Raw genomic sequence first — 144,179 nt, 5'->3', positions numbered from 1 at the left:
GGCACTAATTATATCTTGAGGAAAAATGCTTTTCTAGAACTTGACCTCTTCCTGCTGCTTAAGGCCATGCAAAGAGTGAAAAGGGGCAACTAATAAATGAAAGAGCGCAAACTGAAAATAAGGAGCGCTTTGCTGCTGATTAACCATCTGGCATACATTAATAATAATAATTGGAGAATCGGATGCATGCGGAGCCTTAAGCTAGAAGTGCACTTTTTTTTTTTCTTTGTGAAGTGCTCAAGATTATGTTTTTCCCCTTCTTTCTCCAAAGATTTAAGGATAGTTTTAACTACCTTAAGGGGAATTACAGAAAGCATGTTGTATCCCACTGTGTAATGCTGACCCAAATTTGTAAATACAATGTCTGCTTATGACTGGGTGTAGGACAATACATTCCACTCAATGTATTATAATTCTGTAGGGGGTTTAAATAAGGGAGCAACCTATTTTTGTTTTGCTTTGTCCAAGAGTTCTGTTAATAAAACATGCGTTTGTGTATACCACAAATACAGTAGGTCCATGCAAGCAAACGTGTCGCAATGGCCTTGGCATTAAAGCGTTTGCAAAGAGGCACCATCCATCCATCCCATCCATTTTCTATCGCTTGTCCCTTTTTTGGGATTGTGGGGGTTGCTGGAGCCTATCCCAGTTGCACACGAAAGGTGGGGTACACCCTGGACCCAGATTATGTAAATGTACCCTTCAGGCCAGGGATAGGGAACCTATGGCTCTCGAGCCAGATGTGGCTCTTTTGATGACTGCATCTGGCTCTCAGATAAATCTTAGCTGACATTGCTTAAAGGCCTACTGAAATGTGATTTTCTTATTTAAACGGGGATAGCAGGTCCATTCCATGTGTCATACTTGATTATTTCGCGATATTGCCATATTTTTGCTGAAAGGATTTAGTAGAGAACATCGACGATAAAGTTCGCAACTTTTGGTCACTGATAAAAAAGCTCCTCACATCCGCACATTGTTTACAATCATGGCCACCAGCAGCGAGAGCGATTCGGACCGAGAAAGCGACGATTTCCCCATTAATTTGAGCGAGGATGAAAGATTCGCGGATGAGGAAAGTGAGAGTGAAGGACTAGAGGGCAGTGGGAGCGATTCAGATAAGGAAGATGCTGTGAGAGGCGGGTGGGACCTGATATTCAGCTGGGAATGACTAAAACAGTAAATAAACACAAGACATATATATATATATACTCTATTAGCCACAACACAACCAGGCTTATATTTAATATGCCACAAATTAATCCCGCATAACAAACATCTCCCCCCTCCCGTCCATATAACCTGCCAATACAACTCAAACACCTGCACAACACACTCAATCCCACAGCCCAAAGTACCGTTCACCTCCCCAAAGTTCATACAGCACATATATTTCCCCAAAGTCCCCAAAGTTACGTACGTGACATGCACATAGCGGCACGGACGTACGGGCAAGCGATCAAATGTTTGGAAGCCGCAGCTGCATGCGTACTCACGGTACCGCGTCTGCGCATCCAACTCAAAGTCCTCCTGGTAAGAGTCTCTGTTGTCCCAGTTCTCCACAGGCCAATGTTAAAGCTTGACTGTCATCATTCGGGAATGTAAACAATGAAACACCGGCTGTGTTATCCGGCACAACAGTCAGGGGGTGCATTCTACGGCGGGGGTGCGTTATCCGGCACAACACCTGCCGCAATACACCGCTTCCCACTTTCAGCTTTCTTCTTTGCTGTCTCCATTGTTCATTGAACAAATTGCAAAAGATTCACCAACACAGATGTCCAGAATACTGTGGAATTTTGCGATGAAAACAGACGACTTAATAGCTGGCCACCAGGCTGTCCCAAAATGTCCTCTACAATCCGTGACGTCACGCGCAGGCGTAATCATACCGAGACGTTTTTAGCAGGATTTTTCGCGCAAAATTTAAATTTGCAATTTAGTAAGCTAACCCGGCCGTATTGGCATGTGTTGCAATGTTAAGATTTCATCATTGATATATAAACTATCAGACTGCGTGGTCGGTAGTAGTGGGTTTCAGTAGGCCTATAACACGATAAGTAATGAATAATTCCGCTGGTAATCATAGTGTTAAAAATAACATTCAAAATATAAAACATTCTCATGTATTTTAATTCATCCATCTGTTTTCTACTGCACCTGTTCAAGAAGTCGCATTAATGGTAAGAAGTATTTTATTTATTGTTGGTTAGCTTCAGAATAACAATGTTATTAAAAAGAATAAGAGACTTATGACACTGTAAAAATGTTCATCTTACTTAAAAATGCGCGCATTTAGTTGTATTCAGTGTTAAAAAATATTATATGGCTCTCACGGAAATATATTTTAAAATATTTGGCTTTCATGGCTCTCTCAGCCAAAAAGGTTCCCGACCCCTAAAGTTTAGGCACAGCTTGGGGGAGATGTATTAAAAAAAAACAATAATGCCATGCAAACCAATTAACCGGGATCAGGGCAGGCCAGATATATTGACAGACAGTGAAATAAGACTAAAAAAACAAAAACATTTGTTAATTTCCACATAGGATACTGTATCTGCCATGCACGTGGTACAAAAGAAAATTTTGCCCGCAGACCTTGAGTGAAAAAAAAAAGCCAAATGGTCACAGTTGCGTGAGCACCATCTGCCCACTTGTGCACTTCTAGCACCCATCACAGACATTGCTCTTTGCTGTCAAGTCTGTTTTTCTACTGTATTACATTTAACCTCTTACTACAAGGCAGAGACGTCAATATGACTCAATCACAAAAGATCCTTTCCATTCACGGTGAACCCTTACTTAAATCACCACTGCACTGAATGACCTCAGGACATAGGCAAACTCAAGAGAAGACGGTAGGCTCTGCTAGGAGCTAGAAACTAAAAAAAAAAAAAAAAAAAAGCATATTTGCTCATATTATCTATCGAAAACGCTGTCTATTTTCTTGGTGTGACAGGAAGCCCAAGAGTGTGTTTCTGTCACCCGACAAACTGACATCTCCACCGAATGTCTTATTGCGGAGATGGACTTGACTTCACTGAATATTACATTAATCTGGTGTGCCACAGTGTTTCATGCCAGAGGCTGTTGGAAAGGCACTGAAATGGATTGTGTTAGCATACACAACTCGTTTTGGGAATATGGAGAGCAAAATATTGACATCGTATTTGTGTATTAAAGGGGAATATTATCACCAGACCTATGTAAGCGTCAATATATACCTTGATGTTGCAGAAAAAAGACCATATATTTTTTTAACCAATTTCCGAACTCTAAATGGGTGAATTTTGGCGAATTAAACGCCTTTCTATTATTCGCTCTCGGAGCGATGACGTCACAACGTGACGTCACATCGGGAAGCAATCCGCCATTTTCTCAAACACCGAGTCAAATCAGCTCTGTTATTTTCCGTTTTTTTCGACTGTTTTCCGTACCTTGGACACATCATGCCTCGTCGGTGTGTTGTCGGAGGGTGTAACAACACGAACAGGGACGGATTCAAGTTGCACCAGTGGCCCAAAGATGCGAAGGTGGCAAGAAATTGGATGTTTGTTCCGCACACTTTACCGACGAAAGCTATGCTACGACAGAGATGGCAAGAATGTGTGGATATCCTGCGACACTCAAAGCAGATGCATTTCCAACGATAAAGTCAAAGAAATCTGCCGCCAGACCCCCATTGAATCTGCCGGAGTGTGTGAGCAATTCAGGGACAAAAGCAAGCAATGGCGGCAGTTTGTTCCCGCAGACGAGCGAGCTAAACCCCCTATCAACCCTAGCTTCCCTGGCCTGCTGACATCAACTCCAAAACTGGACAGATCAGCTTTCAGGAAAAGAGCGCGGATGAGAGTATGTCTACAGAATATATTAATTGATGAAAATTGGGCTGTCTGCACTCTCAAAGTGCATGTTGTTGCCAAATGTATTTCATATGCTGTAAACCTAGTTCATAGTTGTTAGTTTCCTTTAATGCCAAACAAACACATACCAATCGTTGGTTAGAAGGCGGTCGAATTCGTCTCGCTTTCTCTCGTGTCGCTGGCTGTCGTGTCGTTTTTGTCGGTTTCGCTTGCATACGGTTCAAACCGATATGGCTCAATAGCTTCAGTTTCTTCTTCAATTTCGTTTTTGCTACCTGCCTCCACACTACAACCATCTGTTTCAATACATGCGTAATCTGTTGAATCGCTTAAGCCGCTGAAATCCGAGTTTGAATCCGAGCTAATGTCGCTATAGCTTGCTGTTCTTTCCGCCATGTTTGTTTGTGTTGGCTTCACTATGTGACATCACAGGAAAATGGACGGGTGTTTATAACGATGGTTAAAATCAGGCCCTTTGAAGCTTTTTTTAGGGATATTGCGTGATGGGTAAAATTTTGAAAAAAACTTCGAAAAATATAATAAGACACTGGGAACTGATTTTTAATGGTTTTAACCATTCTGAAATTGTGATAATGTTCCCCTTTAAGATGAGCGTCTATGGACAACAGTGAGAGAAAATACATCGTCTTTTGAAATAATACACACGAGCCATCAAAATCTGATATACAGTCGTGGTCAAAAGTTTACATACACTTGTAAAGAACATAATGTCATGGCTGTCTTGAGTTTCCAATAAATTCTACAACTCTTACGGACAAAGATAAGACCTTCTGTAGGAAAGTTCTGTGGTCAGATGAAACAAAAATTGAGCTGTTTGGCCACAATACCCAGCAATATGTTTGGAGGAGAAAAAGTGAGGCCTTTAATTCCAGGAACACCAATCTTACCGTCAAGCATGGTGGTAGTAGTATTATGCTCTGAGCCTGTTTTGCTGCCAATGGAACTGGTGCTTTACAGAGAGTAAATGGGACAATGAAAAAGGAGGATTACCTCTAAATTCTTCAGGACAACCTAAAATCATCAGCCTGGAGGTTGGGTCTTGGGCGCAGTTGGGTGTTCCAACAGGACAATGACCCCAAACACATGTCAAAAGTGGTAAAGGAATGGCTAAATCAGGCTAGAATTAAGAATTAAGGTTTTAGAATGGCCTTCCCAAAGTGTGGACATCAATCAATCAATCAATGTTTATTTATATAGCCCTAAATCACAAGTGTCTCAAAGGGCTGCACAAGCCACAACGACATCCTCGGTACAGAGCCCACATAAGGGCAAGGAAAAACTCACCCCAGTGGGACGTCGATGTGAATGACTATGAGAAACCTTGGAGAGTACCGCATATGTGGGTAACCCCTTCCCCCCTCTAGGGGAGACCGAATCCAATGGATGTCGAGTGGGTCTGACATAATATTGTGAGAGTCCAGTCCATAGTGGATCCAACATAATAGTGAGAGTCCAGTCCATAGTTAGGACAATGCTGAAAAAACAAGTCCATGTCAGAAAACCAACACATTTAGCTGAACTGCACCAATTTTGTCAAGAGGAATGATCTCAAATTCAACCAGAAGCTTGCCAGAAGCTTGTAGATGGCTACCAAAAGCGCCTTATTGCAGTGAAACTTGCCAAGGGACATGTAACCAAATATTAACATTGCTGAATGAACACTTTTGACCCAGCATATTTGGTCACATTTTGAGAAGACCCATAATAAATTCATAAAAGAACCAAACTTCATGAATGTTTTTTTGTGACAAACAAGCATGTGCTCCAATCACTCTATCACAAAAAAATAAGAGTTGTAGAAATTATTGGAAACTCAAGACAGCCGTGACATTATGTTCTTTACAAGTGTATGTAAACTTTTGACCACGACTGAATTCAGAATTTAAAGGTTTGCTTTTTGCCGTATTGATTGTGATCATGCACTGGACATTACAGACTAATGTTCCAATTTCTCCTGGAGAAAATACAGTCAATTTGCGGCATAAAAATTATCAGTCCTCACAGGCACCCTTTTTGCCTCCACAATCTCTACTCGGTGTAATTAATGGGCGCCGAGCTATCGGGTATTTTATAGCAGCCGTCTTCCCTGTAATTTCAATCAAGACTTAATGGGACAAATCAATAGGACAGGGTCTAAATGAAAGACCGTAATGCTGACTCTGTTTGATATCTGTCACAAGTGCAAGGGAGAATTTTCATCAGCCAGGCGGACACGTTTGTATGAACTGATGGCAAATACATTCACATTTAGTGCGATACTGAGCACATTAAGTGAGACGAGACAAAGTCAAAGTTAGTTTTCAGCTTCTTGCGTGACTTGCATTTGAGTAGAAGTTCCATATACTGAATGGTAATATCATCATGTGTATGTATTATATACTGTGAGACCAAAGCTGAAGCTTAGCGTCGTCACCTGTCATCTCCTGTGCCATTTAAGCAAAGACGGTGTAATGATATCAACAGTCAGACCCGAGATTTCTTGGTGGTCAAAGCCAAGGGAAACATTGTTCGCCTGGGCTCGCGTCCAAGTCTTCCATTAGTCCTTTGGCCCAGGTGAAAAGTAATTAAATGCAGTGCTGAGTCAGTACATCACGTCTCTCCACTGCCTTGGATTCACATTATTTTTATTTATGCTGCCATCTTGCACATTTTTCTTAATGAAGATCCCATCTACATGCTTGTATTTACCCTGAGTCATGAAAAGGCTCAACATGATTGCTCATAATGAAAAAAGAACAGTAGCCTGTGCCATAGGCGGCGATCTACAAACCCCGTTTCCATATGAGTTGGGAAATTGTGTTAGATGTAAATATAAACGGAATACAATGATTTGCAAATCCTTTTCAACCCATATTCAATTGAATGCACTACAAAGACAACATATTTGATGTTGAAACGCATAAACTTTATTTTTTTTTTGCAAATAATAATTTACTTAGAATTTCATGGCTGCAACACGTGCCAAAGTAGTTGGGAAAGGGCATGTTCACCACTGTGTTACATGGCCTTTCCTTTTAAAAACACTCAGTAAACGTTTGGGAACTGAGGAGACACATTTTTTAAGCTTCTCAGGTGGAATTATTTCCCATTCTTGCTTGATGTACAGCTTAAGTTGTTCAACAGTCCGGGGGTCTCCGTTGTGGTATTTTAGGCTTCATAATGCGCCACACATTTTCAATGGGAGACAGGTCTGGACTACAGGCAGGCCAGTCTAGTACCCGCACTCTTTTACTATGAAGCCACGTTGATGTAACACGTGGCTTGGCATTGTCTTGCTGAAATAAGCAGGGGCGTCTATGGTAACGTTGCTTGGATGGCAACATATGTTGCTCCAAAACCTGTATGTACCTTTCAACATTAATGGCGCCTTCACAGATGTGTAAGTTACCCATGTCTTGGGCACTAATACACCCCCATACCATCACAGATGCTGGCTTTTCAACTTTGCGCCTATAGCAATCCGGATGGTTCTTTTCCTCTTTGGTCCGGAGGACACGACGTCTACAGTTTTCAAAAACAATTTGAAATGTGGACTCGTCAGACCACAGAACACTTTTCCACTTTGTATCAGTCCATCTCAGATGAGCTCAGGCCCAGCGAAGCCGACGGCGTTTCTGGGTGTTGTTGATAAACAGTTTTCGCCTTGCATAGTAGAGTTTTAACTTGCACTTACAGATGTAGCGACCAACTGTAGTTACTGACAGTGGGTTTCTGAAGTGTTCCTGAGCCCATGTGGTGATATCCTTTACACACTGATGTAGCTTGTTGATGCAGTACAGCCTGAGGGATCGAAGGTCACGGGCTTAACTGCTTACGTGCAGTGATTTCTCCAGATTCTCTGAACCCTTTGATTATATTACGGACCGTAGATGGTGAAATCCCTAAATTCCTTGCTATAGCTGGTTGAGAAAGGTTTTTCTTAAACTGTTCAACAATTTTCTCACGCATTTGTTGACAAAGTGGTGACCCTCGCCCCATCCTTGTTTGTGAATGACTGAGCATTTCATGGAATCTACTTTTATACCCAATCATGGCACCCACCTGTTCCCTATTTGCCTGTTCGCCTGTGGGATGTTCCAAATAAGTGTTTGATGAGCATTCCTCAACTTTATCAGTATTTATTGCCACCTTTCCCAACTTCTTTGTCACGTGTTGCTGGCATCAAACTCTAAAGTTAATGATTATTTGCACAAAAAAAAATGTTTATCAGTTTGAACATCAAATATGTTGTCTTTGTAGCATATTCAACTGAATATGGGTTGAAAATGATTTGCAAATCATTGTATTCTGTTTATATTTACATCTAACACAATGTCCCAACTCATATGGAAACGGGGTTTGTACATTTCTGCCAGTGTGTGTGTGTGTGTGTGTGTGTGTGTGTGTGTGTGTGTGTGTGTGTGTGTGTGTGTGTGTGTGTGTGTGTGTGTGTGTGTGTGTATTAGTGTTTTCTCATTACCGGTACCAAAAGTATGTTGGTACTTTTCGGTACTTTTCTAAATAAAGGGGACCACAAAAATGCTATTATTGCCTTTATTTTAACAAAAAAATCTTAGGATACATTAAACATATGTTTCTTATTGCAATTTTGTCCTTAAATAAAATAGCGAACATACAAGACAACTTTTCTTTTAGTAGTAAGTAAACAACGATTTCAAATTAGTCTGCTGACACATGCAGTAACATATTGTGTCATTTTCCATTCTATTATTTTTTCAAAATTATGAAGGACAAGTGGTAGAAAATGAAATGTTTATCTACTTGTTCATTTACTGTCAATATCTGGTTATTTTCTGTTTCAACATGTTGTATTTACACTTCCGTTAAAATGTAATTAATCACGTATTATTCTGTTCTTTGATACTTTACATTAGTTTTGGATGATACGACAAATTTGGGTGTCAATCCGATAACAAGTAGTTACAGGATCATATTCAAGCTCCTCATGTGTCCAGGGACATATTTCCTGAGTTTATTAACATAATATTAGTTTAAAAAAATTTAAGAAGATTTTGTGATGTTAAAAAATATCGACGTGATCATAGTAGTATCGACTAGATATGCTATTGTACGTGGAATCATTACAGTGGATGTTAGGTGTAGATCCACCAATGGCGTTTGTTTATATTGTATCTTCCCGGAAGAGTTGGTGCTGCAGAGAATTCTGGGAATTTGTTCCGTAGTGTTTTTGTTGTGTTGCGGTGCAAATATTCTCCCAAAACGTGTTTGTTGTTGTTGTTTAGTGTGATTTCACTATATGGCACATATTTATGACAGTGTTGGCATTGTTCATACTGCCACCCTTAGTGTGACATGTATGGCTGTTGAGGGCGGGATAGCTCGGTTGGTAGAGTGGCCGTGCCAACAACTTGAGGGTTGCAGGTTCGATCCCCGCTTCTGCCATCCTAGTCACTGCCGTTGTGTCCTTGGGCAAGACACTTTACCCACCTGCTCCCAGTGCCACCCAAACTTAACTTAAATGTAATTTAGATATTGGGTTTTCACTGTGTATTTATATAGCGCTTTTCTCTAGTGACTCAAAGCGCTATATAAATATAATTCACTTCACTTCACTGTTGAGTAAGTATGCTCTTCATTCGCTCTTGTGCAGTGTGCTCAAAGTCCAGATGATTGCGTCTTTAGTTCTGTGTCGGGCACAATGAAATCTTGGTTAAACTTTATAAATATTTAGACCAGGGGTCACCAACGCGGTGCCCGCGGGCACCAGATCGCCCGTAAGGACCAGACGAGTAGCCCGCTGGCCTGTTCTAAAAATAGCTCAAATAGCAGCACTTACCAGTGAGCTGCCTCTATTTTTTTAAATGTATTTATTTACTAGCAAGCTGGTCTCGCTTCCTCGACATTTTTAATTCTAAGAGAGACAAAACTCAAATAGAATTTGAAAATCCAAGAAAATATTTTAAAGACTTGGTCTTCACTAACTGACAAAGAAACAGATAACAGATTTGGTGTCCAGTTCAAAGTGTGACATGAATTATTAAAAAATTTGAGAGTTGACTTTTGTATTTTACATGAGTTATTATTTGTACAAACATGGTGCAAAGTATTTCATGATTTGTTAAAAAAAAATTAGTGGCTAGCTAGTTAAAATGGGATATTGTGATTTCACAAGACTGTCTTAGAAGTGATCATTTGAAAATGTTCCATTTGAAAAATGTGCACTTAGAGAAAATATAAAAATAAAGTGTTGCATATTGATATTTATCTGTTTCTATATATATTTATTGTGAGAAATCATTAAGATGATCAGTGTTTCCACAAAGATAAATATCATGAATTATTAATAATAACATAGAGTTAAAGGTAAATTGAGCAAATTGGCTATTTCTGGCAATTTATTTAAGTGTGTATCAAACTAGTAGCCCCTGCGATGAGGTGGCGACTTGTCCAGGGTGTACCCCGCCTTCCGCCCGATTGTAGCTGAGATAGGCTCCAGCGCCCCCCGCGACCCCAAAGGGAATAAGCGGTAGAAAATGGATGGATGGAAACTGGTAGCCCTTCGCATTAATCAGTACCCAAGAAGTAGCTCTTGGTTTCAAAAAGGTTGGTGACCCCTGATTTAGACCATATGCTTTGTGACTTATTTGTAATGAAAAACGGATCAAACTTGGCAAAATTAACAACAACAGATTTTATATTGCCATCAATCCCACGTGGGTGCTCGGCATTGTCCGTGGGGGCTCGGTCCCTGAGGCACCCAAGGGATTGGCGCCTACGGCCTGTACCATCAAGTCAGTCAGTATTTCTATGGAGGGAGGAAGTCAGGCAAGGGATCAGGCACCAATTTCTAGCTTTTTTTGTTGACGTTCGAGTCTACCTTGCTCCCTCCCTGTAAATCTGCAGTCAGTCGCCGGGTGGCGTGGGGGCTGAAGTCGGAATTGATAGGTAGCAGGAGTATTTCAAAATTGGAGGCAGCAGTAAACACCAGGCAAGCACATAAACAAACAATAAAAGCGATGACAGCCAGACGAAGAGAAAGAAGGCGGTGGAGACAGCTAACCCGCATCCACCTTTCTCTGTGCACATTTCCCGTCTTTACCACTGATCCTGTTCTCCTCCAACGCTCAGCTGCATGACTATTGGTTCGCAGGAAGGAGCGAAAAGCCCAGACTTAGATGGCGAGGAATAATAGTGCTGAGGCAGCGTTCAGAGAAGATTACAGAGCAGACTCTCAGATCAGCTTCTCCACCATTTTCTCTTCTCAGTGCGCAGCATGGCCCGTCTCCTTTTGATAACACTCACGGGCAATGCAATTACACAGGTGGGGAAAATAATGTCGATAGGGAAAACATTATTGAGAGCTTTTGGCCAACAATTTTAACAACCATATTCAAATGTCATGAATGCTCTCTATGTGCTGCAGATAAGGTAATCAGCACATTTTAAACTCCTTATGTATAGATCATATTCGGTACTATACCGCCTCTGAAAAGTACCGGAGAACGGACACATTTTGGCTTAAAATCTAACAATAAAGGTGAAGTTATAACACTGAAACGCCCACCGGAAGAGATACTTTAAGACATGGGTGTCAAACTCTGGCCCGCGGGTCAAATTTGGCCCGCCGTGTAATTTCACTTGGCCCGTGAGGTGATATCAAATTAACACTAGAGCTGGCCCGCCGATTATATACAGCGGCGGTGCCGCGGTACACCGCTAATTCTCATACTTGCCAAACCTCCCGGGGAAATTGTAACGTCCCCTTTTCGACGCTACCAGATGTGTGTATGTGTGTGTGGGGGAGGGGGGCGGCAGGGTTTGGAGGTAGCGGGGGTGTATATTGTAGCGTCCCGGAAGAGTTAGTGCTGCAAAGGGTTCTTGGTATTTTTTCTGTTGTGTGTATGTTGTGTTGTTGTGCGGATGTTCTCCCAAAATGTGTTTGTCATTCTTGTTTGGTGTGGGTTCACAGTGTGGCGTATATTTCTAACAATGTTAAAGTTGCTTATACGGCCACTCTCAGTGTAAACTGTATCGCTGTTGATGAAGTATGCTTTGCATTTACGTGTGTGTGCATACAAGAGCCGCTCATATCTTGTGACTGGGCGGGCACGTTGTTAGAAGGGATGAAAAGCGGGCGTGACGTCAGCTCGTAGAGGACGTTAAAAGCAGTGCCTGTAAGGCACGCCCCCAAGACTGTGGAATATGAGAAATAATGACTGATGAACACCTTTGTTCGATAATGAAGGTTGCCTCAGCTCAAAGCCTGAGGCCCGACATTATTGAACTAGCATCCAAGAAAAGATGGCAGGTATCTGGCTTGGGCACATCAGATTAGATCAGTGTGTTGCAAACTGAGCAGTTTAAAGTCCTGAATGGTTGGTTTATTCATTATTTTATTTTCTAATTTATTAGCCCGTGGAAAAAGTTAATGTTGATATTTACCTCAGAAGGCTGCAAATAGAAAAGAGGCATTACATTTTTATTTCAATTGTATTTGATATGCCATTGATATTTTTTAATTATTATTATTATTATTTGAAACTCGATTTTGCATGTCACTATAAAGTTATATAAGCCTTGCTTGTTCAATATGTAATGCAAAACTTGTTTGGGTCCCTATTAAAGGTTAATTTGTTCAACCTTGGCCCGCGGCTTTGTTCAGTTTTAAATTTTGGCCCACTCTGTATTTGAGTTTGACACCCCTGGTTTAAGACATGGCTAGCTAGCTAGCTAGACCAGCCCCAGTCGGCAGTGTTTTAGCTACTTCTAAATCACTAATCCTGGTCTCCATGGCGACAAATAAAGTAAGTTTCTTACAAGTATCATCCCTGCAGGACGAGGAATAGCTAAACATGCTTCTCTACACACCGTAGCTCACCGGCGTCAAAATGTAAACAAACGCCTTTGGTGGATCTACACCTAATGATACCAAGTACAGTAGTGTATCTAGTCGATACTACTATTTTTTGGCATCAAAACATCTTCTTTCGTTTAAAAAAAACTGATATTATGTTCGTAAACTCAGGAAATATGTCCCTGGACACATGAGGACTTTGAATATGACCAATGTATGATCCTGTAACGACTTGGTATCGGATTGATACCCAATTGTGTGGTATCATCCGAAACTAATGTAAAGTATCAAACAACAGAAGAATAAGAATTTATTACATTTTAACAGAAGTGTAGATAAAACATAATTATCATCATCATAATTAAATTATCCCCTCAACTCCCCCCAAAATGGATTAATTCGCTGGAATAAAAAAAAGACAATATAGCATACATCCATAAACGTGGACGCATGTGAAAAAGTGCAATATATTTATCCGTACAGTAATATATTTATTTATTTATATATATTTATATATATATTTATTTATTTTATATGTATATTTATATATATTTATTTATTTATATATGTACCTTATTGCTTTTTTATCCTGCACTACCATGACCTTATGTAACGGAATTTTGTTCTTATCTGTGCTGTAAAGTTCAAATTTGAATGACAATAAAAAGGAAGTCTAAGTCTAAGAAGCGTAAATAGAACATGTTAAAAGAGAGAGTAAGCAGATATTAAAAGTCAATGAATAAGTAGATTAAGCATTCATTTTCTACCACTTGTCCTTAATAATTTCGACAAAATTATAGAACGATAAATGGCACAATATGTTACTGCATATGTCAGCAGCTAAATTAGGCGCCTTTGTTTGCTTACTTACTACTAAAAGAGAAGTTGTCTTGTATGTTCACTATTTTATTCAAGGACTAAATTGCAATAATGTAGAGATAAAGATAACGATTTTTTGTTAAAATAAAGCCAATAATGCCATTTTTTTGTGGTACCCTTTATTTAAAAAAGTATCGAAATAATTTTGGTACTGATACCGGTACCAACATATTGGTATCGGGACAACACTAATCCATTGCCATACGAGGTGCACAAATAAGATGTTCATTCTCAAAAAAGTTAGTCCCACGCCTATTTTTAATTGCCTCTTTATCCCGCCCACCGTGGTTTAAAGAAACAAACTACAACTACTGAGGAGGATATGTGAGGGACTTGAAACGGGGTGTGTTTCCTTAGGGGAGATCGCCTATGCAATATTAATAAAGGTTTAGTGTTGGGGGGGGCGGCAACATTTCATGTATTTGTGTTTACTTTTGTCAATTGCATGTCTGTAAAAACCCAATAAACAAATGTTAGAAAAACAAAACAAACATGAGTCATTTGCGTCACAAAAGCTCCATAATGTTTGACTGTAGGCTAAGACATTTTTTTGTTTTCCACATTAATATTTTAATTGTATTGAGTAGAGAGTAACAAACACCATGTTATAATAATTGAAGAAAACAAACACACAGACGTTCTGGATTGTGTTTGCATCAAGAATGTTTTGTTTTTTGTAAAATATTCTGCTTAGCGATTCGATTCTCTAATCCAGTGTTTTTCAACCTTTTTTGAGCCAAGGCACATTTTTTGCGTTGAAAAAATCCGGAGGCACACCACCAGCAGAAATCATAAACTCAGTTGACAGTAAAAAGTCGTTGTCGCAATTGTTGGATATGAATTTAAACCATAACCAACCATGCATCACTATAGCTCTTGTCTCAAAGTAGGTGTACTGTCACAACCTGTCACATCACCCCCTGACTTATTTGGAGTTTTTTGCTGTTTTCCTGTGTGTAGTGTTTTAGTTCTTGTCTTGCGCTCCTATTTTGGTGGCTTTTTCTCTTTTTTTGGGTATTTTCCTGTAGCAGTTTCATGTCTTATATTTCCCACATCTTTGTTTTAGCAATCAAGAATATTTCAGTTGTTTTTATCCTTCTTTGTGGGGACATTGTTGATAGTCATGTCATGTTCGGATGTACATTGTGGACGCCGTCTTTGCTCCACAGTAAGTCTTTGCTGTCGTCCAGCATTCTGTTTTTGTTTACTTTGTAGCCAGTTCACTTTTACTTTCGTTCTGCATAGCCTTCCCTAAGCTTTAATGCCTTTTCTTAGCGGCACTCACCTTTTGTTTATTTTTGGTTTAAGCATAAGACACCTTTTTACCTGCCTTTACAAAGCAATTAGCTACCGGCTGCCACCTACTGATATGGAAGAGTATTACACGGTTACTCTGCCGAGCTCTGGACAGCACCGACACTCAACAACAACACATCATTTGCAGACTATAATTACTGGTTTGCAAAAAATGTTTTTAACCCAAATATGTGAAATTAGATAATCTCCCACGGCACACCAGACTGTATCTCACGGCACACTAGTGTGCCGCGGCACAGTGGTTGAAAAACACTGCTCTAATCCAAAAAGATGGATTCGCATTAATGTTGTTTAGTTAAGAGGTAACATGACCCTAAAACAGCCACCAGTGAGGTGTCAAAAGGCACAAAATAAAAAAAATAAAAAAGGGTAATACATGAATTATAAAACACACCACTTGCCTACTATGTGGAGAATATAAAAATAAAAAAATAAAAAAATATGTAGAATTTGACAAAATATAATTTTTTAAGGCACGTCATCCTCACCTGGAGGAAATGTTAACGGAATCGGTTGACCAAGTGGTAAGCGATTCTAAGAATGTGATACACTGGGAACCGGTTCTGAACAAGAAGCAGTTTTTGCTTACCATTCCGAATGTTGTTATAATATGGCAGCTCAAATAAAAAAGGAATGACATTTGCCGACATTCTACAAGAAAAGATTGCAACAGCGCTACTTGTAATAATTGCAAGGTTGCTGCAAAACCAGAATCTGTCTCCACTGACTCCTATCAGTTGGCTGTTTCAGAGAGATTGTAACGATATGAAGTGATGGAGCTTTTCTAATTGCCAAGTCGGATTACTGGTTTCGAGATTATAGCATGATTTAATAGATGTCTGTAGCAAAAGGAGGAAGACAACCCTTTAACCTTTGCAGACCTTTTAGCCCTCCACCTGAATGGGTCACTTCTACGGCACAACAAGCTAAAAAGACCAAAACCCAATTTTTAACTGAACTGTCCAGAAATCTGCAATCCCTCAACCCCAATGAGCTTGACCCCGAATAACCCGCCAAAATATTGAAGACAAAAATAAAAGGTTTGTCTGCATTCAATGTCGGTCAAGAGGCCGTAAAATGTTGCCTTTATTATCGAGCACCCAGTTATTTAATATAACAATTCATTTTAATTTTTGGGGAATTAAAAATGATTCCACATATTACTTTATGTCCATCATTAGGGACCGCAATGTCCCTTTGGGACAGAGGACCCCATTGTATTTCGTGTGTTTTATTATTATTATTCCGCCGCCTCTTTGAGCTGTAATTTGACCCTCTTAATATGCTTCAAAACTCACCATATTTGCGCTCTAGCGCCCCCTAGGAAAAATCACAGACAAAACTGCTTGTAACTACCGGTATGAATGTCGTAGAGACATGAAACAAAAACCTCTATGTAGGTCCTACTTAAACCTAGATTTCCTACATTAACATATTTCAGCAAAAATCAACAGGAAGTTGGCAATTCCCCCTTCAAAACAAAATTTTAGTAAAAACAGTCACTTTTGCCTCTTTGAGCTGTAATTTGACCCCCTTAACATGCTACAAAACTCACCAAACTGGACAAACACATTAGGACTGGCAAAAATTGTGATCTAATGAAAACACCCAACCCCAAAACTCAACATTGCGCTCTAGCGCCCCCTAGGAAGAAAACACAGACAAAACTGCTCCTAGGAAGAAAACTCAGACAAAACTGCCTGTAACTTCCAGTAGGAATGTCTTAGAGACATGAAACAAAAACCTCTATGTAGGTCTCACTTAGACATACATTTCATAAACTGACAACCCCCAGCAAAAATCAACAGGAAGTTGCAATTCCCCCTTGAAAACAAAAGTTTTGTAAAAACCGGTCACCTTTTTTCAAACATTATCTCCTCTGAGCGCGTTTGTCGTGTCGGCTTTAAACTAGCACAGGAGAGAGATTGAACCCTTTTGATTAAATTTTGATCAAAGAGTTTTAATTACTGCTCCGGTTTGGATTGTATGTGCCGTCAAAGTCGGTCCCGTCCATCGCTGCTTGCAGCTTTCATTTTTATTTGTTTTTCTTCAAATACAATCTGTCAAAACCACTTCTATTTTATTTATATATTCATTTTTAGTCATTGGTTTATTGCCAGTGTGCACGGTGCATTAATTACAAGAAATCGATGGGTTCACCAGATTCAGCTGACAGCTACGTTCCATCTGGAGTCCTTAATTTGACATGTCAACCACTAAAAACAATAAATTGACAGCTTAAGAAAACATATACTCATTCAACACAAAACAGCAACATTAACAAAAAACACAGCACATGAACCCCAACACATCAATCAATCATCAATCAATCAAAGTTTATTTATATAGCCCTTAATCACAAGTGTCTCAAAGGGCTGCACAAGCCACTACGACATCCTCGGCTCAGATCTCACATCAGGGCAAGAAAAAACTCAACCCAATGGGATACAATAAGAAACCTTGGAGAGGACCGCAGATGATGACTTTGAATATGACCAATGCATGATCCTTTAACGACTTGGTATCGGCTTGATACCCAAGTTTGTGGTATCATCAAAAACTAATGTAAATGATCAAACAACAGAAGAATAAGTGATTATTACATTTTAACAGAAGTGTAGATAGAACATGTTAAAAGAGAAAGCAAACAGATATTAATAGTATATGAACAAGTAGATTAATAATCCATTTTCTACCACTTGTCCTTAATAATGTTGACAACATAATAGAATGGAAAAGGACACAATATGTTACTGCATACATCAGTAGACTAAATTAGGAGCCTTTATTTGCTTACTTACTACTAAAAGACAAGTTGTCTTGTATGTTCACTATTTTATTTAAGGACAAACTGTTAAGGTTTGCAGGGGAGGTGACAGCGACAGACACTAGAGGACAATAATGTTCAACCATTTATTATATATATAGTCCATATTTATATAATAATAAAACAATACTAAATATACGAACTAAGGAAATGGAGTGTGACAAAAATCCAAGAGTGTGTAAGGTGTAATGTGTAGTATTTAACTGGAAAGTTTTACCGAAAGTGTTGGAGGTGCGTGTTGAGAGGAGCGGGGCTGTCAGACAAGAGTGGTCCAGGGGCGGAAGCGTGGTCGAGAGGCAGGAGCGAGTCGTCGTAGTCCGGGGCGAGCAAGGAGTCGAGAAACCAGGAAGCACGGGGCAGGCAGGGAAGATCCGGGAGCACAAGACGCACAGCTTGACTCGGGGATGCACACAGGGAACTGCGGGGTGAGGGAGGACACGACAATCAACGCAGGGAAAGCACAGAGAGGACAGGTAGAGAGCATAAAGCGAGTTGCATCAAGCATCAGAAGAATAGCTTACTGTACACCAACTGAAGACTATATTCCGGCGGCGGCATGCCAGGTTGTCCAAGCTAATGAAGGCAGCTACTTCATTAACGGCAGGTGTGCTGAAAGATGATTTCCGCCAGCTGTGGAGGTGCGTGGCCGTGGTCTGCGCGGTACGTGTGGGGGCGTGTCCTGCGGTGCTTGCAGCGCGCAAGGATGAGGACGCATTCCAATGCGCCCTGGCCGTGACAGTATCCCCCTCCTTATGGACAGCTCCAAGATGTCCTCTAGCAGGAACCACGAGAACACAGAGGTCAAAAGTCAAGGGAGGGTGGAGGGGTGAACTGGAGGTGGGTCGTCGTCCCAAGTGTCCCCAAATCCAGCGGGGACGAGTCTGGTGGCGGCGGCGATTAGAACGCCGCAGCAGCCTGCGAGGTGGACGACCAAGGAACGACCACCTTCTTGGACGTCCGGAGGGCAGACGCGAGTTGCGCCAGAACCACAGCAGCCTACGGGAAACATATCCATGTTTTGGGTGTTGCTGTTGGCGCAGAAAGTGTCCCTGCCCTGGCCACAGAGGGCGCCGTGTGCGGGCGCCTGTTGGCTGCCTTTGCGGCCGGCCAGCCGGAGGTCGCGGTAGCGACGATGCAGGAGACAAGGGAGCAGGCGGCGCCTTGGAAAGGCCCGCCAAAGACGAGTAGGATGAAGACCTTGGAGCCAGAGTCGAGGAGGACGATGTCGTCGGAGCCAGAGTCAAGGAGGACGATGTCGTCGGAGGCGTGGAAGCAGCAGAGGTCATCGGAGCCGGAGACGAGGAGGGCATCTGAGGAGCTGGCCGAGGTGCTGAAGCCAATGCTGCTGGCCGAGGCGCAGAGGTCGGCGGAGCAGGCCGAGGCGCAGAGGTCGGCGGAGCAGGCCGAGGCGCAGAGGTCGGCGCTGCTGGCCGAGGCGCAGAGGTCGAGGCCAGCCTGGGAGCTGGTGGAGATGCGGGGGCCAGCCTGGGAGCTGGTGGAGATGCGGGGGCCAGCCTGGGAGCTGGTGGAGACGCGGGGGCCAGCTTGGTGACTGGTGCTAGCTCGGAGGCCAGCTTGGTGGCTGGTGCTAGCTCGGAGGCCAGCTTGGTGGCTGGTGCTAGCTCGGAGGCTAGCTTGGTGGCTGGTGCTAGCTCGGAGGCTAGCTTGGTGGCTGGTGCTAGCTCGGAGGCTAGCTTGGTGACTGGTGCTAGCTCGGAGGCTAGCTTGGTGGCTGGTGCTAGCTCGGAGGCTAGCTTGGTGACTGGTGCTAGCTCGGAGGCTAGCTTGGTGACTGGTGCTAGCTCGGAGGCTAGCTTGGGGTCTGGTGCTAGCTCGGAGGCTAGCTTGGGGTCTGGTGCTAGCTCGGAGGCTAGCCGGGGGTCTGGTGCTAGCTCGGAGGCTAGCCGGGGGTCTGGTGCTAGCTCGGAGGCTAGCCGGGGGAATGGTGGCTGCGGCTGGGAAAAACAGAAGACAGGGGGTATTTGTCTGGCAGGTGGTAGCCTGCCTGGGTTCAGCTGTACTACCACATCAGAACAGCCACCAGTGCTAAAATGGAAGAGACTAGTACTGGCAGGTGGTAGCCTGTCTGGGTTCAGCTGTGCTACCACATCAGAACAGCCACCAGTGCTAAAATGGAAGAGACTAGTACTACCCCCCCCCTCCGAACGCGGATGCCAGACGCTACCAGCTGACTGAGGGACTGCCACTAAGGGTGGGAGGAGGGTGTCCAGGCGACGGGTAAATTCCTTCATCCCCATATTGAAGTTAAACAGTCCCTTGAAGGAGTGTTGAGGGCTAGAAAATTTGTCCAGGGTGGAGGTAAAAGAAAAAGACAACCTGAGAGGGGCAAAAAGAAAAAGAAAAAAAAGGGAAGTGAAAAAAAAATTCCACTGGGGGCAGGGATAAAGTCACTGGGGGCGGGGCTAAGGAACTGTGCCGTCAGGTCCCTAATCAATTGGCCGGAATATACTGTTAAGGTTTGCAGGGGAGGTGACGGCGACAGACACTAGAGGACAATAATGTTCAACCATTTATTATATATATAGTCCATATTTATATAATAATAAAACAATACTAAATATACGAACTAAGGAAATGGAGTGTGACAAAAATCCAAGAGTGTGTAAGGTGTAAGACTATGTGTAGTATTTAACTGGAAAGTTTTACCGAAAGTGTTGGAGGTGCATGTTGAGAGGAGCGGGGCTGTCAGACAAGAGTGGTCCAGGGGCGGAAGCGTGGTCGAGAGGCAGGAGCGAGTCGTCGTAGTCCGGGGCGAGCAAGGAGTCGAGAAACCAGGAAGCACGGGGCAGGCAGGGAAGATCCGGGAGCACAAGACGCACAGCCTGACTCGGGGATGCACACAGGGAACTGCGGGGTGAGGGAGGACACGACAATCAACGCAGGGAAAGCACAGAGAGGACAGGTAGAGAGCATAAAGCGAGTTGCATCAAGCATCAGAAGAATAGCTTACTGTACACCAACTGAAGACTATATTCCGGCGGCGGCATGCCAGGTTGTCCAAGCTAATGAAGGCAGCTACTTCATTAACGGCAGGTGTGCTGAAAGATGATTTCCGCCAGCTGTGGAGGTGCGTGGCCGTGGTCTGCGCGGTACGTGTGGGGGCGTGTCCTGCGGTGCTTGCAGCGCGCAAGGATGAGGACGCATTCCAATGCGCCCTGGCCGTGACACAAACTTGCAATAAGAAACCTGTTTGATATAACGTAAGATTTTTTGTTAAAATAAAGCCAATAATGCCATTTTTTGTGGTCCCCTTTATTTAGAAAAGCATTGATAAGTATCGAAATACATTTTGGTTCCAAAATATTGATATCGAGACAACCCTAGTTAGAACTATACGCTACTTTGTATTAGAAATTCTCTTATTATTATAATCAAATGACTGCAGTCATTTCCATGAGGTTATTTTCTAATATAAGTGTTTAGGCCCACTTACAATGATAATAACAAATAAAATTGTTTTTCAGGAACTGTGTACTTGCATTGTTTGTCTAGGTAGAGGTCCTGCTTTGGAAATAATTTATACCCCTTTCAGACATTGCATTTAGTTCCCATTAAAACATTCACATGTTGCACAATGAGATGTAAGCAGGGATCATGTGTACATTCCTGCAACTTCCTGTTTGTAAAAAATATATTTGTATTAGTATTTATTTAATATACTAACAGCATTTCATGATTAATATTTATAAATTAAGATTCCTAATAAATGACACTAGAATAAGCAAACATTTGATTGGTAAATCCTAGTGTAACGACCTGGAATGACACTTTATGTGAGGTGTTGGAGTTGTCCGACTTTTTGTGTGGCTATAAACGCATCAGTGGCTAAGTGCCATATGTGCATGTGTTGGCGCAAGTGAGAAAGAGCGAGCGGCTGCTGTTGATATAACAAAGTTGCTTTTGGTTTGGTTTGTACTGCAGAAAATGACCAGTTTTGCTAGGTATATTTTTTGTACTAATGTTTTGGTGATGTGTTTATGGCCGACAATAAAGAGTTTTGCTCAGCTCTGTACCGAGGATGTCGTTGTGGCTTGTGCAGCCTTTTGAGACACTTGTGATTTAGGGCTATATAAATAAACATTGATTGATTGATTGAAAATTATGGATGGAATTCATGTCCTCAAAGCATCTCGACAGACGTTACAATATTTGAACAATGATGATGAAAACTGTTTTCTCTGTCGTGTCCTTGTGACGAAAATTGCTATGCGCTTTTTTTTTTTTTGATTTTGTGCGTGGCATAGATTTGCCGTGCGCAGAGGACGCTTGAGCAGTGCACAATTGCACAGGCGCGCACCTTAGAGGGAACGTTGGTCATGACGCACGCCATTCTAATCGCTACTGCCTGTAACACCTCCCACATCACATCCCATTTGTCACTTCAATCAATTAATCAATGTTTATTTATATAGCCCTAAATCACAAGTTTCTCAAAGGGCTGCACAAGCCACAACGACATCAGGGCAAGGAAAAACTCAACCCATTGAGATGTCAATATACATGACTATGAGAAACCTTGGAGAGGACCGCAGATGTGAGTGACCACCCCTCTCTAGGGAAGACCGGATGCAATGGACGTCGAGTGGGTACTAGCATAATATTGTGAAAGTCCAGTCCATAGTGGATCTAACATAATAGTGAGAGTCCAGTCCATAGTGGGGCCAGCAGGAGACCATCCCGAGCGGAGACGGGTCAGCAGCGCAGAGATGTCCCCAACCGACGCACAGGCGAGCGGTCCACCCCAGGTCTAGACTCTGGACAGCCAGCACTTCATCCATGGCCACCGGACCTGTGTGTCTCCCCCTCCACAAGGGAGAGGGGGGAGCAGAGGATAAAGGAAAAGAAACAGCAGATCAACTGGTCTAAAAAAGGGGGTCTATTTAAAGTCTAGAGTATACAAATGAGTTTTAAGATAGGACTTAAATGCTTCTACTGAGGTAGCATCTCTAACTGTTACCGTGAGGGCATTCCATAGTACTGGAGCCCGAATAGAAAACGCTCTATAGCCCGCAGACTTTTTTTGGGCTCTGGGAATCACTAATAAGCCGCAGTTCTTTGAACGCAGATTTCTTGCCGGGACATATGGTACAATACAATCAGCAAGATAGGCTGGAGCTAGACCGTGTAGTATTTTATATGTAAGTAGTAAAACCTTAAAGTCACATCTTAAGTGCACAGGAAGCCAGTGCAGGTGAGCCAGTATAGGCGTAATATGATCAAACTTTCTTGTTCTTGTCAAAAGTCTAGCAGCCGCATTTTGTACCAACTGTAATCTTTTAATGCTAGACACAGGGAGACCCGAAAATAATACGTTACAGTAATCGAGACGAGACGTAACGAACGCATGAGCGGAGACGGGTCAGCAGCGCAGAGATGTCCCCAACCAATGCACAGGCGAGCGGTCCACCCCAGGTCCCGACTTTGGACAGCCAGCACTTCATCCATGGCCACCGGACCTGTGCCCCCCCTTCCACAAGGGAGAGGGGGGTAGAAAAGAAAAGAAACTGCAGATCAACCGGTCTAGAAAGAGGGTTTATTTAAAGGCTAGAGTATACAAATGAGTTTTAAGATGGGACTTAAATGCTTCTACTGCTCACTTCTCTCCTAACACAGAAACATTTCAAAAACAACACATGCAGTAACAAAAGAATGCAGTGACTCTAAGAATCATTACAATACAGTAACCAACAAGCTGTGTTTTGCCTATCAGCACTAAATGATTACCAACAGCTTTGAAAAACAGGTGAGCGAGGTAAACAACTTCACTGCAGAGTCCCTCTCCACAAAGCCAGAGGGCGCAGAAGTGTATATTGAGTGACAAATGATCTGTAACGTGTATTTAGCCAGCGCCAGAGTTACCACGCTCGTGTAAAACGTGCTTCACACTGAAGCAGCTGGTTGCTTTAACAAGACTGGCTGGCGGTTTTGTAGCACTGCAGCAACATTAATCAGCACTGATTTATAATAGCAGGTAGTTAGGGATGATAAAACCTCTAATAGTTCACCCTAATGAGTTTAATATGACTCAGGAAATCATTTGGGTGATTATTTGAGGGTTTTATAGAGATAAAGATGCTTGACTGGTCTGGTTGTTATTCTGTGAGGCGTTCCAAACAAAATTACTATCAGCACCACCAGGCAACAATCTCTCTTGACTTCAGTCCAAAAACAATCTTCTGCGGTTCAAAGCTGCTGGTAACTGAGATGAAAACTTGCTTCACATGCACTTTATCGCTTTGCACGCTCCCGCCGCGTAAGAAATACAGAAAGTGAGACAATGAGAAAGCTGTCAAGTTTGACAGGTAAATCCGGCATGGGCGCAGCCTTTAATGGTCTAAGTGAGACAGAGACTTCTCTCCTACATGCCCCAAAAGTGGCCTTAAGCTAATGATACCAATTTGCTTGACAAAAAGCCCATGTGAACTTAGTATCTGCAAAACTGAGTGTTTGAGAATGTCAAGGATAAGCCCGGAACAACCGGGGGAAGATAGTGCCGTGATCTGTGTCGGTAGTTGCCTGATGAATTGAACTGTCAGTGGTTACATGTCACTCGCTTTGATGGCTTCATCGTCCAAATACTGCTTGTGTATTAATGCCTATTAAAGGCTCAAGCGTTGTAGCGATACCTCATACTTTACGTCATTTGATTACCGTATTTTTCGCACTATAAGTCGCAGTTTTTTTCATAGTTTGGCCGGGGGTGCGACTTATACTCAGGAGCGACTTATATGTGAAATTATTAACACATTACCGTAAAATATCAAATAATATTATTTAGCTCATTCACGTAAGAGACTAGACGTATAAGATTTCATGGGATTTAGCGATTAGGAGTGACAGATTGTTTGGTAAACGTATAGCATGTTCTATATGTTAGTTATTTGAATGACTCTTACCATAATATGTTACGTTAAAGGGGAACATTATCACAATTTCAGAATGGTTAAAACCATTAAAAATCAGTTCCCAGTGGCTTATTATATTCAAAATTTTACCCATCACGCAATATCCCTAAAAAAAGCTTCAAAGTGCCTGATTTTAACCATTGTTATAAACACCCGTCCATTTTCCTGTGACGTCACATCGTGAAGCCAACACAAACAAACATGGCGGAAAGAACAGCAAGCTATAGCGACATTAGCTCGGATTCAGACTCGGATTTCAGCGGCTTAAGCGATTCAACAGATTACGACTGTATTGAAACGGACGGTTGTAGTGTGGAGGCAGGTAGCGAAAACGAAATTGAAGAAGAAACTGAAGCTATTGAGCCATATCGGTTTGAACCGTATGCAAGCGAAACCGATGAAAACGACACGACAGCCAGCGACACGTGAGAAAGCGAGGACGAATTCGGCCATCGCCTTCTAACCAACAATTGGTATGTGTTTGTTTGGCATTAAAGGAAACTAACAACTATGAACTAGGTTTACAGCATATGAAATACATTTGGCAACAACATGCACTTTGAGAGTGCAGACAGCCCAATTTTCATCAATTAATATATTCTGTAAACATACCCTCATTCGCGCTCTTTTCCTGAAAGCTGATCTGTCCAGTTTTGGAGTTGATGTCAGCAGGCCAGGGAAGCTAGGGTCGATAGGGGGTTTAGCTCGCTCGTCTGCGGGAACAAACTGCCGCCGTTGCTTGCCGTGCTACTGAGGTCCTTTGTCCCTGAATTGCTCACACACTCCGGCAGATTCAATGGGGGTCTGGCGGCAGATTTCTTTGACTTTATCGTTGGAAATGCATCTGCTTTGAGTGTCGCAGGATATCCACACATTCTTGCCATCTCTGTCGTAGCATAGCTTTTGTCGGTAAAGTGTGCGGAACAAACGTCCAATTTCTTGCCACTTTCGCATCTTTGGGCCACTGGTGCAACTTGAATCCGTCCCTGTTCGTGTTGTTACACCCTCCGACAACACACCAACGAGGCATGATGTCTCCAAGGTACGGAAAACAGTCGAAAAAACAGAAAATAACAGAGCTGATTTGACTCGGTGTTTGAGAAAATGGCGGATTGCTTCCCGATGTGACGTCACGTTGTGACGTCATCGCTCCGAGAGCGAATATTAGAAAGGCGTTTAATTCGCCAAAATTCACCCATTTAGAGCTCGGAAATCGGTTAAAAAAATATATGGTCTTTTTTCTGCAACATCAAGGTATATATTGACGCTTATATAGGTCTGGTGATAATGTTCCCCTTTAACATACCAGGCACGCTCTCAGTTGGTTATTTATGCCTCATATAACGTACACTTATTCAGCCTGTTGTTCACTATTCATTATTTATTTTAAATTGCCTTTCAAATGTCTATTCTTGGTGTTGAATTTTATGAAATAAATTTCCCCAAAAAATGCGACTTATACTCCAGTGCGACTTATATATGTTTTTTTCCTTCTTTATTATGCATTTTCGGCAGGTGCGACTTATACTCCGGTGCGACTTATACTCCGAAAAATGCGGTATATAAACACACAAAGATGCTCACTGGAGACCACGGCCATTATTTGGAGGAACATGAGGTAATCACGCTTGTCAGTGAGCATGGTGAGGAGAACAAGAAAAGCATGATTAACAATGCCTCCATGCTCACCTTGGAAAAATAATGAAGTTTGTTTCACCACTGCCCCAATTAGTGTTTATGGAGGTGTGAAAAGTTGTACTATCGAGGGCGACTTTCATTAATTTGAAAAACCAGGCTTTGAACTGTGCAGTTTAAATTAAATCACGGTCAAAATACTAAGGAGTCCTTGAAATGGATTTCCTCCTACAAATGGGCCCAGCTTGAATATAAAAACAATGGTGTAAAAGTTATGTTTTATACATTATTTATAGGGGAGGCCCTGCATTATCTATACGAGGGGTGTCAAACTCAAATACAGAGTGGGCCAAAATTTAAAACTGAACAAAGCCGCGGGCCAAGGTTGAACAAATTAACCTTTTAATAGGGACCCAAACAAGTTTTGCATTGAATATTGAACAAGCAAGGCGTGTATAACTTTATAGTGACATGCAAAATCGAGTTTCAAATAATAATAATACTAATTAAAAAATATCAATGGCATATCAAATAAAATGTAAATAAAAATTGAATGCCTCTTTTCTATTTGCAGCCTTCTGAGGTAAATATCAACATTAGTTTTATTTGAAAATAAAATAACAATAATGAATGAATCAAACCTTGAAGTAGCAAGAGAAAGTGCTTGAATAAAACGTTAATTATTGCTCAGTTTGCTACACTGATTTGCTTTAACACAGTTATATAAGCAACGCTTATATAACTTAATAGTGCAAAATCAACTTTCAAAAAACAAACGAAAAAACATCAATGGTATATTAAATACAATTTAAATAAAAAATTGAATGCCTCTTTTCTATTTGCAGCCTTCTGAGGTAAATATCAACATTAACTTTTTCCACAGGCTAATAAATTTGAAAATAAAATAACAATGAATAAATCAACCATTCAGGTCTTTTTACTGCTCAGTTTGCAACACACTGATCTAATCTGATGTGCCCAAGCCAGATACCTGGCATCTTTTCTGGGACGCTAGTTCATTAATGTCGGGGCTCAGGTGGGCGGGGTTGGGGGGGGCGGGGTTTGGTGGTTGCGGGGAGTGTATATTGTAGCGTCCCGGAAGAGTTAGTGCTGCAAGGGGTTCTGGGTATTTGTTCTGTTGTGTTTATGTTGTGTTACGGTGCGGATGTTCTCCCGAAATGTTTGTTGTGGTTTCACAGTGTGGCGCATATTTGTAACAGTGTTAAAGTTGTTTATATGGCCACCCTCAGTGTGACCTGTATGGCTATTGATCAAGTATGATTGCATTCACTTATGTGTGTGTAGAAGCCGCATATATTATGTGACAAGGGCCGGCACGCTGTTTGTATGGAGGAAAAGCAGATGTGACGACAGGTTGTAGAAGACGCTAAAGGAAGTGCCTTTAAGGCAAGCCCCCATTATTGTTGTCCGGGTGGAAATCGGGAGAATGGTTGCCCCGGGAGACTTTCAAGAGGGGCACTGAAAATTGGGAGGGTTGGCAAGTATGAGTATTAGCGGTGAATGCGGTGTTACAGCGGCACCGCCGCTGTATAATACCCGGCGGGCCAGCTCTAATGTTAATTTGATATTGCCTCAAGGGCCAAATTAAATTACACGGCGGGCCAAATTTGGCCCGCGGGCCAGAGTTTGACACCCATGATCTATACAATGTGATTTGCCTGAGCGGCTAAGAGACCCCGAGAGTAACAAGCAGTAGAAAATGTATTACAAAGTAAAGATTAAAAACAATTAAAAAAATATATATATATAAATAATGAGATGGCGACTTGTCCAGGGTGTACCCCGCCTTCCGCCCGAATGCAGCTGAGATAGGCTCCAGAACCCCCGCATCCCAGAAAGGGACAAGCGGTAGAAAATGGATGGATGGATGGATATATATTAGAGATGTCCGATAATATCGGCAGGCCGATAAATGCTTTAAAATGTAATATCGGAAATTATCGGTATCGGTTTCAAAAAGTACAATTAATGACTCTTTAAAACGCCGCTGTACGGAGCGGTACATATCCGGTAAAACACGGACCTAGGGAGAAGTACAGAGCAGTTGCGTCTCCCAGTTTGCAGCCCCTCCCACACGCAACACAGGAGTTGACGACTGCAGCATGAGAGGTTTACTCATGCTCCGCGTGCGGAGCATAACAACAACAAGAGTGTGTTGTTGCCGGTGCTGTAGCCGTGGCTAACAAGCGAGCTCGCTCGGTGACTGACTAACGACACCATGTCCATGGTTCGGGATTATTTTAAAGTGTGTCTGATGGATAAAAAACTGGCAATTTGCAGTGACTGCAAAAAGTTGGTTATGCGAGGAGGAACCAAGACGTCTTCCTTTAATACGAGCAATTTGATCTCCCACCTCTTCAAGAATCATAAGGAGATACACGATGAATACAAGCGGAAGATGGATGAAAAGCAAACACCGAAAAAAGTAGTACCACACAGTTGTCACTTAAAGACTCCGCCGAGAAAAAAACTAAAATATACCCAAAAACACCCCAAGGCAAAAGCCCACGTTGTGGTCAGGGACATCGCACGCAGTATGGCAAAAGCTACGGTGGAGTTTGGTGTGGCTAGTCTGCCCTGCATGGCGCACACTTTGCAGCTTGCAGTGAACAGAGGTGGCATGTCTCAACGCAGCATTTCAGAAGCTCTGGCTGACTGCTAGGCCACATCAAGCACTCACCACTAGCTTGCAGCACATTTGTGTTACTCATACAAATACGTTAGAGAAGGGCAGATTGAGCCCAGTTTATAATTTCCTGTTATACAGTATGCCAGGCAGTCTTGCACTAAAGGAGGACTATGTTATTGTTTACTTTATTACTCTAGTATACTCTGGACTGAAGCTGTGTGCCTTCATTGTTTTTGTAGCTGTTGTTTTGAGGCATGGTTCAAAAAAATAAAAAAATAATGCACTTAGTGAAAGTCAAAGTATAGTATTTCCCATAGTTGTAGTGGGTATCAGGATTATCTCAGGGAGAGCATGTCCCAAATTCCAAGCTGCTGTTTTGAGGCATGTTAAAAAAAAAAAAATGCACTTTGTGACCTCAGTAATAAATATGGCAGTGCCATGTTGGCACTTTTTTCCATAACTTTAGTTGAAGTTGTTATCTTATTTTGGAAAACCTTGTTACATTGTTTAATGCATCCAGCGGGGCACCACAACAAAATTAGGCACAATAAGAGTTGGACAATATCGGAATATCGGATATCGGCAAAAAAGCCATTATCGGACATCTCTAATATATATATATATATATATATATATATATATATATATATATATATATATATATATATATATATATATATATATATATATATATATATATATATAGTTAAGGTTTCTGTGGTTTATTCGTTATATAGTGCTCAATACCGGGGTAGAGCGGAATATACGTTAGGTCAGGAAAAAACACAGAGGCTATAAATCCCCTGAAACCTGCGAAACAGACTTGTAGGGATGATCAATCAATCAATCAATCAATGTTTATTTATATAGCCCTAAATCACAAGTGTCTCAAAGGGCTGCACAAGCCACAACGACATCCTCGGTACAGAGCCCACATAAGGGCAAGGAAAAACTCACCCCAGTGGGAAACGTTTATATACGTGATATAACCTCTGTGTTTTTTCCTGACCTAATTTGTATATATACAGTATATACAGTAGGGGTGTAAAGGTACACCAAAATTTTGGTTTGGTACGTACCTCGGTTCAGAGGTCACGGTTCGGTTCATTTTTGGTACAGTAAGAAAACAACAAAATATAAATTGTTTGGTTATTTATTTACCAAATTTGTAGACAATGGCTTTATCCTTTTAACATTGGGAACACTATAATAATTCTGCCCACGTTAATCAACACTAAACTGCCTCAAGTTGTTGCTCAGATTAAATACAATGACAAAACTTTTATCCTACATATAAAAAGTGCAACATTAAACAGTTTCAAGTCAACTCATCATGCTTAATTTATTACAGCATTTGGGAAGCCTGTAGTTGATTTTTATTATGTAAATGTTATATTTTTATCAACATGAGATAGCAGGGACCCTGCCATTCAAAATTAGGCTGCTACATTACTAATGATTAATGTAACTATAGCTGAAAAAAATAGTACAATAGCAATAGGAGAGACTACACACACGCGCACACACACACACACACACACACACACGCACGCACACACACACACACACACACACACACACACACCGCAAAATGAGCTAACGTTACGTATAAAAGTTAATTAGCCTTCACCTCAAGCCAGGACTGCGAGCGAGCTGAGCTGCAGTTTAAGTTTCTAGAACAGTGGTTCTTAACCTGGGTTCGGTCGAACCCAAGGGGTTCGGTAAGTCGGGCTCAGGGGTTCGGCGGAGGTCAAGACACACCCGACTCATCGGGTAAATAAAAATGTCTCCCTATCGACGTATTACGGATACGACAACAGCAGAAGTCAGACTGATTTGCACGTGTGTAATTTGTTGTGAGTTTATGCACTGTGTTGGTTTTGTTCTTTGAACAAGGTGATGTTCATGCACGGTTCATTTTGTGCACCAGTAAAAAAAAACATGGTAACACTTTATTATGGGGAACATATTCACCATTAATTAGTTGCTTATTAACTTGTGAATTAGTAACATATTGGCTCTTAACTAGTCATTATTAAGTACGTATTAATGCCTTATTCGGCATGGCCTTATTATAAGCCTAACCCTCAAACCCTGGCCCTAACCCTCTAACCCTAACCCTAACCAAATAACTCTAACTTAAGTCTTTGTCACTTAGAATATGTTCCCCTAGTGTCCAAAAAACTCTAAATGAAGTCTTTGTTACTTAGAATATGTTCCCCTAGTGTCCAAAAAACTCTAAATTAAGTTTTTGTTACTTAGAATATGTTCCCCATACTAACGTGTTACCAAAAACATATAACTTCGTCTTGAATTTGAAAAAAACATTTTTTAAATTTTTTACTAAAGAAGGGTTTGGTAAATGCGCATATGAAACTGGTGGGGTTCGGTACCTCCAACAAGGTTAAGAACCACTGATCTAGAAGGTCAACGGGCTCATAGTGATGTTACTAATAGTTGACTGGGAGGTGTTTATTATAATTTGGGGAGAGTCCGCTGCCTTATGCTCACCTGCTAAACACCTATCTGCTCTACGCTGAAGCGCTGACTACATGCGCTCTGAATACGCACTGCTGATTGGCTGTTACCGCTTTTTGTGTAACCAATCAGATGGTTGTGTGGGTGGGACAATGCTGGGTGCTGAGACAGAGGCAGAAGAAGCAAAGCAGCTTGTAAATCAATCAATCAATCAATCAATCAATCAACTTTATTTATAAAGCACATTTAAAATTTACCACAGGGGTAGCCAAAGTGCTGTACAATGGGCAGGTTAAAAGATAATACGGGTACCGAGCAAACACAACACAACCATAGGTGGATTAATGAACGGGCCTACCGGGCCCAGGCCCAGGGGGCCAGAGGCCCCAAGGGGCCAGGCCAACTTGGCCCCGCGGCCGCGACGCATGCAAAACTACTTTTGCAAAAATAATAATCTTAGGCCCCAAGGGGCCAGGCCAACTTGGCCCCGCGGCCATGATCCATAGAGGGTCAGAGGCAGGTCAACTTGGCCCCGCGGCCGCGACCCACAGAGGGCCAGAGGCCCCAAGGGGCCAGGCCAACATGGCCCCGCGGCCATGATCCATAGACGGTCAGAGGCCCCAAGGGGCCAGGTCAACTTGGCCCCGCGGCCACGACCCACAGAGGGTCATAGGCCCCAAAGGGCCAGGCCAACTTGGCCCCGCGGCTGCGACCCACAGAAGGCCAGAGGCCCCAAAGGGCCAGGTCAACTTGGCCCCGCGGCCACGATCCATAGAGGGTAAGAGGCCCCAACGGGCCAGGTCAACTTGGCCCCGCGGCCGCGACCCACAGAGGGCCTGAGGCCCCAAAGGGTCAGGCCAACTTGGCCCCGCGGCCACGATCCATAGAGGGCCAGAGGCCCCGAGGGGTCATGCCAACTTGGCCCCGATCCATAGAGGGTCAGAGGCCCCAAGGGGCCAGGCCAACTTGGCCCCGCGGCCACGATCCACAGAGGGCCAGAGGCTCTCAATCATTATTATCAAAGCTAATTCTCAAATTGGATCACACAACCTCACTCACATATTCTTTATCAATTATTAAAGGTTGTTTCTGAATTTTGATCACAGAACTTAATGCAAATATTCTTGATTGATTGGCAAAGCTCATTCTCAAATTTTGATTACACAACCTTACTCTGACAAATTATCATTATCAAAAAGCTCTATCTCGAATTTGGATCACAGAATCTCACTCAAGTATTCTTAGCTGTGCCCCTCCCCCATCGAGTCTTTCATAAACCGGTCTGTTCTTTTAGAATCTCCTCATTTGGTACTTTGAACTCGTGAGTGACTGCTCAAAATTTGGTTTCCTTTCCCTCATTTCAAACTCAGAGATAATTTGAAATCATTCCACAAGAAGTTTAACGCGCACACACACACGACATTACTTGGAAATTCTTATATTTTCCATTTTGCTGTTATTATCAGCATCTTCTCATTTTGTCCTTTTCTTTCAAAAAAGTTTACAGTCTGACATTTGTCACTGCTGTCAGTTAATAACTTTTTGGTCTTTGACCCATTTTGTCATTTTCTCGATTCGATCGTCACTGACCACTCTCTCCTGTCTGGCAGACATCGTTGCTGCCATCATAGCCAGCAAGCTGCCTGCAGATAGCAACATTTTGGTGTCCTTTGTGAAAATATTTAGAAAGTAGACAAAAGTACACAAAGTTGTACAACTATTATCTTTATGATCTTTTTTTTTGTTTGTTTGTTTCTCTGTTACTGTGTGTGGCCAATTAAGCGACTTTTGGCCATACCTGGCTGGTGACATTTAGCGACTTTCTGGTTGTTGTTAAAATTAATAATAGCAACAGTTCTCTTCATCTTAATGCAATTTATTGTGTCTGTCTCTCCACATTTTGCCATTAGGTACTTTGAGCTCTTGTTGGTCAGTCACTCTAAGGTACATTGTTGCTGCCATCATAGCTAGCAAGCTGCCTGCAGATAGCGACATTTTGGTGTCCTTTGAGAAATATTAAGAAAGAAGACAAAAGTACAAGACATTGTACGATTACTATCTTTTTTTAAATTATTTGTTTCACTGTCAGTGTGATTGAGCGACTTTACCGCTAGATTTCGCGTCTTTTGGCCATACCTGGCTAGCGACTGAAAACATCATTTAGCGACTTTTTGGTTGTGAAGATAAGTGGTAAAAGCAGATCTGCCTGTTGGTCTTCCCACATTTTGCCATTTGGTACTTTGCACTCTTGTTGGTCACTCCAAGGCATTTGTCCCTGCCTTCAGCTAGTCACTTGGCTCTTTTGGAATTTATTTCACTGTAATTGGCTCTCTCTTTCTCCTCAGTACAAATCAGTCTGTTCCCTTGCCATTCATCACTGACCACTCCGCTCTCCTGTCTGTCAGACATTGTTGCTGCATGCAGATAGCTTGGGGTCCTTAGTGAAAACATCAGAAGAGAAAAGTACACAATTATCTTAATCATCTTTTTTTATTCACTGTCAGTCCTTCAGTGAGTCCCAGTGTGTTGGCGATTAAGCAACGTTGGCATTCGATTTAGAGACTTTTGGCCATACATGACTGGCGACTCAAAACGTCATCTAGTGACTTTCGCTGTCTGAGTTTAGCATTGATTGGAAATCTGTTATCAGTTCTTATAGAAATCAGCTGATTTCTGCTTTTGACTGTTAATGCTAGATTGCTAGTTTTGAAAATTGCATCACACACACACACACACACACACACACACACACACACACACACACACACACACACACACACACACACACACACACACACACACACACAGTTGGTTAAGCTGTTGTGATAGGCAAAGAGCCAATGTGCACAGAAAGAAGGGAAATATGGATCATAAACGTCTAAGTGGAGGAGCTAGAAAAAAAAGTCAGCAAGAAAAGAAAAAAAAGGAATCAGTTTTACTTGAGAGTGTTCCAAATATCTCCAGCTTCTTCAGTACAAAGACATCTGCTGAAAGCAATTCTATAAATGCTACTGCAAATTCAGCTAAGGTTAGCAATGCACCTGAGCTAGCATGTAGCTCCCAAGATCCTGAGACCACTACAAGTGTACGCACTGAACCAAATGCTTCGGATGCTAATGATTCAACCAACTCAGCAGTAGCCAGTTGCTCGGATGAATGTGAGGTCACTGCACCTCTGGACAGCATAGAAAATGAGTTGAATCTTTCTTCAACACCATCTACAGTGACAACTCTACCTAGTGATCCCGCTAAATGGGCTGATACCCTCACTGAGTCAATGAAGGAAGTTCTTATTCAAAGAGGTGCAAAATCATTTCACAACCGTCACAGCCATTATCCAGCTTCTGTGAGGAACAGTGGGCTAGGAGGCAAAACCCGATGCCTAAACAATGAACATTTTACTTCACACCTGCCCAATGGACAACGAGTACAAAGAGAGTGGATGATGTACTCTCCCTCTACTGGTAATGTTTACTGCTTTGCATGCAAACTGTTTTCCCCAAAAACGCATTCTTTTGTGACAGGCTATTGTGATTGGAAACACTCAGAAAGATTTGGTGAACATGAGCGAAGTGCTGAGCACATAACCTGCATGCAAGCAGTCTTGAACCGCGCCACAGGTGCCACAGTTGATGCAGACCTGTTCAAACAGTTTCAGGCAGAGAGCAGCTATTGGAGGCAGGTGTTACAAAGAGTTGTTGCAGTCATTAAATTCCTTGCAGAAAGGGGCCTTGCATTTAGGGGTAAAAATGAATCGTTAGGGTCTCCTCTCAATGGGAACTACCTTGGTATTCTGGAGGTCCTGGCTGAATTTGATCCCTTTCTAAAGGATCACATCAGAAAGTTTGGGCAGATGGGTCGAGGTAATACCTCATATCTGTCCTCCACCATTTGTGAGGAATTCATTGAATTGATGGGTGCAAAAACCAAACAGGCTATAGCAGATGAACTGCAAGCAAGCAAATACTACTCTATCATTGTGGATTCAACCCCAGATTTATCTCATGTGGACCAATTGACATTCATATTCCGTTTTGTTAGCAAAGAGGGCAGTGTTGTTGAACGCTTTGTGGGTTTTGAGCCCATTACTAGCCATACAGGTGAAAGTTTGGCTAACTGTGTCATGTCTGTGTTGGAAAATCTAGGGTTAGAGCTGTCAAATTGCAGGGGGCAGGCTTATGATAATGCCAGCAACATGTCAGGGAGGTATAATGGGTTGCAGGCTCACTTAAAGAAAAGCAACCCATTAATACACTATATTCCATGTGCAGCTCACTCTTTGAATTTGGTGGGAGTCAACAGCATTGACAGATGTGGAAATGAAGTCTCTAAGTATTTTGACTTGATTCAGTCTATTTACAACTTCACAACTGCATCCACACACCGATGGGACAGGGTATTTGGCAATTCCAACATAGATCTCACACTTAAAGCTTTATCCAACACGCGTTGGAGTTGCCGTGCAGAATCTACCAAAGCACTGTGGCAGAACTACAGTAAAATAAGAGCAGCACTACAGGGTATTTCCACTGATGACACAGAGAAACGAGACACACAAACTGAAGCTGACAGTCTAGTGCGGAAGCTGGATTCACTTGAGATGGCCTTCATGGCAGGCTTTTGGGACACTGTTCTGTCCAGATTTCAGGCCACAAGTCTGCAACTTCAAAAAGCAGACATGGACCTTGGTACAGCAGTTAGATTGCTGGAATCTCTGCGCACCTTTGTTCTCTCCCAAAGAGATCTATTTGATCATTTTGAGCACAAAGCCTTAAACATGTTGGGTGGCACCCCATCTTACAGGGCTGAACGGACGAAGAAACGTAAAAAGTTTGCTGATGAATCAGCATCCCCAGATGTTGTGCTTGAGGGAAGGCAACTGTTTCAAATAGAGACATTTATTGCCTCTATTGATCAACTGAGTTCAAGCCTTAATCACCGTCTGGAGGCCTACAAACATCTGAACAATTTGTTCAGTGTCCTTTTCTCTTTGGATACAGAGTCCAATGCTTCAGTCCTTCACAAGGCCAAGATTCTCACTGAATCATACTCATCTGACCTCAATGAAAGTCTTGGACAGGAGCTTATACAGTTCAAATCTTTTATACAGCTCAACAACACTGATGAGGAGAGGACCCCTTCAGGACTGCTCAAAACAATAATACATTTTGGACTACAGCCTACGTTTCCTAATACATACAGTGCGCTACAGATTTTTCTCACTCTACCGGTCAGTAACTGTGAGGGAGAATGCTCATTCTCTCTTTTGTCAAGAGTCAAAAATGAGCTGCGCACAAGAATGACTCAGAAAAGATTAAATGCGTTATCTCTAATGGCAATTGAGAGTGAGCTGACAAGAGAGTTGGACTTCAATGATGTGGTGGATGATTTTGCGAAATTGAAAGCACGAAAGTAACCCCTTGCTTAAAGGTGCACTGTGTAAGATTTTTAGGTTGTTATTTCCAGAATTCACCCATTCACTAATGTTAGGCTACCTGTTTTCATGAATACTTACCACCACCATAAAATTCTAAGTATCCATTATGACTGGGAGAATTGCACTTTCGCCATTTCTGGGAACTGTCTGTCACCTGGATTCTGAAGATAGGATTGACTTTAGGCAGAAGCTTGGTGCTTTCTCTGGCAAACTGAACCTCAAGCTTCATTCTCTGCAGCTTTGCATTCTTGTTCAGACTTTCATCGACAAGGAACTTTTCAACTTCCCCACTATCGTGAAGGGGCCACCAAAAGATTTCAGTGTGTCCAGCATGTCTAGTCTCTTCTTCTCCTGTCTTTGAGCCATCTCTTGTTTCTCGTCAGCCCAACTCTCGAATTTTGCCTTCATGAGTTTTACTCCAGGTTGAGTTCAACCTCTCTTTTTGCTTGTGTTGCTGCCTTGAAACCTCTGAAGCTCCTGGCTCTTCTGTAAAATTATTGACCTATTGACTGCGTTCAGTGTGCCCAACTTCTTCAGTCTGTAGTCCACCTTGCCACATTGTCTCTCCATCCCAATGTTGTGCACAGGGGTGCCATCAATGTTACTAGCCTGTTCACTGACAGGGTCCATTGGGAAGGTCTCCTCATCCATCCCATAGTCCATCCTCTGCCTGGCCAGGACAGTCTTCAGATGGGGCAGCATGAGATCTGTCAGCTGCTTCACTTCATCCAAGTATTCGGCAGCCACGTCTGACACTGAGTTCAGGACATGTCCAGTGCCTGTCCAGCCACTATAGCATTCTTGCTGTCTACATCCAGATCCACCATGAAACTCTGTAGCACTTGCTCCATCTTCATATCGGCCTCCGCCAACCGCATCACTTTATTCATGGCACTGCTGAAGCCCAGTGTAGTGTGGGTGCCACAAAAGATCTGCCCTGCTGGTTTTTCCAAGTTGTTCATCTCTGCCAACAGCTTTGAAAAGCCTTTGTTGTGCTCTGTGCTGTCAGTCATATGTGCATCTACAAGTTTATAAACATCCTCCACATTGACTCCTCTGACCGACGCCAGTATTTCGAACCCCATATCCACTTGCATTTCTATGTCCTCAGTGGTCTCTCGGTGAATGGGTAAGACAGGCAGAGGAAATGGGCTATCTTGACCTACATGCAGCCCTTGTACCATGAACTGGCCTACACCTTTCTTTGTGGTGCTCTCCGATGCATGTGTTATCATTTTACCTTTCTCCTTCTCCTCCTCAAGCTTTCCCACAAAATAGATACAGACTTTGAGCCTCAATTTGCTGCACAGCTGCCGTTATGCCAAAGTGTTTTCCTAAGATATTATTTTATTTTTAATGACAGAAGGGAGGAAAAGGGGGCAAAAATCATGTCCAATTTAGTTTTTTGGGTGGGGTGGGGGGTTTATTTCATGATAGGTACCAACTTCCAATACATAATATCTCTCAAATGACCCAATGCACCATCACTGAAGTGGGCGTAATCATTTTCCAAAATTTTTATTTTTAGGCCATTTATCCCCTCCCCCTACCTGTGTCTGTGTGAAACCTGTGCTTGTCTGTGTGGTATACCTAATAGTGTGTGTGCAGTATGTGCACTCTTCTGTACAGTACCGTGTGCATGTCTGTTCACAGTATACAGTATTTATTGCATAGTGCGTGCGTGTGTGTACGCGTGTACGCGCGGGGTTGAGGGGCCAAGACCATGTCAGGCCCAGGGGGCCAAAATTTCTTAATCCGCCCCTGAACACAACACAAACAGAACACGATAAAAAATAAATAAATAAAATAGAATAAATAAAAACATAAAAACATAAAAACAGGTTCACAGCAGGTGTATTATGGGGCGCCATTGCAGGATGGATATCATTCAGTGTTAAAAGCCATGGAATAAAAGTATGTTTTTAAGAGAGATTTAAAAACAGGAAGAGAGGAGGCTTGTCTAACACTCAGAGGTAGGTCGTTCCAGAGCTTGGGAGCAGCAACGGCAAAAGCTCCGTCACCTCTAAGCTTCAGCCTTGTGTCAGGGACCGTCAACAGCAGCTGATCGGCTGATCTTAAGGATCGGGTGGGGCAGTAAGGCTCAAGGAGGTCGGAGAGATAGGTTGGCGTGAGGTTGTTTAGACATTTAAAAACAAATAAAAGGAGTTTAAAATTGATTCGATAACGCACAGGGAGCCAGTGAAGGGACGCTAAAATAGGGGTGATGTGCTCACGTCTGCGGGTCTGTGTTAGCAGACGAGCAGCAGAGTTCTGCACGAGCTGGAGGCGGGCGAGGGAGGCCTGGCTAATGCCTACATACAGGGCATTGCAGTAGTCAAGACGAGTCGAGATAAAGGCGTGGATTAATTTCTCAAGATCATGTCCTGATAGAAGCGGTTTCACTTTCGCTATTTGGCGTAGTTGATAAAAGCTTTTTTGAACGACGCTGCTGATTTGTTTTTCAAATTTAAAATCTGAGTCGAACTTTACCCCCAGGTTTGTGACACAGTCGCTGAGATACGGGGTCAGAGTGCCGAGGTCAACGTTGGGGGAGGGAGAGCGACTTGGACCGAACAACATAACTTCTGTTTTGTCTTCATTTAGGCTCAGGAAGTTAGCTGAAAGCTAGACTTTGATGTCGTGCAGGCAGTCAATAAGACGATGAACCGTGTTATTTTGTGCCATGGGAAAATAAATCTGGCAATCATCGGCATAAAAATGAAATTCAATACTGTACTTCCTAAAAATAGAACCAAGGGGGAGAAGGTAAAGCGCAAATAAAATTGGGGCAAGGATTGAGCCCTGGGGGACCCCATGTGGTAAAGGAGCTGTGGAAGACATGAAACTGTCTACTTTTACACAAAAACTCCTGTCGGTTAGGTACGACCGGAACCAAAGACTTTAGCTTAGAAACCCGTTCGGTACACCTCCAAACCGAACCGAAACCCCTGTTGCTAAACGGTTCGATACAAATACACGTACCGTTACACCCCTAATATACAGTAATATATATATACCGTATATTACCAAATAAACGCCCTTGTGCAAATAACCGCCCATGTCCTAATAGCCGCCCGGGGTCTGACCCCATTTTGTGAAATAAACGCCTCTTCCTAATAAACGCCTATGTCCAAATAGCCGCCCATGGGCTGTTATTTGCATAATTTAGATTAAAATCATATTGACTTCATTAAACCCAATTTATAAGCTAAAAGGAAAAGCAAAGGTGCAATAATTCTGGTCATTACGGTAACAGCAGACGTTACGTGGGGATTCTGGGTAATCAACATATTGCAATGGGTGACCGCATATAGCGTAACACACACTCAACGACAACAACAAACCCACAAGGAAAAGTTTCAACATGGCAAGCAACAGCAGCAGTGAGTTGAATGAACAGGATACCGGTACACCACAACTGATGGACGGGAATACTTTAAGGGGGAGGAACAGAAAGTTTGACTTAAAGTTCAAGCTAGCGGTTGTGAAGTATGCAGAGCAGAATTCTGGTTTGGCAGCGGCCAGGCAGTTTAACGTTGACCCAAAACGTGTACGAGAATGGAAACAAAAAAAGGGAGAACTACAATCTCAGTCGGCAATCGATGGAAAACGGGCTCGCTTATCTGGTGGAGGTAGGAAGAAAGTGAGCGACGAGCTTGATGCTAATTTGTGTCAGTGGATACATCACGTTCGTGGATTGAACCACCGTGTGTCCCGCAAAATGATCCGCATTAAGGCAAAGGACAGTGACAGTATTATTGTTCTGTTTTGATGGTGGGTTTTATACTTGAGTACTTGGTACCATAATTTTATTTTTCCCGGTAGGCTGCTTTGTTTAAAAAGTTTATTTATTTTTAGTATTTGTATTCTATTTGACATTTGTTGCACTACTGTCATGTTGAGGCCTTGTTGATCTCTTGTCTTTTGATAGTCTTGTTTTTTTGTTTGTATGTTTACATTAGCTTTTACATTTAAAGTTTTTAGTACTCTCAGTGGCCTAGTGGTTAGAGTGTCCGCCCTGAGATCGGTAGGTTGTGGGTTCAAACCCCGGCCGAGTCATACCAAAGACTATAAAAATGGGACCCATTACCTCCCTGCTTGGCACTCAGTATCAAGGGTTGGAATTGGGGGTTAAATCACCAAAAATGATTCCCGGGCGCGGCCACCGCTGCTGCCCACTGCTCCCCTCACCTCCCAGGGGGTGATCAAGGGTGATGGGTTAAATGCAGAGAATAATTTCGCCACACCTAGTGTGTGTGTGACAATCATTGGTACTTTAACTTTACTTTAACTTTTAGTACGAAAAAAAATACTGCACTAACCATTGTAACCAAATAATGGCCTGGTGCAGGCTGGTGCAAAAATAAATAAAAGCCTTGTGCAAATAACCGCCCATGTCCTAATAGCCGCCCGGGGTCTGACCCCATTTTGTGAAATAAACGCCCGGGCTACTATTTGGTAATATACGGTATATATATATATATATATACAATTTTATTTTTTTTTCTTCCCGCCGGACGGATTTTTGGACGCTGGCGGGGTGTATCCGGCCCGCGGGCCGTAGTTTGGGGAGCACCTGCATTATCTACCTGTAATGACCGCAGAGATCCATCCATATATATAAACGTTGCCAATCACAATTAGCTTGTGCTCGGCTGAGGAAAAACAAAGTACATATACTTATGCCATGCATTTATGAAATATTATGAACTGTTACAGGCATATCCAATAACAATGGTAATATCAAAAATGTAAATTAATGGAATGTGGGAATGTAAAAGTCATCGGGTGCGGGGCGGAAGCGGAAATGACGTCAGACACCACCTGGACCATCTGTCAGACAAATCGTTGGAGCAAATCCTCATTATTTTTTTTTTTTTACCTTTTTGTGGATTTAACATTGCCCTGTGGAGAACTGGGACCAACAGAGACACTTACCAGGAGGACTTGAGTTGGATGCGCGGTACCGTAAGTACGTTTTATCGCTTGGCCGTACGTGCATGTCGCGTATGGGGAATATATGTGCTGTATGAACTGTGGGTGGTGAACTACAGGTGTTTGTATTGTACGCGGGATTCATTTGTGGGATATTAAGAATAAGTCTGATCGTGTTGTAGCTAATGGTCATGTATGTCTTGTGTTTATTTATTGTTTAACTCGTTTCCAGCTGAATATCAGGTCCTATACCCCCGGGACGCCTTAATTAGCGTAGTGCACAGGTGTCAAACTCAAGCTGAGCCCGGGGGCCAAATCTGGCCCGCCACATTATTTTACGTGGCCCACGGAAGCCTGGAAATAAATACAATGCTTAATCTTTTCTTACTAATTATATTTGTTCTTGACCTTTTTGACATTAAAAATTGCATATCTTTTAAAATTCAATATGATCAAAATATTATATTATCATGTATTCCAAATTTTTTTTTTTTTTATTTTAAATAAAGATAAATACTGTACTTAAATATCTTCTTTTACTCATGATTTTTAAACAAGTTATCAATCAAATTGTAGACTGTAAAATTGACAATAGATTTTACGGTTAAATTCCGCCGACTGAGGTTTTTACCGTAAAATCGACTTTGGTACTGCTTTTTTCCATATACAGTAGGACGCTATAACGAGGGTCAGCAACACGCGGCTCTCGAGCCGCATGCGGCTCTTTAGTACCGCCCTGTAGCATTTTTAAAAAAATTATTGAAAATGGAAAAAGATGGGGAAAAAATATATATTTTTTTTTACTATGTTTATTGTTTGAGGACAAACATGACACAAACCTCCTCAATTGTTAGAAAAAGGCCACTGTTTAATATATTTGTGTGTATGCTTCAATGATGAGTATTTGGCGAACATAATTTTGTCCTACTAATTTCGGCGGTTCTTGAACTCACTATAGTGTTACTGTGCGCAACAGTTTGTTTACATGTATAATCTTCCACTCCTTCTTTGTCTCATTTTGTCCACCAGAAGTTGTATACTGTGTGTGAATGCACGTGCACTTTGTTGTTATTAACTTGCTTGAGTGCTAATCAGGCATATTTCGTCAGTGCATGACTGCAAACTAATCAATGCTAACATGCTATTTAGGCTAGCTGTATGTGCATATTGCATCATTATGCCTCATTTGTAGGTATATTTGAGCTAATTTAATACCCTTTACTTGTATCCTCTTTGTATATCATTTATATTTGCATGTCTCATGACACATTATCTGTATGTAACATTGGCTGCATTTCAGATAGTTGTTTGTGTGCCATGTTGTTCCAGACCACAGTAAACATTACCTAGCTTGCCAAAGATTGTAATAAATCTATCAAAAGAAGACAACCTGCCATTTCCTTTCATTTGGACACACATCTATACCTTTTGGCCGTACATGCCAGTAATTTCCAGGAGTTCACCTTCTGAGTAGCCTCTGATTTACTAATGGTTTCTAATATTGAAAAAATGTGTAGAATAAATATTACATTTCAACATTTCTATCAATGAAGATTTGCTTCAGCCTGCGACACATAGTAATTTTAATAGTAGGCTATAATAGCTAATAGACACTTACGTCATGTGTTGCCTTCATTATAAGACTTATATACGGCTTTTCATTGTTTGCGGCTCCAGACAGGTTAATTTTTTGTATTTTTGGTCCAATATGGCGCTTTCAACATTTTGGGTTGCCAACCCCTGCACTAAACATTAAAAAACAAACAAACAAAAAAACATTAAAACAACAAGATTTTATGGTAATAAAAAAACAAAAACTGGCAGTTCTGTTGATTGAATTGTACCCCTAAAACAGTGGTATTGTTTTTCCATTCCATTCCATTTGTAGCCCATTGGGTTGAGTTTTTCCTTGCCCTGATGTGGGATCTGAGCCGAGGATGCCGTTGTGGCTTGTACAGCCCTTTGAGACACTCGTGATTTAGGGCTATATAAATACACTTTGAAAATTTAAATTATTAAAAAATGTGTATATGCTGTAAAAAAAAACACTGCTTTTACTGTAAAATTCTGGTGACTGAGCTGCCAGTTTTTAAAGTACAATTTAAATATTTTTTTTTGCAGCTTATGTAAAAAAAAATATGACACACTTCGAGAGACTTGGACTTCCTTTGTCATTCAAATTTGAACTTGAACAGTACAGAAAAGAACACAATGTTGTTGCATTAGCTCGTTGTAGTGCAGGATAAAAGAGCAATAAGGTACAGATATAAATAGATTACTATACAGATAAATATATTGCACTTTTGCATATACATCCATGTTTACGGATGTATGTTATATTGTCTTTATATCCCAGCGAGTTAATCCGTTTTGGGGGGGGGGGGGAATTGAGGGGATTATTATGATGCGTTCAAGAGTCTTATGGCCTGAGGGAAGAAGCTGTTACAGAACCTTGAGGTTCTTGTACGGAGGCTGCGGAACCTCTTTCCAGAGTCCAGCAATGAGAACAGTCCTTGGTGGGGGTGGGAGGAGTCTCCTACAGATTTTCTGAGCCCTGGTCAGGCAGCGGCTTTTTGCGATTTCCCGAATGTATGATATATATATATATATATATATATATATATACATTCATTCATATATTACTCATTGTTAAAAGCGGCCCTCTGAGGGCAACCATAACTGCGATGTGGCCCTCAATGACAACAAGTGTGACACCACTGGCGTAGTGACAGCAACACCCGGAGAACGCAGTTGCCTTTGTTACATACTCAATATTAAGAATACTTAAGGGAATAAATCCTATTTTTTATTGGGAAGGTTTGTTTTGTTTATGACTAGGACATAAATCCATGTTCTTTTAACTGCTAGTAGCACTTATTTATGATTGACATTTTCAGTCATTTACAATGAACAAATATTGGCTCAATATCTTTCATTCCGTACTGTTGGCTTCAGATATGCATGCCATTCACATGAATCATGTTGCAACAGTTCTCACACAAAATAACCACAAAGTCAGTGACTCGGCATAAGGTGGAGCAGAGATAATAGATTTAGGGAAACTGTAAGCAGATTTGGCCTGGGGCCTCACATACAGGCAGATCATTTGGCAGCTGTAAACAGGCTTTCGAAAAATCAAACCGCTAAATGGAAAATACATTTATTAGTCCAATCCGCTTAGTTCAGGTTCAGCTCTTTTCCCTCAAACGAAGTTTGCTGGATTTCACAGGATATTAGCGGGCAGAAAGAAAAAAGGGGCATCAGGGTGGCTCGTGCGTTACCGCAGTCATGTTAGTGCCTTGATGTCGCTAAGAGACTGAAATCCCCTCGGCTTGCCAAAAAAGAAGGGGTGACAATGAAAATAAACCAAGCTTCAGCAGGGAAATTGAATTTCAAACAGCCTTAGAAGAAGCAGCAAATACCTAGCAGTGATGGTACTGCAGTGTGATACTGTCATCAATACACCAGTACAATTATATTTATGTGTTGTATTTCAGATATGATTTAAAAAAAATAAATTAAAAAAAAACAGTCTGCACTCATTAAGCTTATCCCTCTCAAAGTGATTTGTCTTTGGCTACATCTTCGGTACAGGTGCTTACTCATGTTTAAAGGGGAACATTATCACAATTTCAGAAGGGTTAAAACCATTAAAAATCAGTTCCCAGTGGCTTATTTTATTTTTCGAAGTTTTTTTCAAAATTTTACCCATCACGCAATATCCCTAAAAAAAGCTTCAAAGTGCCTGATTTTAACCATCGTTATATACACACCCGTCCATTTTCCTGTGACGTCACACAGTGATGCCAATACAAACAAACATGGCGCATAGAACAGCAAGGTATAGCGACATTAGCTCGGATTCAGACTCGGATTTCAGCGGCTTAAGCGATTCAACAGATTACGCATGTATTGAAACGGATGGTTGTAGTGTGGAGGCAGGTAGCGAAAACGAAATTGAAGAAGAAACTGAAGCTATTGAGCCATATCGGTTTGAACCGTATGCAAGCGAAACTGACAAACGACACGACAGCCAGCGACACGGGAGAAAGCGAGGACGAATTCGGCGATCGCCTTCTAACCAACGATTGGTATGTGTTTGTTTGGCATTAAAGGAAACTAACAACTATGAACTAGGTTTATAGCATATGAAATACATTTGGCAACAACATGCACTTTGAGAGTGCAGACAGCCCAGTTTTCATCAGTTAATATATTCTGTAGACATACCCTCATCCGCTCTCTTTTCCTGAAAGCTGATCTGTCCAGTCCAGTTGGAAATGCATCTGCTTTGAGTGTCGCAGGATATCCACACATTCTTGCCATCTCTGTCGTAGCATAGCTTTCGTCGGTAAAGTGTGCGGAACAAACGTCCAATTTCTTGCCACTTTCGCATCTTTGGGCCACTGGTGCAACTTGAATCCGTCCCTGTTCGTGTTGTTACACCCTCCGACAACACACCGACGAGGCATGATGTCTCCAAGGTACGGAAAACAGTCGAAAAAACGGAAAATAACAGAGCTGATTTGACTCGGTGTTTGTAATGTGTTTGAGAAAATGGCGGATTGCTTCCCGATGTGACGTCACGTTGTGACGTCATCGCTCTGCGAGCGACTAATAGAAAGGCGTTTAATTTGCCAAAATTCACCCATTTAGAGCTCGGAAATCGGTTAAAAAAATATATGGTCTTTTTTTCTGCAACATCAAGGTATATATTGACGCTTACATAGGTCTGGTGATAATGTTCCCCTTTAAAAAATGAAAATGTCAGACCAAATAATGATTTACGTTTCTGGAACTGAAAACATACAGAACTTCACCACCTGGAAGTCACACAGTTGGCGTGATAGTGTGCATTGATCTGATCTGGAGGGGGTATTCCAGAATGCAGGTGAAGTGATCAACCAGAGGGCCCGATCTAGGGGCTTCCTAAAATACAAGCCGCGGGCCAAATCCGGCCCGCTCGCGTTTGAAATCCGTCCTGTGGCAGGTCCCCATCTTAGAATAAGGCGACAATAAACTTTATCTTATTGCAATGTGCTGCCTTCTGATGCCGTTAAATATTGTTAGTCATTGCATTGACACACAACAATTGGGTATTACATTGTCATTTAGATTCATAGAAGCATCATATACAGTAGGTGCCATTCAGACAGCCTTTCCCACCCGTGGTTTGATTAATAAAAAAAAAAAAAAGGAGGTAATAGATGAATTATAAAACACACCACTTGCCCACTATGGAGAATATAAAAACGTCTTCTTCAGTTTGGTATAACATTTATATTCAGACCTAAATCATTGTTATCGCTGTCCTGTGTGAATTAAAGCATTAGTTTAGCTGTGCTCAGAGCACACACGTACTCTCACAGTTGTGCATGATATGACATAAATAATCAGAAAGAACGTTTTTTTTCTTAACATTTTAACTACAAGTTAAACTCGTGTGTGTGTGTGTATTCAGTGGCCCCCGAGTCAAAACATGTGGGGACCCCATGTACTAAAGGTTTGAGTGTATTAAAACATGTGCAATCTGGATTGTGAAGCTGATCTACTAAGCAGGTGTGCTGAGGTTTGCATCTCTTAAATGAAGAACATAGAGAATTAAGCTAATTATTAGGACGCCCACAATACTGGGGGATGCAAATATAATCATTTAGTGCTCGCAATGCGATTTACCTATTTACATAAAGCAGAAAAGATCAGAGGCTGAAAATGCTTCGATAAGGTCGATAATTGTGTGGTTTGTTCCGAGCACGTGTGTTTATAAAAGTTTAAAATAACTTTGCATAGCTAGACCTGAAGTAAAGCTGTTCTCCTTGAAATTGGAATTGTCTTCCTCCAAAGGGTGCACAACAGAAATAGTTTGACAACAACCGATATAGGAAGTGTGGAAAATGAAAATAGTCCAAAGCTTGATACCCGAGAGACTAAAATTGCTTATTCCCATTTGATCTATTTAAAAAAATTCCTTACAGATGTAACCCTAAGTTCCCGTCTTCATAGAACAGGCCTTGGCAATTATTTTGACTCGGGGGGCCACATTTAGAGAAAAAAATGTGTCTTGGGGCCGGTATATCTCTTTTTAGGGACACTAAAAAAAAACCTCACAATAATGTCTGATTGAATGCTAAAAACGTTATGACAGACCGCCTTAAAAAACTTAATGGAATTTTTCATGTTCCTATGAACGATAAAATACTGAATATTGACAAAATATGAATGTCACACCCCCTTTTGATCGACATATTTTACAATCAAGTGAAACGCAACAAAAATGCAACAAACAGTGAAATATGAACGCGAAGGGTACAAAATAAAACCCACCTACAATCTGATATGTCACTAAGCTTTAGAACTTTGTTGTGGAAATCTCCTTCCGCGTCTTTGGAAACGCTTCCCGCCCACACTGCTTGGTGCCTCGTCTGAGCTGCTGTGACGTAGATTACCATAGTAACTAATTAGATGACCATAGTAACTATTTAGATTACCATAGTAACTGGTATATCATCCAAAAGCGCAGATTCCAACCATTGAAATACTTTGTATAGTTCAAGACTTACGGTCATTAGAAAACATGACTGCACATCATAATGGCAGCTACAGTTTCCATCTTAAAGATCTAAAAAAAGTATTTGGGAATGTCCGGCGGGCCAGATTGAAAAGCTTAACGGGCCGCATGTGGCCCCCGGGCCTTAATTTGCCCAGGTCTGTCATAGAATATACATGTTTTCACTTGCAGCTACCTAACTGGGACTGGAACTGCACTATTTCACTGTGTTTTCTGAGAATACAGTAAGTTTTTCTAATTAAATGATCAAGTGAAAACGTTTAAGTGGGTTAAATCTTGTTATGACACTGCATTCTGAAGGTAAGAAATTAGTAAATAATTATGTTGATTAGATAGATGGATAGTACTTTATTGATTCCTTCAGGAGAGTTCCCTCAGGAAAATTAAAACTACTTAGCTGAAAAACAAAATGTAATTTCAACTCTCTCAACTCAGTTTAGACCCCAATTAGCATGAAGCATGTGTTTAGTTTATTTTTTATTTTTTATACTGATTCTTTATCATTTGAAATATCGTTGGATCTTTACCCTCAGGGGGTATTCAAGCAGGTGTTGGGCAACCTGCTTGAAGTCCTCTAGGGTCTTTGGGGAACCCTGGAGAAGCACATTAAGGCATTGCAATACACAAAATAGTGTCAACTGTGCTAACGTCCTCCCAAAGAAACCTTCAATTTAGTAGCTTTCATGCAGGTACTCTTAAGCATGTGCTGCTTGTTTAAACCACTGGGCCAAGTCTGGGATATTTCCTTTCAACAAAGCAGCCTGGAGAGCTAGTGTTCAAAAAGCATACCTAATTAATATTGTTGCACACATCTATCATCAACCACAGAGAGGACAAATGATCAGAGAATTTTCCATTCTAAACTGTACTCATTAGAAAGGCGTGAGTTGTATTTGCTGCTCCTCGTCTCATCTCGGTTCCCCGTTGCATTTTTATTCTGATTCAGCTCATGAAAGTCCTTTTAATGGTTGTTAACATCCATCCTTTCCTTGAGACCTCATGGTTGCCTTCTCAAGCCGCAAACGATTGAAGACCCTCAAACGACTACAATATTAAATAGTACAATTGAACGTTTCAAAAGCTAACACAAACATATTGTGGACTAGTATTTGCCTGTAGAATGTATCCTAAAGACTTGTGCCATCAACTAAATTGCACTTTTTAAGTAACTTTGAAAGATGCGGCTAATCTCATTTACAGAACATTTTAAACTTTTTCTGAATGTCCAAAGGCAAATCTCTGAGTCACTGCCTTCTGCCCGTGGAGGTAATGTTCTTGCATGTGAGTTCCCGACCTGACCTCAACACCCTGTGCTAATTTTGGCAGATGTGTAATGTGTCTCACCTACTAAATGGTAGGAAATCGAGATTAGGGGAAATGGACTGACCAAATACAGCATGGACCTCCAACTGTCCAATTACGCCATTGGTCACCGACCTTTTTAAGCCCAAAATCCCTGGTCTTGACCATGAACCAAAGCAAAAATGTGGACATTTGCGTTTTTAATATTTGCATCAAAATATCACTTCCACTTTAAAAAAAATGAAATATCAATAAAAATAATGTAAAGAAAATGCTGGTATTGTGTTTTTTCTCCAAATTTTAACAAGTCCCAGAAGTCTTAGGATACAAGTAAGCTAGGCGCAAGTAAGGTTGTGAGCTAAACGTAATAGGACAAACATGGTGGATGTAATATATTGTTCATTCCACGGTTTTCAACCTTGCACTCAGGAAGTCGGTCAGTAGGCGACACTTGCTCCGCTGTCACTTCTGTTGTGTCCTTTGTGGCTTACAGTTGTTGCATCTTTATATTATTGTGTTGTGGCTTTTGCAATTGTGCTGTAGCAAAAGGTTGTTGGGTACTGGCTTTATAATATTGTCTTGTCTCGTTTGCATTTGTTGTGACCTTTCTCAGCCACCGTAGGTATTCGCCGTTCTTGTTTTGATGAATGATGGCCACAGATTGGCAGACAGACTTGACGAACAATGGTGTTGAGGCTCGAACTACAGTATGTCTAACTTTCGCTGAGGCACATCTGGTTGTATAACCGACTTATACAACTTGGGTTGTTGACAAGTTGTTATACAAGCAGGTCTTTCTTCACAATGACCTTGTAAGAGACAAGTGACCTGTCATATGATATCTGGTGTGAGTGGCAACACGTCCGATATGACGTTAGAAGAGAGTATTTAAGGGTCTGTGAATTAAAGATTGTTTCCTTAACTTGTCGACCGTGTTGAATGTCATTCTGTCTTCAACAATGTCAAGAGTTCACTGGAAGTCTGATGTTGCGGAAATTGATGCACACAGTAAACATCCCTGTTTTTTTTTGTTTTTTTTGCTGAAAACAACTTTTGATAAAACATAACCAAGTATTGTGTTTGACAAGATAGATAAACCTGGCCTTACAAAATGTAAGATTTGCTGCAAGGAAACAAATTAAGGGAAATGTGATCGTGTCACACTCGAAGATCATGTTGCCTGGTCGAAACACTAGGAGCTGGTTCACATTCAGAAGACAAACCATGCATTACCAGGTAAAGTGATAATACTTTCATGACATCTTCAAAGCATGTTAATGTATTATTTGTCATAGATTTAAACTGCAACTTACACTGCAAAATAAGAGTTACATTATTTGTATTTTAGTGGATCCTCTGTTCGATATTTTATATGCATCGGCTTTAATGAAATATTTTCCCCGCGACCCCGAAGGGAATAAGCGGTAGGAAATGGATGGATGGATGGATGTGAATATTCAAACTTTAATAATTGTTATGCTATAATTAAAATGTATCTTTTAAAAATAGTTTGTCCATCATTCAGTGATGCATGTCTATTACCTTAGCTGATTATGTAATTTCCCAAACTTTGTATGTTCATAAATGTTATATAGATGTATTGGTGATGTTATTTAGTGTTAATGTGTTGATGGTGGTGGATTTCGTCATCATTTTATCTATATCTAATAAGACAAATAAAATAAAATCTGTGGTACATTACATGGGACATGTGAGTTTTGTGAGACCCACAGTACTAATGTTGATTAACATAATGGCCTTCATTACTTAATAGAAAACATTAATGCTCTCTACTAAGGATGTAAATCTCTTAGTGATGGACGATTTGATTTCATATGCATTGTGATGCATTGCGATACATTGGTTACAATGCGATCCACAACAATTTATTTATAAAACAGAACGATTCGATGCGATTTTATTAAGTGTATTAATGATTCGATATGACTTGATTTAGTGTATGGACGATTTAATAAGATTCGATACAGTGAGTGAGTGATTTAATTTTATGGTTAACATTCATCATACTTGCCAACCCTCCCGGATTTTCCGGGAGACTCACGAAATTCAGCGCCTCTCCCGAAAACCTCCCAGGACAAATTTTCTCCCGAAATTCAGGCGGAGCTGGAGGCCACGCCCCCTCCAGCTACATGCGGACCTAAGTGAGGACAGCCTGTTTTCACGTCCGCTTTCCCACGATATAAACAGCGTGCCTGCCCAATCAAGTTATAACTGTAGAATGATCGAGGGCGAGTTCTTGGTTTCTTACGTGTGTTTATTGTTAGGCAGTTTCATTAACGTCCTCCCAGCGCGGTAACAACACACAACAAGAGCAGTCACGTTTTCGTCTACCGTAAAGCAGGTAGTCTGCCGTAAACAGCAATGTTGTGACACTCTTAAACTGCCATCTACTTTACATGCATATGTGACAATAACATCTACGGCTTTTAGAGAGTGCAGTGCACAACTGCGCACACAACAAGGAGACGAAGCAGAAGAACGAGGAAGATACAGCCGTGGTGACGCCGACGACGAGTAAGATGAAGAAATACGCTTGTAAGTTCCAAGCCGCAGCTGCGATTGGACGTGGATAGCCTCCGGGAAGAAGTAGTGGACTACCAAGTGCTTGGCTTTGAAGATCTTCCTCAGGAAGCAAAGGCTGACCGTTTTTGGGCCATGCTAGGGACAGATGGAAGATTCCAGACTCTAGTGCATTTGATGAAAGCACTTTTATGGGTGCCACACAGCAATGCATCATAAGAGAGGGTGTTCAGCATGGTTAGAAAAATAGTGACAGAGAATAGAACAAGGATGGACAATTCAACCCTTAACTCAACAATGAGTAGATGAGTGTTATGTGTGTGTATATGTGTAAATAAATGAACACTGAAATTCAAGTATTTCTTTTATTTATATATATATATATATATATATATATATATATATATATATATATATATATATATATATATATATATATGTATGTGTATACAACCGAGCTATACCGTCCCGAATGTTAATTTTTCTACCATAGCTGTCTCCAAAGGCGTTTCATAGAATTTGCCAATACATCCAACCAACCTCACAACCATGTGTTACCACATCAGCCCAGGACCTCCACATCCAGCAGGTGCACCTTCATGATCGTCTGAGACCTAAATAATTTGGTGTTTATTTTTTATTTTTTTTATCCAGTCCAATCCGTTCCATCAGTAACCGAAAATCCAGTCCACGTTTTCACTGACACCTTAGCAAGGTCGAGGTAGACTGCAGCAGCATTAAGGCTACGTTCAGTGCGCTCACAACACTGCAAGGTAGAATGTCCAATTTTCTCACTGGCACTCATCGAGGGCGAACACTCCCCTTTCCTCTCCCTTATCTCTCCTGCTTGATTCTTTGTCTTGTCTTGTCTTAACTTTCTTGTTGCCTCTTTTTGCACTGCTCTCTAAATCTAAACATTGGAACTAATTAACTGAGCTCAACGAAATTGACAAGATCTTGGATTTGGGGGAACCTCCTTGTTTTGACAAAGCGGTTGTTGCTGGACACACGACAGACTCTTGGGAGAAGGAGTGCCGCATGCCTGGCGCCTTTGCAGTCGAGAACAGGAAGATAGCCACCTATTCGGAGTTATGGCAACAGTACATCTGCTGATTGGAGTAAGCTTTGCTCTGGTTTGTTGACAAATTGGAAGTTGCTGGCAGTCTTCAAAGTACCCCAAAGCTGCCACAAATGATTGGAGGAAGCGGGCAGAACTGTGACACTTTGTGATTTGGATAACATTGGACCGTCTGCGGTGGGGAACAGGGTTTAGTGCATGTGCCTCACAATACGAAGGTCCTGAGTAGTCCTGGGTTCAATCCCGGGCTCGGGATCTTTCTGTGTGGAGTTTGCATGTTCTCCCCGTGACTGCGTGGGTTGCTTCCGGGTACTCCGGCTTCCTCCCACCGCCAAAAACATGCACCAGGGGATAGGTTGATTGGCAACACTAAATTGGCCCTAGTGTGTGAACGTGAGTGTGAAGTTTGTCTGTCTATCTGTGTTGGCCCTGTGATGAGGTGGCGACTTGTCCAGGGTGTACCCCGCCTTCCGCCCGAATGCAGCTGAGATAGGCTCCAGCAACCCCCGCTACCCCAAAAGGGACAAGCGGTGGTAGAAAATGGATGGATGGATGGACGGACCGTCTGCCCTGCAGGATGAATTTGAGGACCAGTAATAGATAATTTAGAGTGAAAAGCTAATTTTATTTTCATTCTCATACAAAACATTCTAACTTGGATTGTTTCCCTGGCTTCGAGACTCTTCCTAAAGACAGTGCGGCGAAGATACAACAAACTCCCTTCTTGTCTTTCATGGACACACACCGGTTTTTGTTGACAATGGACTGACTGGCGGCTGCAAGAACACCAAGGCCGCGGAACAGAGACACGCTGCAGGCTTACACAAACACATGCATCCACGAAAAATATACGCCACACACACATACCCCACCCCCCATCCACTGCCCTTGGCGCGAATCCCTTAGGGGTGATGAACGGCTGGGCAGCGCTTGAAGAGCTGCAGCCTGCTACCTTAGCCCCCACTCCCTCCACTCTGTTGCAAGTCTCGAGTTGTATGTTGTAATATGTATATGTGCTTTATTGTGGAGTTTTTTTTCTCCCCACACCAGACTGGGCCCCTTTAAGAGCCCAGTCTAGATTTTATTTTTTTTACTCATCCTCCCCCAAAATTGTTTTCTTTTTTACTCATCCTCCCCCAGCGTTGACTTTTTTTCCATCTTTTACGGGGCACCTTGTGGCGACCCATCAGCATTCCTGTTCTGTAACCTTGTACATTGTTTGTCTAATCTTGAATGAGTTTGTGCTGAAAGCAACATTTTGTTGTACTTGTGCAATGACAAAAAAGACCATGCCATTCAGATTTTTTTTTGTCAAATCTAATCTTTTTATGTAGTCGTTCACATTACAAAAAAATGTGTCCAGATGAACATGAATGCAAACTGAACCGAATACAGACATGGCGTCATGACGTCTCACGTCCTGCAGTGTTTACAAAAGTAAACTAGGAAGTAAACATGCTTCAATTCTAATCGTCTCAGTACTGGCGCATTTGTTGCAATTTCAATAATTCTGTGCAATCAAAGTCAACATTTTCTGAACCGTGGAGGAGATTATGAAAGAAGAGGTCTCCCACAGTTTTGGGGACATTTGCATCAATGTCTGCTCTGAAGAGCGCATTGGCAATCAGTGGTGGAACATTGATTGACGTGAGTTCTTAAAACATTGTTTTCACCGGTTTCTGCTAATTTGTCAACTATTTTATTTTGTATCCATCTATTTCGGCGAATAATGACGACGCTTATGATAAGCGTCATCATAATTCGCCATTATGCGGTTGGTGCGCGGGAGAGTTCACACTGAAGTTGCATCATAACACTATCTGATTGATTTGTAATATAAAACTCATTATAATAATAATAATGTCTATAATATTGCTGAAAGAAAAATAACTTCCATATTGTATGATAAGCAAAGCACACTACTACAGCTTTGCAGTATATGTGTGCTACTTAAACTTAATTGATGTGGTTTATTAGCCTTAGTGTTATTTCAGAGTAGTATTTAGGGAGCTCTGAAGACTGGATGCACTGACAAATAGTCAAAATAGTGGAGTTCTATTGGTATTTTTTATCTTCACTTTTATCGTTTTCACCATAAATGTCAGGTTCTTGTGATAGTCCATATCAGGGGTCACCAACGCGGTGCCCGCGGGCACCAGGTCGCCCGTAAGGACCAGATGAGTCGCCCGCTGGCCTGTTCTAAAAATAGCTCAAATAGCAGCACTTACCAGTGAGCTGCCTCTATTTTTTAAATTGTATTTATTTACTAGCAAGCTGGTCTCGCTTAGCTCGACATTTTTAATTCTCAGAGAGACAAAACTCAAATAGAATTTGAAAATCCAAGAAAATATTTTAAAGACTTGGTCTTCACTTGTTTAAATAAATTCATTTATTTTTTTACTTTGCTTCTTATAACTTTCAGAAAAACAATTTTAGAGAAAAAATACAACCTTAAAAATGATTTTAGGATTTTTAAACACATATACATTTTTATCTTTTAAATTCCTTCCTCTTATTTCCTGACAATTTAATCAAGTAAATTTATTTTCTTTATTGTAAAGAATAATACATACATTTTAATTTAATTCTTCATTTTAGCTTCTGTTTTTTCGACGAAGAATATTTGTGAAATATTTCTTCAAACTTATTATGATTAAAATTCAAAACAATTATTCTGGCAAATCTAGAAAATCTGTAGAATCAAATTTAAATCTTATTTCAAAGTCTTTTGAATTCATTTTAAACATTTTTGTTCTGGAAAATCTAGAAGAAATAATGATTTGTCTTTGTTAGAAATATAGCTTGGTCCACTTTGTTGTATATTCTAACAAAGTGCAGATTGGATTTTAACCTATTTAAAACATTGTCATCAAAATTCTAAAATTAATCTTAATCAGAGAAAATATAAAAATAAAGTGTTGCATATTGATATTTATCTGTTTCTATATATATTTATTGTGAGAAATCATTAAGATCAGTGTTTCCACAAAGATAAATATCATTAATTATTAATAATAACATAGAGTTCAATGTAAATTGAGCAAATTGGCTATTTCTGGCAATTTATTTAAGTGTGTATCAAACTGGTAGCCCTTCGCATTAATCAGTACCCAAGAAGTAGCTCTTGGTTTCAAAAAGGTTGGTGAGCCCTGGTCCATATCATCCATCCCTACTGGCCAGGTGTGGCCTGTGAGCCTTAAATGTGACACCTGTGGGCTAAAAGCCTTAACATACCATCCATCCATCCATCCATCTTCTTCCGCTTATCCGAGGTCGGGTCGCGGGGGCAGCAGCTTAAGCAGGGAAGCCCAGACTTCCCTCTCCCCAGCCACTTCGTCCAGCTCTTCCTGTGGGACCCCGAGGCGTTCCCAGGCCAGCCGGGAGACATAGTCTTCCCAACGTGTCCTGGGTCTTCCCCCCGGCCTCCTACCGGTGGGACGTGCCCTAAACACCTCCCTAGGGAGGCGTTCGGGTGGCATCCTGACCAGATGCCCGAACCACCTCATCTGGCTCCTCTCGATGTGGAGGAGCAGCGGCTTTACTTTGAGCTCCTCCCGGATGGCAGAGCTTCTCACCCTATCTCTAAGGGAGAGCCCCGCCACCCGGCGGAGGAAACTCATTTCGGCCGCTTGTACCCGTGATCTTGTCCTTTCGGTCATAACCCAAAGCTCATGACCATAGGTGAGGATGGGAACGTAGATCGACCGGTAAATTGAGAGCTTTGCCTTCCGGCTCAGCTCCTTCTTCACCACAACGGATCGATACAGCGTCCGCATTACTGAAGACGCCGCACCGATCCGCCTGTCGATCTCACGATCCACTCTTCCCCCACTCGTGAACAAGACTCCGAGGTACTTGAACTCCTCCACTTGGGGCAAGATCTCCTCCCCAACCCGGAGATGGCACTCCACCCTTTTCCGGGCGAGAACCATGGACTCGGACTTGGAGGTGCTGATTCTCATCCCAGTCGCTTCACACTCAGCTGCGAACCGATCCAGTGAGAGCTGAAGATCCTGGCCAGATGAAGCCATCAGGACCACATCATCTGCAAAAAGCAGAGACCTAATCCTGCAGCCACCAAACCAGATCCCCTCAACGCCTTGACTGCGCCTAGAAATTCTGTCCATAAAAGTTACGAACAGAATCGGTGACAAAGGGCAGCCTTGGCGGAGTCCAACCCTCACTGGAAACGTGTCCGACTTACTACCGGCAATGCGGAACAAGCTCTGGCACTGATCATACAGGGAGCGGACTGCCACAATCAGACAGTCCGATACCCCGTACTCTCTGAGCCCTCCCCACAGGACTTCCCGAGGGACACGGTCGAATGCCTTCTCCAAGTCCACAAAACACATGTAGACTGGTTGGGCAAACTCCCATGCACCCTCAAGGACCCTGCCGAGAGTATAGAGCTGGTCCACAGTTCCACGACCAGGACGAAAACCACACTGTTCCTCCTGAATCCGAGGTTTGACTATCCGGCGTAGCCTCCTCTCCAGTACACCTGAATAGACCTTACCGGGAAGGCTGAGGAGTGTGATCCCACGATAGTTAGAACACACCCTCCGGTTCCCCTTCTTAAAGAGAGGAACCACCACCCCGGTCTGCCAATCCAGAGGTACCGCCCCCGATGTCCATGCGATGCTGCAGAGTCTTGTCAACCAAGACAGCCCCACAGCATCCAGAGCCTTAAGGAACTCCGGGCGGATCTCATCTACCCCCGGGGCCTTGCCACCGAGGAGCTTTTTAACTACCTCAGCAACCTCAGCCCCAGAAATAGGAGAGCCCACCACAGATTCCCCAGGCACTGCTTCCTCATAGGAAGACGTGTTGGTGGGATTGAGGAGGTCTTCGAAGTATTCTCTCCACCGATCCACAACATCCGCAGTCGAGGTCAGCAGAACACCATCCTCACCATACACGGTGTTGATAGTGCACTGCTTCCCCTTCCTGAGGCGGCGGATGGTGGACCAGAATTGCTTCGAAGCCGTCCGGAAGTCGTTTTCCATGGCCTCACCGAACTCCTCCCATGTCCGAGTTTTTGCCTCTGCGACCGCTGAAGCCGCACACTGCTTGGCCTGTCGGTACTTGTCCGCTGCCTCAGGAGTCCTATGAGCCAAAAGAACCCGATAGGACTCCTTCTTCAGCTTGACGGCATCCCTCACCGCCGGTGTCCACCAACGGGTTCTAGGATTACCGCCACGACAAGCACCAACTACCTTGCGGCCACAGCTCCAATCAGCCGCCTCGACAATAGAGGCGCGGAACATGGTCCACTCGGACTCAATGTCCAGCACCTCCCTCGTGACATGTTCAAAGTTCTTCCGGAGGTGGGAATTGAAACTCTCTCTGACAGGAGACTCTGCCAGACGTTCCCAGCAAACCCTCACAATGCGTTTGGGCCTGCCAGGTCTGTCCGGCATCCTCCCCCACCATCGCAGCCAACTCACCACCAGGTGGTGATCGGTAGAAAGCTCCGCCCCTCTCTTCACCCGAGTGTCCAAAACATGAGGCCGCAAATCCGATGACACAACTACAAAGTCGATCATGGAACTGCGGCCTAGGGTGTCCTGGTGCCAAGTGCACATATGGACACCCTTATGTTTGAACATGGTGTTTGTTATTGACAATCTGTGACGAGCACAAAAGTCCAATAACAAAACACCACTCGGATTCAGATCCGGGCGGCCATTCTTCCCAATCACGCCTCTCCAGGTTTCACTGTCGCTGCCAACATGAGCATTGAAGTCTCCCAGTAGAACGAGGGAATCCCCCGGGGGCGCACTCTCAAGTACTCCCTCGAGTGAATCCAAAAAGGGTGGGTACTCTGAGCTGCGGTTTGGCGCCTAAGCGCAAACCACAGTCAGGACCCGTTCCCCCCACCCGAAAGCGGAGGGAAGCTACCCTCTCGTCCACCGGGTTGAACTCCAATGTGCAGGCTCTGAGCCGGGGGGAAACAAGAATTGCCACCCCAGCCCGTCGCCTCTCACTGCCGGCAACGCCAGAGTGGAAGAGAGTCCAGCCCCTCTCGAGAGAACTGGTTCCAGAGCCCTTGCTGTGCGTCGAAGTGAGTCCGACTATATCTAGCCGGAACTTCTCCACCTCGCGCACTAGCTCAGGCTCCTTCCCCCCCAGCGAGGTGACGTTCCACGTCCCAAGAGCTAGCTTCTGTAGCCGAGGATCGGACCGCCAAGTGCCCTGCCTTCGGCTGCCGCCCAGCTCACATCGCACCCGACCTCTATGACCCCTGCTATGCCTTAACATACCATTACAGTAATAACAGGAAACTAACAATATTGCTTTTCAACCATTTCTATTTCTTCAGTATTTGCTGTGTAATTCTAATACAAGAAAAACAAATCTTGCCAGTGCAAAAATTCTGAGTCAAAGAGGTTGTGCACAGACAACACATCTTTGGGTGGACATCCAGGCAAGAAAGTTTCTTTCCACCAGAACCTCCTCTGTTTCCAGGTCAACTCTATAGTGCTGTGCAAGTGTGTTTACACTACTATCATCTGTGCAATGTTTCCCTGTTTGCAAGTTGCCTGTGAGCTGTTCCATGCAACAACACTGTCCTTACGTGTTTGGGCCATCTCATGCTTACTAAAGATGACTGAAGCTTTCTTTCACTTCCACTTTCACTTTCACTTCCACTTTCAACCTTTTAGAGGTACTCAGTGTTTGTTGTGTAATTCTAATACAGTGCCAAGTGCAACATTTTTTGCTCGCGAGCTTGCATCACAGGAACCTCCTGGGGGTTAAGCCTCCCCTGTTCTTCAAACCTAGTGGCGCCCTTGTTGGCCAGAGAATAAGTAATGTTAGTAATGCTCAAAATCTACAGTGTTTGAATTATTTGAATGTGAGGTTTAGGGGCCAACCCAGCTGGAAGATGCTAAATGTGTACCAAAACCTGAGGCAGAGTCATCGACTTCACATTGCATCTGTCTTGTATTGGGGTCATTAGTTAGGATTTGGTGAAGTTACTTTGCAACCCAGGTGTGCACCACCACTGCGCTCCCAGTATAATTAACAACAGATTTTGACGATAAAATGATCGGTTATTATTTATTTTAGGGACGTCTGGGTCGGCGTCTTTAAATGATTTGTTTCATGACATGTTTATATAAGTTACAATAACCAACATTACTTTGTTGTAGTTGTACAATTGAACATATCCAACACAGAGTAAGAAGAAGCAATCTTAAAACCAAAAGCCCTTTGAAGAAAAATGTGCTAGTTGGACAATATTTTATATTCATTTTTTTATGCTCAGTTCGGATTATCGGAATAAGACATACCATGGGCTTCGTAAATGAAAATAATGTATCGCGGTAAGCCCTTCTAATGAGTCTATAGGTCTAAACATTCCATTCTGTCAAATATACACCTTTAGATTCCTTCAGCCGCTTTGCTTGCAAATGACTTTCATATTTATTCATATTCCCAGTCATCATAGACATGCCAGCCGCCAAAAGTCCGTACGGAGATTACAATCAGATGCATGTCATGTTCAATTTTAGAAGCGATTTGTCCCAATTGCTATCTCTCCATTTCCTCCTCATTGCATTCCCTTATGTCAGTATGATCAAAGGCGTTGGCGCCTTAGTTTCGTTCATGTCGCAGAGGAGAGGGCAGAGACTTTTCCCTGGCAGATGCAAGCTTAAAACATAAGAGAGGGAGGGGGAAGTGAAGTACATGATGAGGTTTTATTTCTGGTCCAAAACAGAGAAGTGACACTTTACTTTTGAGATCCTTGAGTATAACTTGAAATTATATGAAACGGTGGAAGAGGGGTTAGTGCGTCTGCCCACAAAACGAAGGTCCTGAGTAGTCGTGAGTTCAATCCTCTGGATCTTTCTGTGTGGAGTTTGCATGTTCTCCTCGTGACTGCGTGGGTTACCTCCGGGTACTCCGGCTTCCTCCCACCTCCAAAGACATGCACCTGGGGATAGGTTGATTGGCAACACTAAATTGGCCCTTTGAATGAATGTGAGTGTGCATGTTGTCTGTCTATCTGTATTGGCCTTGCGATGAGGTGGCGACTTGTCCAGGGTGTACCCCGCCTTCCGCCCGATTGTAGCTGAGATAGGCTCCAGCGCCCCCCGCGACCCGAAAGGAATAAGTGGTAGAAAATGGATGGATGGATATATGAAAGACTTCTAAAATTATACAATGATGGATTTGGGATGTCTTAAATTACAAATACAGGTAAACTGTATTTGGTTAAAACAGTGATTCCCAAACCTTTTTTGTCACTCCCCATTTGGGAACATGAAAATGGAAGCTTCACAGTGTATTGGCTAAATGAGCAGGTATCGGACACCTCGGTCTCCTTGGACGTATCCTCGCTCATCCATGCGGACTGGACACTGGCCGAGAGTTGGTGGACGGCCGAGGGTGGAGTCGACTCTCTTGGTTGCTTTGTTGGGTCTGCTCCTGTCTCTGGCCATGCTCCCCCGACCCCAGCAGATGATGGCGTGGAACACCGCAGAGGCCACTACAGTGTATATGCTTTTTGTTTTTTTTTGTTATTGTAAGAGCGAACACTGAGGAACTCTTTTTCTACCGCAGTAACACATCGGCTTGTTACGGTATCAGCCGCAAAGCTAACTACGGCAAGCGATAAGCTCGCCTCTACAACAACACGAAAGGCCTTTGAGTTTGTAATGCACAACATTGCGATAGAACACCAATTTGTACTGACTGAAAACATGAACAATCATATTACAGTATGTGTAAAGCCGTGGTTCTCAAATGGGGGTACGCGTACCCCTGGGGGTACTTGAAGGTATGCCAAGGGGTACATGAGATTTTTTTTAAATATTCTAAAAACAGCAACAATTCAAAAATCCTTTATAAATATATTTATTGAATAATACTTCAACAAAATTTGAATGTAAGTTCATAAACTGAACATCAAATCAAGTAGGCTATTCCATTCATTACAATGCAACAATGCAATATTCAGTGTTGACAGCTAGATTTTTTGTGGACATGTTCCATAAAAATTGATCTTAAAGATTTATTTTTTTGTGAAGAAATGTTTAGAATTAAGTTCATGAATCCAGATGGATCTCTATTACAATCCCCAAAGAGGGCACTTTAAGTTGATGATTACTTCTATGTGTAGAAATCTTTATTTATAACTGAATCACTTGTTTATTTTTCAACACGTTTTTAGTTATTTTTATATATTTTTTTCCAAATAGTTCAATAAAGACCATTACAAATGAGCAATATTTTTGCACTGTTATACAATTTACTAAATCAGAAACTGATGACATAGTGCTGTATTTTACTTCTTTATCTCTTTTTTTCAACCAAAAATGCTTTGCTCTGATTAGGGGGTACTTGAATTAAAAACATGCTCACAGGGGGTACATCACTGAAAACAGGTTGTGGGTGTATTAGCCCACATTTCATGTTTTGTTTGTACATAGCTGAGCTCGCCAGACAGCGTATCTACTGTAGTTGTACTAACACGCATGATGTGCTGCATGTATCATGATCAATATTAAAGTGACTCACTCGATGGACAGTTGTTCTGGTCCAGGTGGCCGGGGAAGTTCCCTGTTAATTTTGGGTAAGCAATCCATTTATGTCGAAATAGCTTGGCTCCAAGATCCATATTTATAGCGTCAAAATTGCTTTCATCACCCTGTCCTGGCATCCGTTTGCTCCAACGTCTGACTCTTCCTTCGTGCTCGCTTCTATAAGCAGCAGTATATTTAGCTTCAAAAGAATAAGGTTGTGATACCTCATTTGTCCAAAAAGAGTCGTCTTCGCTGTCTGTTACTAAGTCTGCCATGATTAGAACACACACTCGTTTGTCACACATTTGTTGCCAGAAGTCCGATGTGCGCTGTATGGAAACAGAAATCAATGCGCAAAAGAAATCCGTCCCGGAAATGATTGAAAGTAACAAAATACGGTAAATATTGAACATATTACATATACTTATGAACGAGTCTGTTACTACATTATATATAGACTTGCACTGTGTATATAAAACATTGCTTGAGGGTTTGGAAGTTGTTATTCAAAGGGCTTTGAAGGTTACAACAGTGATTAGCCCCATCTTTCAAGCGTTTTTTATCATCTTTGAAAATATTTGTGTTCTTGTCTCTCATAATGATTGTGAATGATAGGCAAAATTCCCAAAAAAGTGCAGTTCACTTTTAACTCATGTGATTAATCATACAAATGACTGCAGTATTCATGTATAAATGCAGATTATTCAATATTCACACAATTTATTTTGACTGCTTATGCTCCTTCACCTTAACCATGGATTGTTGCATTGATCAGGTCAATGCATACATTATTGAGGACACTGGTGTGCTCACTGCTGACATATTTCACTTCAAAATAAACCCTGACTGGACTTTACATAAAACTGATGTAGAGCAAATAAATGTAGTATTTGCAATTAAAACATTTAACAATATTCCTGGATGACATTCCGACAGTAACATTGCATTTGATGCTGTTGAGCCTACGAGAGATTTATTCATCCAGTTTGTTAATACTATTAAGGATATTTTCTTGATGCTAATAGTTCCAAAAATGCTATAATGTGGTCATCCGTGTAGAATAAAGCACTAGGGTTCCCTGCACAACAACAACTAAGCTTTTAGTTTCTGTTATGAAAATCAAGAAAGAAAATATGGTGGATTGTACCAACAATCATAATATTTATTACTAGGACTTAATATGTTAGTTTATTTGCACAAGCAGTTCTTCCTATTTATATTTAGGCATAGCAACCACAAAAGAACACAGACTAATGCAATCTTTGGTCCCGTCTTTACGTTTAGTTCTGCTCTCAAACATTAATAACATAATAGAGAATAAATTAGATTGCATGACAGAAAGTTTGTCAAACAAATCAAATGTTCAAACAAACATTTTACAAAGTGATCGCTGCAGACACAAACATGGTCCGATTGTATTCCAGAATCAGAATCAGAAATACTTTAATAATCCTTGAGGGGAAATTAAGATTTTGAGCAATATGAAAATTGTGCTGAAAAAAAAAATTCTGGGCCCCTGGAGAGGGGGTCCAGACTGAGGCCAAGGGGGAAAAACACCTCATAGCCATAGCACACTTAAGCATGTGTGTAAGAGGGAAACATCAAACATCAAAGGACATTAAAAATGTTAAAAGAGCAGAGCTAATGCAACCAGCCACTTCTACACAGCCACAAAAGTAAAACGACAACGTGTTCAACGCCATTGTCTGCTGGGCTGGGGGGAGCATGGCCAGAGACAGGAGCAGACCCAACAAAGCAACCAAGAAAGCCGACTCCACCTTGGGCCGCCCACTAATTCTCGGCCAGTGTCCAGTCCGCATGGATGAGCGAAAATGTGTCTCAGACCGAGGATATGGACCAAAAGATGATGAAAGTGATATTTCTAAGAGCCATTTCATTCGACACACTTTTCCTTGAATTTATTATCTGTATGTGTCAGGTTCAAATACAGGACATCTGTTACACAAGACAAAAGGCAAGGAATCAAACAGAGACAGAATTCAATTTGGACTCAATTGAGGAGAGACGTGGTCACTGTACTCTCTGCACAGTCCTGCACCACGCTCTGACCAAGAAGGTTCTCGTCTCCTCTTTTAATTCAGATCTTCCATGTTCACGCACCAACATATGTCACAATAGGAATGGGGAGGTATGTAAAACAGTCATTGTTTTTGGTCGCTTTGAAGTCCAAGAAGAGGACTTCTCGGGCTTGGCTCTTCCTGGATCCAGCTGGGGCAGGTGTTGGAGGACAATGGACAACCCCTCCCGTCTCCTGTCCACAGTGACTTCAAGAAGGCAGCGTGTCGTAAATAGCGTTGACCAAATAGAGGGAAGAGAGTTTGTGAATTACTTCAAAGAGAGTTCGTTTAACACTTCAAAGAGAGTTCGTTTAACACTTCAAAGAGAGTTCCCCCAGGAGTTGAGCACATCCTGCCATCTGTCCGTGCTGAACTCACAGTGGCGTTTCCCGAGACTTCATCCTTTTGTTAGGCCTCGAAATACAGCATTCATAATACAACATTTGAAATACAGCATTCATAATACAACATTTCTTTTGTGATAACTTACAAACAATTATTCCAACATTTCCCCCCTGTTTATCACAAAAACCTCCCCAGATTCTCTTCATCCCCAATAACTTCTTCTTGCGATTTTCAGTTAATGGTTCATTTTCCTAGGGCCAAGTTATGTTTACACTCAGAGTTCAACATCAATTTTTCTCATCGTTACTGGGTCTGGAAACAGATCAGGAACACCATCCAGGTAGGTATCCCCATCATCAGATTCATCTTCCTTATCGTCCGCCAGGAAGTGCATCTGAACAGCTTTATCATCTGCTGGGCTAATCGCTGTGGTAATCAGACGGTTAAGCAGAGAACGCAGACAGGGAATACAACAACATCCACACAACGTCAGTATTGCTACAAACACGGCCGTAGATACTAGAATTGATGATACCAAAGACTTGTATTTGCCGAAACCGTCCATCCACCCATCCCACATAGATGTATCTATGCCTGAGTGCTCTTTCATTTTACCGTTGAGGGTGCGAAGGCCTTCCAGTGCTTTGGTCAGGCTACCTTCTGCATCGGTGTTGTTTGGTATGAACGTGCAACACTGTTCACCAAATATTGCGCACACACCCCCTCTTTCCGCTAACAACATGTCCAGCGCCATACGGTTTTGAAAGGCCATAAGGGAGGTGGCGGCGAGTTGATCAGCGACTGCTTCAAGTCCGGCCTGTGTCCAATTTCCCAATCTCTGTACGTTGTAGTGGACATAGTTTATTCTGTCAACATTCTTGTTAATCGTACACCACCAGTAGACGGATGATTCAAATTCAGCTGCAACTTGATTTACCAATTTATAGTCGTCAGGTACACCTCTTGGACACCCATCAATATAAGTTGGATCTACAACACTTTGTCAGTTTACATCATGTTTAATTATTTTCCAATGTTCAGATATCAAACTGTTCAGGCATGTTAACAATTATTGTACAAATATTGATACTTTTACTATGTGTATGCAGTTATCTGATGATACGTTTCCTAACTGTTGTACAGAGCCTTGCATGTTAATGCAGGTATAATTAGCTTTTTTCACATATTTATCAAATATTGGTTTCTGTTTTGTCTCTTTAGCTACAGGGTCAATTTTGTTTTGCTCATTACTTCAATTCAACTTTTTTTTTTTTTTTTTTTTTTTTTTTTTTTTTTTTTTTTTTTTTTTTTTTTTTTTTTGACTCATCTTGAGTAATTGTCTGGGCTTATCATACAACACAATCAGTTTTTGTAGCCTTTCCCACTTGCTCCGCCATAAGGAACAAATTAATTACGAAAACAGGAACCAATTATTAACAAACTTTGACACACCATCAAATGGTATGCTTACAACTTTGTCACAGTGGAATTTGTAGTGTGCTAGTTAACATGTCCCTTTGATAACACAAATACAATTCCAAATACTTTTTTTCCATTATATGACCTTTTTAAATACAATCCCAAATACTTTTTCCCATTACTGTTTTTCTGGCATGGGTTTTCTGGCATTTTTTCCACTAATGGGGTTACTCCGAATCCTCCCATTGCCCGTCTTCTAATACGACCTCCCCTGTGAGTGTATTTTACTTCTTGATTCTGCCAGTGGTTTGGGTTTACTATGGGTGCAGTATCATTTTGTTTCCTGAGTTCTACATTTTCCTCAGATTCCCAAGTGAACCATATTAGGGGGGCAGGGCCGACCAGTACCAATATCGTTAACCCATATGTTTATGGACGGTCTGAGCCATTGGGGTGTCATTTCTGCTGATTCACTCCTCTACCAAGGTCAGTGGTTTGGCTCAACTCTAGTCATCGTGTGCGTCCACACTATTACCAGACTTTGCTTCCCTTTCCTTATTGGATGATTCAACAGAAATGACCTTTTTACAATGTACTAAGTGTACCCAGGTTGGTCTTTCCACTATCTTTCAAATGGTGTTAGTCCTGTTGTACTTGTAATGTTAATGTACATTTTTACTAAATATTTGCATAATGCTTTTGCTACTGTCAGCACATCTGCTTTTCCTTTAGGAAATATTTCTAACTACTTTGAAAATGCATCTACTATGACCAGACAATAATGTTTTCCTTCACTCTTATTTAGTTAATTGCATAGATGTTTTATACAATTTTTTTTATAAGAATTAAACTATAGGAAGTATAGTACTTCTGTATAAGGGCATTCATATCCCTCCTGTTGAGCCATGAGTTCAACCTTGGCTCAATATTGCTGCTCACTTATACCGATTTTTCTTTGTAAGATTGGTTTATTGTCTGGACATACATAGATGTCTTTTTTGTTCAACCTCATCCTCATAATTTCTTTGTAATCCTTTCATTGCTTGTCTCAATATATTGGTCAACTTGTTTTTGTAGTTCTTACAGCGTTTTTCAGCATTCTCTGTTCTTGATTTGATAAACGCCTTACAAAGTCTATTTTTCTTTTTACATGCATTTTTCAAACTGTTTATCATCCAAGGTGCATTATTTTGCCTTTGTTTAGATCTGCATGGAACCTCAGGACAATGCTTGTTATACAGAGTAATATAATGTTTACGAAAAGAATCATAGACCGTGTTTATATCGTCTGTATACACCTCTTCCCACTCTTGTTTTAATAGGTCATACCTGAAGTTGTTAATATGATTGACACTTCTTTTCCTCTTAAGTATTTGATGATATGCTCTTTTAGGGAATTGATAGTCAAATATTGCAAATATAGGCAGATGATCACTTATGTCATTTATCACTAACCCAGTAGTGATGTGAATCCCTAAAACATTTGTAAAGATTTTGTCTATTAAGGTTGCACTAGTTGTGGTTATTCTACTAGGCTTTGTAATTAATGGGTACAGCCCTTTTTCATATAATATCTCTACAAAATCTGATGTTTGTTTATGTGAATCTACCTTTAGAAGATCAATATTATAATCTCCACAAATTACGATAGTCCTATTTTTATTTAGACCATTAATCATTTCCTCTAATTTATCCATAAAGATTTCCACTTTTGATCCTGGTTTTCTATATACACATGTAACAACAATGTTTCTGTTTTGTTCTAATTCTATCTCAACAGCTACACACCCCATTAACACATGTATGGCCATTATCATACATTTAACTGGTCTGCATTTAGTTCATTATATACATAGAGGGCCACCCCTCCTCCAGTCCTATTGTCTCTGCTAGTGACATACAGATCATAGTCCTTTAATTTCAGATCAACCTCCTTGCCTTTCTTTATCCATGTTTCAGATAAAGCAATTACCTTAAATCTACCTTTAAGCGACTCCAAAACATTTTTGATTTTAGAAAAGTGTTTTGTTAGACTTCTACAATTAAAATGAATCAAAGAAAATGTATTTTCTATGCCTACGTCATCAAGTTGTTCCTCAGTATAATATTGGAAGAATCCTTGACATGCTTAAATATATGAGTCTTTGGATGCACTTCATTATCAAAATCAAATGTGTATCCATTTATCTTTCTCTTTTGGAGTACTTTGTTGTTGCATATCTTTTAGTATATCATGCGCTAGTTTGTAGTTTGAAATATGTATTTCCTTTTCTGTTGCTTGTTTTGCTGTTTTGTCAGCAAACACATTTCCTATTGATACTGTGTCTGTTCCTTTGGTGTGTGTCGCACATTTGCATATTGCTATTTTAGCTGGTAGCTGTACTGCTTCTATTAATTCTTTCTTCTCTCTCTTTTTTTTTTATTTTTTTTATCAGTTCTCCAATGTGTTACAGATTTTCCTGTTGACTTTATCATTCCGATATTTTGGCTATCTTTATATATATTGTGACCTTTTGATCTTTCATTAATTTACATGCTTCTATTAGTGCTTCTAGTTCTGCCGCTTGCATTGAGCAATTTGATGGTCATTTGATAGCTTTCAAAATTTCCGTTACTGTAACAATCGCACATTCTGTTCTATTTTTATTTCACAGAATGCTGCTTTAGCTTCTGAATTCCACTCTACAGATGATTTAATTTTTTCATTAATTTACTTAAAGGAGCTACTATTTCAGCATAATTTGGTATTCAACTTCTACAATAATTCGTTAATCCTAGAAATTATATCATTTGCTTCTTTATTTGTGGTTTTTGTACTTGCCGTACTTAGTTTTTCTATTTTCCACAATAGTGCGTCCATTTTTGTTTAGAGAACGTTCTAGATTCTTTACTTCTCTTTTGCATAATTTGACTTTTATTTTGCTTATTTTGTGTCTTTCACTCTGTAGATGATTTAATAACGCTAATGTTATTTTTCCTCCTAATTCAAATGTTATACATATTACTTTATGCATTTTTTAAGTAATGTTTTAAACTCACTTAACTGTCTATACGTCCTTATCTTATCTTAGCTCAACACTCAGATGTATGGTGTTGCAAATGTCTAAAACATAATCTAACTTAAGAATGTTATACTACACTTCAAAGTTAAACCTACTTTAAATTTACATGTAATAAATTCACTTCCACACCTCCCCCACTGCGCCACGCACACACACACACACACACACACACACACACACAAGGTGGTGTGTGAGGGCGTGAGTGCACTTCTTAGGGCAAAGGTCAGCAACACTTGAGCTTCTCTCCTTTTTTTTCTTCTTTCTTCCCTCAGCTAATAAACATGTAACCCACTTTATCATTTTATCATACTATACCTCTCAACTCTTATTATAGTTATTAATCTAGGTTTTTATTTGTTCCATTATTTAATTATACATATATATATTTGTATATATAAAAGCGCTCTTTATATATCCAAACATACATGTATATCTTCAGTCTACCTTTTCTTCATCTCTTATTTCAATACCCCCATTATCTCTCTCTCGCATTAGTTTATTTCATTTTGCATTAATTCTTATTATTGATTTTTCCCTATTTCTTCATCTATTTTTACTTTTATCTCATTTTAGCACTTTGAGATTTTTCTCCTATTTGCTTTTTCTTTTAACCTATTTTTATTTTTATTTGAACCTCCAGGGTTTTTACACAATTTGTACCTTGAAAGATACACACTTAAACACACACTAACAAACAAACAAACAAACACGTTTGCAGTGATCTTACCACCAATGGCATACGCTGTTAACATGACTAATTGGTGTCGTCTTTTAACAGTCATGCTGAGTTACTTTGATTTTTTTTTTTTTTTTCCAGGACAATTTCTTGCAAAATGTCCTTCTCTGCTTCAACGCCAACATGCAGTAGGGTCTAACCGCTGACGTTGTGGTTGTTGTCTTCTATTTTGGTTTAAATAGATTGTAATAGACCATATTAGATCTGCGTTTCTTTGTGTCCCTCTTTCCATTTTGAGAATTTGGAGTAATCCGTCGCCTCCTACAGAGCCGAAACTTATAAGGATTAATTTTGTCTTTGTTGTAAGATAGTGGTTTAATTTATTATTGTGGTACACGTCGCTTCTACTGGAGATGGTTCCCCAGTGGAGGTGTCTTGCCTAGAGCATCCACAATAACCCACTATTTACTTCTCACAACTTTCATATGGAGTGATAGCCTAATGGCGATTACTCCCACACACTCTCACATTCACACCTTTCAGTATATTGATCTACGGAAATTTCAATGTATATTACATGCGGACTCCGTCGCCCTCCAGGTTATTGTTTTTTCACGGACAAAATTCAGTTTTTTATTCTGAATAGACCATTTTAGGTCTGTTGGACTCCGACGTCCCCAGGATAATGGTTCACGGATATTTCAAATTATTGTGGGCTCCGACACCCCCTAGTATGTTTGTTTATGGATATTACGGATTCCAGTTTTCGCGGTTCCGTTTACCTGCAGTCTTTTGGCCTCTTCAGTTTTTTTCTTAATTCAGTTTTTATTTAAAATTTTAATACTCACGGACGTTGGACTCCGACGTCCCTCTAATTTGGCCTTTTTACCTGTTAGAGCCTAGGATTTACAGGGTTTGTTTTACCTGTTAGAGCCTAGGATTTACAGGGTTTGTCTATGCGTCGTAACCCTCAGTCACACACTTTCTCTCAGTCGTTTCTTTCTTTGTCAATTTAAAACGTACTCACTGCTCTCTGCCTTCCTTCCTGTTGTCCTCGGATTTCCGTCAGTCTTTCAATTCCAGCCCGAAATGAAGAAAAAGCAGTTCCTCAATCAGGATTTGGTTGCCATGGTCCTCTGGTTTCACTCACTCATGCTGGAATCGTCAGACGTGTTGGAATCCGGCTCGAAGGACCAATTAGATGTCACGTTCAAATACAGGACATCTGTTACACAAGACAAAAGGCAAGGAATCAAACAGAGACAGAATTCAATTTGGACTCAATTGAGGAGAGACGTGGTCACTGTACTCTCTGCACAGTCCTGCACCACGCTCTGACCAAGAAGGTTCTCGTCTCCTCTTTTAATTCAGATCTTCCATGTTCACGCACCAACATATGTCACAATAGGAATGGGGAGGTATGTAAAACAGTCATTGTTTTTGGTCGCTTTGAAGTCCAAGAAGAGGACTTCTCGGGCTTGGCTCTTCCTGGATCCAGCTGGGGCAGGTGTTGGAGGACAATGGACAACCCCTCCCGTCTCCTGTCCACAGTGACTTCAAGAAGGCAGCGTGTCGTAAATAGCGTTGACCAAATAGAGGGAAGAGAGTTTGTGAATTACTTCAAAGAGAGTTCGTTTAACACTTCAAAGAGAGTTCGTTTAACACTTCAAAGAGAGTTCCCCCAGGAGTTGAGCACATCCTGCCATCTGTCCGTGCTGAACTCACAGTGGCGTTTCCCGAGACTTCATCCTTTTGTTAGGCCTCGAAATACAGCATTCATAATACAACATTTGAAATACAGCATTCATAATACAACATTTCTTTTGTGATAACTTACAAACAATTATTCCAACAGTATGAACCACTTCTTTCAGGACTATATGAAAGCTCTTTCCTATCTCTCTATCTGAACGACGAGAACACCCAAAGAGGGAACAGCAAAACAACATTTTCTGCTCAAACTCTACACTGACTTTCACTTGTTTTATTGCGACGGTAAAGCTGCTTGACCATCGCTTGAATTAGGCTGCGAAGAAGAAAAACAGATGTGATGTCATATGCAACCCACCTATAAACAGCTCTCATTAATCACTATTAATCCAAAATTCAAAAAGGTGATAATTCTGATTAAAACACGCTGTTATTTGACAGCACTATTTAAACATATCAAGTGGTATCTGATGTTCTCCATTAAACGCAAAAGGCTCAAAAGACTGTGGTAAAAAACAACAGAGGAAGAGACAATCATTGCTTCATAACCTTATTGTTGGCGTATCTCCTTATCCAAGAAGACACGCTCAGGAGGCAACTCGACTTTGCTTCATGCCGACAGTCCTAGTTTGTCCGTCATGCCAACATGTATTTATCGTTGTTTGACCTACATTTTTGTTGTCACTGCACAGCCGCATATGTCTGTCACTTGTCTATAATACACCTGCCTGTCACGCTACTCTAGTCATCCACACGGTAATATATTTGACAGCGAGCGATGCTACGAGTCCAGCTGGGCTTCATGCATCTCTTTCGTCATCTGTGCGGATACACGACAAATCCTTCTCCATAGGAGGCAGTGAATATTAATAACCTTCCAGACTTCAATGTCAACAACCAAAGCAAAAGCACAAATTATGAAAAACCGTGGAGAATTTTCTTCATGAAAAACAGATACAAGTACCAGAAGGTTAGTTTTACTGCAGGTTGGCCATGAGGAAAAACAAATGAAAACAATGAATGTGTGAACTATAAATGGCTCGTATACATGCATTTTCATGAAAGGAATAAAAAGAAATGATGATGATGAGGATTAAATGGATGTTTCAGCAGTTAATTAAATTGCAAGGACGTCTCTATTATTCCAAACTGAAAAGTGACTGGTAAAATATGGTTTTGTGTTTGTGGATATAAGCTATTAAGGGGAAATTTCATTCAAGTTAGTTTTTTTTATTCAACCTACCGGTATGTTAATTATAGCAAACAATATGAGGTGAAGTAACAATGACCTACAAATAATGAATCATGAGAAACAAAGTACACAGTGTCCAGGTAGGTTATATTTTGTGAAAAAAGAAAATCTCACAAATTTCATCCAGTCTTACTGCATTTTAAACCCCTTTTTGGTCTTTAAGATATAACTCAAATTTAATCATTCAGTGCATTCTGCCTGCTGGTTAAAATAGTCCGGTTGAATAATCCTGAGGTTTTATTAAAGGAAACACTTCGCTTTATGACATTTCTCATTAGAACCATGTGGAAAGCAATTAGGGGCTTATCACAAAAAACAGAACAAGCTGGCTGTGTTGATAAGCAGGAAATCAGGTAACAGTTTCCAATATTCAGAGAATGCAACACTATGCTTACAAACTAATAATGAGCCTAATTTGGGTTTAAAGTATGTACTGTCGGCTCATAGCCTCGTCCTCCTGTTGGTTTAATGTAAATATAATATTATGAAGATGTAATGTAATGTGTGGAACGTGTGTTGCAGTTTATCATAGGTCATACTTCTCTGCAATGTATATTTCTTTAACAAATTCTATACCAATACAGTGCAATCATTGATTTGTCTGCCCCCAATACCCATGTCCACTATTACCCACCCCAAACCACATAACCCCTCTTTGCACTCCCAATCACTGCTGAAGCAAGTGCCAGAGTAGAAAAAAATAATTTTTGCCCCAGTTTCGAAGGTCTTTGTCAGTAATGGGTTTCAGCCTAATTTAAGCAGGCTGGTACATATAATTACAAGGAAACAGATCGTTATTTAATTGGGAGTTCCTTCTGGTTGTTCTTGAGGCAGATGATATTTTATATTAATTTGGTATGGAAATGCTATTACAGACACTCTCCCAAAGTCGTTACGCATATTAGGCCAGCGCGTTTTAGTGAGCTTTCAAATACAAATATAAAAGAAAATACATTTTGGTTATGGATTAAACCAACTAGATCCAGCCAGTCGGTTCCTGTAGGCGTAACATTTACAAATTACTAACATTTATGACATGCATTGTATTCTGTTTAGCGTTTCCTCCAATCAAATACTGGACATGTCTCTCAACAGAAAACATTAACAATGAAATCTATCATGATCCAATATGACAGTTTAGACTTATGTTTATTATTTTCTCGTGTTTGGTAGTAATTTTGTTCCAGCGCTTTTATTTTCTAGTTTCTACTTCCTGGTCTTGCTTCCATTTTCTGCCAATTCATCTTTGGTCTGAGAGCTGGTCATATGTCATACAAACACTGTTTCCATATGAGTTGGGAAATTGTGTTAGATGTAAATATAAACGGAATACAATGATTTGCAAATCCTTTTCAACCCATATTCAATTGAATGCACTACAAAGACAAGATATTTGATGTTCAAACTCATAAACTTTATTTTTTTTTGCAAATATTAATTAACTTAGAATTTTCATGGCTGCAACACGTGCCAAAGTAGTTGGGAAAGGGCATGTTCACCACTGTGTTACGTGGCCTTTCCTTTTAACAACACTTAGTAAACGTTTGGGAACTGAGGAGACACATTTTTTAAGCTTCTCAGGTGGAATTATTTCCCATTCTTGCTTGATGACAGCTTAAGTTGTTCAACAGTCCGGGGGTCTCCGTTGTGGTATTTTAGGCTTTATAATGCGCCACACATTTTCAATGGAAGACAGGTCTGGACTACAGGCTGGCCAGTCTAGTACCCGCACTCTTTTACTATGAAGCCACGTTATTGTAACACGTGGCTTGGCATTGTCTTGCTGAAATAAGCAGGGGCGTCTATGGTAATGTTGCTTGGATGGCAACATATGTTGCTCCAAAACCTGTATGTACCTTTCAGCATTAATGGTGCCTTCACACATGTGTAAGTTACCCATGTCTTGGGCACTAATACACCCCCATACCATCACAGATGCTGGCTTTTCAACTTTGCGCCTATAACAATCCGGATGGTTCTTTTCCTCTTTGGTCCGGAGGACACAACGTCCACAGTTTCCCAAAAAATTTTAAAATGTGGACGCGTCAGACCACAGAACACTTTTCCACTTTGTATCAGTCCATCTTAGATGAGCTCAGGCCCAGCGAAGCCGATGGCGTTTCTGGGTGTTGTTGATAAATGGTTTCCGCCTTGCATAGGAGAGTTTTAACTTGTACTTACAGATGGAGCGACCAACTATAGTTACTGACAGTGGGTTTCTGAAGTGTTCCTGAGCCCATGTGGTGATATCCTTTACACACTGATGTCGCTTGTTGATGCAGTACGGCCTGAGGGATCCAAGGTCACAGGCTTAGCTGCTTACGTGCAGTGATTTCTCCAGATTCTCTGAACCCTTTGATGATATTACGGACCGTAGATGGTGAAATCCCTAAATTCCTTGCAATAGCTGGTTGAGAAAGGTTTTCTTAAACTGTTCAACAATTTGCTCACGCATTTGTTGACAAAGTGGTGACTCTCGCCCCATCCTTGTTTGTGAATGACTGAGTATTTCATGGAATCTACTTTTATACCCAATCATGGCACCCACCTGTTCCCAATTTGCCCGTTCACCTGTGGGATGTTCCAAATAAGTGTTTGATGAGCATTCCTCAACTTTTTCAGTATTTATTGCCACCTTTACCAACTTCTTTGTCACGTGTTGCTGGCATCAAATTCTAAAGTTAATGATTATTTGCAAAAAAAAAAATGTTTATCAGTTTGAACATCAAATATGTTGTCTTTGTAGCATATTCAACTGAATATGGGTTGAAAATGATTTGCAATTCATTGTATCCCCATTGTATTTACATCCAACACAATTTCCCAACTCATATGGAAACGGGGTTTGTATGTTGTCGGCAATCAGGAAGCTTAAATGCCCCTAATTGCCAATCAGGAGGGTTTATCCTATAGTGTCGTCTCTTAGACGACACTGGTATGTTGTTTGCAAATACTTGTGCATGCATTAGTGTGGGTTTCTGCTACATGCATTTTTACGTCACTACATACGTCTGCTGTAAGTCCTTTCCTTAACTAAAAATGTGTCACCAGCAAAAACCTTATTAATTTAGTCAGTGTTCTGTACATACTGAATGCTAGGTGATACAATATTAAACTCTGTGCAATACCACAGGTAATGCATACGTTTTCTGGTCACCTATTCGTACAAACTGGTGTCGGTTTTCTATATAACTTTACAACTTCTTATCTAACCGCTAAGAAAGTTGTTAACTTCTTAACTATATCCATGTATGCCATTAACATTGATCTTCCTTCACGAAACCATGGTTTCTGTTCATTAGCAAGTTTTGGTTTTCAATGAAGTTGTCCAACTTTGCAAAGGAAAGTTTTTCAATTATTTTAGAGAACTGTGAGAGCAAGGATATACTGTAGGTCTGTCGTTGTTAGAATGATGTATGTCACCAGATTTGATTATAGGGATGACTTTAGCTATTGTCATTTTGTGTGGGACGGTTCCAGTTCTAAATGACAAATAACATATATTTAAGTGAACCTTTGATTGTATCATTGCATCCTGGGGTAACGCTGCAAGTCTCAATGTGGTACAAAAACAAAAAAAAGATTTTCACGTCATCTTTTATTTAGGTGAAACAATCTGTGCATGTTACCCCCTTGAAATGGGGAGCAATATTCACAAATATTACTGAGAGCTTCAGTGGAATCTTTCATAACAAGGGCAGCATACCAATCAACATTTCTTTTCCAGGAAATAAGTAACTTTGGAGAGAATTTTTTTTTTAAGGGGAATTACCTTATTTTTGGAATTTTGCCTATCGTTCACAATCATTATGAGAGACAAGAACACACGTGTCTTTCTTTCGGATTCCAAAGATGATAAAAAAGGCTTGCAAAATGCAGCTAATGGGAGTCACGGTTGTAGCCTTCAAAGCCCTCTAAAACAACTTCCAAACACTCTATCAACATTTTGTTTACACATTGCAAAAATATATATAATGTAGTAACAAACACGTTCATAACAATATGTAATATGTTCAATGTGTACCGTATTTTGGTCATTTTATGCATTACCTGAACTTATTTCCTCAGCGCATTTATTTCTGTTTCCATAGCAGCCCTCTTCCGGCAGCAAATGCGTGCTCTAAATCCGAAAACAAACAAGTGTGTCGTAATCATGGCAGACTTGGTAACAGACAACAAAGATTACTATTTCTGGACAAATGAGGATTCACGACCTTATATTTTTGAACCTGAATATGTATACGGAAGATGTACTACTGGTTATAGAAGCAAGCTCTAAGAAAGACTAAAACGTTGGAGCAGACGGAAACCGAGAGAGTGAGGTCAGTGGGACTTGATCTGCAAATGTGGAACTTGGAGACAAGCTACGCGTACATAAATAGAGTGCTTACCCAAAGTCAACTTGAAAAAACTTCCCCCGCCAGCTGGACCAAACAGACAACTGTCCATCGAGTGAGTCTCTATAATGGTGATCGTGATACTCTTATAGCAAACAGCATCATCACATCATGCTTGTTATTACAACAACACACACAGTTGAGCTAGCTGTGTACAAACAGAACATGATATGTGGGCTCATACTTTAAAGATACTGTAATATGATTTTTTTTTTTAAAGTTTTTCAGTCATTACAAATTGATGTCCGATCGCATTTTTTTGTGTATTACAAACTCAAAAGCGATTCAGCTGCTGAAATCAAGCTAGCTTGTCTCTTGCTGTGGCTTGCTCACGACTAATGCCTTAGCATGCCGGCCCAGGATGATGTATTAATACGCTATAAAAATAGTTCCTCAGTGTTTGTTCTTACAATAACAATGTCGCTACAGCTTGGTTATTAAACAGGTTACGGAACGTAAATGAAGTACTGTTGGTGGTTTTTGGATGCATTTTTAAAGTGATTTAGTGGCGGAATGGATTGCTCCCATTGGCCACATTGCTAGCCACCAAGAACGAGCCGATTTGTGCAATTTAGAATGGAAAAAAAAACAAAAACCTTTGGTCTTCTTGTCTCTTATTAGGATTGTGAACAACAGAATTCCAGTTCCCCTTTAAATTACACAACAAATGCACTTTAATGTAGCTTCATACATTTAACTCTTCTAAATTAACATATTAACTCACAAAAAGTATGTCAAACTGAAAATACTGTACAACAGGGGTGCTCACACTTTTTCTGCAGACGAGCTACTTTTCAATTGATCAAGTCGTGGAGATCTACCTCATTCATATATATAATTTATATTTACTTATTTATGAAATATATGTTTTTGTTAACAAGTTAATGGTGTTTAATGATAATGCAAGCATGTTTAACACATATAGTTAATAATGTTAAAAAATTAAAGGTGTTTAATGATAATACAAGTATGTTAATACATATAGTTAATATTGTTAACAAGTTAAAGGTATTTAAAGATAATGCAAGCATGTTTAACACATATAGTTAATATTGTTAACAAAATAAAGGTGTTTGATGATAATACAAGCATGTTTAACACATATAGTTAATATTGTTAATAAGTTAAAGGTGTTTAAAGATAATACAAGCATGTTTAACACATATAGTTAATATCGTTAACAAGTTAAAGGTGTTTAAAGATAATACAAGCATGTTTAACACATATAGATTCCTTTCTTTCATGAAGACAAGAATATAAGTTGGTGTATTACCTGATTCTGATGACTTGCATTGATTGGAATCAGACAGTGGTGCTGATACGTCCGCATTTTCGAATGGAGGAGAAAAAAAGTCCTCCTTCTGTTCAATACCACATGAAAGTGGTTGGTTTTTGGCATCTTATTTGTCCAGTTTCCGTACTCCTTTGTATACACTTTACAAGAAATACATTGTCGGCAAACTCCGTAGCTTGCTCGCTTGTGCACGCCAGCTTTCTGAGAGTCTTATTTTGTTAGCGCAACTGTGCAACTGTGCACTCGGTCTTTGGAGTTTTGACGACAGGTACGGCGCCAGAGTCCGTTGAAATAAAGTGTTTCTCGCCTTCCAGTCGGTAATTTTACTGAGCTGGCAGCAGCCAGCGTCATCTCAGAAGACCCTCGGGTGCCGTGAATGTCAATCAAGTGACGAAAGTGACGTCATAGTGAAGATGTATGATCGCTCATTTTTAGGACTATTTTTTTAATGCCTGGCTGGTGATCGACTGACACACCTCCCGAGATCGACCGGTAGCTCGCGATCGACGTAATGAGCACCCCTGCTGTACAATGTACACGTGAGCAAATGTTAAATTTAATATGCAAATCACGTGCATTAGGAGTACGAGTCATTTTTAGTTATGGAGCACAGGCCTAAAAAATGTTTTACAACCTTCCTCAAACTCAACCTTTTTTCATACATACATACATACATAGCTCAAACGCCCTCTCCACTCTTTATATGTCAACACAGTAAACTCATGTTCTTTTTGACAAAAAATAGCATGTCTTGCATGAGGAGCATAAATCACACAAGTGAAGATGTGTTTCCTCACTGAGAGATTCAGTGGAATGAAGAAAACTAGCATTTCCTTCAGTAAGTGGGTGAAGACAAAAGCAATCAATCACAGACCAGTGAATCAAAATTACTACAGATCACACAGACTCACATATTTGCATGCCGAATTACACCATGAAAATGAAATAAACATGATAAGTACCCTTTTAACATTTCACTTTTTTAATCCTGATAGATCTTAACTCAACTATTTATTGAAATTTTATTCTTGAATGGGTGATCCTTTCCTCTTGACTAGATGATCCCTTTTCCTTCTCATTAGAACACATTTGCGAATCTAATTGTACTTTTTTTTTATAACAGTTTTAACCAGTTTTTATTTTTTATTTTGCCTATCAGTCACAATGATTATGAAATGTTTTTGTTGTTTTTGCATTCTAACATATAACAGTCGGGTCGTTCTTGGGGGCTAGCAATGCAACTAATACAGGGGTCGGAAACCTTTACCACTCAAAGAGCCATTTTGACCCGTTTCACAAAATAAAGAAAACAATGGGAGCCACAAAACTCTTTTGAAATTTAAAATGATATAACACTGCAAACAAAGTTTTTTTTTGCTTTGTGCTATGTATAAACCAGGGGTCTCAGACATGCGGCCCGCACCTTAATATGAAAATTTTATGTTAATTCGTTCCACGAGTTTTATATGAATGCCGCTTGATAGCATCACACTTGCCGACCTTACCGGAAGACTCCCGAATTTCAGAGCAACTTTTCTACCGAATGTTCGCTGATTTTCACCCTGCCAACAATAATAAGGGCGTGCTATGAAGGCACTGCCTTTAGTGCCCTCTACAACCAGTACAAACAGCTTGCCAGCCAAGTCCCATGTTGTATGCGGCTTCTGCAGACACGTTAGTGACTGCAATGCATACTTGTTCAACAGCCATACAGGTCACACTGAGGGTGCCCGTTTAAACAACTTTAACACTCTCATTAATATGCGCCACACTGTGAACCCACACCGAACAAGAATGACAAACACATTTCGGGAGAACAGCCGCACTGTAACACAACATAAACACAACAGAACAAATACCCAGAATCCCATGCATCCCTAACTCTTCCGGGCTATATTATACAGGTTTGGTTCACAGTGTGGCGCATATTAGTAAGAGTGTTAAAGTTGTTTAAATCACAACCCTCAGTGTAACCTGTATGGCTATTGACCAAGTAACGTGTGTAAGCAGAGGTCACGTACTCCATGCGACCGGGCCGGCACGCAGATAGCATGGTGTAAAAGCGGACGCGACGACATGTTGTAGAGAACGTTAAAGTCAGTGCCATCACGGCACGCCCTCAATATTGTTTTCTGGGTGAAAATCGGAGAATGTTTGGGTGAAAATCGGAGAATGTTTGTCCCGGGAGATTTCCGGGAGAGGCACTGACATCCGGAAACCTCCCGGTAAAATCGAGGGGGGCATCAGAGTGATCAAAGAGCCGCATGCGGCTCAAGAGCTGCGGGTTGCTGACCCCTGAACTAATAGGATAAATCAATTCTACCTCTAAAATACTTGAAAAATGCATTCAAAAACCATCAACAATACTTCATTTACGTTCTGTAACCCGTATAATAACCAAGCTGTAGAGACATTGTTATTGTATGAGCGAACACTGAACTATTTTTCTATCGTAGTAAAAACATCGGCGTGCTTTTGTATTAGCTGTAAAAGCTAATTACGGCAAAAAATAGGTTAGCTTCTACGACAACACAACACGCGTTTGAGTTTGTAATGCACAGCACTGCGATACAACACCAATGTGTACTGCCTGAAAAACATGAAGAATCATATTACAGTATCTAAAGTATTAGTTTGTACACAGCTAACCAGACAGCGTATGTACTGTAGTTGTACTAACACGCATGGCGTGCTGCATGTATCGTGATCAATATTAACATGACTCACTCGATGGACAGTTGTTTGTCTGGTCCTGCTGGCCGGGGACGTTTCCTGTTGATTTTGTGTAAGCAATCTATTTATGCTGAAATAGCTTGGCTCCATGTTCCATATTTATAGCGTCAAAATCGCTTTCATCCCCCTCTCCCGGCATCCTTCTGCTCCAACGTCTGACTCTTCCCTTTGTACTCGCTTCTATAAGTAGTAGTATTACAAAGCTTAAAAAGTATAAGGTTGTGAATCCTCATTTGTCCAAAAATAGTAATCTTTGTTGTCTATTACCAAGTGGGTGACATTGTTATCGCCAGGAAGGATGAGGTCACCTACCTAGGTTCCATTCTAGAGGCTAATCTTTCCTGTGATAAAATGGCAACCAAGGTAATCAAAAAGGTCAACCAACGAACGAGATTTCTCTTTAGAATCTCCTCTCTGGTCAACAAAAGTACCATGAAGATTCTGGCGGGAAGTCTCGTTCAACCCTTTTTCAATTACGCATGCACCTCCTGGTACCCTAGCACCTCCGAAACCCTCAAGTCTAGACTCCAAACATCCCAGAACAAGCTAGTCAGATTACTTCTAGACCTCCACCCCAGATCACACCTCACTCCTACCCACTTCTCCAAAGTGGGCTGGCTCAGGGTGGAGGACAAAGTAAAACAACTTGCACTGAGCCTAGTCTATAAAATCCGCTACACCTCCCTGATACCAAAGTAAATGTCAAACTACTTCCTTAACGTAAATGACCGCCATAACCACAACACCAGCGGGAGCTCCACTAACCACGTTAAACCCAGATTCCGATCTAACAAAGGTCTTAACTCATTCTCTTTCTATGCCACATCAATATGGAATGCACTCCCAACAGGTGTAAAACCGCACTAAAAGAACACCTCCAGGCAACTTCAACCCTAAACTAACACCCTCCCTTCCTCATCATATCTCCTCGGATTGTAAATAATCAAATGTAAACAATCAAATGTAGTCACTTATTCTTATAATTTCTGATCTCTCTCTCTGTGTCCAATACTTGCTGTACATATGTACCAAGTCAGACCTACACTGTTCCAATGTCAATTTCTCTGATGATGCAATTGTTGATGACTGAAGTGTTGATACCAACCAAACTTAACCCCCCCCCCCTCCATATCCCACACCCCGGATTGTAAATAATGTACCGTATTTTCCGCACTATTAGCCGCACCTAAAAACCACAAATTTACTCAAAAGCTGACAGTGCGGCTTTTAACCCGGTGCGCTTTATATATGGATTAATATTACGATTCATTTTCATAAAGTTTCGATCTCGCAACTTCGGTAAACAGCCGCCATCTTTTTTCCCGGTAGAACAGGAAGCGCTTCTTCTTCTACGCAAGCAACCGCCAAGGTAAGCACCCGCCTCCATAGAACAGGAAGCGCTTCTTCTACTGTAAGTAACCACCCGCCCGCGTAGAAGAAGAAAAAGCGCGCGGATATCACCGTACGTTTCATTTCCTTTGTGTGTTTACATCTGTAAAGACCACAAAATGGCTCCTACTAAGCGTCAGGGATCCGGTTCATGAAAAGACGCAATCTCTCCATCCGCACACGGATTACTATTTCACAGCAACTGATATTCCTGTGAACCGCACTGTGGATATAACGGGAGCACGTACGGTGAATATTCGCACCACAGGGAATGAGAAATCATCCTTCACTGTGGTTCTAGCTTGCCATGCTAATGGCCAGAAACTTCCACCCATGGTGATATTCAAAAGGAAGACCTTGCCAAAAGAGACCTTTCCAGCTGGCGTCATCATAAAAGCTAACTCGAAGGGATGGATGAAGAAAAGGTGAGCGAGTGGTTAAGGTAAGTTTAAGTTTACGCGAAGAGGCCGGGTGGCTTTTTTCACGCAGCTCTGTCCATGTTGATATACGTATGTTTGTGATTGCACATTTGCGTACATTTTGGGAGTGAACAGAGTTGTTAGAACGCTGGTTTTTAATATATTATTAAAGTTTGACTGACCTATCTGACTGTTTTTTTGACATTCCTTTAGCGCAGTTAGATGCGGCTTACAACACCGGGCGGCTTATAGGTGGACAAAGTTTTGAAATATGCCGTTCATTGAAGGCGCGGCTTTTAACCCAGGGCGCCTTATGGTGCGGAAAATACGGTAAATAATTCAATTTATATACTGTGATGATTAATTTGTGTGATGACTGTATTATGAAAATAGTATATATCTGTATCACAAATCAATTTAAGTGGACCCCGACTTAAACAAGTTGAAAAACTTATTCGGGTGTTACCATTTAGTGGTCAATTGTACGGAATATGTACTTCACTGTGCAATCTACTAATAAAAGTTTCAATCAATCAATCAAAAAAGCCTGCCATGATTAGAACACACTGGTGTTTGATTCTGGAAGTAGGAACACACATGTTGCCAGAAGTCAGACGTGTGCTGCTTTGGAAACAGAAATCAATGCGGGGATTATTAAAATATTGAACGTATAAAAAAATGGGTTATTCATATTGTTATGAACGTGTCTGTTACTACATTATATATAAACTTGCAGTGTGTATATAAAATGTTGCTGGAGGGTTTTGAAGTTGTTTTCGAGGGCCTTGAAGGCTACAACGGTGACTCCCATTATCCGCATCTTTCAAGCTTTTTAAAATTTCTTTAAAATCGTAAAAAAAAAAAGGCCTGTTCTTGTCTCTCATGATCGTGAACGATAGGCAAAATTCCATAAAAAGTGCAGATCCCCTTTAACAATTGGTTCTTTATTAGTTCTCTTATCAATTTCTATTTTGAAAAAAACAGATAACACGGTGGTTTAGCATGAACTTTTTGTTTGCAAATAAATAAATACTGTTCTGTAGAATTTAACAAAGTAAAACATTTGTATAAATTACACAAGCACGTAGCATTTAGTAAAAAATTCAAAACGTTTAAGAATCTTTATCTCCCTTGAAAATACCGGTGAAACTAAACAAAATAATATTGTGCAAAAGTTTTAGATTTACAAGGTGAAACTACTATATTGACATAGGCTCATAACATGCATCACAATATATTTCCAGCCTTCATTTGATGTAATGTTGATGTTTATTGCTTGCAGAAAAAATAGCAAGCGGTTCTAAACAAGAACCGGTTTTAGATTCCCATCCCCAATTATAGGCAAACACAAGTTTGTACAGGGAGTCTTTCCAGTTGGATTTCTGCTTCTCTGTTTGAGTTCCAAGCATTTGCAACAACGTCCTGTTGATGCGCTCCACTTGGCCATTGCCCATGGGGTGGTAATGTGTCGTTCTTGAACCATCAATGCCGCTGAGTTTCCTTGATCATGGTGTATGCAGGAGGGTAATCCAAACTTCAAGATTAGCAATGATCTTTGCTGACTTTGATGTAGTTGCATATGCTTGCACAAAACGCGTGGAATGTTCTATAATGACAAAAATGTAGTCATATCCGCCTTTGCAATGTTCAAGATGGAGGAAATCAATACATACAAGCTCAAATGGCTGTTTGTGAGGGGTGCTCTTGTTTCATGACATTGTCTTATCTGCTTAAGACAAGAACAAGCTTTGGTTACATAATGCTCTATGTCAGCGTGCATATGTGGCCAAAGTAATTGGTCTTGAATTAGTTATATTTTGCGGTCTGTACCCTAATGTCTCATCTTATTGTGCAGCTCTTTTAACTTTGTTTCTATGCACTGCTCAATTAAAATAGTTTGCGGGCTGTGGTGGTTGGATACAGAATGGCGTCATGGTCAATTGTCAGCTTGTCCCATTCTCTGAACAAATATATATTTTTTTAAATGGACTCCTTTCGGTTTTTGACTGGTGGTTTGGAGCCAGACAGTTTGCATTCAACAGATTGGTCAGATTGTTTTGCTTTTTTTAACTGATCCTTTGGTGTGCATCTGATTGATGTCATGGCGGTCTCATTTTCAACAGAAATGGACATAGCTAACTGCTAAAAATGGCCCGAATGCAAGAGTCTCATTTTGTACCTCAACTGCTTGGGTTGTAGCAGCGATGGTGTCAGGTCGGAGCTCCTCTGAACATTCCCTCATGGAGTCGTCGACATCCAGTGGCATCCTTGACAAAGCATCAGCATCACTGTTTTCCTTGCCTGCCTGTACTTTATGTTAAAGTGAAAATCAGCCAACGCTGCAACCCACCTGCAAGTTTTGGCATGTATTTTGCAGTAGATAGAATACAAGTGAGTGGGTTGTTAGCACTATACACAGGTGTGCGTACAATACAGATAATCACAAATCCTGTCGGTGATTTCCTATTTTATAGCGAGGAACTCATGCTTGCCTGCATGATAGTGGTAGTTTTTTTCAGTTTGAGAGCTGTAGGCAATTATTCAAAGCTTACCTTCTTGCTTTTGCTATAATACTGCTCCTAGACCTAAAAGTGACGCATCAGTATGTACAATAAAATGTTGAGTGAAATCAGGTAAGGTTGGTGAAACAATCGATCAGCTGTTCAAGAGCCTGTTGGTACTGGTCAGTCCATGTGATTGGCTTGTGTTAGGGCACATCATGACTGATTTTCTTATTTTTTGTCTTTTTTAGGTGGTCAGTGACACCTTCTGAGCCTGCTTTCAGGAGATCATACAACACAGCTTGATGTACTGCTTGTAGTAAGTAAGTAAGTAAAGCAAGATTTTTTCTGAGTTGGCCAACATTCTGTGGCCTGAAGTTTTTTTAATGCTGTGACTGCTTAAAATTGGACTGGTCAACTCTGCTGCCTTCTGCAGAGATTATTCTGCCTAAATAGCGGACCTCAGACTCATACTTGCCAACCCTCCCGGATTTTCCGGGAGACTCCCGAAATTCAGCGCCTCTCCCGAAAACCTCCCGGGACAAATTTTATCCCGAAAATCTCCCGAAATTCAGGCGGACTCAGGTCCATGCGGACCTGAGTCCGCTTTCCCACAATATAAACAGCGTGCCTGCCCAATCACGTTATAACTGTAGAATGATGGAGGGCGAGTTCTTGGTTTCCCTTTTGGGTTTGTTGTTAGGCAGTTTCATTAACGTCCTCCCAGCGCAGCAACAACACACAACAACAGCAGTCACGTTATATATATATATATATATATATATATATATATATATTTATAGCTAGAATTCACTGAAAGTCAAGTATTTCTTGTGTATATATATATATATACATATATATATATATATATATATATATATATGTATATGTATATATATATATATATGTATATGTATATATATATATATATATGTATATATATATATATATGTATATGTATATATATATATATATATATATATATATATATATATGTATATATGTATATATATATATATATATATATTAGAGATGCGCGGATAGGCAATTATTTCATCCGCAACCGCATCAGAAAGTCGTCAACCATCCGCCATCCACCCGATGTAACGTTTGATCAGAACTGCACCCGCCCGCCATCCGCCCGCACCCGCCCGCCATCCGCCCGCACCCGCCCGTTGTTATATATCTAATATAGACGATGCAAGGCATTAGTGAGGCATACCTGCCAACTACTCCGGTTTTCCCGTAATTCGTACGGTTTTCATCAACCTATTCCGGGTTACGGTTGCAGTGATAAAAAATACGGTTTTTCATTAATTAAAAAAAAAAAAAGGGTGAAAACTACGCGAATTGCACCTTGTGCAGACAAGATTTTTCGATCGGACACGGAGGAATTAGCGATGTAAAAGACCACGTTGGGACAAAAAAACACAAGTCTAATGCCGTTGCTAGCGATACAAGTGGAAAACTTTCAACGTTTTTCGTCGCCCAAACAGATTCTTTGGATGTGATAAATGCCGAAGTTTTATTTACGGAGGCAATAATTGAGCATGGACTTCCAATCGCACTGGCTGATCACATGGGACAGTTAAATGTTTGTAATGCAACCTTTAAAAATCATTACGCGGTGATCGCGGTCCCAAAAATAAACTTTTCTTGCATGATAATGTCCAGAAAAATTCGCTTTATATTACTATAGAGTCCTTTTAACGAATGAGTTTGATGGTTTATCACAAACCTTAAATGAAAGAAGTCCTTTGTTCTCCTGCACCATGCATGCGCTTTGGCCTTGCTTCGTGTTTGGTGCGCAATCCTGTCGGCTGTATTTCACAGCACGACATACTGTTAAAAGTGTTTATACTATTTATGCTTTCAAGTCCAAGTTGAAGAAATCTTGTTAAATGTTGACAGCATAACTACCAAAATACAGAAGTATGTCCTTAATATTTTTGCAGTGCTATTTCTGTTGAAAAGTTCAAATGATTACATTAGAGATGTGATGTGCCACTTTTCAAGTGTCTGATGGCTTAAATTAATTTTCATTAATTTTTCATATTTTGAATTCTTTTGAAAGGCTTACAAAAAAACTACATTTGAATTGTAATTCCATGCTATTAACAGGACTATTAATTTTAATGAAGTTAGCTTACCATGTTTACAGTATGATAATTGTGATAGAAATGTGAATTTTAGGCACAGAATATTTTTTACAATTGAACAAGGCAGTAGATTATACAAGCTTGGACAGAAAGTTAATAATGACACCAATTTTTTTTTTAATGGAATTGTTTAGTACTGTTTTACCATTTGTTTACTGTAAAAAGTGTTTATACTGTTTATACTTTCAATTAACAAATTTAAGTCTTGTGAAAGGTTGACAGGATAACTGGCATTAACTGTCAAAATAATTTCAAACTATTGAAGTTAGCTTACAGAATAAACATGCCAATCAACCCATATGATTTTTGCTGTAATATTTTTGTTTTGAAAAGTCACTGTGACTGATAGAAAAGTGATGGTTTTAGCAACATTTTAACCTGTCTGAATGCTAATAATCATTTTGCGTCGGGGGGCGAAGCCCTGAACCCTCCACCAGGACTTTGTCCTGGACCTACCGGGGCCTGCGGCCCTTGGACTCTGGCTACTAGGTTTTTATGATTTCAAAAGTTGGCAGGTATGGTGAGGTTATAAAGCTTTTGCCTGTTAAAGAAAGGAGACTGATCCAATGCAGCACAGACTTTCGCGTGCCACGCTGTCACGACCCAGACGCACACCAGTGCACAATCATATGGGAGCCGCGCTGAGCGCACCTCCAAGCGCGTCTCGCTGCCGGCGACGGCCGGGTATGGGCCCGACGCTCCAGCGCCATCCATTTTCAGGGCTAGTTGATTCGGCAGGTGGGTTGTTACACACTCCTTAGCGGGTTCCGACTTCCATGGCCACCGTCCTGCTCTCTATATCAACCAGGGTGAACCCCACCCCTTTCGTGAGCGCACTGCGCGCGGAGTGACCCCTGTTACGCGCCCCCGGCAACAGGGGTGGCGGGCAGGTAAGCTGCGCGGGCGGAGCGCGCGGAGTGACCCCTGTTACGAGCCCCCGGCCACGGGGGTGGCGGGCAGGTAAGCTGCTTACCTGCTGCGCGTGACGCCGGCCGCGGCGAAGGCGGACGAGGCGGGTTGTCGGTGCGGTGGGCGCGGTAGTGACCCTGGACGTGCGTCGGGCCCTTCTCGCGGATCGCCTCAGCTACGGCTCCCGGTGGGGCCCTCTCGGGGGAAGGGGCCTCGGTCCCGGACCCTGGCGAGGCGTCCCTTCTCCGCTCCGTAAAAGTGTCCATCTCTTTTCTTTTTTTTTCTTCTGTTGTGGCATATGCAGCAGGTGCCTGCTCGTTTTTCGTATGTGGGTAACAACATTTAACTATGTATATATATTTCCGAATTGGTTTAACTGCCACCCGCCTGAATCTATTTAAAATCTAATTTTTTTTTATTTCAATCGCCCGACCCGACCCGCGGATAAAATCTAATTTTTTTTAATTTCATCCGCCCGATCCGCGGATAATCCGCAGACTCCGCGGTTGTGCCCGCAAACCGCGCATCTCTAATATATATATATATGAAATACTTGACTTAGTATTTCTTATATATATATATATATATATATATATATATTTATATATATATATATATATATATATACAGTATATGAAATACTTGACTTGGTGAATTGTAGCTGTAAATATACACCTCCCCTCTTAACCACGCCCCCTATATATATAATAAAAGAAATATATATTTATAACTAGAATGCACTGAAAGTCAAGTATTTCTTGTATATATATATATATATATATATATATGTGTGTATATATGTATATATATGTGTGTGTATATATGTATATGTATATATATATATGTATATATATGTATATATGTGTATGTGTATGTATATATATATATATATATATATATATATATATATATATATATATATATATATATATATATATATGAAATACTTGACTTAGTATTTCTTATATATATATAAATATATATGTATATGTATATATATATGTATATATATATATGTATATATGTGTATATATATATATATATATATATATATATATATATATATATATATATATATGAAATACTTGACTTAGTATTTCCGGATTTTATAGACTAGGCTCAGTGCAAATCGGAGGTCTCAAGGTTGGCACTGCAGCACTTTACGAACGTCATTCAAGTGGCTTTGAAATGTTTTACTGAAAACCAACGGACCATCTAAATAAAGGATTCAGATGCTATCAAGGAGTCCTTCCATGTCGCGCTACAAAAGCTGCTAGGAGGTCACTGAGGCCGAATGGCATGCGGATCCATTCATAAAGTCCCCATGGCGTTGCAAAAGCTGTGAGTGGTTTGCTCTCCTTCGAAATTAGTTCTATGCTGTGCTTCCAAAGTTAACTACTTCTAAATCTCGGTAGCGCAGGATTCGTCGGAGAGAGGGAGGATTTCGATGAGTTTTCCTTTCCAAATAGCTTCGAAGCTGTGAGCCTGGAGAAACATCCCTGATTTCACCGTCTACTATTTCGATCCCAGATTAACCTTTATTTATTCCATTTTCAATCTGATGAGCTACTGGAGTTTTTTTTCTTTTTAGCCGAGTTCACCTATTTAGCCTGACATTTTAAAATATTTGCCCCAGTATGGGCTTAGTTGTGGCTGCATGCTAATTTTAGGGCGAACAATTGTTGGTGGTTGGTGCAAAGAATCATAAACGGTAGTGTTCTTAGTATCTACTCTATCTGAAATGTGGGATCTGCACTTCCCACTTCCTCTGTATCGCTCTGTGCTTCTACAAGTTCAAGTTTAATGTTTACTGAGCAGTCTTGTATTGTCTGTCACTGTGTCATTGAGCAGTAATGTTTCTGATGCACGTACCATGATCTTCTAATTCTGCGACTTTGTCCCTCTCAATGCATTTCAAAAATGTGAGTCAACTAGTGTTGTGTGATACCAATATATTGGTACCGGTACCAAAATTATTTCGATACTTTTCGGTAGTTTTCTAAATAAAGGGTACCACAAAAAATTGCATTATTGGCTTTATTTGAACAAAAAATCTTACAGTACATTAAACATATGTTTCTTATTGCAAGTTTGTCCTTAAATAAAATAGTGAACATACAAGACAACTTGTCTTTTATTAGTAAGTAAGCAAACAAAGGCTCCCAATTTAGCTGCTGACATATGCAGTAACATGTGTCATTTATCCTTCTATTATTTTGTCAACATTATTAAAGGCCTACTGAAATGCGATTTTCTTATTTAAACGGGGATAGCAGGTCCATTCTATGTGTCATACTTGATCATTTTGCGATATTGCCATATTTTTGCTGAAAGGATTTAGTAGAGAACATCAACGATAAAGTTCGCAACTTTTGGTCGCTGATAAAAAAGTCTTGCCTGTACCGGAAGTAGCAGACGAGTAGCGTGACGTCACAGGTTGTGGAGCTCCTCACATCCGCACATTATTTACAATCATGGCCACCAGCAGCGAGAGCGATTTGGACCGAGAAAGCGACGATTTCCCCATTAATTTGAGCAAGGATGAAAGATTTGTGGATGAGGAAAGTGAGAGTGAAGGACTAGAGGGCAGTGGGAGCGATTCAGATAGGGAAGATGCTGTGAGAGGCGGGTGGGACCTGATATTCAGCTGGGAATGACTAAAACAGTAAATAAACACAAGACATATATATATACTCTATTAGCCACAACACAACCAGGCTTATTTTTAATATGCCACAAATTAATCCCGCATAACAAACATCTCCCCCCTCCCGTCCATATAACCCGCCAATACAACTCAAACACCTGCACAACACACTCAATCCCACAGCCCAAAGTACCGTTCACCTCCCCAAAGTTCATACAGCACATATATTTCCCCAAAGTCCCCAAAGTTACGTACGGGACATGCACATAGCGGCACGCACGTACGAGCAAGCGATCAAAGGTTTGGAAGCCGCAGCTGCATGCGTACTCACGGTACCGCGTCTGCGCATCCAACTCAAAGTCCTCCTGGTAAGAGTCTCTGTTGTCCCAGTTCTCCACAGGCCAATGGTAAAGCTTGACTGTCATCTTTCGGGAATGTAAACAATGAAACACCAGCTGTGTTTGTGTTGCTGAAGTCGGCCGCAATACACCGCTTCCCACCTACAGCTTTCTTATTTGCCGTCTCCATTGTTCATTGAACAAATTGCAAAAGATTCACCAACACAGATGTCCAGAATACTGTGGAATTGTGCGATGAAAACAGACGACTTAATAGCTGGCCACCATGCTGTCCCAAAATGTCCTCTACAACCCGCGACGTCACGCACAGGCGTCATCATACCGAGACGTTTTCAGCAGGATATTCCGCGCAAAATTTAAAATTACACTTTAGTAAACTAACCCGGCTGTATTGGCATGTGTTGCAATGTTAAGATTTCATCATTGATATATAAACTATCAGACTGCGTGGTCGGTAGTAGTGGGTTTCAGTAGGCCTTTAAGGACAAGTGGTAGAAAATGAATTATTGATCTACTTGTTCATTTACTGTTAATATCTGGGGCAGTGGCGGACCGGTACTTTTCAGAGGCGGTATAGTACCGAATATGGTTAATTAGTATGGCGGTACTATACTAATACCGAACAGCCCTAGAGTCAATAGTGACATACAAGTTTTTTCCCATCAGTCTTCAGTTGCAAGCCAAATATGAACTAAAAACCTCCTTATTTTCATTCTCAAAATCATTTCCTGTAGAACATGCACGGTAGTTATAGTGCAGTGTGGTAAGTCTTCATTGGTAGGCTGCTGCAGCGCTCCTTTCTTTCTTTTGTTATATCATTCATAGCATGTGTTTTTTTTAGTCATAATTTGAATAACAAGTTGCCTTAGTATTCCTTGGTCTGTTTTGGAAAAGTGTACTTTGTATGAATGCTTCATGCTGCCAATTAGTATCTTTCCCCCCCTCCGGGGAACTTTAAAGACAGATAAATGTGCAATAAAACACAGCAGAAGTGAAGTAACAACGTTACCTAACTAGTGAATATGTTGCCTATTAGGCCGCAACGACTGGCTCCTTCGTTTGTTGTTCCTTTTCATTCTCCCAATCTCACTAGTTTTGGAAAAGACGCAACACATCCCCATCCATTATTAAAAGATGAGAAGCTCTTGTTTGAAAGAGTACTACTAAGTTAGAAACACTTTGTCAAAAGGAATATGAACTCGAACGTAGTATGGTACTGCACAGAGATAAAGTTTAATCAAGTAATAAAGTTTAATTAAATTTAGCTTGCAGCAGCAAACACAAGCAGTATGGGGCAACATAATGTGTGCAAAAACCTACAGTGTTTGAATCTTGGCAGATATAGTATTGTACATTTAGTAAAGCAGTACATCACAGCTAACGATCTAAAGTGGAGTGAAAAAAGTCTTAATTGAGTTTTGCTGACCCCGCGGCTCTCATTTTTCTATTTATGTCTGATTTTTTTTTTTTCACCCCGCTCCACGGAGGCTGCCTTCCCTCTTGCTCTGCCGAGAGATTGGAAGTTAGCCGGGAAACCTGCCAACTCTGTAAAACTGATCGTTCAATCTCTCTTCTGCATCTCGTAAGCTACATTTGCTGTCCATCCCTCTCTGGCGGCAGGGGACCCTTCTCTATTATTTCCTCATCTGATCTCCACTGATGCACTCCTGGTGCTCATCGCAGCTCAACCCCTCTTCTGTTAATCCCGCCTTTCATCTGCGGCGGGGAGGCCTTTCTGCCCGTGGTTCACTTATGATATCAATCAGACACACAGCTTCCCGACATGGCTCTGCACATACACACGTTCACACAGGTGATCCTGTGAGATTTCACACCTTCAGAGGAGAACACTATCTGCCTTGACTTTTAGACGCTCTGGATGTGTTCTGGTGCACACGACAACGTTCCCGCTGTATCTGTTTGAGATAGGAGCCAATGGTAAGTCTATTCAAATGCTATCTGAAGATTTCTGGACTCAAGCCAGCGGGATTTTTGCGAACAACAGAAGTGGGGGTAATATTTCAAGAGATCAGTGGGATAACATGGAGTTTTTGTTTCCAAAGTATTTGACGTTGTGTTGCACTCCTGGACTGCGATTTGACGTTTGAGAACAAGTGGAAGTTTTTTTTGAACAGCTCTTGAGTACGATTCTTCATTTGGGAGTCGTTCGTTTACAAGTCATTTTCATATTAAAACTGCCCACGCTGTTACTCAAATTAGCACTTGGGAAAAAAAGAAGTTCAGCAAGTCGGGTAGTACAGTTTTACGTTCACATTTTTATCATGTGGACATTCCAATGCCAGTTGTATTTATATTAAGAAAATATCAATCAATCAATCATCCATCTATCCATTTTAGACTTAGACTTAGACTTCCTTTTTATTTTCATTCAAATTTGAACTTTACAGCACAGATAAAAACGACATTTCGTTACATAAGCTCATGGTAGTGCAGGATAAAAAAGCAATAAGGTGCATATATAAATAAATAAATATATATAAATAATATATAAATATATATATATAAAATAAATAAATATATGTAAATAAATAAATAGATTACTGTACAGATAAATACATTGCACTTTTTCACATGCGTCCACGTTTATGGATGTATGTTATATTGTCTTTTTGATTCCAGCGAGTTAATCAATTTTGGGGGGAGTTGAGGGGATCATTTAATTATGATGCGTTCAAGAGTCTTACGGCCTGAGGGAAGAAGCTGTTACAGAACCTGGAGGTTCTGCTTCGGAGGCTGCAGAACCTCTTTCTAGAGTCCAGCAGTGAAAACAGTCTTTCTGATTTTCTGAGCCCTGGTCAGGCAGCGGCTTTTTGCGATCTCCTGGATAGGAGGACGAGGAGTCCTGATGATCTTTTCCGCCGTCCTCACCATTCTCTGGAGAGACTTCCAGTCGGAGGCATTGCAGGCTCCAGTCCAGACAGAGATGCTGTTGGTCAGCAGGCTCTCTATAGTGCCTCTGTAGAATGTGGTGAGAATGGGGGGAGGGAGCTGTGCTCTTTTCATCCGACGCAAAAAGTGTCTACCGCTTGTTCTGTTTGGGTTCGCGGGGGGTGCTGGAGTCTATCTCAGCTGCGTTCGGGCGGACGGGGGGATACACCCTTGACAAGTCGCCACCTCATCGCAGATGAATCGATCAAAGTTTATTTATATAGCCCTTAATCACAAGTGTTTTAAAGGGCTGCACAAGGAACAAAGACATCCTCGGCTCAGATCCCACATCAGGGCAAGAAAAAACTCAACCCAATGGGATACAATAAGAAACCTTTATATTTACATTTAATTATTTGTGTATGCATATTTCCTTATTGTTAAAATGTTGGTGGGAAATTTTGGTTTGCAAGGACTTTATCTATGACTGTTGTCTGTCTATCTGTGTTGGCCCTGTGATGAGGTGGCGACTTGTCCAGGGTGTACCTAGCCCGAATGCAGCTGAGATAGGCTCCAGCACCCCCGTGACACCGAACGGGACAAGCAGTAGAAAATGGATGGATGGATGAATGGATGCCTAATTTTTATTGTGGCAGAAAGTTGTTGTTTTTTAGGTCAGAGAAAACACTAAAGCACTCAAAGCATGGGGTTATAGCAAGCTAAATTAACTCATATTTCAGAACAGTTTCTACCAGTACAGGAATATTGGTGAAATATAATTTCAATTACAAAACCCAAAACCAGTGAAGTTGGCACGTTGTGTAATTCGTAAATAAAAACAGAATACAATGATTTGCAAATCCTTTTCAACTTATATTCAATTGAATAGATTGCAAAGACAAGATATTTAATGTTCGAACGGAGAAACTTTTTTTTTTCCCCCAAATAATCATTAACTTAGAAATTTAATGGCAGCAATACATTGCAAAAAAGTTGGCACAGGGGCATATTTACTACTGTGGCCTTTCCTTTTGACAACACTGAGTAAACGTTTGTGAACTAAGGAGACCATTTTTTGAAGCTTTTCAGTTGGAATTATTTTCCATTCTTGCTTGATGTACAGCTTAAGTTGTTCAACAGTCCGGGGTCTCCGTTGTCGTATTTTGCGCTTCATAATGCTCTACACATTTTCAATGGGGGACAGGTCTGGACTACAGGCAGGCCAGTCTAGAAACCACACTCTTTTACTATGAAGCCACACTGTTGTAACACGTGGCTTGGCATTGTCTTGCTGAAATAAGGAGGAGTGTCCATGATAACGTTCCTTGGATGGCAACATATGTTGCTCCAAAACCTGTATGTACCTTTCAGCATTAATGGTGCCTTCACAGATGTGTAAGTTACCCAGGCCTTGGGCACTAATACACCCCCATACCATCACAGAGGCTGGCTTTTGAACTCTGCGATGAAACAATCCGGATAATTCTATTCCTCTTTGGTCCGGAGGACAAAACGTCCACAGTTTCCAAAAACTATTTGAAATGTGGACTCGTCAGACCACAGAACACTTTTCCACTTTGCAACAGTCCATCTTAGATGAGCTCGGGCCCAGCGAAGCCAGCGGCATTTATGGTTGTTGTTGATAAATGGATAGTAGGGTTTTAACTTGCACATACAGATGTAGCGACCAACTGTAGTTACTGACAGTGGTTTTATGAAGTGTTCCTGAGCCCATGTGGTGATATCCTTTACACACTGTCGCTTTTTGATGCAGTACGGCCTGAGGGAGCCAAGGTCACGGGCATTCAATGTTACGTGCAGTGATTTCTCCAGATTCTCTGAACCCTTTGATGATATTACGGACCGTAGATGGTGAAATCCCTAAACTGCTTGCAATAGCTCGTTGAGAAATATTGTGCTTAAACTGTTGGACAATTTGCTCACGCATTTGTTGACAAAGTGGTGACCCTCGCCCCATCCTTGTTTGTGAATGACTGAGCATTTCTTGGAAGCTGCTTTTATACCCAATCATGTCACCCAACTTTTCCCAATTAGCCTGTTCACCTGTGGGATGTTCCAAATAAGTGTTTGATGAGCATTCCTCAACTTTTTTTTAGTGTTTTTTGCCAGCTTTTTTTAAACATGTTGCAGACATCAAATTCCAAATGAGCTAAATTCCAAATGAGCTAATATTTGCAAAAAATAACAACGTTTTTCCAGTTCAAACGTTAAGTATCTTGTCTATGCAGTCTATTCAATTGAATATAGGTTGAAAATGATTTTCAAATCATTGTATTCTGTTTTTATTTACGATTTACACAACGTGCCAACTTCACTGGTTTTGGGGGTTTGTATTTCAGTGATAGTTTCCATGATACTTAACAAAGCATAACAACAAGCCGGCTTTTTGAACGGTTTCTCAAGATCAGGCTCCCTTCAAAGTTCTCCGCATGCTACGTTTGCTGTGTCCGGTTTCCCTACTGTACCTCTGGCAAACAAAATGTTTACGCCTCATTCCCTTTACCCTTCAAGAGCAACAAAGCAGCGATATTGTTGGCATTTTAACGCATTACCAACAGCATGGCAATGAAAGCTTGTCCTGTCATGTTTTATCAAGGCACTGTCTAACTGGTAAAGGCTAACAAGGGTGAATGCTGGGAGCATACAACACAGTAACAGGACTCCCACCCCCTCCACAGCCCCATCCCAGCACACCCTTCGCATGGCATGAGTGTCATACACATAGTGAATGGAATTGAAGGGTTTATGCTGTTGACAGTGGGAAGAGCGGCAGTACAAAATAGGACAGTCACACAGTGGGGGGGCTTTGCAATACACAAAAAATTGACATGCTTTTTTCCAACCCAAGGGCAAACATGGTAACTTTTCTTGTTGACCCCAATATTGGAGCATTTGTCCCACCCAAAATATATACAGCGGAGGAAAAAAAGATTTGCTTTTGAAATGTGCTCTTATTTTGAAAATGCAACAGAGCATCATGTCACGGGCCCTGAATCATGCAGCAGACCATTTGTAAAACGGTGTTTAGGAACTTTTGCTTCAAAAATGGCTTGTTTGTGATGTCTTGCAATTTCTTTACTGGTATGGTCACTTGTCGACTATTTAATTGCTAATATTGTCAATGTTCCAAATTAACATCAACACGAGCTAAATGTTTTGTCATCTCATTTCAGCACAACACCACCACCAAATTATTGTAAAGAAACAGGGTAATGATTTGACAGTGAGATACTAAGCTTGTGTAGTAGAAATGAGAGGTATTACTCATTAATTTTTTGGGCCAAAACTGTTGCACTAAACCACATGTTTTTGGAGAAGAACAAAGCTTTTTAAAGGGGACCTATTATGCAAAACCAACCATCCATCCATCCATTTTCTACCGCTTGTCCCTATTGGGGTGCTGGAGCCTATCGCAGCTGCATTCCAGCGGAAGGCGGGTACAACACAGATAGACAGACAACATTCACACTCACATTCACACATTAGGGCCAATTTAGTGTTGCCAATCAACCTATCCCCAGGTGCATGTATTTGGAGGTGGGAGGAAGCCGGAGTACCCAGAGAAAACCCACGCAGTCACGGGGAGAACATGCAAACTCCACACAGAAAGACCCCGAGCCCGGGGATCGAACCCAGGACCTTCGTATTGTGAGGCACATGCACTAACCCCTGGCTCACCGTGCTGCCCTATGCAAAACCAACTCTTCCTAAATAATTGGCACCTGTTTTTACTGTTTCTGGGATCTGCATAAGTCCCGAAAATTTGAAATTAAATCATGGAAGAATTGCGGAAATGTTTATAAAACGAGCCAATTGGAATTTGCCCAATTTTCTGAGTGTGACGTCGGCTGTTTCCCGTAGAGCTTTGCGCGAGTCCGCCATTGTAGTCGGACGTTGTCGACAATAAGTTCCATTTTTCGCTATTCTCTTGTTGTTTGGGGTAGCGTGGCTTGGATGGTAGAGCGGTCGTGCTTGCAACTCGAAGGTTCCAGGTTCGATTCCAGTTTCTGCCATTCTAGTTGCTGCCGTTGTGTCCTTCGGCAAGAGACTTTACTCACTTTGCTCCCAGTGTCACCCACACTGGTGTAAATGTAGCTTAAGATTTGTAGATAATGGGTTTCACAATGTAAAGCGCTTTGAGTCTCGAGAGAAAAAGTGCTATATAAGTATAATTCACTTCACTTCAGTTGACTGGCTCGTACATGCACATGCATCCTCCGTTATTGCCATTTCTGATAGGAAGTAGCATATAGTTCCAAGTGTTATCTGTCAGTAGACTCGTTATGGAAGCGCTAAACATTTTACGACAACATGGCTGACAGGGAGAAGACGCAATTGAAGTGGAGGCACGTAGAAGAGACAGGGCATCCTGAAGAGACAGTTAAAAACGTTTTGAAGGTGGTCTGTAAAACAATCTATGCAACCTTTTGACCATTTAACCACCATTACATGTTATGTACATCACAAAAATTTATTTTATTTTATTTATTTATTTTTATCCCATATTTGTTCGCACTACTGCACTTTAAGTTGGAGTCCTTAATCTCGTTATATGCAAATATAATGACAATAAAGTCCATTCTATTCTACAAGGATGTATTTTAAATTGGAAAAAAAAGTAATAAAATGACCCAAATAAATTGATTAGGTTCATCATGTCTTATTAAATAGAGAGGTGCAATATTCTTATGATTAGACAGAGTTTAGTCTGTCAGAGAGGTTTCTTACCTGCTGACAGCCTTCGTCAGAGATGTTGTAGCTTTCTCGTGTCTAAAAACAGTTGACCGGGTGGGGGAACTTTATTTTAAAAGTTCTGCATGGGATTTTGTTAATGACAGGAAATGTGACGTCATGTGCAAAATTCCATGCAGATCATGTATTGGAGAGACCGGACAAATTTTCAGCACTCGGGAAAAAAGAACACAAAAACGAAAAAACGGCTAAAACAGACCACTGCAGGAGGAACAATCACCTCATGGACTGGGACAAGGGAAAGTAATTTCATCAGATACAGGGTTTCCACGGGGCATTAAAACGCATTAAAAGTCATAAAATGGATTTTTGCAAAAATCAAGGCCTTAAATGGCATTAAAAATACATTGAATATGATCCCCAAAGGCATTAAAAACTTAATAAATAGGACCGGGCTGATAGTAAATACGTCAATCAATCAAACAAATGAAAATTAACTTAAGATTGCAGTCATCGATAAATTGCTACGTCTGCGTGTGTCTTTTCTCCAGCTGTGACTTTCAAACTGAATACAAGAGGTCTGATAAGAATCAATCAATCAATCAATCAAAGTATATTTATACAGCCCTAAATCACAAGTGTCTCAAAGGGCTGCACAAGCCACAACGACATCCTCGGCTCAGATCCCACATCAGGGCAAGAAACAACTCAACCCAATGGGCTACAATGAGAAACCTTGAAGGGTACTGCAGATGTGGGGACCCCCCCCTGGGCGACCGGTGCAATGGACGTCGAGTGGATCTAGTTAATAGTGTGAGAGTCCAGTCCATAGTGGGGCCAGCAGGGGATCATCTTGAGTGGAGACAAGTCAGCAGCGCAGAGACGTCCCCAACTGATGCGTAGATGAGTGGTCCACCCCGGGTCCCGACTTTGAACAGCTAACGCATCATCTCTGGTCACCTAATCTGTGACCCCCTCTCCATGAAGAAAAGGGGGGCAGAGCCGAAAAGAGACGGCAGATCAACTGGTCTAAAAGGGGGGTCTATTTAAAGGCTAGAGCAGGGGTCGGCAACCTTTACCAGTCAAAGAGCCATTTTGACCAGTTTCACAAATTAAAGAAAACAATGGGAGCCACACAAATCTTTTGAAATTTAAAATGAAATAACACTGCATACAAAGTTTTTTTTCTTGCTTTGTGCTATGTATAAGACAAGGGTCTCAGACACGCGGCCCACACCTTAATATGAAAATGTAATGTTAGTGCGGCCCGCGGGTTTTATATGAATGCCGCTTGACAGCGTCATACAGCCGTGATGGTACAGCATTTAGCGCCCACTACAACCAGCGTGCCGGCCCAGTCACAAGTTGTATGGAGCTTCTGCTTGCTCACGTAAGTGACAGCAAGGTATACTTGGTCAACAACCACACAGGTTACACTGACGGTGGCGGTATAAAAAACTTTAACACTCTTACTAATAATGCGCCACACTGTGAACCCACACCAAACAAGAATGACAAACACATTTCGGGAGAACAGCTGCACCGTAACACAACATATACACAACAGAACAAATACCCAGAATCCCATGCAGCCCTAACTTTTCCGGGCAACATTATACACCCCCGGATTATAAGAGTTTAATATGCACCGGCCGAAAACGCATAATAAAGAAGGAAAAAATATATATATAAGTCGCAGTAGAGTATAAGTTGCATTTTTTGGGGAAATATATTTGATAAAATTCAACACCAAGAATAGACATTTGAAAGGCAATTTAAAATAAATAAAGAATAGTGAACAACAGGCTGAAAAAGTGTACGTTATATGAGGCATAAATAACCAACTGAGAACGTGCCTGGTATGTTAACGTAACATATTATGGTAAGAGTCATTCAAATAACTATAACATATAGAACATGCTATACGTTTACCAAACAATCTGTCACTCCTAATCGCTAAATCCGATAATCTTCTTCCTCTGTGTCGCTTCTAAACAACTCTGCCAACTCCAAAGGTAAACAAGATATTTTATGGTAATGTGTTAATAATTTCACACATAAATCGCCCCAGAGTATAAGTCGCATATGAAAAAAACTGCGACTTATAATACGAAAAATACGGTATTTAATATGGAGTCAGCCTATTTCTAATACAGTTAAAGGGCTCTTTGGAATGTTTCCAAATATCACTCTGACATCTCTTTTTCTAAAATGTTTAAATCAATCATCCATTTCCCAACACATGCATCATTTGCATTCCTAGTATGATTTTTAATTATAATACCATAAAACATTTTAAATGTATGTTTTAAATTGTATCCTGATTTAAAAAAAAACCATATATTCCAGTTTGTGGATATTAAAGGAATAGTTTCAAAGGTTATGCATTTTTACAGAATGTTTTTAAAAAGTTAAACTTTTAAAAATGACTGAGGTATATTATATTGATCAGTTAATTCAGGATTGGATGTTTATTTTGAGGGCTTCAGTGCAGTTCCCCTTTTACTACATTTGATTGAAGGTACAGTGTAGGGATGTCCCGATCCAGGTTTTTGCACTTCCGATCCGATACCGATACTGGCCTATCCGAGCATGTATTAAAGTTTAACGTTTTTTAGCCTACTTAGTTGTCAGATTCATGTTGAAAAGGGTTTTAGTACTCTTGATAACAACTAGCCAGCTGAATTAGGTGAGTTTGAATAATACACAATGGTTGGTAACAAGAAACTGACCTGTTTATTCAAGGATAAACACAAAATAGACACAATTATACATGACAAACAGAAATGGCCTCATTGAACAGTAAAAAACACTTTTTACTTTATACTGCACTTTATACTGTTCATAACTTTATTATGAACAGTATAAAGTGCAAATAATGCTGTAAACATTATTTAAAAAAGCAAAACACACAAAAAACCTGATTGGAATAAAATGTCTATAACTCAGCATCAATACTTGCTCTTGAACAAGTGTAAACTTAAAAAAAAAAACTATCTACACACTCCCTTCAATTGTTTGGCCCCCCCTGACTGCAGTCTGAGCATAATGGGGAGATGTGTTGGATGGTGCGTCGAAAGCCCACTTTACTCACGAGAGATAACGGCTCATCATCCAGAATTATTTCCTCGGCAATAACTTGAGTTATACCCTGGCCTTTAAGCACTGTTCAGTGGCAGTATGTCACGCTTTGCGAACGTTTCTGTCAGAGTTAGTTGGGTAGGACCTTTCTTTTTCTTTTCGTCAGTTTTCTTTAGAAATTCTTCATATGGGGCGGCATGGCGTAGTGGGTAGAGCAACCGTGCCAGAAACCTGAGGGTTGCAGGTTCGCTCCCCGCCTCTTACCATCCAAAAATCGCTGCCGTTGTGTCCTTGGGCGGGACACTTCACCCTTTGCCCCCGGTGCCACTCACACCGGTGAATTGAATGATGAATGATAGGTGGTGGTCGGAGGGGCCGTTGGCGCAAATTGCAGCCACGCTTCCGTCAGTCTACCCCAGGGCAGCTGTGGCTATGAAAGTAGCTTACCACCACCAGGTGTGAATGAATGATGGGTTCTACATGTAAAGCGACTTTGGGTACTTAGAAAAGCGCTATATAAATCCCAGGTATTATTATTATTATTATTATATTCTTTACGGTGGTATTTCGCTAAATGCTTGATCAGATTTGTTGTATTAAAATGTCTTACAACTTTACCACCACACTTGACTTAATTGTGGCATGTTTTGCACTCCACCTCTTCATCTTTTTCGTTTTTTAGGGTATAATAATCCCACACAGCCGACATTTTTACCGGTAACTTCCGCTAGCCTTTCGGAACCATGAACCGGCATCCGCTTCCGATTAGGACGGTTAGGACACAGACCTGTGGATGTGTTGAAGGTGTGCTGGAAAATGCGGAACGGCAATTAGGGAGCAGCAGAAAAGTGTAATGTATTATTTAAATCGGTGCGTTGGAAAACACGGACCGGAATATTTTTTTTAACTAGATCTGGATCGGCATTTTCCCATGCCTTGCCGATACGCATTTTTTGGCAAATATCGGCGGCCGATCTGATCCAAATATCGGATCGGGACAACCCTAGTACAGTGTGATGATTGACAGGCGGAACCTTTTAATTGGCTATTGTGTATGGCTGGTGCACGAGGTCAGAAAACCAAATGCTTGGAATTCTACATCCTGTGAACATGCTCATGCTATGGCGAAAGTGAATACGTGAGAATGGGAATACATGTTGGGAGAATGGGAAATTGCAAATTCATCAAAACTGGCTAGCTGGCTAACTTCCAAACTTGGTTAAAGCCTGTCGATTGTAAACCCAGTGAGGCAGCATGTGCAAAAAGACTCCAAACTTTGCTTAACAAGTCTGTGATAAAATTTGGCATGACCAACAAAACCCCTTCGGCTGTCGCCACCACAACTGTCAGCTGCTGCTACCACTACAGAAAAATAAATACATAAAAATACTTTCTCAGATGAAACCGTCTTGCGAGCCAAATCTAATTCACTAAAGCGTGAAAGACAATGCAAACTTTTCAACTATTTAAAATCATCATTGTCAAATGCTAACAATTATGTGTATACACACAGTTGTTAGTGTTTGACTATATCTAATAACCATATGCGGTGGGACATGGGCTATAAAACATTTTTCAGTGCCATTAAAAATGGCAATAAATTAGATTTACTGATACCTGCATAAACCCTCAGAAACAAATGAATGCAAGAGATGGATCAAGGAGGCTATGGAAATCAGGAAGTGACCATGAACAGGGATGAGGGGGCATACATGCTTTCGCACACCTGGGATGCTGTACCTCCTCTGTGTCATTAGGTAGGGAACTTTATTTTGAAAGTTTCCCGACCCAGTCAACTGTTTTTTAAACCTATCTCACCAGGAAGCTACGACAACTCTGACACCTCATGGTTCACCAGTATCCCCAAGCCTCTAAAAACAAAACTGCAAACTTCCCAAAAAAAGCTGGCGAGACTCCTGCTCAACCTCCCATACGGGACACACCTAACTCAAGCCCACTTTACCAAATTGGGATGGCTTAGAGTTGAGGAAAGAGTACACCAAATTGCAATGTGCCTGGTATTCAAAATACTCAGAGAAACTGTCCCCAAGTACCTGACCAACTATTTCACCAGAGTAAGTGATGCTCACGGGTACTACACGAGAAGGAGTTCCTCAGACCTCGTCCCCCCCAAATTCAAGACTCTCATGGGGAAAAAATGCATTCTACTATTTTGCCACCACACAGTGGAATGGGGCAGCACGGTCGAAGAGGGGTTAGTGCATCTGCCTCACAATACGAAGGTCCTGAGTAGTCTTGGGTTCAATCCCGGGCTCTGGATTTTTCTGTGTGGAGTTTGCATGTCCTCCCCGGTGCTCCGGCTTCCTCCCACTTCCAAAGACATGCACCTGGGGATAAGTTGATTGGCAACACTCAATTGGCCCTAGTGTGTGGATGTGAGTGTGAATGTTGTCTGTCTATCTGTGTTGGCCATGCGATGAGGTGGCGACTTGTCCAGGGTTGTAGCTGAGATAGGCTCCTGCGACCCCAAAGGGAATAAGCGGTAGAAAATGGATGGAATGATGGATGGACAGTGGAATGCACAACCAACAGACCTTCGAACTTCCCTACTAAATTTTAAAACAGCCATAAAATCATGGCTCAGCTCAACCTCTACCTGATCTGAACCAAAATTGATCCCAGCAACTCTTCGAAGCATCAAACAGGTTTATCAAATCAAATCAAATCAAATCAACTTTATTTATAAAGCACATTTAAAATTTACCACAGGGGTAGCCAACGTGCTGTACAATGGGCAGGTTAAAAGATAATACGAGAACCGAACAAACACAATACAACACAAACAGAGCACGATAAAAAATAAATAGAACATAAAAACATAAAAACAGGTTCACAGCAGGTGTGTTATGGGGCGCCATAGCAGGATTGGATATCACTCACTGTTAAAAGCCATGGAATAAAAGTATGTTTTTAAGAGAGATTTAAAAACAGGAAGAGAGGAGGCCTGTCTAACACTCAGAGGTAGGTCGTTCCAAAGCTTGGGAGCAGCAGCGGCGAAAGCTCTGTCACCTCTAAGCTTCAGCCTTGTGTCAGGGACCGTCAGTAGCAACTGATCGGCTGATCTTAGGGATCGGGTGGGGCAGTAGGGCTGAAGGAGGTCGGAGAGATATGTTGGAGCGAGGTTGTTTAGACATTTAAAATCAAATAGAAGTAGTTTGAAATTGATTCGGTAACACACAGGGAGCCAGTGAAGGGACGCTAATATAGCGTCCCTTCACTGGCCCTACAATGGCCAACAAATATGTCTTGTTGGCCATTAGTCATCTTAATCCTTAGCCCCAGGCAGCCAGCCAGATGATATATACACTATATGTGGTTATAGTGTATATATATGTTCTCATTCTGTTTTGCACACTCTTGGAGTCAACATGTGCATAGTCATGTACATAGTGTATATACCCCCCTCCCCCATTTTTTGTATATATTGTTTTTCAAATCACCTGACATGTATACTGTGAATATGTACATAATTTATCCATTTTACAGGTTGTATATATTTTATTATTGAATGTATCAAATGTGATGGATATTTAATGGCCCACAATGGAAACAAGCCTTTTGGTTTTTTATGCCATCCAGTTGCCTTTTTAAAGCATTATATGGATTACATTCTTTAAGATGTCAATAAACTTCTCAATCAATCAATCAAAAACAAGGCTGAAGCATCAGCCAAGAAACATTTCTTCAGCAAAAAAAAAAGTCTGAATACAAGAATTTTGAATTCATCCTTAATGTGACCTTTATAGATTGATATTAAAGAGGCTGTTTGAAACTTCCTCACCACAAGAGAAGCCACGAACAGTGTGTAGTCATGTTGTTATGACAGGGTGTCCACTAAAAAGTTAAAGTACCAATGATTGTCACACACTCACTAGTTGTGGTGAGATTATCCTCTGCATTTGACCCATCACCCTCAGCCCCTGGGAGGTGAGGGGAGCAGTGAGCAGCAGCAGTGGCCGAATAATTTTTGGTGATTTAACCCCCAATTCCAACCCTTGATGCTGAGTGCCAAGCAGGGAGGTAATGGGTCCCATTTTTATAGTCTTTGGTATGACTCGGCCGGGGTTTGAATTTACGACCTACCAATCTCAGGGCGGACACTCTAACCACTAGGCCACTGAGCAGGTTCAAGTCTGGGTACATGGTTAAAAATTAGAGATGTTCGATAATATCGGCCGATAAATGCTTTAAAATGTAATATCGGAAAATATCGGTATCGTTTTTTTAAATTATTGGTATCGTTTTTTTTATTTTATTTTTTTTGTTTTTTTTTTATTAAATCAACATAAAAAACACAAGATACACTTACTATTAGTGCACCAATCCAAACAACCTCCCTCCCCCATTTACACTCATTCACACAAAAGGGTTGTTTCTTTATGTTATTAATATTCTGGTTCCTACATTATATATCAATATATATCAATACAGTCTGCAAGGGATACAGTCCGTAAGCACACATGATTGTGCGTGCTGCTGGTCCACTAATATTAATAACCTTTAACAGTTAATTTTACTAATTTTAATTAATTACTAGTTTCTATGTAACTGTTTTTATATTGTTTTACTTTCTTTTCTATTGAAGAAAATGTTTTTTATTTATTTACCTTATTTTATTTTATTAATTTAAAAAAAAAGGATCTTATCTTTACCATACCTGGTTGTCCAAATTAGGCATAATAATGTGCTAATTCCACGACTGTATATATCGGTTGATATCGGTATCGGTAATTAAAGACTTGGACAATATCGGAATATCAGATATTGGCAAAAAGCCATTATCGGACATCCCTATTAAAAATACATAATTTTAAAAAAATACAACAATTTTATTCTATTCTAATGTTGATAAATAATATTTTCAACATGATTTCAGTGATTTCCAATGCATAATTTGATGCGCTTTGCAAAATTCAGGTGAACACCGAAGGAATAGGTCCGAATTGCCTATTGTACACAGACTTTATGGACACCCTGTACATTCCATGACAGCTAATCCTAGCTATCCAAATTGCTTTCATTAGCTACCAACACCTAAAGCTAATGCGCGTGCATGTGTTACGTACGTACATAGTTACGTCATAGGCCAGGCATCTGTGTTAGCCCCTTTAATAAGTAACCAATTAGCTTCTCACATGATTTGTATTTTGTTTTCATGTCAGAAAGTTTACTTTGAGAACAGTTCATCTAACATAGCATTTTGTGAAAGTTTTGCTGTGTTTAGTTAATTCTTTTGACATTATTCCGCTCAAACTATTTATAGATCTGTCCGGTTTCCGATAGTGTAAGTACCCCCAATGTTGGACTCGTTTCTACGCCCGTGCTCCTAAAAGACTCGCTCTAAATTTAGGATCATTTCAAGCGCTACGACTACACAGCTGTCCATGCTGTTGTTCCGCTAAGCTGATCTCGCACAAAGCTTTGATGACAGCGAAACAAAGGCAGCGTTTTTTGAAAAATAAACCGTGCCATATTCTGCTTACCACTGATGGGATGGACACAAGATGAAAACGTCGAGCATCGAGCAGGCCGTTCAAAAACAAAATGATACTTTGGAGCGCATACACCGATAGATCGTATCCCCTGTGTGGCACAGCTGGCACTCACCATAATCGAGCCCAGATCCTACTAGGCACAATACTGCAAATCTGTTTTCTCCCGAGTTTTAAGAGGACCTAAATAACTACTTTGGTATAGAATGATAGCAGATTAAAGAGGAACCATTAAACACTGTGGTAATGACTGTTTCCGGCATCGGCAGTTGAGAACAAAACGGCTTTTAAAAATGTGACTGAAGCCCCCCAAAATTACCTTGTATTTGACTTCACAATGGCTCTAGCAAAGTTTGTGGTGAATGTCTAACTTTTAAAAATATTTTCCCCCTCAAGGACTTTCAGCGCAAATAAGTATTTCTATTGATTCACCAACACTATTTTAGCTCTGTGGCATGCTGTATTAACTAATTACAGTGGTACCTCGATTTACGAGCACCGTATTTTCCGGACTATAAGGCACACTTAAAATCTTTTTTTTTCTTCTCAAAACTCGACAGTGCGCCTTATAACCTAATTTAAGGATTACGTTTGGTTGAGTTTACTCACCTCAAATCTATTTTATTTGGTACATGGTGTAATAAGTGTGACCAGTAGATGGCAGTCAAACATAAGAGATAAGTGTAGACTGCACCATGATTGCAATATGTCTCAAGTAAGCAACACCAACATTTTAAATGTTCCATTGAAAATATAGAACATTACACACGGTGCTCAAAAATCTATCAAAATGTTTTAGTACGACTTTGGTAAGCTATGAAGCCACACCGCTTGAAGGATTGTCGGCACTTTAAACATACAAGTATTATTATGGTGTGTGTATAAGGTAAGACATATCTGACGTTTTGTTTCGCAATATTTTACAAAATCAACTTTTCTTACATTCTAGTACCTGCTGATCTGCTTTTGGGATCTGCGTAAATCCCGAAAAAGTGCGCACGTCTGCAAGTCGATAAGCTTCTTCTTTTTCCTCTATCTTTTTGTTTTGGGACATTCATCCTCCGCTGTTGCCATTTCTAATAAAAAAGTAGTGTAAAGTTCTTACTTATATCTGTCAGTACACTCGCCATGAAAGCGCTAAAACATACCGGTGTAGTGAGTTTACATTATTCACCCAAGGAACTTTAGTTATTAGAGTTCCGGTCGAATTACCTCCCTGTTTGGCACTCAGCATCAAAGGTTGGAATTGGGGGTTAAAGGCCTACTGAAACCCACTACTACCGACCACGCAGTCTGATAGTTTATATATCAATGATGAAATCTTAACATTGCAACACATGCCAATACTGCCGGGTTAACTTACTAAAGTGCAATTTTAAATTTTGTGCGAAATATCCTGCTGAAAACGTCTCGGTATGATGACGCCTGCACGTGACGTCACGGATTGTAGAGGACATTTTGGAACAGCATGGTGACCAGCTATTAAGTTGTCTGTTTTCATCGCAAAATTCCACAGTATTCTGGACATCTGTGTTGGTGAATCTTTTGCAATTTGTTCAATGAACAATGGAGACAGCTAAGAAGAAAGCTGTAGGTGGGAAGCAGTGTATTGCGGCAGGTGTTGTGCCGGATAACGTACCCCCGCCATAGAATGCACCCCCTGACGGTTGTGCCAGATAATACAGCCGGTGTTTCATTGTTTACATTCCCGGAAGATGACAGCCAAGCTTTACCATTGGCCTGTGGAGAACTGGGACAACAGAGACTGTTACCAGGAAGACTTTGAGTTGGTGCGCAGACGCGGTACCGTGAGTACGCATGCAGCTGCGGCTTCCAAACATTTGATCGCTTGCCCGTACAAGCGTGCCGCTATGTGCATGTCACATACGTAACTTTGGGGACTTTGGGGAAATATATGTGCTGTATGAACTTTGGGGAGGTGAACGGTTCTTTGGGCTGTGGGATTGAGTGTGTTGTGCAGGTGTTTGAGTTGTATTGGCGGGTTATATGGACGGGAGGGGGAGGTGTTTGTTATGCGGGATTAATTGGTGGCATATTAAATATAAGCCTGGTTGTGTTGTGGCTAATAGAGTATATATATGTCTTGTGTTTATTTACTGTTTTAGTCATTCCCAGCTGAATATCAGGTCCCACCCGCCTCTCACAGCATCTTCCCTATCTGAATCGCTCCCACTGCCCTCTAGTCCTTCACTCTCACTTTCCTCATCCACAAATCTTTCATCCTCGCTCAAATTAATGGGGAAATCGTCGCTTTCTCAGTCCGAATCGCTCTCGCTGCTGGTGGCCATGATTGTAAACAATGTGCAGATGTGAGGAGCGCCACAACCTGTGACGTCACGCGCATATCTTCTGCTACTTCCGGTACAGGCAAGGCTTTTTTATCAGCGACCAAAAGTTGCGAACTTTATCGTCGATGTTCTCTACTAAATCCTTTCAGCAAAAGATATGGCAATATCGTAAAATGATCAAGTATGACACATAGAATGGACCTGCTATCCCCGTTTAAATAAGAAAATCGCAATTCAGTAGGCCTTTAATATGCCCCAAATTAAGGTGAAATATGAAATACGTGCAGCAGTCGCTGCTGGGCCACAACATTAGGTGCACCTGCAGACTGCAGCACAGATTTCATATTTCATTCATTCACAACTCCTCCAACACGAACATTATTCTTTTTGCACTTTTGGCTTCTTATTAAATAACTTTTTTGACTATATTAAATCTTGCACGTGGAAACTTTAAGTGTGGGCTTTAGTTGATATAACACTCCCGTCAGGGGGTGCATTCTATGCCGGGGGTGCATTATCCGGCACAACACGAGCATGTTGTTATATGAGATGAAAAGCGGACGTGACGTCAGCTCTTAGAGGACGTTAAAAGCAGTGCCTGTAAGGCACGCCCCCAAGACTGTGGAATACGAGAAATAATGACTGATGAACACCATCGATAATGAGGGATGCCTCAGCTCAAAGCCTTAATGAACATTAATGAACTAGCATCCAAGAAAAGATGGCAGGTATCTGGCTTGGGCACATCAGATTAGATCAGTGTGTTGCAAACTGAGCAGTTTAAAGTCCTGAATGGTTGGTTTATTCATTATTTTATTTTCAAATTTATTAGCCTGTGGAAAAAGTTAATGTTGATATTTTGTTCAGTTTTAAATGTTGGCCCACTCTGTATTTGAGTTTGACACCCCTGCTTTACAACGTCAATTACGAATTAAGTGACAGAAAAAAAAAACAGAGAGGGAGCAAAATACAACATATTTGGCGGCAACTGAAGAAAGGTCAGCCACTTTTTTATGGGCTCTATTTCCTAATGAAGAGGATATCACGCTGGTATAGTGAAACACCATTAGAAAAACTCTCAGGTAGACAAATTAATTGATTATATTTGAAAATATGAAGCTGTATTCACTAAAATAGCGGGATAGTAAGCGTTCTAATTCTTCCTCTAATGGTGCCTTGCAGTTGTTGATTGACTGGATGAAGTACCGTATTTTTCGGAGTATAAGTCGCACCGGAGTATAAGTCGCACCTGCCGAAAATGCATAATAAAGAAGGAAAAAAACATATATAAGTCGCACTGGAGTATAAGTCACATTTTTTGGGGAAATGTATTTGATAAAACCCAACACCAAAAATAGACATTTGAAAGGCAATTTAAAATAAATAAAGAATAGTGAACAACAGGCTGAATAAGTGTACGTTATATGAGGCATAAACAACGAATTGAGAACGTGCCTGGTATGTTAACGTAACATATTATGGTAAGAGTCATTCAAATAACTATAACATGTAGAACATGCTATATGTTTACCAAACAATCTGTCACTCCTAATCGCTAAATCCCATGAAATCTTATACGTCTAGTCTCTTACGTGAATGAGCTAAATAATATTATTTGATATTTTACGGTAATGTGTTAATCATTTCACACATAAGTCGCTCCTGAGTATAAGTCGCACCCCCGGCCAAACTATGAAAAAAACTGTGACTTATAGTCTGAAAAATACGGTACTGTATATAATGACATAAAAAACAATGTCACTGTACTGTTGCATATAATATACATTGCTTTCATTTCTGCCAAAAACAGCTTTTGCCTTTTTCATGTCGCTCTTCTCAGGAAGGTGGCATCCTCTGAAATGGTTGCTGGCTGTTTTCTCGCAGCAGATGTCTGCGGGTGTGAAAGAAGACAATGTCGCACATCAGTATGCTCTTCTGCTTGGCTCTGCAGCCAGGAATTATACCCGCAAAAGACACTATTTTTAGCCCCAATTGTGTCGAAATAATAATAGGGTGAGAGAAGAGAAGTGGGTGGGGGAGCATGGATTCAGTATTCAATCCACATTTATGATGTAAAATTAGTGGCTGTGGAATGGTTACGCACTCAGTGTGCTTTAGTTTATTTGTATCGCTCCTGTGCTCACAGCATGTGTGTTGCATTGCGATGATGGTATAATCCTGTCGCATATCCCCAAATCCGCCCCTCTCCCCTCTCTCGTTTCTGACAAATTGCAACCAAGCAGAAAGAGACTGACAATCCAAACTTGAAGCAACTTCTTTCTACAGCTGTGATCCTGCGCGTGGTGAATTTTTCCTGACGTGCTACTGACTCACTGTCTACGTGGCATTATAATTTGTACACCTTGGCACCTTTGCTTGCAAAGGGCACCGAGCATCAAATGCACTCACGCTCACGGGTTCGTTTGATTTGGCAAAAAACCCGTAGACTACAGTTAATTGAAATTGTGAAAGGATAATGCTCGTCTTAATGTATGTCTGTTAGGTGTACAAAAGGAGGCTAATTAAAAGTTGCAATTGACCCAAGGAGCCATCTTTTGAGGTCTGCTCATTCAAACGACACAAGGAGAATGCAAGTCACGTATTTCACAGTGAACGTGTTGAGGCAGTGCTATTAAGCTGTTACAGCGGCCTCAAAGTGCAAGAGTTTGCCTGGTTTCGAGAGGTGGCGCTCACAAGGAGCCCTGCAGATAGCAAAACAGGTGACTCTTCACATTTCAATAGAAACCAGAAACACCACCAGGCTTGCTTTGCTGAGACATTTTGCTGCTTCGTGCTTTTTCAGAACCTCAGCTTCCTAATTGCCAAACAGATGCCTTGCGGAGGGCAAAACTTAGCAAGTTAACATTTAGAATTCACCACTGGGTGCTTATTATGTTGAAGTAAAGATGTGCTCGCTAAAGTGCAATAATATTAAGCCACTCATAAAGTTAAAATACCACTGATAGTCACACACACACACACACACACACACACACACACACACACACACACACACACACACACACACACACACGCACACACACACACACGAGGTGTGGTGAAATTACCCTCTGCATTTGACCCATCCCCTTGTTCCACCCCCAGGGAGGTGAGGGGAGTAGTGAGCAGCAGCGGTGGCCGCGCTCGAGAATCAGTTTGGTGATTTAACCCTCAATTCCAACCCTTGATGCTGAGTGGTAATGGGTCCCATTTCTATAGTCTTTGGCCGGGGTTTGAACTCACGACCTACCGATCTCAGGGCGGACACTCTAGCCACAAGGCCACTAGGATTATGTCTATTGAGTTATGTAATATGAGTTGAGCAACATTAAAGGCCTACTGAAACCCACTACTACCGACCACGCAGTCTGATAGTTTATATATCAATGATGAAATCTTAACATTGCAACATATGCCAATACGGCCGGGTTAGCTTACTAAAGTGCGATTTTAAATTTTGCGCGAAATATCCTGCTGAAAACGTCTCGATGTGATGACGCCTGCGCGTGACGTCACAGATTGTAGAGGACATTTTGGGACAGCATGGTGGTCAGCTATTAAGTCGTCTGTTTTCATCGCAAAATTCCACAGTATTCTGGACATCTGTGTTGGTGAATCTTTTGCAATTTGTACAATGAACAATGGAGACAGCAAAGAAGAAAGCTGTAGGTGGGAAGCGGTGTATTGCGGCAGGTGTTGTGCCGGATAACGCACCCCCGCCGTAGAATGCACCCCCTGACTGTTGTGTCGGATAACACAGCAGGTGTTTCATTGTTTACATTCCCGAAAGATGACAGTCAAGCTTTACCATTGGCCTGTGGAGAACTGGGACAACAGAGACTCTTACCAGGAGGACTTTGAGTTGGATACGCAGACGCGGTACCGTGAGTACGCATGCAGCTGCGGCTTCCAAACATTTGATCGCTTGCCCGTACGTGCGTGTTGCTATGTGCATGTCACGTATGTAACTTTGGGGACTTTGGGGAAATATATGTGCTGTATGAACTTTGGGGAGGTGAACGGTACTTTGGGCTGTGGGATTGAGTGTGTTGTGCAGGTGTTTGAGTTGTATTGGCGGGTTATATGGACGGGAGGGGGGAGGTGTTTGTTATGCGGGATTAATTTGTGGCATATTAAATATAAGCCTGGTTGTGTTGTGGCTAATAGATATGTCTTGTGTTTATTTACTGTTTTAGTCATTGCCAGCTAAATATCAGGTCCCACCCGCCTCTCACAGCATCTTCCTTATCTGAATCGCTCCCACTGCTCTCTAGTCCTTCAGTCTCACTTTCCTCATCCACAAATCTTTCATCCTCGCTCAAATTAATGGGGAAATCGTCACTTTCTCGGTCCGAATCGCTCTCGCTGCTGGTGGCCATGATTGTAAACAATGTGCAGATGTGAGGAGCTCCACAACCTGTGACGTCACGCGCATATCGTCTGCTACTTCCGGTACAGGCAAGGCTTTTTTATCAGCGACCAAAAGTTGCAAACTTTATCGTCGAGGTTCTCTACTAAATCCTTTCAGCAAAAGATATGGCAATATCGCGGAATGATCAAGTATGACACATAGAATGGACCTGCTATCCCGGTTTGAATAAGAAAATCGCAATTCAGTAGGCCTTTAATGTAACCACAATCCAATCTGATGATGAATTTAGTGGATTTTTTTCAAATGAGAAAATACAGTGCAAATGACCAACAATACTGCTACCAGATATTAACAGATAGTCGAATGTTTGTCTCGGTGTCGTGGCTTAGATGGTAGAAACTTGGTTCAAGGTACTAATTGAGTTTTTGCAATCCTTTTTGTGTCCTTGTGCAAGACACTTTACCCACCCTGATCTCAGTGCAGATTACACTGGCGTATTAATGTGCATGAATGTTTGGTTGTGTTCGAAGAGGCTATAGGCACAAATTGGCAGCCACGTTTCTGCCAGTCTACCCTGCAGGGCAGCTGTGGCTACAGATGTAGCTCACCACCACCATATGTGAAAGTCGAGTGAATGAATGATGGGTTCGCAGTTCTCACTGAGTGTCTAGAAAAGAGCTGTATACCTTTTAATCCATTAATAATAATTATCATCATTATAAGCCTTACACAGAAATCCATTTGCACAAATGGATTTGTGCAAACATTCAAAATGACGGCTGCATTTCTTATATCTTACAACTGCTGTTGAAAACCTGATGCGTCTCCTCATATTAGCAAATCCGATTCATTGAATCAATATTCAACACTGCGGGCGCCTCTAAGAGTCTCATTTACTGTAAACAACTCATTTCCACCGGATCTGAGAGGTAGGAATTGGCGTTTTATAAGCCTGAGCTTGTCAACTCGCTCTGCAGTTGGAGCCCGTCTATAGCCCCCAACATCTCTGCTCCACGGATGAATCATTTTAGCGCTGTTACATGGCCCCAGCAGGTGCCTTCCAACCCGAGCAGACTGTGTGTATTTGTTCTCGTTAGTGGGGATTACATTGCTGGTATGTATAAGGATGAAGTGATTATGTGATTTAAGGAAATTATGGAATTGCTGATTCATTCAAAAAGATAAATCGAACATGGAAAAGGAAGTAGGCATTACTTTTAATACAAATTGTGTTAGATGTAAATATAAACGGAATACAATGATCTGCAAATCCTTTTCAACCCATATTCAGTTGAATGCACTACAAAGACAAGATATTTGATGTTCAAACTCATAAACTTTATTTTTTTTTTTGCAAATAATAACTAACTTAGAATTTCATGGCTGCAACATGTGCCAAAGTAGTTGGGAAAGGGCATGTTCACCACTGTGTTACATGGCCTTTCCTTTTAACAATACTCCGTAAACGTTTGGGAACTGAGGAGACACATTTTTTAAGCTTCTCAGGTGGAATTCTTTCTCATTCTTGCTTGTTGTACAGCTTAAGTTGTTCAACAGTCCGGGGGTCTCCGTTGTGGTATTTTAGGCTTCATATTGCGCCACACATTTTCAATGGGAGACAGGTCTGGACTTCAGGCAGGCCAGTCTAGTACCCGCACTCTTTTACTATGAAGCCACGTTGATGTAACACGTGGCTTGGCATTGTCTTGCTGAAATAAGCATGGTAACGTTGCTTGGATGGCAACATATGTTGATCCAAAACCTGTATGTACCTTTCAGCATTAATGGTGCCTTCACAGATATGTAAGTTATCCATGTATTGGGCACTAATACAACCCCATTCCATCACAGATGCTGGCTTTTCAACTTTGCGCCTATAACAATCCGGATGGTTCTTTTCCTCTTTGGTCAGCAGGATACAACATCCACAGTTTCCAAACACAATTTGAAATGTGGACTCGTCAGACCCCAGAACACTTTTCCACTTTGTATCAGTCCATCTTAGATGAGCTCAGGCCCAGCGAAGCCGATGGCGTTTCTGGGTGTTGTTGATAAACAGTTTTCGCCTTGCATAGGAGAGTTTTAACTTGCACTTACAGATGTAGTGACCAACTGTAGTTACTGACAGTGGGTTTCTGAAGTGTTCCTGAGCCCATGTGGTGATATCCTTTACACACTGATGTCGCTTGTAGATGCAGTACTGCCTGAGGGATCGAAGGTCAAGGACTTAGCTGCTTACGTGCAGTGATTTCTCCAGATTCTCTGAAGCCTTTGATGATATTACAGACCGTAGATGGTGAAATCCCTAAATTCCTTGAGAAAGTTTTTTCTTAAACCGTTCAACAATTTGCTCACGCATTTGTTGACAAAGTGGTGACTCTCGCCCCATCCTTATTTGTGAATGACTGAGCATTTCATGTAATCTACTTTTATACCCAATCATGCAACCACCTGTTCCCAATTTGCCTGTTCACCTGTGGGATGTTCCAAATAAATGATAAATGGGTTGTACTTGTATAGCGCTTTTCTACCTTCAAGGTACTCAAAGCGCTTTGACACTACTTCCACATTTACCCATTCACACACACATTCACACACTGATGGAGGGAGCTGCCATGCAAGGCGCTAACCAGCACCCATCAGGAGCAAGGGTGAAGTGTCTTGCTCAGGACACAACGGACATGACGAGGTTGGTACTAGGTGGGGATTGAACCAGGGACCCTCGGGTTGCGCACGGCCACTCTCCCACTGCGCCACGCCGTCCCAAATAAGTGTTTGATGAGCATTCCTCAACTTTATCAGTATTTATTGCCACCTTTCCCAACTTCTTTGTCACGTGTTGCTGGCATCAAATTCTAAAGTTAATGATTATTTGCAAAAAAAAAAAAAAAAGTTTATGAGTTTGAACATCAAATATGTTGTCTTTGTAGCATATTCAACTGAATATGGGTTGAAAATTATTTGCAAATCATTGTATTCCGTTTATATTTACATCTAACACAATTTCCCAACTCATATGGAAACGGGGTTTGTACAAAGACCACGTCCAAGACATATGCTGTGGAAATGTATCGCCTCATTTAAAACTGTTATATACAATATATGATTTCACAAATCAAGCATAGTGTTGACAATCAGAAAGAACATCGAAAAGCAAATGACATCATAGTATTACATTTACATAGTGGCGTTTTGCAACACTGCACCCCATGACCGTTTCTCAGTGACATAACAAATATGTCTTGTTGGCCATTAGTCATCTTAATCCTTAGACCCAGGCAGCCAGCCAAAGCGCACTCTCAGATGAACTCTTTGTTCAACCTTTTATGGGGTAATAACACAAAGACAGTTTGCCAATTTCAATATTTTCTTACCTGCAATCCAAGTCCACTCTCTAATTGTTCCCTTTGCTGTGCAATGGCTTAACGAGTACATGGCTGGATGTAATTCCTCTTCAGGTGAGGTCTCAAATCACGCTCAGAATTCTAGAGTGCCCAGGTCAGTAGCTTAAGGCAACATTCCCAGTAATTAATGGGGACAAATAACTCGATAACAAAGACAACTTACTGGGGTGCATTGATGGGGCCGTATAGGGACTTCACATTACAGACACATTGATTCCTCCGCAGACGTAAAGGTTCATCGACAAAGGCAGATGGGTTGTGGTTACCATAGCTACCGTACAGCAGGTAAAAGATGTCTTTAGTAGCTTGATTAGCCTTTGAAAGTGTGGCGATAGCAACAAGATGTGATATTATGAACACATGACTCGTCTGCCAAGAACACCAGGCATATTCACAGTCAAGCCAAATCAGCACTAAGCTCCAACTTGAGGCCCTTGGCAGGCGACCAATTTACTTGTCATGTATGTTTGTCACATCATGCATATACAGATGTTCAGTGAAAAATTAGACTGTGCAGCTGCAACTCAGGGTATCCAGCCCTCAGATGATCATTGAACTCGTAGGTTTCTGCCCCCCTTGGGAATCAAGTCAGTGTTATCTTCTCATTTCAGTGACTCTCAGAACATGATTTGAGTTGTCTTACCTTGGGAAGAGACTTGATTCCTCAAAAGTTATAGTTAGGATGTATTTGTTTCATTAGAAAAAAACATGTTGTTACGTATGCACATTACAACACATCTGTAAAAGAGTAGAAATAATCTTAAGTTTGTACAGTGGAACTTCGATTGACCAACTTAATTGGTAATTTTTCCATGTACAAGCCTTGTACATAGAAACATGTGTATATATTAAAGCACATTTCTCCAAAAAAAAACAATGTCAACATGATTAATGGGTTCCAGCTTCAACAGAGTCGATATTTTAGTAGAGGTTTGTACACTTTGAGCACAATATAAAGCATCATGCAGTGCTGTATGTCAAACAAATATTACTAGGGGTGATGGATCAACTTTTTATTTAATAACTGATGGTAGGTAATGCTAGGACACTTCAGTCAATGAGGAACCAGACTGCGATATGAGGGAGTTACCATACAATTTATATCGAGCTTGGGTCAATCATGCATTGATAGTGACATCACATAGCTAGTATGGCATGGGAAGACAGACATGGCAGGAAATACATTGCTGTCTTTATATACTGAAATCACAGTGAGAACAGGTGGTTGTCAGACTTGATTGATGTGTATCTATCTTGGAACTTTAGACCATAAATGTGTGGCAGAGTATTTATGTTACAGTCTTCTCGGCTCTGAGTGGTGTATGTCAGTGGTCCCCAACCTTTTTGTAATTGCGGATCGGTCAACGCTTGAAAATTAGTCCCACGGACCGGGGGGTGTATGTTATTTTTATTTATTTATTTATTTTTGTCATAAAAAAATACAATCATGTGTGCTTACGGACTGTATCCCTGCTGACTGTATTGATATATATTGATGTATAATGTAGGAACCAGAAATATTAATAACAGAAAGAAACAACCCTTTTGTGTGAATGAGTGTAAATGGGGGAGGGAGGTTTTTTGGGTTGGTGCACTAATTGTAAGTGTATCTTGTGTTTTTTATCTTGATTTAATAAAAAAAAAAAAATATATACAAATATATATTTATTTTTATTTTTTTTATTTCTTGTGCAGCCCGGTACCAATCGATCCACAGACCGGTACCCGGTGGTTGGGGACTGGTGTATGTTACTGGGCTATGTGTTTGCCCTGTGTGTAGCTTCAGCTATTTACACTATTCTTAGTAAACATACTTAGATAGAAATCCATGCTATCAATAACAAAGCCAAAACAAGAACTAGCTGAACTGTTCTCATTTTCAGCCACCACGCACACACACTGTCACTAGTCTCGTGCTGCACTCAGCTTAAAGTCACATAATGCCTTAACTTCTAACAGATTGCTATAGTGATTACCGTATTTTCCGCACTATAAGGCGCACCTAAAAACCACAAATTTTCTCAAAAGCTGACAGTGCGCCTTATAACCCGGTGCGCTTTATATATGGATAAATATTAAGATTCATTTTCATAAAGTTTAGGTCTCGCAACTACGGTAAACAGCCGCCATCTTTTTTCCCCGTAGAAGAAGCGCGCGGTGCATGCTGGGATATGTGACGTTTCATTTCCATTTGTGTGTTTATGTAAAGACCCCAAAATGGCTCCTATTAAGTGTGTTGTCTGTCTAATTATAAATAATGCAGACGAGGCGTGTTAACTGAGTTCTCAACGTTTACTTACAGCGTGCTCATAACCACATTCTAACTCCCAGCATACAACAACGCTTCTCAGGGCTACCGCGCATGCTCGTAACTATCGTTGCATGCTGGGTAGTGTAGTTGTTATATTTGCTAGCTCATAACAGCACATTGAGAGACACGCTTACGCGCTTAATTCAATACTCGCCGTCATTCCGGGTGGATTGACAAAAGACCTCCAGCCGCTAGATATTGGTGTCAACAGGGCATTCGAAGCTAGACTGCTAACTGCGTGGGAACAGTGGAGGACGAAGAAGCGCGCGGTGCATGCTGGGATATGTGACGTTTCATTTCCATTTGTGTGTTTATGTAAAGACCCCAAAATGGCTCCTATTAAGTGTGTTGTCTGTCTAATTATAAATAATGCAGACGAGGCGTGTTAACTGAGTTCTCAACGTTTACTTACAGCGTGCTCATAACCACATTCTAACTCCCAGCATACAACGCTTCTCAGGGCTACCGCGCATGCTCGTCACTATCGTTGCATGCTGGGTAGTGTAGTTGTTATATTTGCTAGCTCATAACAGCACATTGAGAGACACGCTTACGCGCTTAATTCAATACTCGCCGTCATTCCGGGTGGATTGACAAAAGACCTCCAGCCGCTAGATATTGGTGTCAACAGGGCATTCGAAGCTAGACTGCTAACTGCGTGGGAACAATGGAGGACAGAAGGCGAACACACCTTCACTAAGACGAGGAGGCAGCGCCAGACGACGCCAACATCTGCCAGTGGATCGTAAATTTGCCCAACTTTTCACTTCGGACACCGAAGACGAAGGATTTACGAATGAAGAATAACTTCAGAAAGTGAGCGCTATGTTTATTTTGTGTGTTGTGACATTAACGTTCGAGCAACATTATGTTGCTATTGCTCTGCACTATTTTGAATTTTACTATGTTTGTGATTGCACATTTGCGTACATTTTGGGAGTGAACAGAGTTGTTAGAACGCTGGTTTTTAATATATTATTAAAGTTTGACTGACCTATCTGACTATTTTTTTGACATTCCCTTTAGCGCAGCGTAGGCGCGGTTTATAGTCCGGGGCGGCTTATTGGTGGACAAAGTTATGAAATATGCCATTCATTGAAGGTGCGGCTAATAATCCGGTGCGCCTTATAGTGCGGAAAATACGGGCATAAAAGATAATATCCACTTTACCTTGTTGGTTAATCTTATTGGTGTTCAGCAGGAGAAAGGTACATTTCATATTTGATCTCTGTGATTGGTGATAGTCAATGAATCTTGTGTCTTACTTAATAAAATAATAATCGAAGTAACCATTGTAGAGTTGTTATTGTTGTCTCCCGGTGCTACAAGTCTTTGAGTTATGTATCTTACTTTCTTGGAGTCGGGATCTGCAGTATTTTCCAGTTCATTAATGTCTTAAAAAACAACCACTTATCAAATTTAAAATAATTTGTGAAAGATGTTATTTAAAATAAAAAGTACTACTTCAACCTTAATGTAACTGAAGGCATGTTTGCAATTTATTTAGCAAAATTACGAAAAAGCATTGTGGTGCATCGTTGTCTTCGCAGTTATCAATAAATCAATCAAAGTTTATTTTTATAGGCCTTAATCACAAGTGTCTTAAAGGGCTGCAAAGCCACAACTCAGATTCCACATCAGGGCAAGAAAAAATTCAACCCAATGGGATACAATGAGAAACCTTGGCGGAGACCGCAGATCCCCGGTGCAATGGACGTTGAGTGGATCTACAAACCCCGTTTCCATATGAGTTGGGAAATTGTGTTAGATGTAAATATAAACGGAATACAATGATTTGCAAATCATTTTCAACCCATATTCAGTTGAATATGCTACAAAGACAACATATTTGATTTTCAAACTGATAAACATTTTTTTTTGTGCAAGTAATCATTATCTTTAGAATTTGATGCCAGCAACACGTGACAAAGAAGTTGGGAAAGGTGACAATAAATACTGATAAAGTTGAGGAATGCTCATCAAACACTTATTTGGAACATCCCACAGGTGAACAGGAAAATTGGGAACAGGTGGATGCCATGATTGGGTATAAAAGTAGATTCCATGAAATGCTCAGTCAATCACAAGGATGGGGCGAGGGTCACCACTTTGTCAACAAATGTGTGAGTAAATGTATTTAGGATTTCACCATCTACGGTCCGTAATATCATCAAAGGCTTCAGAGAATCTGGAGAAATCACTGCACGTAAGCAGCCAAGCCCGTGACCTTCGATCCCTCAGGCTGTACTGCATCAACAAGCGACATCAGTGTGTAAAGGATATCACCACATGGGCTCAGGAACACTTCAGAAACCCACTGTCAGTAACGACAGTTGGTCGCTACATCTGTAAGTGCAAGTTAAAACTCTCCTATGCAAGGCGAAAACCGTTTATCAACAACACCCAGAAACGCCGTCGGCTTCGCTGGGCCTGAGCTCATCTAAGATGGACTGATACAAAGTGGAAAAGTGTTCTGTGGTCTGACGAGTTCACATTTCAAATTGTTTTTGGAGACTCTGGACGTCGTGTCCTCCAGACCAAAGATGAAAAAAAACATCCGTATTGTTCTAGGCGCAAAGTTGAAAAGCTAGCATCTGTGATGGTATGGGGGTGTATTAGTGCCCAAGACATGGGTAACTTACACATCTGTGAAGGCGCCATTAATGTTGAAAGGTACATACAGGTTTTGGAGCAACATATGTTGCCATCCAAGCAACGTTACCATAGACGCCCCTGCTTATTTCAGCAAGACAATGCCAAGCCACGTGTTACATCAACGTGGCTTCATGGTAAAAGAGTGCGGGTACTAGACTGGCCTGCCTGTAGCCCAGACCTGTCTCCCATTGATAATGTGTGGCGCATTATGAAGCCTAAAATACCACAACGGAGACCCCCGGGCTGTTGAACAACTTAAGCTGTACATCAAGCAAGAATGGGAAAGAATTCCACCTGAGAAGCTTAAAAAATGTGTCTCCTGTGTTGTTAAAAGGTAAGGCCATGTAACACAGTGGTGAACATGTCCTTTCTCAACTACTTTGGCACGTGTTGCAGCCATGAAATTCTAAGTTAATTATTATTTGCAAAACAAAAATAAAGTTTATGAGTTTGAACATCAAATATCTTGTCTTTGTAGTGCATTCAACTGAATATGGGTTGAAAATGATTTGCAAATCATTGTATTCCGGTTATATTTACATTTAACACAATTTCCCAACTCATATGGAAATGGGGTTTGTAGTTAATAGTGTGAGAGTCCAGCCCATAGTGGGGCCAGCAGAGGATCATCTTGAGGCGAGACAAGTTAGCAGCGCAGAGACGTCCCCAACGGATGCACAGATGAGTGGTCCACCCCGGGTTCATCTGTGGTCACCTAATAACCTCTACACACAGGAGACGGGGGCAGAGCAGAAAAGAGATGGCAGATCAACTGGTCTAAAAGGGGGGTCTATTTGAAGGCTAGCGTATACAAATGAGTTTTAAGATGGGACTTAAATGCTTCTACTGAGTTAGAATTTCTAACTGAGGGCATTCCAGAGTAATGGAGCTCGAATACAAAACAGACTTTTTTTGGGCTCTGGGAATCTTTGCCGGGACAATACAATCAGCAAGATAGGATGGAGTTATAAAGCTGAAGCAAGAAATCATTGACTTTATGGTTGGCTATTTTAACTGACCAGCAGTTTTGTGAGCGTTAAATAAAACTGAACTGAAGTTAGCAAGGGAGGGAAGAAGGAACTCTCATGTAGCTTTTGTAGTAAGACTGTAGTATAAGCGTTTCTACTATTGTTGTTCGAATGAAAAACAATGTCAACAACTTCGAGAGACGGTGGTGCTGGAGGCTTGGGGGGAGAGATGAATGAACATGGGTGTCATGAGGGTTCCGTTCAGCTTAGTGAACACATTTCGCACTGACCCCCCCTTGCTGCAAACCTGTTGTAGTGATAGATCTACTGTACAGAGCTGCCCACTTCTCCCAATTGTCTGTGTCCTGTTTGCTCTGCTACCCATGTGTCAGAACGGTTCACGTCTGTGGTTCACCGCATCTCTCCCCTGGCTGCTGCCTCTTCCTTTGAGCTTCACAAAGCTTTCTGTTCAGCTTCCTTCACCCCCTCCTACATCGCCTCCTCTCCCCTCTCACTTTGTCTTTTGCTATCAACCTCTTCCACCCTCCTGCATCCCTTCCCCTTGTCATCCCCTCTGCAGGCCATGTTCCCTTTGCTTATGCAGGCCTAGATGACATGCTGTAGTGATAATGTCTCATTGTGCATCACCCTTTTACTTTTTAGTGTCAAGGCTGTAATATTCTGTTATTAGGTGGGGGGGATGACAATGAAAAGAGTGCAGAAGAGAAGAATCCACCACAGCTGTGTATTTTTGGCGTACAAAGAAAGGACATTGCACACAGTCACAAGTTTGTGTCCTCTCCCGGGAGATGACATGTTCCACACTGTCCTCTTTTGGATGATTAAAAAACTGCAGGAGCCAGCCCGAGTGTTCATGCAGAAATGAGCAGAGGGGAATAGAGAGCCCAAACAGTAAATATGTCTTGCTCTCGTTGCCCTTCAAAGGGATAATGTATACGAGCAGATCATCTGCAGCCATGTTTATTTGGCTTTTCACATCAAATCCATTTTTCAGGAGGCACATTTCAATACCAAGTTATGTGACAGATGGCTTTTTTTTTTCCCTGACAGTTTATGTTTCTACAAGAAAGTTAATGCTGCCGCCTTCATCTCAGGTTGGGAGCGTTCATTGTTATGTCATGACCTGGGGGCCTGTGGAGTCCTTGCATGTTAGTCGCCACGTTTGTGCCGCCAGTGAACAAAAGTGATAATCAGTGTCAGTCGTGATCACGGCGGAGGCTTCCAAACTGGGCTAGTATCTACCTCGCGTCACAGCCGCAAGCACTCTGCCTTGGCAACATGATAAATGGCTCCACTGGGAGTAAAGAGTCTGACAGAAGTTCCCTTTTTTTTTTTTTGCAAATGCACCCCAGCTTTTGTTTGCTTGGTAGACGCACTATCACGCTGCATAATGTTGCACTAAAGAGCAAGTTAATGTTATGTGGCAAATAGTCTGTAGCTTAAACATTTGCTATAGTAAACAAGGCAAAAAATAAACTAACCACGTGTAATCATTACAGTACATGGCCTAGCATTAGAGATGTCCGATAATATTGGCCTGCCGATATTATCGGCCGATAAATGCTTTAAAACAGGGGTAGGGAACCTATGGCTCTAGAGCCAGATGTGGCTCTTTTGATGGCTGCATCTGGCTCTCAGATAAATCTTAGCTGACATTGCTTAACACGATAAGTAATGAATAATTCCGCTCGTAATCACAGTGTTAAAAATAACGTTCAAAATATAAAACATTCTCATGCATTTTAATCCATCCATCCGTTTTCTACCGCACCTGTTCAAGAAGTCGCATTATTGTTAAGAAGTATTGTTGGATTTAATATGTGTATTTGTTATGTATTTATGTATTTATGGCGGACATACCTGGGACTTTAAGATGGGCGGGGCTACCACTGACAGGTGACCATGTCGGTAGCTTTAAAAATGGCGTCATTGTTTCGTTTGTAAAAACAGCGTGCTTCGTCACCAGCATACCCCACTGGTAAGATCATTTTGTTATGTCCGCTTTTCTTTGTTAGATCAGCTGAATTATTGTTTAAATTCCATGCTTGCCTGCTTCCTTGCTTTTCTGTTTGTTGTATGTCCGCTGTGTCCGCAGCGCTTGTTGTGCGGCGGACTTGCTGCGTCACGACTCACAACCAGGGCAAACACTCACTGTTTAGTCTTTGAACGACGTTGGCAAAATTAACAGTAAAGTGTGGATTGAAATCTGTTCGATTAGATTGTTGTCACGTTGCGTGTGTCCAGCTGCATTTCGAAGGTTTGAGTTAAAAATACCGGCACTTTACTTCCTGGTTTGGCTGATGGGATTTGTAGTTCTTTTATGTAGTACTGCTCATATGTGTAATGTGTGCCTCAAACAGAGCGCCAGTGTTTTATGTCTTTTTAATATGATTGTCCATGAACCATAGAGACATTTTAAATAATTCTAATCACATTTAAAACATTATATGACATAAATTAATGGTGATAATACAATGTAATGCTAAAATTAATAAGTTAGGATAAAATCACAGTGATTGATAATATGTCATATCATGGTTGACAACATTATGGTTCAGTTGATGAATTCATGTCTATTATTTACATTATGATGATTCAAGATAGATACATTGTTTTATGTTCATGTTTACTTGTAGGTTATTACCTGCTGCTGCTGCTGCTGCTACTGTTTCTGCAATAGTACCAAATAAAACAAGCAAAGAGTGCAGTGCGAGTAATTCCTTTCATGCTGAGTGACGACCCCTATTCAGAGGGCCAATACGGAAAAAACTGAACAAGTATTGTATTCATTATTGGTTAGCTTCAGAATAACAATGTTATTAAAAATTATTACACTCTAAAAATGTTGGTCTTACTTAAAAATGCACGCATTTAGTTGTATTCAGTGTTAAAAAATATTATATGGCTCTCACGGAAATACATTTTTAAATATTTGGCATTCATGGCTCTTTCAGCCAAAAAGGTTCCCGACCCCTGCTTTAAAATGTAATATTGGAAATTATCGGTATTGTTTTTTTTATTATCAGTATCATTTTTTATTTATTTTTTTATTTTTATTAAATCAACATAAAAAATACAAGATACACTTACAATTAGTGCACCAACCCAAAAAACCTCCCTTCCCCATTTACACTCATTCACACAAAAGGGTTGTTTCTTTCTGTTATTATTATGCTGGTTCCTACATTATATATCAATATATATCAATACAGTCTGCAGGGATACAGTCCGTAAGCACACATGGTTGTGCGTGCTGCTGGTCCACTAATAGTACTAACATTTAACAGTTAATTTGACTCATTTTCATTAATTACTAGTTTCTGTTTTTATATTGTTTTACTTTCTTTTTTATTCAAGAAAATGTTTTTAATTTATTTATCTTATTTTTTTTTTTTTTTTTTTTTTAAAAGGACCTTATCTTCACCATACCTGGTTGTCCAAATTAGGCATAATAATGTGTTAATTCCACGACTGTATGTATCGGTATCGGTTGATATCGGTATCGGTAATTAAAGAGTTGGACAATATCGGATATCGGCAAAAAGCCATTATCGGACATCCCTACCTAGCATGCTCTGTTTTTAATAACCTTTGGTTAATTACTGTTACTCCAGCATCTTAATATAGGATCCTAAAGCAATGGAGCACGAATTAGGGAAAGAGAATGAGATGATATCTAATTAGGGATATGTCTTTAGTCTCAGAAAAACAGGACAGCCGAACTGATTTGTCTTGAACGTTGCATGCCCCAAAGCTACATGACAGAGTTTCTTTGAGCGGATGTCCAGAGTTTCCTGGTGGCACAATGAGCCAAACGCCAATGTATGAAGTCAGTGTTAGGGTTGTCAAATAATAATATTTTTTTTTAAATTAGATCAATCACATTTTGGAACTTGGAATAATAATCATGATTAATCGCTTGCATTGTTAAATTTAGTTAAAAAACCCCCCACCAATATTTGTACACAAATGCAATTTTATTGTCGGAATGTCATCCAGAAACATGTTTAAATGTTTTACTTGAATGCATGTCTTGTATTTGCACACAACAGTTTTATCGAGAGTTCTTTCAGGCTGTATTTTGGAGCGAAAATTGCCAGCAAGCACAACATACAGGTTTTGGAGCAACATGTGTTGCCATCCAAGCAACGTTACCATGCTTATTTCAGCAAGACAATGCCAAGCCACGTGTTACATCAACGTGGCTTCATAGTAAAAGAGTGCGGGTACTAGACTGCCCTGCCTGTAGTCCAGACCTGTCTCCCATTTAAAATGTGTGGCGCATTATGAAGCCTAAAATACCACAACGGAGACCCCCGGACTGTTGAACAACTTAAGATGTACATCAAGCAAGAATGGGAAAGAATTCCACCTGAAAAGCTTCACAAATGTGTCTCCTCAGTTCCCAAACGTCTACTGAGTGTTGTTAAAAGGAAAGGCCATGTAACACAGTGGTGAACATGCCCTTTCCCAACTACTTTGGCACGTGTTGCAGCCATGAAATTCTAAGTTAATTATTATTTGCAAAAAAAAAGATAAAGTTTATGAGTTTGAACATCAAATATCTTGTCTTTGTAGTGCATTCAATTGAATATGGGTTGAAAATGATTTGCAAATAATTGTATTCCGTTTATATTTACATCTAACACAATTTCCCAACTCATATGGAAACGGGGTTTGTAGATATGTTCTCCAATGTCAAGATACATATTCCATTTTTTATTTATTCATCAAACAGTCTTGCATTTCTTCATACTTCCTCTCAACGAGCAGTTTGGTATTTGCTTTGTCCTGTGACAATTTTTACACTTGCGGCGCTGTAGTGAGTTTGCGGGCTACCGTTGCATTGTGGGGAATGGAGTATTGGTGCGTGCAAAACAGCAGCAGGCGGCTGTGGCCTGCGGGCCGGTTCTAATACTAATCAAATATCATCCCGGGGGCCATGGATAACCCATTCTTGACTTTGAGGTCTTAGTAGATACATAACATGCCCACTAATAATACAAACAATTTTATAGTTTGTTCATGCTCTTTTTGTGTGTGCCCTTAATGTACTAGAAGTGTATTAGAGTGCCCTCCCCCTGCCCCCACATCTTTAATGTTTCAGTATGCTTCCTCAGTGGAAAAAAGTGGACACCTCTGTATTAGAACTGAGACTTAAAATTGTTTTTGTCTTTGTGCAGTGTTCAATGAAATGTAGTTAGTGTCTCTTGTTTTATAGTTACTAATATTAAGATACGATTAATAGAATAATGATATACTGTAAACACACACTACTCACAAAAATGTATGGATATTCAGTTTTCTGCTGAAATTTTCAGATGAAGCTATAATTTATGTCCACATGTTTAATTTAGGACTGCAACAACTAATCGATTAAATCGATTAAAATCGATTATAAAAATAGCTGGCGATTAATTTAGTCATCGATTCGTTGGACTATGCTATGTGCATGCGCAGAGGCTACTTTTTATTTATTTATTTTTATTTTTTTAAACCTTTATTTATAAACTGCAACATTTACAAACAGCTGAGAAACAATAATCAAAATAATAGGGGTGTAGCGGTACGTGTATTTGTATCGAACCGTTTCGGTACGCGGGTTTTGTTTCGGTGCGGAGGTGTACCGAACGAGTTTCCACATATTAGGTAGCGTACTGCACGTTGTGTAAACAATACTCAAAATGCCAGACATTTGAGGCATTTAAGAAACTGCGCCCTGACGGCTCCGCAAAAGATGACATGTACGGTGAAAAGAGGACGTATGGTCAGTTTATTGTAGCCCTCGCAGGACTAGCAGCGATCGGTTTCACCGGACATGAAACCGATAGCGACCGGGCTTGGATAGACCGACCATACGTCCTCTTTTCACCCGACATGCCTCTTATGCGGCTGTCGGGCGGTGTTTCTTAAATGCCTCAAATGTCCGGCATTTTGAGTTAGGGTTGCGTGTCATTTCAATGTACGTTCAGGATTAAGAAGGTTAAAAACACAACCAATTGTGCGTGCAGCAGCATTCGTGAGGTAGGGGCAGAGACAGAGAGACCGATAGATTTCTGATAAAAGCGCATGCGTCGCCAGGCTCTGCTTTTTATCGATACATTTATCAGATTTAATTTTTTATTATCTATAGCAGGGGTGTCAAAAGTGTGCATTTTTGTAACATTTTCCTTGTTTTATTTGGCAAGTTGAAAGAACATGGCGCCAGTATGCTGTTTTTTTTCCAATAAAATACTGGAAAGGATAGATATATAGTTGGTCTCTTTTATCCAATTATTAATCGATTAATCGTAGTAATAATCGACAGATTAATCGATTATCAAATTAATCGTTAGTTACAGCTCTAGTTTAATGTTTCAGTACGTTTCGAACAACTTGCTGCTGACCAACAGGAATAGCAAGCCTGTCATCCATGAATTTACCACTAAATGTCCTGGTTCAATTAAAATTGGTATTACAACAGTCCCTTTTGTTATGTTTTTATTTATATGTTCCTGCTATCTTGTGTGTTTTCCTATCATTTACTTTTATTTCCTTTCCCCTCGATTCTGTAGGCTTTGGAGGAGCACCTGTACCTCATTACCACCTTGGCTTATTAGCGTACCTGTTCCCTTAGGAGGACACATTTGTTCCTTTTCTTTCCTGTGTGCCACGCTGTCACTTGGCGCTTCTCTGGTTGATGCTAAGCATTTTTCTTGTAAATCTTGTAAAATTCTAGTAGTCTGGTGTTGTCCTGCTAACGATACCTTTTTTGAAATTCCCCTTTGAGATTCTCCTGTTGTCAAGAGCAGTTTTGTATGTGTCATTAAAAAAGGCTCAACCTGCTTTTGCGCTTCGGACTCTTGCTTCTTGGGTTCCTCCGAGCTGCAATCGTCATACTATTCACATTTTTACATAGTTAGAAGAAGACGGCGTCCAACAAATAATCAACAGTACCTCGCCATTAGGAGGCTTTCGACAGAATGTTCTCGGGGGGAAGTGGCTACTGAACTTAGGGTGTCAGAGTGTTATTAGCTGGTTGCAACAGAGATACATAAAGACTGGAGACAGGAAGAGTCACTGAAAGACACATAACTTTCCTCCAGAAGGTCTTATCTTAGTCCATGTGATGTCAGATGAAAGAAAAATTGAGCTGTTTGGCCACAATACTCAGCAATATGTTAGAAGGAGAAAAGGTAGGCCTTCAAGCACAGGAACACCATCCTACCGTCAAGCATGGTGGTGGTAGTATTATGCTCTGGGCCTGTTTTGTGGCCAATGGAACTGGTGCAACACAGAGAGTAAATGGGACAATGAAAAAGGAGGATTATCTCCAAATTCTTCAGGACAACCTAAAATCATCAGCCCGGAGGTTGGATCTTGGGCGCAGTTGGGTGTTCCAACAGGACAATGACGCCAGTGGCCTTGTGGTTAGAGTGTCCGCCCTGAGATCGGTAGGTTGTGAGTTCAAACCCCGGCCGAGTCATACCAAAGACTATAAAAATGGGACCCATTACCTCCCTGCTTGGCACTCAGCATCAAGGGTTGGAATTGGGGGTTAAATCCCCAAAAATGATTCCCGGGCGCGGCACTGCTGCTGTCCACTGCTCGCCACACCTCCCAGGGGGTGATCAAGGGGAGGGGTCAAATGCAGAGGACAAATGTCACCACACCTAGTGTGTGTGTGACAATCATTGGTACTTTAATTTAACTTAAATTTAACCAAACACACGTCAAAAGTGGTAAAGGAATGGCTAAATCAGGCTAGAATTAAGGTTTTAGAATGGCCTTCCCAAAGTCCTGATTTAAACATGTGGACAATGCTGAAGAAACAAGTCCATGTCAGAAAACCAACACATTTAGCTGAACTGCACCAATTTTGTCAAGAGGAGTGGTCAAGTGTTCAACCAGAAGCTTGTGGATGGCTACCAAAAGTGCCTTATTGCAGTGAAACTTGCCAAGGGACATGTAACCAAATATTAACATTGCTGTATGTATACTTTTGACCCAGCAGATTTGGTCACATTTTCAGTAGACCCATAATAAATTCATAAAAGAACCAAACTTCATGAATGTTTTTTGTGACCAACAAGTATGTGCTCCAATCATTTTATCAGAAAAAAATAAGAGTTGTAGAAATTATTGTAAACTCAAGACAGCCATGACATTATGTTCCTTACAAGTGTATGTAAACTTTTGACCAAGCCTGTACATTCAAAGTGTAGAAAAATTACTGTAAATATTATCGGTCTTATTTCCCGACTTTCCTCAGAATGAGAGCAGCATTCATTTGACATATTGAAAATATTTGCTTTTCAAACAATCAGTTGGCACCTTAAAAAAAACTAAATATAATTTCCCTTCTTATTGGGTTAAGAAATTTGGCTTTAGTGCTAATAGATATTAAAACACAGCTTTTTTTTTATTTGCAGAAAAGGCAGGACCCCCTTGCATTCCTCCCTTCTGAAGGACATCACAGGCCCCCTGCTGGACCTCCTGCAGTTTGCTTTTGGGGAAAGCAGGTCGGTAGAAGATACGGTCAACATGGGACTCAATGCTCGGATCCTGTTCGTAGACTTCAGCTTACAGTGCTGGCCTCCACCTGTTAGTGGATCACCAACTTCCCGACGGACAGGAGGCATCAAGTAAGGCTGGAGAACATCACATCCAGCAGCCACACAATCAGCACCTACCTTGTTTACTTCTTAAAGTTTTGTAATCAATCAAATATCAAGCAGCTAAAATATGCCAAACATGGATAAGTGTGAGGAAAGTGTTTTGCATTTTTCCCGTCATCCATTGTCATGGATTTGAATTAGTGTAATTTTGTATTGTTTTGTATAATATCCACAAAGTTCAGTGAGAAGGTTGTGTTATGTGTGACCACGTTTGTCGAATTTTTGCGCTGGTCCAAACAACACATCAGTTGTGTGCCCTAGATTCATTGGGTGCTTCAGGTTTTCATCACAATACACCCTCGTCCAAGGCTGGCCCACCACAGGTTGATCGGCCCACCACAGGTTAATGAGCCCTCGGTATGTGTTGTCTGGCGGCTCCATGTGGTTCTTTCGCAGCCCATGGTGTCTCTCTGTTTCAGTCGCGGGCAGTGGCTGCTCCTTTCGGTGACAATGGCAAGTTCTTTGATTGCCTTGTTCTCTGATTTCCATGTCCTTTTAGGAGGATTGTGCTGAAGCAGGCAACAAAGCTTCTGTAGCCCATCTCCACTGGACGCACCCTTACGCTCCGGCCTCGTTCCTCTGCTTGGACCACTAGGTTGGCGTAGCGCAACCTTTTCCTTTCAGTATGCCTCATCGATGGCATCCGAAGCTCATGACCATAGGTGAGGATAGGAATGTAGATTGACTGGTAAATTGAGAGCGTTGCCTTCTGGCTCAGCTCCTTCTTCACCACGACAGATCTAAACAATGTCGGCATCACTGCAGACGCCTGTCGATCTCACAATCCACTCTTCCCTCACTCAAGAACAATACTCATAGGTACTCCTTCACTCGGAGCAAGATCTCCTCCCCAACCCAGAGATGGCACTCCACCCTATATGTATACATACATATGTAATATGATGATGGGTGTATATATTGTGCATGTACTGTATAGTATTCCTAAATAGTTAGATATCATAAATGATAGGAATAATATCAATCGTTAAGTGTTCTCCTTAGAGCCCTCAGTAGTTCTCTTTCAAGGGACATCTATGTATTTGTGTCATATTCATTCCTTTAAATTTTAATTAGCCTCATAGTAGTAGTTTTGGTCACAATCTTACCCTAAAACACACGGATAATGGCTCTCATGAAGTTTGAGCCAATGCTATAAGTGAATCAGAAGATCAAGAGATGCTTGAATACACACAAAAGTGTAAGGAGGTTCTACACGCCAGATAAATCAACTCCATCAGACAGGCCCAGAGGACTCGAAGCAAGCGTAGGTGGGGAGATTACAGAGAACCCCTGGGGCTCAATGCTTGCTTTGGACTGCATGAGCTTGGGAGAGAAGGGGCAAAGAGGGACTCTCTCTTAGGGAGACTCTTTTAGGAAGTTACTCTTCGGAGGATGCTCTGACGGAGCCCCTCTTTGGAAGATCGTCTGGAACGGACCAACTGCTTGGTTTGTTGGCTGAGATAGTTTCTGTCCCGGGAATGTTCTATCTTTTTTCTTCAGTCAATCACTGTCAAATAAATCGAAGACTGTGAATCTGAAAATTGACAACGACTTGGTGAGCTTTAGGAGAGCTTTAGGAGAAAAAAGTATCCTCCCTTCACTATCAACAGCTGTCCAGCCAAAGTGGAGATTAACTCTTGACTAACTTCATCTTTGACATCAATAACAAAGCTTTGGCTTGCGGGATGTGGGATGGCAATGCAGACATGCAATGCTACTGTAACACAGAATGTTGCGTCACAGCTAATGATCGTAGTTGCTAGTGTAAAGTTGACCAAGTTTTTGCAGAACAACTTATGCCCATGGTTTCAGAACATTGAAGCCCACCTTGTCGTTGTCCTTTGTTTGCATGCTTAATTGGTGTCGGAGTTCAGGGTACTTGGGGTTGTTTCGTCCTACGTGTTCTCGGCCTCCTATTCACTTTAAATTTTGTCTCGAGGCGAGTAGCTTCAGGCCCTGCACCTTCTTCCATGCGTGGCGGCCTGGATATTTTACACCATGGTGGTGGTAGATTTCTGTTCCATGCGGCGGTGGCCATTTCTTTGAAGAAGGACAATGATGATGACTACCTGGTGCAGGGCGGCCAGAATGCCGACGGCTATCAACGGCCGGGTCGTAAGCATTTCTTCTTCAAGATGAGGGTGAGTGTATAACGTTCTAAAATGGCTACCTGAATGATCAGTGTGAGTGGTTTGATTTATTTTCAATCAGACATGGGTCTGATGTGATGAGGCTATATTTATTGGTGGCAAGTGAAGCTCGCGAACCCAGAAAAATCCACAAATTAGCTGCATCATTGTATAAAGCACAGGGTTCAAAGAGTGGGGGAAAAAGTAGCGGCTTATAGACTTGAATTTCAAGTATTTTGGGGGGAACAAGTGTAAAGGTGACTTACCGTATTTTTCGGACTATAAGTCGCAGTTTTTTTCATAGTTTGGCCGTGGGTGCGACGTATACTCCAGAGCTACTTATGTGTGAAATTATTAACATATTACCGTAAAATATCAAATAATATTATTTATCTCATTCGCGTAAGAGACGAAGCAAATGGCAGCCATCGTCACACACACGTCAGCAATCGTCACTCACACGCCAACCAATAAGAATTCGGGGGCGGGTCATGGCAGAAGTGCATTGTGGGTTTTGGAATGCTAACTGCTATATGCTATACGCTACTGCCGGAGCTATTAAAATGGATCACATCAACAATCGCGGTAACTTATAAAAACTGAGAAGGACTGAACTAAAATGGCACCGAAAAGGAAATCATATACTGCAGATTACAAGCTGGACGTAGTGAAATATGCACCAGAAAACGGCGATCGGGCAGCAGAAAGAATGGACGCTAGCGGGGCGCATACCAGGAGCGACACCGAGGAAGACTTCATGGGATATAGCGATCGGGAGTGACAGATTGTTTGGTAAACATATAGCATGTTCTATATGTTATAGTTATTTGAATGACTCTTGCCATGATGTGTTGGTTAACATACCAGTCATGTTCTCAGTTGGTTATTTATGCGTCATATAACGTACACTTATTCAGCCTGTTGTTCACTATTCTTTATTTATTTTAAATTGCCTTTCAAATGTCTATTCTTGGTGTTGGGTTTTATCAAATACATTTCCCCCAAAAATGCGACTTATACTCCAGTGCGATGTATATATGTTTTTTTTCTTCTTTATTGTGCATTTTCGGCCGGTGCGACGTATATCCGGAGCGACTTATAGTCCGAAAAATACGGTAATTGGTATAAAGGATCACCTACTGCTTGGCTAGTTCCATGCATGTACACGTCTTGTCCTTCCTTGTTTTCATTTCACTTCATTTTGGAATGTCTTTTGGCCTTTGGTTCCGATGTACAGCTCTTGGTACTTTTCTCAGCTGTGTTACATATTGCAGCTAATTTTTGGCGCTGTCCTCTGCACTACTCACAACAAGCCAAATGGCACTCCTCTTCAACACTACTGTTGTCATATACTCTGAATAAAAGCATAATAATATATACCGTATTTTTCGGAGTATAAGTCGCACCGGCCGAAAATGCGTAATAAAGAAGGAAAAAAACATATAAGTCGCACTGGAGTATAAGTTACATTTTTGGGGAAATTTATTTGATAAAACCCAACACCAAGAATAGATATTTGAAAGGCAATTTAAAATAAATAAAGAATAGTGAACAACAGGCTGAATAAGTGTACGTTATATGAGGCATAAATAACCAACTGAGAACGTGCCTGGTATGTTAACGTAACATATTATGGTAAGAGTCATTCAAATAACTATAACATATAGAACATGCTATACGTTTACCAAACAATCTGTCACTCCTAATCACTAAATCCCATGAAATCTTATATGTCTAGTCTCTTACGTGAATGAGCTAAATAATATTATTTGATATTTTACGGTAATGTGTTAATAATTTCACACATAAGTCGCTCCTGAGTATAAGTTTCACCCCCGGCCAAACTTTGAAAAAACTGCGACTTATAGTCCGAAAAATACGGTAGTTTGCCCAAAAAAAATAATTTGAAAGGGAAAATCGTATGACACCAAAATGTCTTTTGGCAAGTAAGTGGACAACAACCCCAGATGTCATCATGTGCCTTTAAAAATATGTTGATTTGTGACTAACCAAGGAATAAAGAAACAAACCATATTTATACTGTGCAATACCTACAAAATAGGCAAGAAAGCTGCCCTGCAAGTTATTTCCTCTTTTGGTGAGGTCGGCGGGTGCAATACTCACCCTACATGCTAGAATCAGATTAGTGTCATGGGGCCAGCTGTTGTGAATGGGAGTCATATTGGTGGGTGTCAGGGAAGACTGTGTCTGTCACCGCCCATTGTCATCTCAGCCCTGATGTCCTCATCCTCTTGGACATTGGAGAGTGGTCGATGAAATCTGCAGTCATTCAGCGGTGGCCTGCAGAAATGAAAACGGCTGCTGGCGGCAAATAGGAGGAGAGACGGAGCGAAACGGCGATTTGTTCAAACCACATATTTATTTACCTGACGCTTTGCCAAAAAAGATTAGTCCTCTGTCATATTCAGATTTAACACGGCAGGCTGGGTAAAGATGTAGGATTGAGGCGTACTTGGTTAACTGACATAGATTGCAGATAAAGATATTGGCTTGCCAAATTGTGGGTATCATTGGTGTATTCTGGTAGATGGCTAAATGAACAGTCTGACTGCATATGTCCCTGGCTGATCTGAATTTGTTTGTACGCCAGTAATTAAAGTCGAATTGTTAATATTGGATCAAACATTACTTATTGTTAGCCAGAGCACATAGTAGAAGCGTTGTCCATATTATATGTTAAGGCTTAGTAACGAGCAAATGAGATGGGTGCTATTTATATTAATATAAAGTATACAGTACGTCTTGACAAAAAGGAAGAAAGGTAACACAATCTTGACAAAAATAAACACATTTAAAATGAAGTAACCTGCGAATTCTGCATATATATGTATATATATATCCATCCATCTATTTCCTACCGCTTGTCGCGGGGGGCGCTGGAGTCTATCTCAGCTACAATCGGGCGGAAGGCGGGGTACACCCTGGACAAGTCGCCACCCCATCGCAGGGCCAACACAGATAGACAGACAACATTCACACTTACATTCAAACACTAAGGCCTATTTAGTGTGTATATATATATATATATATATATATATATATACACACACACATTATATATATGTGTGTATATGTGTATATATATACGTGTGTGTATATATATATATATATATATATGTATATATATGTATATGTATATATATATAATATATATGTATATATATGTATATATACATATGTATATATATATATATATGTATTTATGTATATGTTGTATGTATATTTATTGCTGCAATACTAATTAATCACCTTGGTTTTATCTAGAGTTTTGTCTGTTTGTTTTAAAGGGTGCAGATCACACCACTCTATCACACTATCACACTGATGTGTAACGTGATTACTGCCTGTGCAATGCGCGCTACCTTCTTCATTAATTCATATCAATTTATATATGCATACATGCATACATATATGCATGTATGTACTGTATATATGCATACATATATGCATGTATGTATATATGGTTACATACATGCATATATGCATACATATATCCATACATGTATACATGTATGTATGCATACATGTGTATATATATATATATATATATATATGTATATATTTCCATCCATCCATTTTCTACCGCTTCTCCCCCTCAAGATCATGGGGGGTGCAGGAGCCTATCCCAGTGTACACCCTGGACAAGTCGCCACGCGTTAACTATAAATTTCAATAACGGCACAATTTGTTTTTAATCGAGCGATTAACGTGAACACTTGATTTTTGACACTCGGGCCGTGCCGTTACGGGGGAACTCGGCTGCTGTTCACTTGCTACTGATGAGCCACAAGCGAGCAGAAATGGACAAAGGAAATCCACCCTTATCGAAATATCAGAGTCAAAGCCATGGCAAGATGTTCTCTCGACAAGAAAGGACTATTTCTTTCCGTGAGAAGAGGCGACATCCCTGCAGCAAATGCCTGCTCCGCCCGTCGTTCAGAGGTGGGTGGTGCTTCACTTCCGTGTTCAGATTATGGTTAAGGTGCAGTGATAACATACCATTTAGATTGTTACTGTGAACATTTAGATCATTACTGCGACTGATTTAGTAAGTAGGATGACATAAAAGCTCAACAGAAATGAAAGACAGTTGGCACAATGTCTAAAGGAGTCATGTTTATTGCAAACAGTCGATCAGACAATACAATCCGGTTTAACTACATTTAGGGTTTATTCTTAATGTACAGCTTAATATTAGCCGCCACACCTAACAAAATAAATAAATATTGTAGCGTCCAGGAAAAAACTAAGTCTGACTTGACTTTCTTTTTACCTTTTATTGCCAATGTCATGATAACAATGGGCCCAATTCCAACAAGTAATTCCTCCGTGCACACACGTCTGCCTCCTTGCTTCACTCCTAGACACACAACACTTGTTCATTCTCCGCCGACAGTGTGTTCACAGACATGGGAAAAATGACCACCATAACACACTGACATACACCAGCAGGTAGTTACAATATGAATATATATATATATATATATATATTTTTTTTTTTTAATGTATTTATTTTTTTAATTTGCGCAGCTAGAATTTGACCGAAAAAAGACTCTAATCACCGGAACAGTGCTCCCGAAACTGCTGATGACACAAGGTTGTTTGGAGCGGAGGCAGCGTGTCCGCACTGTGGAAGTACTTTGATATATTCGAGATTAGGGATGTCCGATAATGGCTTTTTGCCGATATCCGATATTCCGATATTGTCCAACTCTTTAATTACCGATACCGATATCAACCAATACCGATATCAACCGATGTATGCAGTCGTGGAATTAACACATTATTATGCCTAATTTGGACAACCAGGTATGGTGAAGAAAAGGTACTTTTTAAAAAAGTTAATAAAATAAGATAAATAAATTAAAAACATTTTCTTGAATAAAAAAGAAAGTAAAACAATATGAAAACAGTTACATTGAAACTAGTAATTAATGAAAATGAGTCAAATTAACTGTTAAAGGTTAGTACTATTAGTGGACCAGCAGCACGCACAATCATGTGTGCTTACGGACTGTATCCCTTGCAGACTGTATTGATATATATTGATATATAATGTAGGAACCAGAATATTAATAACAGAAAGAAACAACCCTTTTGTGTGAATGAGTGTGAATGAGTGTGAAAGGGGGAGGGAGTTTTTTTGGGTTGGTGCACCAATTGTAAGTGTATCTTGTGTTTTTTAATGTTGATTTAATAAAAAAAATTTAAAAAACGATACCGATAATAAAAAAAACAAACGATACCGATAATTTCCGATATTATATTTTAACGCATTTATCGGCCGATATATCGGCCGATAAATGCCCCTTTATTTAGAAAAGTATCGAAACGTACGGTAAAGTGTCAAAATAATTTTGGTACCTGTACCAAAATATTGGCATCGGGACAACACTACTTTACACCTGTCACAAATTAAATCAACACAAAGTCAGTACTTTTACTCAATGTTCACAGACTTTAGTTGGCTTGTTAGTTTCCCGTTGCAGGCGAGCCGTTAGACGTTCAATGCTAAAAAATGTTCAAAGCGTTGCGCCCTGTCAGCATTAATGCATTGCTGCAGCACGACAAGCAACGCGCATTTACGAGACAAGTGCGCGGCCGTGGTCGGGGTTGTGGCCGCGGTGTTGAGACTGCCGGAATGTGCGTTTTAAAGAGGGGAGGCCTGCAGGCGTGTTCAGGGGCTAAAATGCATGCACGTTGACGGGTCTGTTTGTCACTCTGCAGGTGAGGGTGGCACTCATGTCATATTCATACTTTTTTTTTTTTTTCTAATATTTTCGGGGTCGACTAGTAAAATTATAAAGATCAACTGGTCAGCGACCCTGCTTTACATCATGTTTTATGTACAAATATATGAAGTATAGCAATGTGCATAGTTATCTTACAAACAATATGTGTGAGTAACCCTGTTTATAGATGTGATATTAATAAAGTAAAATAACCAAGGACTTGTTTTCACTGCTGGATTCTAGAAAGAGGTTCCGCAGCCTCCGAAGCAGAACCTCCAGGTTCTGTAACAGCTTCTTCCCGCAGGCCGTAAGACTCTTGAACGCATCATAATTAAATTATCCCCTCAACTCCCCCCAAAACGGATTAACTCGCTGGAATAAAAAAGACAATATAACATACATATATAAACGTGGACGCATATGAAAAAGTGCAATATATTTATCTGTACAGTAATCTATTTATTTATTTATATATATTTATTTATTTTATATATATATTATGTATATATATTTATTTATTTATATATGCACCGTATTGCTTTTTTATCCTGCACTACCATGAGCTTATGTAACGAAATTGCGTTCTTATCTGTGCTGTAAAGTTCAAATTTGAATGACAATAAAAAGGAAGTCTAAGTCTAATATATTTAACTGTATTCTAGTATTATAACTTTAACATTATCCGGTCACTTAGCAGTTGTCCAGACATCTCTAATATCCAGACTGACGGCAACTCAACTTCTTCGACGCCGCTGACCTCCATTCTCAATGGCCTCGTATAGCTCGGTTGGTAGAGTGTCCGTGCCAGCAACTTGAGGGTTGCAGGTTCGATACCCGCTTCCGCCATCCTAGTCACTGCCGTTGTGTCCTTGGGCAAGACACTTTACCCACCTGCTCCCAGTGCCACCCATACTGGTTTAAATGTAACTTAGATATTGGGTTTCACTATGTAAAACGCTTTGAGTAATGAGAGAAAAGGCACTATATAAATATAATTCACTTCACTTCACTTCACTCCTGAAGTCAAAAAGGGATTTGGGCCTCCCAGAGAAGGAGGGGAATTAGCTGTGCAGGCACTTCTTCCATTTTGGAGATTTTGCACTTTTGCCAATAGTAATTGCCTGAGCCCACGCAGGGTCAAAAAGGGCCACCTCCGCACCGAGATGGAGCCTTCCTCTTCATCTGGACATTATATTGCATCCAGAATTTATTTGCATCAGCAGACTTGAGTTTAATTTACCTTAATCACATTCAGGCGATGAGGTGGAGTCAATAAAGACACAAAAGACAAGGTCATATTTTGCCCAGAGACATGTGGAGGAGGTGGGAGGATAAAAGTTCATACAATACCAACTTAGTCTCTGAGGTCCAAAATACTTAAAGGGGAACTGCACTTTTTTTGGAAGTTTGCCTATAGTTCACAATCATTATGAGGGACAAGAAGGCACATCGTCTTTTTTTGGAGGGGTGGGGGTTACAGATGATAAAAAAATATGCTTGGAAGATGCAGCTCATGGGAGTCACCGTAGTGACCTTCAAAACCCTGCAAAACAACTTCAAAATCCTCCATCAACGTTTTATATACATACTGCAAGTAGTGTTGTCCCGATACCAATATGTTGGTACCGGTACTAAAATGATTTCAATACTTTTCAATGCTTTTCGATACTTTTCTAAATAAAGGAGATCACAAAAAATTGCATTATTGGCTTTATTTTAACTAACAATCTTAGGGTACATTAAACATATGTTTCTTATTGCAAGTGTGTCCTTAAATAAAATAGTGAACATACAAGACAACTTGTTTTTTATTAGTAAGTAAACAGACAAAGACTTCTAATTTAGCTGCTGACATATGCAGTAGCATTTTGTGTCATTTTCAATTCAATTATTTTGTCAAAATTATTAAGAACAAGTGGTAGAAAAGGAATTATTAGTCTACGTGTTAATTTACTGTTAAAGGCCTACTGAAATGCGATTTTCTTATTCAAACGGGGATAGCAGGTCCATTCTATGTGTCATACTTGATCATTTCGCGATATTGCCATATTTTTGCTGAAAGGATTTAGTTGAGAACATCGATGATAAAGTTCGCAACTTTTGGTCGCTGATAAAAAAGCCTTGCCTGTACCGGAAGTAGCAGACGATATGCGCGTGACGTCACAGGTTGTGGAGCTCCTCACATCCGCACATTGTTCACAATCATGGCCACCAGCAGCGAGAGCGATTCGGACCGAGAAAGCGACGATTTCCCCATTAATTTGAGCGAGGATGAAAAAATTGTGGATGAGGAAAGTGAGAGTGAAGGACTAGAGGGCAGTGGGAGCGATTCAGATAGGGAAGATGCTGTGAGAGGCGGGTGGGACCTGATATTCAGCTGGGAATGACTAAAACAGTAAATAAACACAAGACATATATATATATACTCTATTAGCCACACCACAACCAGGCTTATATTTAATATGCCACAAATTAATCCCGCATAACAAACACCTCCCCCCTCCTGTCCATATAACCCGCCAATACAACTCAAACACTTGCACAACACACTTAACCCCACAGCCCAAAGTACCGTTCACCTCCCCAAAGTTCATACAGCACATATATTTCCCCAAAGTCCCCAAAGTTACGTACGTGACATGCACATAGCGGCACGCACGTACGGGCAAGCGATCAAATGTTTGGAAGCCGCAGCTGCATGCATACTCACGGTACCGCGTCTGCGTATCCAACTTAAAGTCCTCCTGGTAAGAGTCTCTGATGTCCCAGTTCTCCACAGGCCAATGGTAAAGCTTGACTGTCATCTTCCGGGATTGTAAACAATGAAACACCGGCTGTGTTATCCGGCACAACAGTCAAGGGGTGCATTCTACGGCGGGGGTGCGTTATCCGGCACAACACCTGCCGCAATACACCGCTTCCCACCTACAGCTTTCTTCTTTGCTGTATCCATTGTTCATTGAACAAATTGCAAAAGATCCACCAACACAGATGTCCAGAATACTGTGGAATTTTGTGATGAAAACAGGCGACTTAATAGCTGGCCACCATGCTGTCCCAAAATGTCCTCTACAATCCGTGACGTCACGCGCAGGCGTCATCATACCGAGACGTTTTCAGCAGGATATTTCGCGCAAAATTTAAAATTGCACTTTAGTAAGCTAACCCGGCCGTATTGGCATGTGTTGCAATGTTAAGCTTTCATCATTGATATGTAAACTATCAGACTGCGTGGTCGGTAGTAGTGGGT

The 144,179-nt window shown here is 40.9% G+C and overlaps 1 long non-coding RNA gene across 2 annotated transcripts; it reads left to right on the top strand.

Moving 5' to 3' along the window:
* Window positions 1-41,670: 41,670 nt before the first annotated feature.
* LOC133605773 (uncharacterized) lies at window positions 41,671-133,223 on the top strand. Of its 2 annotated transcripts, none has more exons than XR_009815180.1 (3): window positions 41,671-41,816; window positions 86,332-86,403; window positions 132,802-133,223. It is a non-coding gene; the product is annotated as an uncharacterized lncRNA (long non-coding RNA). The 2 variants fall into 2 exon arrangements; XR_009815181.1 differs by having other exon boundaries at window positions 86,332-86,407.
* The last annotated feature ends 10,956 nt before the right edge of the window (window positions 133,224-144,179 follow it).

This window comes from Nerophis lumbriciformis, linkage group LG05 (assembly GCF_033978685.3).
Source record: "Nerophis lumbriciformis linkage group LG05, RoL_Nlum_v2.1, whole genome shotgun sequence".
Classification (NCBI taxonomy): Eukaryota; Metazoa; Chordata; class Actinopteri; order Syngnathiformes; family Syngnathidae; genus Nerophis; species Nerophis lumbriciformis.
This window is presented reverse-complemented; position numbering and strand designations above follow the sequence as displayed.